Genomic DNA, 107,078 nt, shown 5'->3' with positions numbered 1-107,078 from the left:
TTCAGAGGCTTAGTCTGGTCACTTGGCTCACTGGTCACCTTGCGCCTGTGGCAGCATGTGGCTGAGGAGGGCTGCCTGTGGCTTATGTCCAGGAAGCAAAGTGACAGGAAGGGGCTGGGGTCCCAGTGCCCTAACTTCCCTCCAGAGTGAGATCATAACACTTGGTGTGAAGATAGTGTTAGAGACCACGGTGGGTTGTTGCTCCTGGATTTCTTTCCTGTCAAGACTTTGAATAGGGCGAGCAGGAAAGGTATATTTTTTTACAAAAAAAAAGAGTACAGACATTCCCAATTGAACTGTAAGATTGTAAGGTTTTGCTTCATTTTATAGCTATGCTGAAGAATCTTGATTCCTGGCAATACCAGCGTTGCTTATTATTGTCCTCTTTTTTTAACGTACATGCATTGATTTTAAAATATAAAACATGAATCATATAATGATAAATCACATTTAGAATATCAAAGTTTAATAAATGATCAGTTATATAAAGTAATGTGATTAAAAGTAAGAAGACTACTAAGGATTATGTAAGATTGCTTTGCTCTTTTGACTTCAAGTGAGTTCTGGCATAGATACACAGTTGTGTCTCCAGACTGCTTGAAGTAAAAGGAGCCCTCCTCAGGCTACCTGCTGATACACCTGGTCTCCTACAACTTTGGAACTGATGCTTCTCACCTGAAAGCAAGTTTTAAGTTTCCTACCTGATCATTGAGAACTGTCAGCCCTAATATTTGTGTGCCAAGAACTTCTCATTGTAGTCTCCCTGAGGGAAAGTACTGGTGGGGACATGTAGTCCAGAGAGGCCAAACGACCAAGCCACACAGCAGCAGTGGCAGTGGAGGACTGGTCCTGGTCTGATTTGTGCTTCTGTTTTGCATGACACCAACACATGTGCATTTGCCCTTGTTGGAGAAAGTTTTCCCAGTCCCTCCAAAACCTCTTTAAAAATTATTTGCAGGGGCTGGGGTCGTGGCTCAGTGGTAGAGCATTTGCCTCACATGTGTGAGGCACTGGGTTTGATCCTCAGCACCACATAAAAATAAAATATTGTGTCCATCTACAACAAAAAAACATTTAAAAAATTATTTGCATAAGTTCTATGTGCCATTAAACCAATTGGGTTAGTTTTCTACTTTGTCAACTAGACCAGTCTAACACTTTGATACTTCTAGCCTGGCTTTTCTGGGAGGCCAGAGACCCTCTGAGCATCTGAGGATGGCTGTGGAATCTTTCCATAGAAAACTATGCATGCCACAAACATGCAGGTCCAAGTCAGCAGCAGCAGCTCTCTGCAGCCTGTGCTCGAGCTTCCTGACAGGGCTAGCGACAAGGATTTGGAGCTCCAAGCCCAAGCTTGGATTAGAGTTTACAGCCCAAATCACCAAAGTGCAGCTGGTGGGGAGCCGCCCACTGCCTCTGGTTTTGCCTGATTTTCCCATCCTGGCCTTTTGTGAGAACTGGGGAGTCGGAGGACAGCCTTAAGGAGGGAAAGCAGCAGTTGAGGCTGAGGTGGGCATCTCCCACAGTTCCCCTGGCGCAGAGGGCTGCGGCTGATGGCAGCCCCAAGGAGGGGGCCCCAGGGGTCCTCACACACAGGCCAGGTCTTCTTGCCTGTTCTCCAAGGCAGGCTTGGCTCATGGACACGTCCGACTGACATAGCCAGGAAGCCTACTGTGAGTTTATTTTTGGATGGACAATGTTAGTCTCTTTGGGCGTTTCTGGAAAGGCTCATTCGTTCTTCACTGGATTTTGTGGATCACTACTCTGTGCAGGACCATGTGGGTCCTTGATGAATAAGTAAATGACCCCCCTTTTTGTTAAATATAGATCTCAATGTCCTGGAACAACTGGACATCCACATGCAGAAAAATGAATCTAGACACAGAAAAATTAGCTCACCATGGTCACAGACCTAAGAGTAAAACTGTAAAGCACCTCGAAGATAACGGGAAAGATTCCCATGACCCTGGGTTTGGCAATAACTTTTTCGATGGAACACCAAAGTCAGGATATGTGAAAGAAATAATTGATAATTAGAATTAAACATTTCTGCTCTTTGAAAGAAACACTGAATTTAAAAACAAGCCATAGATTGGGAAAAATATTTGCCAAAGACATACGTACATAAAGGAGTGCTTGACACTCAGCAGTGAGAAAACGACCCAGTTACCATATGGGACAGACCTCAGGAGACACCTCTCCAGAGAAGATTAACAGTCCCCTGAGGAGATGCTCCATGTTGTATGTCACCAAGAAGTGTCAACCAACCACGGTGACGTCACTGCACTCCTGTCAGAATGACCACGCTCGGTCACTGCTGCTGGGGGTGCATATGGTAGAGCCGCCTCCGGAGGTGGCGTGGTAGTTCTGTGAAAGCACAGCACCCACGTTAGGGTTTGCAGAGGCCGAAAGCTCGGGTTCACGCAGAAGCTCGCACATGAGCATTTGTAGCAGCTTTGTCACAACTTCCTAAACCTGAGGCAACCTTGATGTCCACAAGCAGGCAAGTGGGTGAACAGACGGTGGCACATCCAGACAATGAGTGCCATCCAGGGACACCAGGAAGAGAGGGCCACGCCCATGAAGGACGCAGAGGACCCAAGGGCAGGAAGCCAACCCAGCGAGCGAAGCTACTCTGAAAAGGCGGTGCCGCCCGATTCCAACTGCTTGGCATCCTGGAGAAGGCAAAACCAAGGCGGTTGCAGATCAGCATCACAAGGGGGCGAGTTGGGGGACCCCCAGGGGGCACGGAGGGGCCTTAGGGAGGGCTGCAGTTCTGGAAGATCCCGTGATGATGGAGACACGGCCTCACACGTTTGTCCTATCCCATGGAACGTCCAACGCCAAGAATGCCCTCCCGTACAACGTGGACCTGATGTGACGAAGTGTCCGTATGCCCCACTCCGGCAGCTGTGGATTGTGTGGAGGGCTATGGGTGTGTAGCGGGCAGGGGGATGTGAAAACTCTGTCCTTTTTGCTCAAATTTGCTAAAACTATAACTTCTCTAAAAAAGTAGGTATGAACCAGGTGAGAGGGTGCATGCTTGTAATCTCAGCTACGCTGGAGGCTGAGGCAGGAGGATCATAAGTTTGAGGCCAACCTGGGAAGTTAAGAAGACCCTGTTTCAAAATAAGGGGTTGGAGCTGGGGATGTAGTTCAGTGCAGAGCGCTAGGGCCAAGAACTAGCTGGGTTCCACCCCCAAGCCCACAAAATGAACAAACAAAAGACCCTTTCCCTCCTCCCTGCCTCTCCTCTGCAGTCCTCTTTCCACCTTATGAATGACACTGCAGAAATATCCTTGAGTGTAACTGCCCCCCGGGGGGTTACTTCCTTGAGCTTCTTCTGTTTCTCAGGATTCGAGTAGCAGGCAGATGACCTGGGTAACAAACTGTTTCCTGCTGGCTCCCTCCCAGGCCTCTTCCCCAAACCCCCACCCCTGCTTGCTGTCCTTCCCACCTCTGCCCACTGGCATCGCAAAGACCAGATGCACAGGCCTGGATTTGCAGATCCCTGCCAGGCCTGGCTTCTGGCCACGAAGAGGCAGTGGGGGCTGTGGTCAGAGTTGGAGGCACAGCTCCTGGGCGGGCTCTGGCTGCGTCTGGCCAGCCACGGTCCCCAACGCTGACTGAAGAGGGCTGTGCAGTACCCCAAGGTCTTCAGGGCGAGGTGACCTCAGGTGCAGGCACACTCCTCAAAAGCACCCTCTTGGGACTTGGCTCATGGCCATCTGTCACTTTGATAACCTTTTCTGGTTTCAGAGTGACATGTGTTCCCAGAAAAGCTAGCGGCTTCCTTGGTGATAAGTACCGCTGACCCTTCCTCTGTATTCAACTCCCCAACACCCCGCCTCTTCCCCTCCTGGCTCTGTCTCTCTCTGTTCGTGTGCCCAGGGTCCTGGCATGGACCTTTTCCATGCCAGTCCTTCCTCAGGGATGCCTCCAGGCTGGGCTGGAGTCCCTGTCCCTGCCTCCCATCCACCCAGAGCCCCTTCTCATGCCCCCAGTACTCCTTGTCTTGTACTGCTCTGGTCCCTGCACCTAGCCCAGGCTGTGTGCCCAGAGGCCTTCAGTAAAAGCTTTTTGAACCAACAAGGATCAGCCATCTGATGCCCAGCAGCACATAGCCACCTCTACCCAGAAGTCATAAGCTAGTCCCGGTCTACTTCTGCTGAGCTAGGGAGCAGGCCAGGCATGTCTCTGTAGGGGACACCACATTCTGGTAGGTGAACAGGAGTGCAGGGCAGCCAGCACCCCGCCTGGCCCTGGAAGCCCCCACTGTGTCACCTGCCTTTGCTCCCAGGAAGGCAGTAACCTACACAGGTGCACTATGGGCACCAGCCAGGCACGTGGGAGCTGCCTGCCCTGGGAGAGAGGGCCGCCTCCTGCACCCGTGTCTGTTGTGCGTGTGCACTGGCAAGTGTGTGCGCATGCACCGACCTTGGCTCCAGTTCCATAAATACCCAAGGCGTGGAGGGAGGGCCACTCAGAGGCAGACACTCACCATGGGGCGCCTGGAGCTGGTCATCTTGGGCCTCACCTGCTGCTTGGCAGTGGTGGGTGCAGCAAAGGTAAGCAAGAGCCCAGCAGAGGGGCCAGGGCATGCAGGGAGCCCTCTCCTCTGCTGACCCAGATCAGGAAACCGTGGGGACAGGGCCTATAGAATGGAGGACAGACAGAGTAGCCAGAACAAGAGACCCGGTGGTAACGCGCCAGCTCCCCTGGGGCTGCGCCTGCTCAGGCCCGCCCTGCTCAGCTTGTCACGTGAGCTGGAACACAGGACGCCCTGGGACACTGGGATTTCAGATCAACCACGAGCGACTGTCGGGGAGGTGCATCGGTGTGACAGGTCCACTCCGTCTGAGGTTCAGCTGCACCTGGGCCTCTGGAAGGTTACTAACCAAGTGGGGCGATCCTCCCTGCGGCCCCGCTGGCGTCAGCCTCTCCCCGTTTTATGGAAGGGAAGGCAGGGGCCCTGGGCAGAAGGCCACGTGCCGACATCAGACAGCGACCCCTTCTGTTCTCACACAGGACTGAATTCTGGGTTAGCTCAAGCCAGGGGTGGCTCCCAGGGCCACCTCCAGGTCCTCCTCCTCCTGAGGGGACTGAGCCCAGGTCACTGCGTGCAGGGCTCCCTTCCGAGGACAAGGTTGCACCAGCCTTCTGGAGCATCTGCAAAATCTGCCCTCATACTGCCCTTCCCGAGGCCTGGGGAACAAGCCAGGAACCCCAACAGGCACAAAAGGTCAGAGGGAGCCAGGCCTGTCCCTGTCCCCAGCACGACTCACATAGGGGCCCCAGGCCCTACCACACTGCCGTCCCCCTGTTCTCTCTCCACCCATCATCTCAGCCCTGGGACCCCTCTCCCAGGCTACCCCTTTCTCTACCCACTCCTGCCCCGGGGCCTGTCATGGAACCTGGCAGTTGGGGAGCTGGCGCTGGGTTCCTCCTGCCGTTCTTTTTCTTGGGAGGGTTTGTGGGGTTCCTGTCACTGCTCCAGCCCCCTGCTGACAGTCATTGCCTCCCACACTGCCACTTTTCCCAGGGTCCCTGCCCCTCAAAGCTCAGGCCCTGAAGCCCTCAGACCAGTCTCAGCCACACACAGACGCTTCTGAGAGGTGACTTCCCATCCCTGGAGTGCTGACTTGGCCCTCTGCCCGCTCCCAGTGGCCTGGGGGCTGGAATGAGGAAGCTCGGAGGCCTGTGCTGCTCTAGTGCCCAGCAGGTGTCAAGAGGCTCCTTCCGTCTCCAGTCCCTACCCACTGCACCCACCCACCCAGTGAGACAGGGGTCCAGCAGCCTAGACCTCAGCCTGGGCACAGGTCACCCTGCTCTTTGCCCCTAGAATCTGGCTCAGGAGAGCCAGAGAGCTGAGGCTACTGCCACTCCCCACACAGGGCAGCTGCTTCTGCCCAGGGGATGCTCCTGGATGGACAGGAGGCAGCAGGGAGAGGGCGCAGGCTGGGCAGCCACTTCCCAGAGGGGTAACTGCAAGCAGGAAGGCCCCTGAGCCTCAGCTCCTCAGGGACGGTGGGCAGCAGAGCACCTGCCTCCAGGACCCTCGAGGATAGACATGTCAGCCCCTGGGACAGCTCAGCACTGACACCCAACAGCAGTTCTGCTGGCTTGGGGGGATGCAGAGCTCCCTGGTGGGGTCTTTCCCCCATCTGATGGCCTGCTGGCCCTGAGGGAGGCTCTGTGGTGTCCCATCTTACAGATGGGGAAACTGAGGCTCCAGGTTCAGATAGGCAGCCATGGCCAGAACCCAGACTTCCATGCTGGTTGAGGAGCAACTCTAGATCTCTGGGGGTGGGATGAAGGAACAGGGAGCCAGGCCCTCCAGCACCCTGGGCTGGGACCTGCTTGATTGGCCACTCTGGATTCGGGCAGCCAGGCCTGAGTCCGCCTGCCCCTGCTGCATCTCGCCCCCAGCTGGGTGCCGTGTACACAGAGGGCGGCTTCGTGGAAGGCGTCAACAAGAAGCTCAGCCTCCTGGGTGGCGACTCCGTGGACATCTTCAAAGGCATCCCCTATGCCACTGCCAAGACCTTGGAGAACCCCCAGCGTCACCCTGGCTGGCAAGGTGGGCACCATGGGTGCTGGGTCAGCCTCGGTGGGTGGTGAGGGTGGCTGCCCTCCTCACACCAGCTCCTCCCACTGCCTGCAGGGACCCTGAAGGCCACGAACTTCAAGAAGCGATGCCTGCAGGCCACCATCACCCAGGACAATAGCTACGGCGATGAGGACTGCCTCTACCTCAACATTTGGGTCCCCCAGGGCAAGAAGCAAGGTCTGGCTCCCATGATCCCCGAAGGAAACCCCCAAATCAGAGTCCCAGCCCCACCCTGGGCTGTGTCTGGGGGCTGCAAGCTGAACTCCCTGGAAATCAACACAGAGGTGGGGAGGAGGCTCCCACCTCTGGTCCCCAGCCTGGGAACAGGTGCCTGCTGCACAAGGGCAGAGGGCTGGCTGAGGAGAGGGCAGGAGCAGCATCTGGTCACCTGGCCTGTTCCTGCATCCCAGTCTCCCAGAACCTGCCCGTGATGATCTGGATCTACGGAGGCGCATTCCTCATGGGTGCTGGCCATGGGGCCAACTTCCTCAGCAACTACCTGTATGACGGGCAGGAGATAGCCACGCGTGGGAACGTCATTGTGGTCACCTTCAACTACCGCGTCGGCCCCCTGGGCTTCCTCAGCACAGGGGACGCCAACCTCCCAGGTCTGTGGGAGGCTCTGGGGTGGGTCCCGTGAGCTCTGAGTCCAGGAGGAGGATGCTCCTCACACCCCTGGACCCAGATGGTGAGAACCACACAGGAAGGCCCGGAATCCCATGCACAGAGCCAGGAAGCAGGCTGAATCATGAGACCCAGGAGCCCCTCTGCATCTGTAGGGAAATAAGAGGATGCAGGGCGGACAGCGATGCCGAGAGGCCATGGGGAGTGGGGCAGGGAGTCGAGTGAGACGGAATGATACACTGGAGCAGAGTCAGGAATGGACAGGTCGCAGGACAGACGGACAATAGGAGGGACTGTGGTGGGGAGGGGGAGAGAGGAGCAGGCCTGGTGAGTCAGCTGCCCTTTCCTGTCCCAAGCTCCACACTCCTTCGCCCAGTCTCCCAGGGGCCCCGTTTGCCCCCAGGGTCTCCATGCCACTGAGGACAATTCCCCCCAACCCCTGCCACTGATTCTACCTGTTGTGGGCCAGCCCTGGGCACAGGCAGCACCTGCCAGCCCCAGCTCGGGTCTGGATGAAGACTCCTCCCCTCACCCTGTCCCAGGTAACTATGGCCTTCGGGATCAGCACATGGCCATTGCCTGGGTGAAGAGGAACATCGTGGCCTTTGGGGGAGACCCCGACAACATCACCATCTTTGGAGAATCAGCGGGAGGGGCCAGCGTCTCTCTGCAGGTGGGCAGGCCCCTAAAGGAGGCTTCCTGCGGGTGTGAAGGGTGGAAGGAGAGAGGTCTGCTGTGGTGCCCTCAGCCAGAGTGTGCCAGGTGACAGGGCTTCCGGTCTTGCAGACTCTCTCCCCCTACAACAAGGGCCTCATCCGGCGAGCCATTAGCCAAAGTGGAGTGGCCCTCAGCCCCTGGGTCATCCAGAACGATCCACTCTTCTGGGCCAAGAAGGTAAGCGGAGGAGGCCAGGGGATGTGCAGGGCTCAGGGTTCTGTTAGAGGCACCCTGGGGGCCTTCCTCATTTCCTCTGTCTGTCCTGGGTTCTATCCTTGTCCCCAAACTGCTCCCTGCCCGATCACCAGCCTCCCCCACCTGCCTGCCTTGTCTCTGCTCCCAGGTTGCCAAAAAAGTGGGCTGCCCCTTGGACGATACCACCAGGCTGGCCAGGTGTCTGAAGGTTACTGACCCCCGTGCCCTGACGATGGCCTTTAAGGTGCCCCTGGCAGACCTGGAGTGTGAGTGGGTGCTGCTGGGGAGAAATGGGGGGTCCAGGTGGCAGGAGGCCACTGCTGGGCAAGGCCAAGCTCCTGGAGAGGAGAGGAAGGTGCCGGGCCTGGGGCCAGGCCTGTCACTAACTGGCTGGTGTCCCTGGACAGCTCAGTGCCCTGAGGCGCCCCCTGCAGGCCTCAGGGGCTCCAGGAGGGGGTCCTCCTACTGTCTGTGGGTCACGGGTGCCCCCTTTGAGAAGCCGATGGTGTGGCCCACGCCCCCGGTCATGTGTGCGGCGAGACTCCGCACGTTTTAGGAGGTGCACAGGCCCACGTCTCTGCGCGCTCGCCCACTCGCTTCGTCCCCGCTCCTTCAGCAAACACTGGCTGAGCACCGAGGGCAGCGCTTGGCCCTTCAGAGGTTCCACCGGCAACTCCTACGCTTGCCAGCTCCACAGCTGGAATCCCTCGCTCTCTGTGAAGCCCTACATTTGATCTTTTACTACTGTGAAAGAATATCATAGGGCTCAGATGCAAACCAACTCATTTCTTTTTCGTTTTGGGTGCTGGGTTTCAAACCCAGGGCCTGTGCTTGCTAAGCATGTCTCTGCCACTGAGCTACACACTCAGTCCAATAAAACAACTATCTTACTTGGAGCTCAACCCAAGGAAAGAAATGAAAGCCAAGGCCTCCCCTGCCCTGAGCCAGGTCCTCAAGGCGTGGTCCGGGTTCTGGAAGGCTGCAGACCGCCAACAGGCTAGAACCCAGCCCTGTCGTGGGCACCTCCTTCTCCCGCACTCCTCTCAGCTACCTCCAGATCTTCCTTTCCTGATTAAGGTTGAGAGAGGAGAGGGAGGGGAGGGGACCTGCCACTGGAGCAGGAGGACAGATCTGGCCCCTAGAGCAGTGAGTTCTAAGGTGGGAACCTGTGGCAGTTTGCAGACATTTTGATTGACATGGCTGGAGAGGGGTGTCACTGGCATCGAGTGGTTGAGACCAGGCATGCTGCTCCACCTCCCACCCTGCACAGGACAGCGCTACCCATGCAGGCTTGTCCAGTTCCAAAGGTCCCTGGTCCTGGGGTTGAGAATCTCGGGTCTAGACCAGAGAAGGAAGGAGATGGACTCAAGCTGTACAAGGCCAAGGGGGGCAGGGGGACATTGTGAGGTCCAAGAGCCCCTTGTTTCTCCACCCAGACCCTGTGCTTCACTATCTGGCCTTTGTCCCGGTCATCGATGGAGACTTCATCCCCGATGACCCCGTCCACCTGTTTGCCAATGCCGCTGACATCGACTACTTAGCAGGCACCAACAACATGGATGGACACCTCTTTGCAGGTGTGGACTTGCCAGCTATCAACAAGGGCAACCAGGACATCACAGAGTGAGCAGGGGCACAGGTCCCGGGGGTCACGTGCTGGAGGACAGCTGGGACGGAATCTCCTCGGGAAGGCTGGCCAAGGCCTCAGCAGAGGTTGAGAGCAGGAAGTCGGCGCCAGGCTGGGGTGGTCCTGGGGAAAGGCGGTGCTAGACGGAGGGTCCAGTGCCTGTTCATTCCCTTCAGGGAAGACTTCTACAGGCTGGTCAGCGGGCTCACTGTCACCAAGGGGCTCAGGGGTGCCCAGGCCACCTTCGACGTCTACACGGAGCCCTGGGCCCAGGACTCCTCCCAGGAGACCAGGAAGAAGACTGTGGTGGACCTGGAGACTGACATTCTTTTCCTGATGCCCACAGAGATCGCCCTGGCACAGCACAGAGCCAATGCCAGGTGAGGGTCTGGGAAGTGGGTGGCTCCCTGCGGGGAGGGGACATCTAAGATGCCTTACCTTGCTGCTGAGGTCTCTTGGCCAACTAAACAAATTCAGCTGAGCTTCCTGCCAATCAAGGCAAAAAGGGAGACACATGTGGACACATGCCCTACCTAGTCAGTCAGGTGAGGAGTGCAAATTCCCATGCAGAGAAAGAAGTCCTTCATGGACAGAGTCACAGGAGGAAGGTGCCTCCAAACCTCTTACGGAGGCGAGGCATGAACACGATGGAACTGTAGACTCCATGAATTTGGGCTGCAGGTTTTCCTCCCCCAGGTGTGAACACCCCACTTTCTTCATGAGTTTGAGAGGAAATTCCCCAGATCCTTCTCTGCTCCCCAATGGCCTCCCCCCAGGGCCCACCCGCAGGGCCCCTTCCAACCCGGCTCTCTGTCCACCCCTCAGGAGCGCCCACACCTACTCCTACCTGTTCTCCCATCCCTCTCGGATGCCCGTCTACCCCAAATGGGTGGGGGCCGACCACGCTGATGACCTGCAGTATATCTTTGGAAAGCCCTTTGCCACCCCACTGGGCTACCGGCCCCAAGACAGGACTGTCTCCAAGGCCATGATCGCCTACTGGACCAACTTTGCCAGAAGTGGGTAAGGTGTGGGGTTGAGCCCTGCAGGCCTGGGCTCTGTTCCTCCCTTGCTGGCCAGCGGGGAGACCTGGGGCAAGCCATTTAACCCGAGCCTCCTGTCCCCTTCTGCACATGAGGTCAGTTCAGAGGGCAGAGGGCTGTGCAGGGTAGTGGACACGGACCTGCTGGAGTCCAGAGCTGCAGCTCCTAGGAGCCCTTGGCCCCTGCCCAGCCTCTTCTCACTCCGCAGGGACCCCAACATGGGCCACTCGGCTGTGCCCACACACTGGTACCCCTACACCCTGGAGGACGGCAACTACCTGGAGATCACCAAGAAGATGGACAGCAGTTCCATGAAGCAGCACCTGAGGACCCGCTACCTGAAGTACTGGACACAGACCTACCAGGCACTGCCCACTGTGGTGGGTGAGGGGACTGCTCCAGAGTCCCCTGTCAATGACTCCCTATTCCCACTAGCGCCCCCGGTCAACGGCTCCCTGCCACCGCTAGGGCCCCCGGTCAACGGCTCCCTGCCACCGCTAGGGCCCCCGGTCAACGGCTCCCTGCCACCGCTAGGGCCCCCGGTCAACGGCTCCCTGCCACCGCTAGGGCCCCCGGTCAACGGCTCCCTGCCACCGCTAGGGCCCCCGGTCAACGGCTCCCTGCCACCGCTAGGGCCCCCGGTCAACGGCTCCCTGCCACCGCTAGGGCCCCCGGTCAACGGCTCCCTGCCACCGCTAGGGCCCCCGGTCAACGGCTCCCTGCCCCCCCTTGCGCCCCCGGTCAACGGCTCCCTGCCACCGCTAGGGCCCCCGGTCAACGGCTCCCTGCCACCGCTAGGGCCCCCGGTCAACGGCTCCCTGCCACCGCTAGGGCCCCCGGTCAACGGCTCCCTGCCACCGCTAGGGCCCCCGGTCAACGGCTCCCTGCCACCGCTAGGGCCCCCGGTCAACGGCTCCCTGCCACCGCTAGGGCCCCCGGTCAACGGCTCCCTGCCACCGCTAGGGCCCCCGGTCAACGGCTCCCTGCCACCGCTAGGGCCCCCGGTCAACGGCTCCCTGCCACCGCTAGCGCCCCCGGTCAACGGCTCCCTGCCCCCCCTTGCGCCCCCGGTCAACGGCTCCCTGCCCCCCCTTGCGCCCCCGGTCAACGGCTCCCTGCCACCGCTAGGGCCCCCGGTCAATGGCTCCCTGCCACCGCTAGGGCCCCCGGTCAACGGCTCCCTGCCCCCCCTAGCGCCCCCGGTCAACGGCTCCCTGCCTCCCCTTGCACCCCCGGTCAACGGCTCCCTGCCACCGCTAGGGCCCCCGGTCAACGGCTCCCTGCCACCGCTAGGGCCCCCGGTCAACGGCTCCCTGCCACCCCTAGCGCCCCCGGTCAACGGCTCCCTGCCACCGCTAGCGCCCCCGGTCAACGGCTCCCTGCCCCCCCTTGCACCCCCGGTCAACGGCTCCCTGCCACCGCTAGGGCCCCCGGTCAATGGCTCCCTGCCACCCCTAGCGCCCCCGGTCAACGGCTCCCTGCCACCGCTAGGGCCCCCCAGGACCCCCCGCCAATGACTCTGCCCCCCCCAGCACTCCCTGCCAATGATTCCCTGGCCCCCCCAGTGACCCCTGCCAGTGACTCTTTGGTTCCCCCAGGGGCCCCTGCCAACAAGTCCCTAGACCCCCCACCCTGTGGACCAATCCCAGGGTCCCCCAGCCCTCCCTGTGGATGACTCCCAGACTGTGCCGGTGCCTCTCGAGGACAGTTCTGAGGTGCTCCTGTGCCTGTAGTCATGGACTTCTACTGTTTCAGGAGGGCACAAGGCGGGACCCCAGGGTCCACTTCCTCTCAAGCTCTTCTGAATAAAACCGCATCTCTCTTGGTCTGGAGTCTGTCTCCACTCCCAGGTCAGAGGAAGGAGGGCTGCCAGCCATCCTCAACAGCAGCAGGCCCTTGGCCCCATGCTGCCAGGTCGTCTCCGTCAGTCCCCAGGCTGCAGGTTATTTAAAGTCCAGTCTTCATTTTAGAAAAGGGACAGGGGCAGGGGGTGAGTGTGGGGTCTTTTGCCAGAGGGAATCAGCACCCAGACCTGGCAAACCAGCACGCAGCATCTCTGAGGCCCCAGCCAGCATAAGTGGCTGGAGGCACCCGGCAGAGGGCTCAGCTGTCTGGGGCCCTTTGGGTAGTCAGTGGTACATGGGGTGGCCAGGATGCGGGGCTGGCTCATGGGTGGCAGGGGTGCCTATGGAAGGGCACTATGGCCTTAGGCAGCACATCACAAGCCTCCCCAAACACAAAACCAGTAGGGATGGGAGACTGAGGGTCTGGAGCAAGGATTCCAGGAGGACTATGGTGAGGGAAAAGTGCCAGGGTCCTGAGGGCATCGAGGAGGCAAAGCGCCTCCACGGCTGACCCTCTTCCTCCGGGGCTTTCCTCGACACCTTGCACGCCCGATCGGTGCCGTCTCCCTACCTAGGGTTGAGTTCTGCAAGTTCCTAATTGGTGGTCAAAGAAACCCAGCAGGGTAAGTGTCAAATGTCCCGCTTCCTCCTGGCTGTAGAAAGGCAGCCAGCGTCCTGGGTCAGGAATGGTCCTTGCAAAGGTTGTTATTATTACTTTTTGAGCTGGGGTCTCACTACATTGCTCAGCCTGGTCTCAAAGTCCTGGGCTCCATAATCCTCCTACCTTAGCCTCCAGAGGGACTGAGGTGCATGCCATCACAACATGCCTCAAACTTTATATTTTAAAAATTGTGAACAAATACTTTTAAAATAACTGAAGGTTAATTTTACTACTTTTAGGAGAAAGGTTACATGGCATTAATTCTATTCTGTCAGCAACTGTTACCACTACTATTTTCAGAAATTATCATCCTCCCAATAGACACTCTGTGGCCACTGAACACAAGCTCCCTGCAGCCTGGTAACTCTACGGCTCTCTGTCCCTATGGACTTGCCTGTTTGAGACGTTTCTTGCAGGGAAGTCCTGATGGTCCCAGGTTTGTCCTCGCTGTAGCACGTGGCCTGTGGGGCACTCTGTTCCTGGGTGTGGCTGGGCCGGCATGCAAACATGCCCCAGCTCCCACGGGCCTTCCCATTTCTGCAAAGTTGGTAGTTACATTCCCACATGCCCGTTCAAGTTGAGTAATGTGAGCCCTGTTTTTCTTCTTCTTCTTTTTTACCTAGTTAAAGGTTTGTCAGTTGTATTGATCCTTTCAAAGAACCAACTTTTGGCTTTACTGATGTTCTCTATGGCTCTTTCTTTTCTGTCTCTGCATTAATTTTTATTATTTCCTTCCTTTTGCTAGCTTTGGATTTAGGGTTCTTTTTGTTCCAAAGCACACTGTTTTGCTGTTGGTTTGAGGTCACTGATCTTTTTTTCTTTTTTTTTTTTGTACCAAGGATTGAACCCAAGGGCGCCTAGGCACTGAGCCACATCCCTAGCACCACCCCACCTTTTTTTGAGACAGTGTCAATAAGTTGCTTAAAGCATTAGTAAGTTGCTTAGGGTGGCCTCAAATTTTTGGTCCTCCTGCCTCTGCCTCCTGAGCTGCTTGGATTATAGGTGTGCACCCCTGCACCCAGCTTTTTCTTTCTCTCTCTCTCTCTCTTTTTTTTTTGGTATCAGGGGTTGAACCCAAGGTCACTTAACCACTGAGCCATATCCATAGCCCCCCCCCCTTTTTTTTTCGTATTTTATTTAGAGACAGGGTCTCACTAAGCTGCTGAGGCTGGCCTTGAATTTGAATTTGTAGTCCTCCTGTCTCAGCCTCCCAGGTCACTGGGATTACAGGTGTGTGCCACTGCTCCCACTGCAGACGTTTTCCTTTTTTAATGTGGGTGTTTACCGCTCTCCATTTCCCTCTGAGCAATGCTTTTGTTTTCACTGTGTGTCCTAAGTCTTGGTATGCTGTGTTTTGTTTTCATTCTTACCGGACATCATCTAATTCCCTGTAGCCTCTTCTTTGACCCACTTGGCTTGTTTAGAAGTGCATTGTTTAATTTATATGTATTCATGAGCAGAACTGGCTTCCTTCTGCCCTTGACTTCCGGTTTCATTCCATTGTACTTGGAAAGATACTCTGGCATGCTTTCAGTCTCTAAACGTACTGATTATCTCTGGCCTAACACACCGCATCTGTGCATGTGTGCTGCAGCTGAGGCTTACCGTCTTGCTCCAGCCCTCTGTTTCCTCGTCCATCTTCTTGCTGATTGTTCTAGTCAATATTGGGTTCAAAGTCTCCCACTGTGTTTTCCCTTCAATTCTGTCAATTTTTGTCTCATACATTTTGGGGACATTATTAGATGTGCATCTTTCAACTTTATCTTCTTGTTGAAACTTCTTTCAATATATACAGAGCTTTCTGCCTACTGCTACCTTTTTGACATAAAATTTTGCCTGATATTATAGTTGTTATTACAGTAAACTATTTTCATGGAATATCTTTTCCTATCTTTCTGTATCTTTGTGTTTCAAGTGAGTTTCTGTGAATACAGCATATTTTCAGGTTTTTTTCTTAAAACCAATTCTGCCCATCTCTGCCTTTTAGAGAATTTAACCCATTTATATTTATAGCAATTATTGAGAGGGAAGGTATTACTTCTGCCATTTAGCTATTTTTTTCTGTATGTCTAATATGCTTTTTGCTCAAGTTCCTTAAGTATTGCTTTTTATGGGCCTAGTTTTTTTTTTTTTTTTTTTTTTTTTTTGTGGTGCTAGGAATTGAACCCAGGGTCTCCCATGTACCAGGCGAGTGCTCTACCACTGAACTACATCCCCAGTCCCTTTAGTTTTGTTTTTTGTAGTTAACATGCAAAGTCTTTTAATGCATATGTATTTTGAATAGTTGAGTTTTCGGTAGTGTACCATTTTGATTCTCCTTTCTTTTTGTCCTTTTATCATTTTCTTAGTGGTTATCTTCAATTAATTTCTAACCATCTCGTTGAATGCCAAATTAGTTTTGGTAGTATACAAATACTATTATCTATTTCCATTCCTCCCCTTATATTGTTATTGTCACAGACTATAGATTTATACTCAGTAGTATGGATTTATAATTAGTTTGATGACTCTTACTTTTAAATCACATATAAAAAACAAGAGTGAAGCCCAAGTACAACTCCACTCTCTTTTCCGATTACCTACTGGTTGCTTCTACCAGCTCTTTACGTCTTTATGTGGCTTTGAGTCTACATGGCTTTGAGTCACATTCTAAGCCTTTCATTTCTGCCTGAAGGACCAAAAGCACTTCTTGTAGGGCATGTCTTCTAACAACAATCTCCTTACCTTTTTTTTTTTTTATCTGGGAATGTCTTAATTTCTCTTTTACTCTTAAAGGAAGTTTTGCTTTTTCTTTCAGCACATCTTTGTTATGTTCTTCCACTGCCTCTAGACTCTATTTTTTAAAAAGAAAAATCAGTTGCTGACCTTACCGAGGATCCCTTGTATATAATAGATTGCTTTTTCCCCCGTTTTCAAGATTTTCTCTTTGTCTTTTGACAATCTGTCTGTAGTGTGTTTTGGTGTGGACTTCTTTGAAATTGAAGTTTGAAACTTATTGAACTTCTTAGGTATGCCTCTTTATATAATTCATCAAAATTGTGATGTTTTTGACCATTATTTCTTCAAATAACTTCTCTACCCTTTTTCTTTTGGAATTTTCATTGTATATATGTTGGTGCATTTGGTCATATCTGAACAGAACCTTGGACTTGTTTTTCTTCCTTTCTGCTCTTCATACAGAATAATTTCAATGGTCTCATCTTCAAGTACACTGATTATTTCTTCTACCTCCTCAGATCTGCTGTTGAACCCCTCCAGTCAATTTTTTTAGTTATTATTTAATGTTTGCAGTTCCAAACTGTTTTTTTTATCATTTCTAACTACTCATTGAATTGTCCATTGTTTATACATAATTTATATGATTTTCTGTATTTTTTGGTCCATGATTTCATTGAGTTCATTGAACGTATTTAAGTCCAATGATGAGCTATCTTTGGTTACTAATTCCAAGGTCTGGGCTTCCTCAGGAATAGTTTCTATCAAAGCCTTTTTTTCTTTCTGCAAGTGAATCATGTTTTCATTTTCTTTGTATGTTTTGATTCTGGGAAAACTGAACATTGAGTATTACCATGTGATCACTCTGAAAAGCAGATTTCCCCTCCCCAGGAATTGCTTTTGTTGCTTGTAGAAGGCTTGTCTTCTGTCTTTACTGTGACTTTTCTAAATTATGCTTGTGTAGACCGTATTCCTTGCTGTGTGTAGTCACTAGATTTCCTGTTCCCTTGTCTCGGGGATCACCTGTGATGGAGACTGAACTTCAGCAGCATCTGCCATGGTCAAGTGCTCCTCAGGTTACTGTGTATGATCGTGTTCCAAAGTGGGTGATTTCAATAGTTCCCTCCCATCCCCAACTTGATGGCTGCTTCCCTGGAGAGACTGAACCCTGGAGCTTCCTACTCTGTCATTTTATGTTGTAAATATTATTTGTAAAAACACCGAAATTTCAGGGGTTGATTCATGCTCTGTGAAAGCACCTCCAATCTCGAGTTCCAGGAGTTCTGAGGGGCCCTCAGCACATTTCCCAGCTCACTGATGCTGAGGTCGATGTGTGCTGCACGTGAGGTAGATGTTTCCTTCGGCATGGCCCTTCTTACGTCTACAGAAAATAAAGTGAGAGACCTGTGGGATGTCCTATTTCAACATGAAATGTGGAAGTCTGTCCCATTTATGCTACTACAGGCAACAAAAGAACAAAACCATAATGACCAGGCTATAGTAGAAACAGGATTTTAATATAATATTCAAGTCTAGCATTTTCTATTTACAACAAATAAATATTGCCCCAACCCAATCAGTAAACTTTTTTTTGTTTTGTTTTTTTATACAAATATTCAATCCCCTCCCCCCCCCAAGCCCTCCTTCCCTCAAGCCCCGTCTTGTGTGGTCTCGTAAAGCCCAGGATGCAGTGTGAATGGCCCTTCCAGTGGCACGAGATCCGACACCGATGGGAATGTCCTCGCTTGCCAGGTGAAGAGCGTGGTCCACGCGGAGGCTTCTCTCTCCGCTCCCGGGGCGGCTGGGTGCGAGGCAGGTGACACCCTTACTCTCAGCTGGCCCTAGAGATGGACTCTTTGGTGCAGCCTGAGAAAGGCCAGAGTGGTGGGAGCAGGGGCTGGGACCCCAGGAGGGTCACAGGCTAATGCCCGTGGGCACCAGGAGAGAACTGCAGTGGTCAGACCCGCTGGGCCAGGGGTGCCCTGGGGTCCCTGCGGGCACAGGTGGTGGTGACTTGCACCTGAGGTGTCAGGAGCTGTACAGAGGGCAGTGTCCAGGGGCAGGCAGAGAGCCATGCCCGCTGGCAGAGCCTCTTAGCTAAGGTCAGCTAGTCCTCTGGTTGCAGAGAGCAGAAGGCACCGAAGGCAGCGAGTGGTCCACAGAGGCCAGGTCAGCCTGTCCAACGACAGGTGTCAATCCCGGCAGCAGGAGAGGTGCAGGTGACTGGAGTCTGGGGGTGGCCTGGGCTGGCAGTGGTGGAAAGGGGCTGCTTGGCCTGGGCCACTCCAGTCTCTAAGTGCTCAGCCACTGGCCAGCCTGGCCCTAGGGAGGTGTCCTTAGAAGATGCCCTTGGCAATCCTGAGCCCTTTCTGCTTCATGCGAGGGAGGGTGGAGCTGGCTCCGTGCTTGACCTTTGCCCCCTTGGAGAAGGTCCGCTTCTTCAGGACAAAGTCATAGTTGGCAGTAGAGTTCATGGCGTAGAACACATTGGCGTTTTCAGGGATCTTTAGTTCTGGTAGGAGAGGGGCAGGGGGTGGCCATGTTGTTCACAGGTCCCCACAGGATCAATACCTGAGACTCCTCTAGGACAGGCCTAAGCCACAGGCCTGAGATCCCTCCAGTCCGGCTCCAGGACCACCAAGGACCCCCGTGATGCTTCCTGTCTGAAGACAGACAGACTGCAGAGGCCCTTATCAGATCTTGTTTAACAAGGGTCTTGATCTCCAGAGTGTCCCAGCTCAGCCTAGAGCTGGCCAGGGATCACCCCATGCTGCCCACATAGCTACACTTGCTGGTCCTGACTCTAACCGGAGCAGGCTTTGCAGAATCTGGACCACCTCCCCTGAATACTGCCCTACTAATGACAACGGCTCTGAGGACCCAAAATAGGCAGGCCTCACCCCAGGCCTCCTGTGCTGGGGTCAGGGATGCCTCCGCACCCCATGGGTCCCAGGTCACCAGCAAGTCCTTCCTCTGGGTCAGTCTCGCGTCTCCTCTGGCCTACAGCCTGCTGTCAACCCAAGCTGGGCTGGGCTCCTGGGACTCTGATTGCACTTCCTCTGCCTCCCTGGCCTCCGTCTTTTCTGTAAGACGGGGGCACCACCAATCCTGCCCACCAAACCAAAGTGGTGCCCGATGCTGGGGGAGGGTCTAGAATGTGAACTGTAGGGCTGACGGGCGCCCTGGTCAGCGGGGCTAAGCCTGGCGGGATGTGTCCAGGGCCACCTTGCGGCAGAGCTACTGATCCCTCCGCCCTCACCCTGGCCACCCGACTCCCACTCACTGCGATCCCCTGAGATGATCTGCAGCAGCTCGTAGTCCTCGGGCTCATCCTCATCCAGGTTGTGTTTGTCCAGGGCCTTGCGGATGACGGTGGGAGCCTTATCCTGGCTGGTTACCTGGATAAAGCAGGGGACAGTCCTTCAGGACCCAGAGTGGCTCCCCAGAGTGCAGTGGCCAGGGACCCTCCAGAGCCACCTGCGCTCTTGAGCACAGGAGTGCACGTGTTCAGTGGCCTTCACTCCTTCTCTTGTTCCTTGAGGGGGGCCTCCATGGAATGAAGGGTGGGCTTTCCCAACTGTTCCTAGTCCCCTTCTCCCACAACAGAGCCCACCTCCTCCCATGTCACCCTGGGGAGCAGTGTGTTCCTCAGGGACAACAGGACTGACGAGTCTAGGGAACAGATAGCCTCTAATCCAAGCCCGGAGAGCAGGCTCTGCTCTGGGCTGGAGGCTGGGGGTGGGGGGCACAGGCCAGAGGCCTTGACCCTGAGGGCCAGAGCACAGGCAGGGCCTAGACACAGGGTCATGCAGCTGAGTGCTTGGTGACAGCAGGAGGCTGGGTGCAGGCTGGTGTGCAATGGAGCACCTGACCCGGTGGGGAAGGGGTGGCAAATGGCTCCCTGCAGCCAGAGACCTGGAGGATCTCTCCAGTCCTGCCCTCCATGTCTGTACACATCCTGTGACCAGACCCCATTGGCTCTGTGTTCAAATGACATCCAGGCTTGCCCTGCTGGTTCCTCCATGGCTGCCATCATGGGGGAGAGTGGGTGAGAGTGGCCCCACTCTCTTGGCCTGGACCGCCACAGTGGCCTCCCTGCTCTCCAGCAGCCAATGCCCCGTGGAGGTACCGAAAGTCATTGCTGCTCCTCTGCTCCAACCTCCGGAGCTGCATCTCCTTCCTTAGGAAAGTCAAGGTCAGACCCTGCTCCTGTGCCTCGGCCTCCTTGCTGCCCCCACCTCCCTGAGGTGAAGCCCTTGGCACTGACCACTGTCTTCTCTGTTCCTGCCTGCCCTTCCTGACCCACTAGAAGGTCAACTCCAGGAGGGCTTGGGATGGACCTTGGTGCTCAACGCGTCTCTGCCACTTGGCTAAGCGAGGGCGCGAGGGGCTGCCCTGGCCGCCGGGCTCACCAGGATGCTCTTGTACATGTTGCCGTTGTCCACGTCCAGGCTGACGCGAACGATGCAGCAGTCGCCCACCTGCTGGTTGTAGAGCGGCAGGGAGGAGCTGTAGCTGCAGACGCCCGAGACGGAGCGCTTATGGGTGCGGGTGGTGGCCACAGGCGTGGTGCAGGCGGAGGACGAGGAGGTGCTGCTGGAGGCCGAGCTGATGCCGGAGGTCTCTGGGGAGGACTGGGAGGCCGACTCCCAGAACTGGGGGGGACGGTGACATCAGCAGAGGCCCAGACCCTCTGGGGCACCCCGCTGGCAGCCATCAGGGGGCTGCTAGAAGCGGAGTTTGTCAGATGGGGCTTCCCGGCCCGTGTGGAACGCTGGCACCAGGAGGGAGGGCTGGGGGGAGGGCAGGTGGTCACCTTCTTCTCCTGGCCATCAGGAGACTCTGGGACAAAGCTTATGTTGACCTCCTCCACGTCGGAGCTGGAGGAGCCGGCTGAGTGCACGCTGAGCGCGTCCGTGATGTCGCCGCTGCTGAGGTAGGAGCCACACCGGAGCTGGTCACAGGACTTGGAGTGGGAGCTGCTGCTGGTGCTGAGCTCTGTGCTGGGGGCCTGGCGGCTAGACGACAGGGCCAGCTTACCGGAGGCCCCTCTGGAAGGACACACCCCACCCTGTCCCCGACCCTGCTGTCCTCTGTACCGGGCACTGGGCTGGAGGCCTGGTCAATACCAGGACCTGCCCCTCCCACCCCACAGCCGTCTGAGCTCATTTAGTAGCACTGGTCTCACAGGGGAGGAAACCGAGGCCCCATTGCAGGGGCAGCTCGCAGGGGTGGCCACCCAGCACCAGCCTGAGTGGCTCCCCAGGCCCGCCCTGAGCCCTGCAGCTCCTCTGGGCCCTGCCCACTGGGGTCCCGGCACCTACTCGCTCCAGCGCTTCACAATGGCGGTGCTCTTCTTGGTCTTGAGGGTGTTGCTGGCAGACTCAGAGGGGGGCTCCAGCTCACAGGACAGGCTGTAGCTACGGGCAGGGGTGCCGTGAGGCTAGCAGGAGTGGCAGGCAGGACTGCAGGGCCTACCCCGCGGCTGCGCCCGGGTGCCCTGGCCCTCCTGGTCACCAGGCCACAGGTCTGACCCTGACCAGAGGCTCAGGTCCCAAGCTCTTTGGAGCCAGTCCAGGGACAGGCCACCCTCGAAGTCCCTAGCTCCTGCCCAGCCTCACCTCTCGGCCTCACTGAGCCGCTCCAGGGCCCGGAACCAGGACCCGAAGTGCTCGGCAGGAGCGATGCTGTAGTTGTTGCAGGCGGACTGCAGCAGCTTGATGTGCGCGATGACTTCGAACTCCTGGGCAGAGCGGGACAGGAGGGTGAGGCCTGGCCAGGCCAGGCCAGGGAGGGCTGCCTCTGGGGCTTTGCTGGGGTCCCCTGTCGCCTCCGGGCTCCTCCACGTCCCACAGCCAGTCCACAGCCAGCCTAGACCCCAACGCCTCCCAGCCCGCTCAGGCCACCAAGTGTGCAGCTGCTCACCTTCCTCCTCTTCTCGAAGTTGATCAGCCTCCCCTGCAAGACAGTAGCCAGGGTCCCTCACACAGTGCCCCTCCTCCCTCAAGCCCCCGCCTCCTCTGCACTACCACGAGAGCCGCCAGGGTCGGGGTGCCCCACAGGCCAGGCTCTGGGGTTTCTAGCTCAAGCCCCTCTGGGGACAAGGGAGAGACTGAGGCTTTGGTGAGGCGGCCCTGTGTGGCCACCACGTGCGGTCTGACCTGATTCAGGGCCTGCTTCACTCTCCTGCCCTGGCCACCACCTGAGGGCTCTCTGTCCCGCCTGCAAACTGGCCACCAGCTCTCACCAGCACCGAGGGCTCAGGGTCAGCAGCTCTCGAATCCAGCCCCCCAAGCCCAGTTCCCTGCCCCAGCCCCAGCCCCGGCCCTGGGCTCACTCACATACAGATAGTCCTTCATGGCAGTGTCCAGCATCACCAGGTCAGTGAGGAACGTGCCCAGGTAGGGGACAGTGCCCTGGATGACACCCTGTGGCAGGGGGTGGGGTGATAAGCAGGGCCCAGGCCCTGCCCTGAAGCCTTCCTAGACTGACCCTGACCGCACTTGGCCTCCCACTGGGAGCAGCCTGGGAACCTTCAGCCACCTCTGCCCAAGTTCCCCCTCCTGGACTCCCTGGACCCCAATCTGCCTCTGGTCACGTCCTCAGATCCCCAAGGTTCTGTGATCCCTGATCACCCCCACCCCTAAGGACTCTGCCAGACCCTGGGTCTGGGGGCTTTAGCTCATCCTCCCACGATGCCAGCTGGCCAGGGCTTGGCCCTGCCTGGGTCCAGAGGAGATCAGGTCTAAGGGGGCATTTCAGGCTCTGGGGCAACAGGAAGGGCTGTGGGAGCCCCTTCCTCCACAGCTCACCCTGCACCCGCATCCCTCCCTGGCCGTGGGCATGGCCACTCACCGACTCCTTCGGCCGCCTCTGGGTTCTCTTGGGATTCATCTCCAGGGTAGCAAACTTGGAGGTGCCCTCCTGCCAGGGTGGAGGACGGGGTCAGAAGCCTTTCCCTCGCCTCCTCCACGCGGCACCCCTGACCTGGGCCCACGGGCTGGTGCCAGGGCTCCTGCTGCCGCTGGCCTTGGGTTCTGCACCAGGCCCTGCTCCGGCAGCCACTGCTGGGGACCCTGGGCTGGCGGCCTGGCCTCCCTGTGCCAGTTTCCTCGTCTACAAAGTAGGGACAGGACTGCACTGTGGGGGCAGAGGGGGCTCGGGACAGATTCCTGGCACCGGTGCCGTCCTGACTCGCCCTCTGCCACAGCCTGCCCAAGCTCCGCGGGTTCCTTTCCCGCTTGAGCCTCATCACCTCGCAAATTGGCATTGGTATTCTTCCATTTGCCAGATGAGAAAACTGAGGCCCACAGAGGCCTCCAGCCTCTCCCGGCTTCTAGAACCCTGACGAGGCTCCCACATGCTATAGGCATGGATTTCTTACGTGGGATACTTCTGTTCTCGGCAAGGTGGGTTCTTTCTGAACCGAGCTAGAAAGCGTCCCTTCCAGTGGGCCCTGGGTCACCCTGTCCCACTGAACAAGCCTTTCTCTCCACTCCTCACTGACGTCAGCTCTGTAAGCCCAGGGTCCCCAGATGAGCTGAACCTCAGGGGGAGAGGGACAAGGTGCTTGGCTCCTGCCGGCCCCAGCCCTTGAGAAGGCTCCACCCGTGAGGTGGGTCCCAAGGTTGAGGCAAAGGCCCCCTTCTCCGTGGGGCCCTGGCAATACTCCCCTGCAGAGAACTCTGACTTCCTCCGCTCAGGTGTCCCTGGGGCCACCTCTAACCAGTCAGTGGGGGACTGAGGTGGAGACGCTGCTTGCTCCTTCACAGGAAGGCTTCTGAGGGGGGTCACCTAGCACCTGACACTGTTCCAAGGAGTGTGTGCTGACCCGCCAGCAGCCTCTGCTCTAGGGGCAGAGCCCACTGCCACAAAGGGCAGTCAGACCTGCCTCCCCAGCCTGGAGGTCTCGACCCAAGCCGGGTGGCTCCTTTGGTTGGCTGGCCCCTGGACACTCCATGCAGCTCCCAATTCTTGGCAGGCGTCCCCCCTGGGCCGTGCAGTTGCACAGAACTGGGGACAGGGGCCTGGGTTCAGGCACAGGCTGGGCGGCTTGGGGGAGGCAGTTACACCCTCGGACCACCCTACAGACTGCAGGTTACATCCCAGTAGAGAGCTGCAGGTCAGCTGACCCTGCCCACTCCTCTGTCCTCAGGAACAGTGGTGTCCTCCTGTCCCAAAACAGATCCCTCTTCCCTTCATCCAGAGGAGACAGGTCTGGAAGTTTTCAAGGAAACTTTCAACAAGGATCTGACACCCTGGCCTGTCTCCCTCTCCATCTACCCCAGGGCCCCTCTAACCTTGATGAGCAGCTCTCTGCTCAGGGAGTAGTTGTTCTCATCAGAGAAGATCTCAGATAGCTTCTGGAATATTCGGAAGCTGTCCCTGTAGGAAGAGGGAACAGAAGGTGACACTTGGGAAGGGATGTGAGGGCAAACCCGTTTTCTTTTAGAGCACAGCCTTCCCACTGCCTGGGAAATGGGCTGCAGACGGGTTCCAGAGCCTCGGGGCGTGGCCTGCGGAGGGGAGCTCTGTCTGGCGCAAGGGGGACCCCGTCCCTATTTCTTCTGAGAGCTGTGTTCACCAGTTCTGACTTTGGCGGGACACAATCCTGGTCACAGGGGGAAGCGTGAGTACTGCCCCGCTGGCTCCACCCGGGGTCTGGCAGGGAGGAAGCGGAGGCCCGACGCAGACCTGCTGAGCAGCCCACCGACACACCTCCAGGGGCTCAGGCCTCAGGGCAGAGGCTCTCGGGGGGCAACGTCTGCCCCGGCTCACCCACACTCCTGGAGGGAGCACCCACCTGGAGACCTCCTCCCAGGTCTTCTTCAGGCGGTGGATGGCGTTGCTCTGCAGGGCGGAGAGGATGGCATACAGAGAGGAGAAGTTCTTCAGGACTCGGCACTCCTGGGGACAAGCACTCTGTGAGCCACGGCTGGGGCTCCTGCCAGCTCCTGCCTGGACCCCTGGGCCGCCTCCTGAGATGGGGGCATGCCAGAGCCCTGGGGGAGTGAGTGCCTGGGTAGCCTCGAGGCCAGCACGGTCTTGGGGAGGAGCGGCCTGGGGTCCGTGCAGGGGCTCAGACCACACGCCACACACCACTGAGAGCAAGCGAAGGTGAGGGGGCTCCTTGGGCTCCCCCACAGCATACCCTGGCCACCTCAACCCAGTGCTCCACCACCCGGGCCCTGTCTGAGGCCTTCATGCTCCGGTCCCCGAGGCAGGTGGTGATGACGCAGTTGGCCACATTGTTGAACTGGGTGACGGTGGCACGGATGGTGGGCGCCAGGTGCTCCTTGCCCTTCTTGTCCCGCTGGGACCAGATGGAACCCAGGCAGTGGTAGGGCACCACCTTCTTGAACAGCTCCTGGGGAGGAGGGTCAGTGTCATCCAGCCCTGCTGTAGACCACTGTCCCCCAGGCCTACACTGGAGCCCCGAGGTCAGGGCTGGAGCTCAGGAAGCTGAGGATGTCGCTTGACCTTGTGGGAATCTCTGGGTTTTGTTCCCTGACCACCCAGGACACCCTGTACATGAGGGACCCAGGGTGAAATCACGGCAGGAAAGCAAGCGAGGCATTTTCTCTGCCAATCTTTGTCCAAGTACCAGGAAGCGGCTCCTGCCTGAGGCCCGGGGCACCTTCTGCCTTCTATGTGCACGTGCACACTCTCTACAACTCTGCCTGGAGTCTGCCAGGACAGTACACGGCGGGTGCCTAATAAGTGCTGAGGCTGGTGAGGCCTGCTGGGCAGATGCTGGGGGCCTGTAGGCCTGAGAGCATCTTGGTGAGCACCTGTCCTCCCTGGGTCAGGCCCGCCAAGCTGCGTCTGCACGGTCACTCTATGGTGAAGCAGGGGTATCCCACAGCCACGGGTTAAGGAATGTGCCCAGGGCAAGAGTGCTGCACAGGTGGAGCTCGGAGTTGGATGGCAACATGGCTCTGGAGCAGGGAATGGCAGGTCTGTGTGGCTGAGGACAGAGGGAGGCCACTCCCTCCTGCCCAAGCCCCACACAGCCACTCACCGCATCCATCAGCGTGAACTGCTCTGCCACCAGGTCGGGAGGGAATGCTAAGAGATGAGGCTTCTCCTCGCTCAGCCCGTTCTCCGTGGACACAGGGGAAGGCCAGCAAGGCTCTGCCGACAGCACTGGTGCTGAGGTGGGCTCTGATTCTAGAGTCTGTGACAGAGCTGGGTCGGGCTCCCGAGCAGGTGCTGCAATGGGCTCAAGCTCTGGAGCAGGTGCTGGCGCTGGCTCTTGGTCCAGAACGGGTGCTGGAGCCGGCTCCGGCTCTGAGGCTGGTGCTGCCACTGGAGCGGGTGCCAGGGCTGGTGCTGGAGCCGGCTCCGGCTCTGAGGCTGGTGCTGCGACTGGAGCGGGTGCCAGGGCTGGTGCTGGAGCCGGCTCCGGCTTTGAGGCTGGTGCAGCCACTGGACTGGGTGCCAGGGCTGGTGCTGGAGCCGGCTCTGGCTGCAGCTCTGTGGTTGGCTTCAGAGCTAGCACTGGAGCTGGTGCCAGAGCTGCAGGGGCACAGACCCAACGTGACTGCCCTGCCCTAAGCCCACCGGGATGCCTCCCAGACCGCACTGCACCCCGACCAGCAGGGCTCATCTCTGCTCCTGGCCAGCGCCAGTCCTGGCGCCTCTTCCCCACAGGCCCCAACTGACGCTCCCTCACGTGCCCCTAGACACTCACCCCAGGCCTCCTCGCCCTCGGGCTCAGCCTCGCTGGGCTCCAGGTCCTCCAGCTGGGCCAGAAGAAGGTGGGCACGGCGCTCCAGGTCCGAGCCAGGCATGTTGAGTTGCACATAAGCCACCAGCTGCTTGAGGCAGGGGAAGTCTGGAGGCTGGCAGAAATCCTCTGAGTACTGGTCCAGCCAGGTGCCCAGGATGGAGGAGATGGCACTGGGGACAGGAGCGTGGGCAGCAGTCAGAGGTCTGGCCTCTCCTACCCTACAGCCTCCCACAGCCCCCTGTGGGGATGGCTCTTGTGCCTCCCCTGTCCCTCTAGAGGCCAGTCCAACCCAGCCTAAGGCCCTCTGGCTGTTCAGGTCACCAGGCAGGGCTGCAAAGAACCTCCACTGGAGGGCGCCCTGGAGCAATGATGCGACCAGCACGTGCCTTCCGCAGGGAGGCCTCCGCTCCTGTCTGCCTCCTAGGCCCCCTCTCCCTGGAGTGCAAACTCCACCAAGGTTTGTCTTCCTGCCTAGCATTCACAGGGCCGAGTACACCTCAACCTGGCTCATGCTGCCATGTGACATCATTTTCTGTGAGCTGGGCATGGCCTGTCCCCTGCGTCACTGAGTTCCCCTGGGAACCAGCTGGGTACCCATGACCAAGGAGCTGAGCAGGAACTGCTGCTCCCCACCCCTCCAGTCCAGCCTGGACACAGGACAGGTTGGTGGGCCCAGAGGGTCACAGGCTGGCTCTGGGCCCTAGCCTCCCCTCTGGCCCCCAAAAGGCCTGGGGCCTCACACACAGCTCTGTCCTCCTCCTACAGGTGAAGCCCCAGACCTGCCAGAGAGAACTGAAGGCCAGTGTCTGCCCACCCCTCCCCAAGCACAGCCCGATGTCCTCCTTTGGGGACAGAAGCCCGCCCTCGGCCCAAGGCTCACTTACTTTTTAAGTTGCTCCTGAGGCCCGCCGTTCTCACTGGAGTAGGGCAGGACGCAGCCGTATCTAGGGGAGGCCGTGAGGGCGTCACATCTACCGTACCTGCTTATGACGTCTAGGGTTACTGGCTGACCCCCAGCAGGAATGGGGCCCAGGACCGCAGGGAGCTTCCTGCCTTTTTCATCAAATCATGCCAAGTGCCTGGAAAGTACCTGCACAAAGCAGGTGCTGCATACGTGCTCACTGAACGAATGAGCCCAATCGGCTGCTTCCCAGTACCTCAGCGGGCCTGGGGCGCTCGCTCACCTCAGGGGTCCCTGCTCTGGCTATGTCAGTCCCCCCACCAGATGGACTCTGCACCTTCCTTTACAGGTGGGGAAACTGCTTTGCCCCAGGCAGCCCTGGGCAGCTCCTCCACAGCCCCAGGCTAGGCAGGCACCTCAGGACCCATGCCACCTGGTCCTCGCTGCTCAGGAGGTTGGTGCTCTGAGCACCTGAATTTCCCGAGTGAACTGGGGTTCAGAGGGGTACCGCACTCCCTGACCCTGCCAGGAGGGGCGCGTCCCCGGCTTGGGGGCGGGGCTCACCTTTTGAAGAGCAGGTCGAGCACCTGCTGGGTAGTGGTGAAGGCTCTGTAGGTGCACAGGAAGACGGTGACGTAGGAAAGGTCGCTGCTCTGGAAGGCGGGCACCAGGTGCTCCACCAGCTTCTCCAGCGTGCCTGCCTTGACGGTGCGCACCTTGCAGGTCTCGTAGAGGTTTGGGGCCGACTCATTCTCACACTGGGGCAGACAAGGGAGGGACAGGCTGCAGCAGCACCACGAGCCTCCCGAGGGCGCAGAGGCTGGAGCTTAGGCCCAACTCCCAAGGTCTCAGTGGCCTGTGGCCAGAGTTGGGACAGGAGGGTCTCTAGTGGAAAAGGGTCTCAGCTTTAGGAGTAGAATTTGAAGCATGGGAGTGGTCACAACCACAGACTCCTCTGGCCAGTGCACGTGAAGCCATCGTGGCCTCGGACTACTGTGGACCTCTCCGAGGGAGTCCTAAGGAGCCCCATCCAGAGGTGAGCAGATGGGGCTTGTCCTGGGGGGGCGGGATCAGCAATCAGGACGCACAGGTGGGTGGTCCCTGGGTGGACATGACGCAGAGGGAGGTCACCTCCCAGCACAGCAGCAGGGGGCTGAACAGCTGCAGGTCCTCTGTGGATGGCGACTTGCGGAGAAGCGTACGTGATAGGGAGTTAAACCCAGGCAACCCAACGCGAAATGTGCAAATGCGGCCTGACGAGAAGCGAAGGCTTCCCCGACACTCAACCACGGGCAGCAGGGCCTCTGCACCTGACCTGGGGCTGCGGGACCCTGGGGAGGGGGCAGGAGCACAGGCCCAGTCTTCTCAGGTAGGGATGGGACCCCGGTGCAGGACAGCTCTGGGAAGGAGCCTGCCACAGTTGCCATTCGGTCTCTGTGTCCTGGGCTTGAATGGAGACCCCTGCCCACTCACCCCGAGCCAGCGCTGGCCCTTGCTGGCCCCGTGGTGCAGCTGCACCTTGCGCAGGGAGATGGAGTAGATGACCCCGTTGACCAGCTCCTCACCGATCTCCTGCGTAGAGCTCTGCAAGACAGTGCCCGGCAGTGGGCCCAGACGTCAGGGGCCTTCCTGGCTGCTGCCAGAGGGAGATGGTCTGTGCAGCCTTCTGTCCCCAAGAGGAGGTACAGATGGATGGCCATACAGACCTCAAGCCCCGGTAAAAAGAGAACATTAGGGCAGGGGCTGCCGCCCTGCATTCTCCTTCCCACTCAGTAACATCCTGGGGTGCAGATGCAATGGGCCCCTGGGCTCCCCAACTCCCAACCAGCTGCTCCTGCTCAGGACTGGCCCACCCCTCGTGCCATCCTCTCTCCAGGATGGGCACTGTGCTCGGCCTCTTCACAGATGGGCAGTGCCACTGAGAGGGGCAGCTGATCCATCACCAAGCTGCCTCAGGTAAATCACCATTTACCTAGGACCCCAAGGCCCTGCTTATCTGGCTCCCCACGAGGCACCTCCTCAGGACGCGAGTCCTGCAGCCATCCCGCTCCACCTCTCCTCTGCCCCCAGGGTCTCCAGCGGACCCAGCTGCAGGGAAGAGCTGCTCCTGGGTCAGCATCACGGGGCTGGGCAGGTGTGTGGCGCCTGAGCGCTATGTCAGGGCCACTTCCTTCCCTTTTGCTCATTCACGCCCTTGTGCCCGCTTGGGCAACAGAGCCGTCCTACCTGTTCCTCTGCATGGGAGAGTGGCGGCTATGAGTGGTGCCGCAGATACGAACCCCTTAAACACAGGGTCAGGACTGTGGCAGAAAGGGGGCCTCTGGCTGCTCCCAGACCCCGGGGTAAGAAGGAGACGGGCTCCACCCACCGGGCAAGCTAGCTTGGGGGCTGCATCCTGATTAGCCACGGTCACCCCGGCTGCACAGTGAGCTCCCACCTCACTGTCCAGGGAAGGGATGCACTGCGGTGGGAACAGGGACCAGAGGCTGACCTCTGAGAGTTTAGGGAGGAGCTGGGAAGGGCAAGACTGGCACGTGGTCAGTGCGACCAAAGCCACTGCTCGGGTGGGTGTGGATCCCAGAAGGCCCAGGTGAAAGAGCGAGTTTAGCCTGGGCCTCTGTCGCCCTTCTCTAAGGTCCAGACAGGACTAGGCCCAGTGCTGTGGGCTGTAACCCAGGCCTGTGCCTCCTGCCTGCCCTCAGGGCCTCTGGAAGCCCAGGAGCCCCCTTCCAGAAGCCTACTTCCTCTGCCCTTCCCCTCTGGGCTCTCTATCAATGGGACAGCTGTGGACATCACATGGGCTCCTGACCCTCTTCCCCCCTGGAGAGAGGGCCAGCCTCGCTTCTTGGAAGCCAGCTGGGAACCTGCGGGCACACCCACACAGCCCAGGTGGCCGTGCCTGGGAGCTCCGGCCTCCGTGCTGGAGGGCCTTCCTCTCAGTTTCAGGAAAATGGGACAGAAATTCTCCCTTCCCTGCACACAAACCGGCCTTGGAGGAGATGAGCTTCAGAGGCCAGGGAGACCTAGTCCCTGTCACCCTGTCTCCGCAGGGTTCCTAAGAGTCCAAGGTTTGGCTGGGGAGTCTTCCTGGGCCAGGGCTTTGAGCTACACTGGGCCCGTCACGAGCAGCAGCTCGGGGATCTCGTGCGGGACCCACGTGCCACGGCGCACTCAACTTGAACCCCTCGGGAGCCCACACAGTACCAGTCACAGGAGGGCTCCATCAGTGTCCAGTCAGGCCAGCCCAGAGGAGAGCCTGGGGCCAGGTGGCCTCGGCCATGCCAGAGCTAGTCTAAATAGCAGCTCCTCAGTGAGCCGCTGGCCTCGGCGGGCAGCCCAGCAGCTGGCCCTGGCCCTGTGCAGTGTCATGTGATCCTGAGCCCTTCCCCCACCCGAGGGGCCCCTTCTGTCTGCTGGGCGTGGGTTGGGGGTGCAAGCCGGCACCACGCATGCCTGCCATGGGGTGTCACCACCCGGGCCCACAGATGGGGAGCTGCTCCAGCTCCCTGGTTTCCTGGAGTAAGAACAGCAGGAATAAAGTCGATGCCCGAGCAGCGCTGGGCCCAGCACCCTCACCAGGGCAGAAGACAGCGGTGCGGGCCTACGTTCCTGTTCTGAGCCCCTTCCAGGGACAGACAGAAAGCAGTCGACAGCCCTGAGATCTGTCCCTAGGACACTCTGGACCACCAGGCTCCCACAGGCCAGGCTCTGCTAGCAGAGCAGACAGCCCATGTGGGCAGCCCAGGCCCCCGGGGAGCTGGGAGCGGGCGGAGAGGAGTGGCCCGTAAACAGCTGAGGCAGAGGAAATGTCTCCCCAAGGGCAGCGACAGGCAGGCGACCAGGCGGCCGTGCTGAGCTCCTAGGAGGAAAGAATGCCACACGGCTGGCTGTCGTGTCCTCAGGGGAGGATCCTCCTGTCCTCCTCCCAGCACGCGCCAGGTCCCCAGGGCCCCAGGGCCCGTCAGCAGCTGTGCCTCTGAATGGACTTGAGTCAGCAGACAGGGCAGCGGTGCCCTGGGGACCTAGAGACGGCCCCACACTTTCCTGTCTGCTGGGGCACAGACCAGGGCCCTCGGGACAGGGAGAAGTAAAAGGGCCTGGGTGTCAGTAAGTCACCTGACCAGCTGTCTCCTCCAGCTGGAGCCATCGCCACTGAGCCTAGGTTCCCTTGAGGTGGAATAATGGCCACCACGGGCTACCTCAGCTCTGCCCTCTGCCCCACCAGTGGCTCCCACCCGCACACACCGAGGGCTGAGGCTCAGGGAGGAGGGCAGAGCCTGAACCACTGTCTCCTCCCTTCACATGGAAAGGTCCGCTCCACTTGGGTGGGGTGGCACTAAGCCCTCAGGGACCCCACTGCACCTCCTGAGCTGCTGCCCGGGGCCAGCAAGTCACCAGGGGCCATCATGGAGCCTTGGCCAGCCTCTTGTCAGCATCCTGAAGCTCTGGGCACCCAGGTCCTGCCCCAGGGCCCACCAGACCTGTGAACCATCCCTCACAAAGGGCCCTGAGTCCAACTGGGCCTGGTGGGTGGAGAGGACAGCAGCTCTTCCACAGGTGTTGGTAGGGGGTGGAGTGTGCATGGCCAGGCAGCAGGGGGGCAGCACCTGACCGGCCAGAGCCCCAGGAGCTGGCAATGAACCCTGGGCAGGAAAACCTCGAGGGAGCCTGTGTGAGGCCCATCGGAGGCTCTGAAAATCTACAGGAGGGGACTTGCCCAAACTCTGTGGGGGGGCAGCTCCCTGACTCAGCCTTTGACTGGAACGCAGAACCCAGAACCAGAACAGGACAGGGGTGTCAGAACCCCAGGTTCTTCAGGTCCTCGGTGGCCAAGCACCCTCCCCATTTTATGGAGCTGGAGACTGAGGCCCAGGGGAGGGGACCAGTAGAGTATGTCCAGGGCCTGGTTCAGCTCTTAGGCCGTGAGCCCCAACAAGGGAGGGGGATGAAACACCAGCATCATGCCCCTCCGCCCTGGCCTGCCCCCAACTCTGAGACCCAGGACATGGACAGGACCCCACCAGGAATGTGGGGCCAGCCCTGGGTGGGGTCACCTACACTTCTGGTCCCCAGCACAGCAGCCTCCACTGGGCTTGATACAGGGTGCTTTGCTGTCATGGCAACGAGGCGAGCTGGGCCCATGACTGCAAAGGCACTGAGGAAGCTCCATGATCCCAGACAGTGAAGTGGGGTGACCAGCCTGCGCTGAATTCCTAAAGAGACTCACCCACAGTCCCAGGACCCTCTTTGCCAGCCTGGGCCCTGTGACTTGTCATGTTAGCATCAAAGGAGGCTAAAGAGTGGGGAAAAGGAGACCTGGCCCTACAACTGGGTGGGCCCACTGGCCTTGTCCACACTGTGCTTCTGTCTGCTCACAGACAGCTCCTGACTGCCAGGCAAGCAATCCACCAGAGCCAGAAGTGGGTAAGAAAGGGGACTGAAGGCCCAGAGCCACCACCAGCACCACAGGCCACAGCAGGCGTGGGCACGTCTGGTGCCAGGTCCTTCCCCCACTCATTGCATCTAATCCTCCCAGTTCCACCTGACGGATGAGGAAACAGCTGGGCAGCGGTGCACCCAGGTCAGGAGCCAGGAAATGGCAGCCAGGGCAGGGATTTGAACCCTGGCGTGTGTGGACACACCCAGGCCTGGCTGCTGTTCCTACCACGGTTACAACCTCAAAGCAGGGCCAGCCCCTGTCATGCACAGGTAGAGGAGGGCAGAAACAGGAAGGGTTCCCTCAGGTCACTGCAGGTGGGTGTGGTTGGCCAGGCTTGACACCTGCACCTGATGGAGGCTGTGGACATGGGAGAAGGGCTGATGGCACCACAGCCCCAGGCCGGCTCCAAAGCCAGGCCTGGGAGCCCCTGTGCTCACAGGCCAGAGGGTGTGCCCCAGAGTCCAGGGCACTTGCCTGGCACCTGCTCAGAAAACCTAATTGTGGCTGCTGCTGCCTGTTCAGCTCCAGTCCCGTGCCAGGCCCATGCAGACGCCTGCCAGCTCACTTGTCCAGACCAGGACCCTAACGGGACGGACCAGCATCACGTCTGCTGTACAAACGAGGAAATCCTCCACCCAGACTCTAGGATCTTTGCCTCTCAGTTCAGAAGGATGAACCTACGCCTCTAGGCCGACTGCACAGCAGGAGGCAAGACAGCAGAGGAGGGCCTCGCTGACAACCCCCCAGTGCAGGGGCCACCAGGCCGCCCCCAGCCCCGCTTCGTGCTCTCCCTCCTGGAGGAACTGGGTCGCTGGAGGCTCAGCTCCTCCCATGACAGCTGGCGGATTTCGACTTCCATCTCTTCAGAGTGGGGTTGGGGAGGGTCGCCACCCTGGAGGTGCGTCTACAGGAACACAGTGTTTCTGGGCCTATGAGGCTGGAGGCCCAGCCCTGGGACAAGGTGGCCATGGCACAGGGGTGCCACGCTGTGGGAGCTGTCTGGGAAGCTGGCCAGGAGCCTCTGGGAGCCAGTCCTCGACTTCCTGGGTGAGCCTCCTGGACCTCCCCAGGGGCTCCTTCAGAGCCTGTCTGCCTGTGCCCTTCATGGCCACACAGACAAGGCCTGTAAACTGCTCAACCTCCAGGTTGAGGACCAGGCTCCGGCCTGCCTGCTTGCAGCCTGACACCTCCTGAGCTTGCCAACCAGGCCGTCATCTCCAGGCTACCCTGAGCCTCCTGGGAAGAGCCCTGCATGCCTGAGGGTCCCCAACCTGGAGCGGGAAAGAGGACCCAGGCCAGCCAATCTGCTTCCCTCCTTCCTCTTTTCCTCAGTCCCCCAAGAAGCAAAGCAAAAGCCGCCAGGAGGGTCCTGGGGGCCTGAGGTCATGAACTTGCTGGGCGGCAAAGCTGGGCCTTTGGATCAGCTAGGAAGCCCTCCGGGAAGATCATGGTGCACGGGGCCCTTCAGGCTGTGCCCCTGGCTCTCCAGTGTCAAAGGTATTAAAGAGCCCTGGGGTTGAGCTGCAGAGCTGCCTGGTACCATCAGGAGCCCAGAGAGCAGGGGAAGGAGGCGGAGCACTGGGGGAGAGGCCCCTGGGACGGCAGAAGCCTGAGCCTCTCAGGAAGGCTCCTGGGCCCGCCTGCCTCCACAGCTTATTGCCTGCTGCAGTCTAATTAGTTGTTTCATCTGTCAAATGGGCTATTAATAGTCTTGACCCCACAGGACAAAATGCATGTAAATGACCTAGCACAGGGCCTCCCAGGAAGCACTATCTCCTGTCAGCTATTTTTTAAAAACTGGGTCTCCTGTGGCCTGCCTCCTCCTGGAAGCTGTCCCAGGGTCCTCTGGCCTGCAGCACCGCCACCTTCCTCTGGAATATGAACAACCCTCCCTGTCCCTCACTGCCTGCAGCCTTTGGGCTTGGTCCCCCAGGTTGTGGTCCTCCAGCCAGCTGCCCTACTGCGATCGGAGCCCCACCAGTGCCAGCACACAGCAGGCACCCACTGGAAGCACAGCCCACGTTCGCATCCTGGCCACACCCTTGGCCGTGTGTGTCCAGGTCCAGGGCTTCACCTGTCTGCCTCCAGGCTCCTAGAAGGTGGGGTCGGCACCTCCTGAAGGCTGGTCTAGGCCGGGAGGACGAAGACAATGACCTCCCTTCTTTGAAGCCTCCAAATCCCTACAGATTCAGGATGTCGGCACATTTTCTAACCAGGCAGATGAATACCGTCCCTGGTCTGAAGGCGCTGTCCTCTCACTGCCTGGACACCTGGCCCCACGTGCTGGAGACTGGCTACCCCACCTCCTCTGCTGCCCACAGAGAGCAGGCACTGCAGACCCTCAAGCTCTGGGCCAGGCAGAGCAACCACTGACCCAAGGCAGGGGCTGGACCTGGTGGCCTTGGGAAAGCATGGAACAGCACAGGTCAGGCTGGGCTGGGCCACTGTGGCTTGGCTAAAAATCGGGGTAACAGGTGGGTGACCAGATGTGCAAGGACGTCTGGCACCCCAGAGAGGGAAACCCCAGCAGAGGCTTGGTGGGAAGAAGGATGGAGGTGGGGAGGCAGACTGCCTGGTGGTTTCCAGAGAGGACAGTGACCTCAAGCAGGGCTACTTCAGCTCTGGCACACTGCAGCCACCAGGAAATCAGCCCCAGGATGGCGGCGGGGTGGAGGGTGGTGGTTGGCAGGAATGACAGGGACTTCCCCACCCCCTCCCCAGGCCCATGCTAAATGGTCATTGTGTTTGGTTTCCGGCAGTGGCCTCCTCTCCTGCCAGGACCCTGGCTTTCCTGCCCCAGCCAGAAGCTTCCCCTCTGACTTCTAAACAGCAGCTCTGAGCTGCACCTCGGTGCTGAGGCCCGGGGAGGGAGAGCGGAATGAGCCACGGACAGCCATGGCAGGGAGGGAGCTCAGCTCTGCCTCTCCCTGGGCTCCTCAGGGATGCAGATGGACAGAGTCAGAGAGAAGTGGCCCCACCCCAGCCAGGAACCTGCCCAGCCCCTGAGAGCACTCAGGCCAGACCCTCCCAGCACACAAAGCCCAAGGCGCTGCCAGACATAATGAAAGCCAGATGAGTGCTGGGCTGGTGTCAGGGCTCCCACCCCCATGCTCCCAGGGGTCCTGCTCCAGCCGCCATGAGGACTAAGCTGGGGGTGAGGGTCAGGCCTAGCCTGAACACTGGCCAAGCTTGGAGTGCTCCTGGGCCTGGGGTGCCCCCACAGAGCTCCCAAGCTGGGCAGAGAAACATGCTTTGTCCAGGCCTTATCTAGGCAGAGCGGGGTGAGGGGGCTGCTTCTGATTCCACTGCCTCTGCTGCGCATGAGGGGCAGTCAGCCTGGGGCAGAGGACATCACCCACCATCCCGCTGCCCCTGCCCCTGTTCAGGACACAAAAGAATCAAGAGTCCCAGCCTTCACCTGCTATTCCTGCCTCCATTCATGATGGGTGAGCAACCCCCCTTCTCTGAATCCTCCCAAATCCTTGTGAATTAAGGATGTGGGCATGTTATCTAATCAGGTGCAAATGAATCACACCCTGCCAAGTGTCCTGTCCTCTCACTGCCTAGACACCTGGTCTCACATGTTGGAGGCCAGCTAACCACGCCTTGTTCCCCTGCCTGCTGAGCAGCGTTGCTATATTCAGGGAGGCCAGACCCATATCTGTTCCAGAAGGCCCCTGCAGTCTCAGTCACCTGGGGAGTCCAGGATTCGGCCACCCCAATCCCCTTGTGGACACCTGCACCGTGAAGTCTCACGATGCGGTGCAGGCCAGGTCGCTGTGGTTGGCAAGTTCATAGGCCACAAAGAAGGTGACAGTGCTCAGGGAAAAGGTTTACCTGCCCTGCGGGAGCTGGGCTCACCACACCTGGGCTTGGGGAAAGCAGGCACTAGCACGAACTGAAGGGGCGCGCAAACTCAGCTCTAGACCCTAAACAGTTGGACAGGCGTGCTGGCAGCCGCCATGCCCACCTTGTTGCCTTGGGGCTGGAGACAGGAGGGGGATTACTGCAGAAGGAACCCCCAACCCATGCATCTGCTGGAGGGAGGTGGCCAGCTAAGGAGCTGGGCCGCCGTCCGGTCCTCCCTGGGGAAGTACAGCTCACTCACCTCGAGACGCGGCAGATCGGGGTCGAGCTGCGTGAAGCTGTGCAGCACTACCGGGCAGCTGTCGGGGACGCCCACCTCCAGGCGCACCGCGTCCCACACGCTGCGGCTCCGCCGGGAGCCCGGGAACAGCGGCTCGGCCGCCTCGGCCCACATGCGCTGCACCATGGACTGCTCGCCGCGGCGCGAGCGGCCGGCGGGCCGCGGGACACCGGGCGGCGCGGGCGCGGGGCCGGCCCGGCGCGGCTCCGCGCTGCCTGCGCTCTGCGCCCGCGGCCCGGCCCCGCTGACGTCAGGCGGGGGGCGGAACCAGGAGGGAGGCGGGACCGGAACGGGCGAGGGGCGGGACCGGCCAGACCAAGCGCAAGTGCCGTAGGACGGCGGGTCCCGCGAGTGGAGCCGCCGGCGTTGCGTGCCGTAGGCGTGAGGAGCGCCTTGCCGTGTGTGCTGAAGTCAGACCGCTTCCCCCTCCCTGCTGCGGCCTTCCCTGAGTTGCCTAACCTCGCGGAGCGTGGCGCCTCAGTTTCTTCATCTGGAAAATCTGGGTAATGAGAACGACTTCCTCAAAGAGTGGCTGGGAGGGTGACATCGGGCACTGATGTGCCGCACTGATGCCTGCGCGTGGCTGTGGGCTCACAGCAGAGCACTGAAAACGTGCTGGTGGCCTCGGTGCACAGCAGGGTTGGGGTGCGGTGTGGAGCTGAGGGAGGGCGGTGCCTTACCCTTTCCAGGAAAAGACCTAGCCCCTTTGGGTATTATGGCCCCCACAGAAGGGGTCCAGGTGGAAGGGCAGCCAGGGAGCTGGGGGAGAACCACAGAGTGGGCTGAGGCCTGGGAATGCCAAGGAGGGAGGGATCAAGAGCCACAGATGCCTGGCAGAGCCCCTGGCCCCAAGCCAGGTCAGCTGGAGCTGCTGGTGGCTTGAGAATTCATGGAACTGGGGCAGCAGTCAGGGTGGAAAGGAGGCTGCTGAGGCCAGGGAGCCTCAGCTACTCCTTCTGGCAGGCAGGGAGGAGGGAAGCAGGAGCCTGGAGGTTAGCAGCAGGGTCAGGACGGGGGTTTGGAGGGCATGTGTAGAATGGTGAATGAAAGGGACCCTTTCTCACATCTAACCTCTGGCTCGCACCTGAGTCTTCACAGAGGCTGGGGATCACTGTCAGCAGCCCTTGCAATGCCACCAACCTCTCCATGACTGTCCCAAAACACTGGGCCTCTGTTTCCCCATGTGTAAAAGTAGAGAACAGGCCCAGAGCACACCCTCCCACAAGCACACCTTGCACAATTACTGTGTGCCAAGCCCCACACTTCTGTTGGAGCTGTGAGGTAAGGAAGTCTCCACACACTGGTTATTTCCAGGTGGCGCTGTGTTTTTACATTTTCTCTGAATTTTCTAATTTTTCTGAAGTACCTTTGTAACTACACATGTGTAATAAATGGTGTTTTGTTTTAAAAAGATGGGGCTAAGATCCCCAGAGGTTTGCTAAGGAGGCATCCCGGTCCTGCCTCCAGGGAGGGTGTTGTGGGTGGGTGCATCAGAGGAGGGACTGGGGCACACGGCCCTGAGCACTGGGCATGCCACCTGCTCCTGCAGCCAGGTTCTCAGAGCCCTGCAGGAGTTCAGACTCCAGCACCTACAGCTGGCTTGATGGCCTGCCCCTGCTCTTACCTCCTTCTCCCGGGCTGAGGCCCTGCCCACTCCAGCGAGTTCTGACACACATGGCCTTGCCACCCCTCCAACCTTGAAGGTCCAGGTGGGGGCCTTCAACATCCCCCAACACAGCTGGCCTGACTGCCTCCTGTTCCACCCACCTGCAGGTCATGGACGTGGGGGTCCCCTTCACCTCCCTACCAGCCCCTCTGGTTGCCTGTTTTTATGAAGTTCCCCTCCTGGCGAGCCTGTTTGGTTCTCAGTGCACACATGGACACACCCTAAGATCCAGGGAAGCCCAGTCCCTCCCTACTCTGTGACTCCCCTCTTCCTTGGAAAGTCACCTCACCTCCCAAGCAGAGTTTTCTTCTTCATTAAGGGGGAAAAGCTGACAAGGCAGCATGTGGAAACCCCCGCGCAGTGTGGGTGCTCAGTGCCTCACCCTGCAGCCTAGATGTGGCCCACACCATGAGGGGCTGACTCCCTGGGTGCCTCTCCCGAGGCTCACGTGAACGTGGCTTCCCTCAGAATTCTCCCCACAGGTAGATCCCTGACCAAGGGTGGGACCATCCAAAAGAGGAGACAAGGGCAGCACATGCCACAATGGGAGAACAGCACCGTGGCACATGTGCTTGCCGGAACCCAAAGCTGCATCCAGAAAGGCCTCTGCATGGAGCCAACATCTGAGGGACTCATGGGGGACAAAGGGCCATGTTAGATGCACACCAGAATGCAACCTACAGAGGCCAGGCTCCACGAACCTCTACAGGACAATCAGTTTCTTCCACAAATACCCCTCAGGGAAAATAAAGGGGAAACTATACATTAACAGAAGGGAAGAGATACCAACCAAATGCAATGCCTGGATTCTGGATCATGATTTGAACAAGGCAACAATTAACAAAAAAAAAAAAAAAAAAAAAAAAAAAAAGAGAGAGAGAGAACTGTGATTACAATGGATCCTCCTTATCCAAGGGGATATCTTCCAAGACTCCCAGTGGATAACTGAAATTGAGGACAATACTGAACCCAAGCACTACAATACCACACAGCAATCTGATAATCCAGGGGCTCAGTGACTAACAGGCAGGTAGTGTATACAGTGTGGACACACTGGACGAAGGGATGATTTCACGTTCCAGTGGGCAGAAGGGACAGTGTGAGATTTCATCATGCTGATTAGAGCAGCATGAAATATAAAACTCTTCAATTTGTATTTCTAAAGTTTTCCATTTAATATTTTTGGATCATGGTTGGGTTGACCTTGGGACACTGAAACCATGGAAAACAAAAATTGCTGATAAGGAGGGACTACTGTACTTGAACTCTACTGGACATCTGAAGTCATTAGACATAATCTTTTTTAGATGTGATGATGACACTGAGGTTACGTTTGGAGTTACATACTACAGTATCTGTGGATGAATGGTGTGCCTGGGATTTGTGTAAATGTTGTCCCCTGGGGGATGGTGGGAAACGGGGACCGCAGGCTGTTAAAGCTGAGTGACTGTTAAAGCAAAGTGTCTTTACACCATTTTTCTACTTTTATGTCAATTTGGAATTATCCACAATAAAAATCAACAAGGGCTCAATCTGAGACTTTCCCTCATATGCCCCTGACACTCCCAGCAGTCTTAGGGCCACAAACTTCAGACCCCAGCCAAGGTAGTGACACCTCACTCCATGCCCAGGACAAAGGGGCTGGGGGCCCCACTTTGGGGTGCAGGCAATGGGCATCTGGGAGAATGAGTCCCACTGTCCGGATACGGCTGCCAAAGGGAGGTGGGGGCCATGGGCAGCCTGTGGCCTTGGAGGAACCTGGTGCACAGGCTAATGCTGCCCCTTGTACTTGGGTACCTGCTAGAAGGTCCAGGGAGAGCAAGAGTCCCCCTCAGGAAGTGGGGGTTCTGGAGCCGTGTCTCTCCTTTCCTCCCTCATCCTGCTCCCAGCCCCCCACCCCTAGGAGTGTATCTGCCCTTCCTGGGGGGTGGAGCACAACAGCCCCCGAGAACAAAGCTGTATAGATCTCATGCAGCTGAGATGTTCCTCGAAGGGAAATTCTCAAGGCTGTGAACTGACAGCTGGAGACGAGAGGCAGGCCAAGTCTAGCCACACGTGTGTTTTGTTTGGCTTGCAAAGTGTTTTTAAATTTCTCAGCCAACAGTAAAAGGTCAGGTGATTTCATATAAAAATCCACATTTCCGGCTCCTCCTGTGACTTCAGATGACCTGACCACACCAGGTCTGTGTTCCCACATGCCACAAGAGGCTGGGTGGAAGCTGACTGACCCTGCTGCTTTTAGCTGGGACATGGGCTTGGAGTTTGTTACAGACCCCTGGGCACTGTCCATCACTCCCTGGCCCCAGAAGGTCCACCTCCGACTCACAGGAAAGGTGGACTGAAGCCCAGTGGCTGTGTCTGCCCCTATACCATCAATGGATTCCCAGACACACAGCAGCCAGAGAGGTCCTGATCTTTCAAAGTCCCCACCCAGCAAGGCTCATACAACTGCTGCAGGTCCCCAGAGGGTTCTCTGGCCGCTGCTGGAAGCCTGCCACCCCCCGTGGTGAGCACCTGACAACTGGTGCCCACACCTGATGCCCGGTGGATGTTCCAGCCAGGACCCAGGCCTGCCTTTGCACTGGGTCCCAGGGAAGGGCGTTCCAGTCCCAGGGTGCAGGCAGCAGCTGGAAGTGAGAACTGGGCACAGGCAATGTGGGGCGACCACAGCCTTGGCATCAGCCCTTCCAGCCTGTACTGGGCCAAAGCCAGTAAGGGCAGCAGCCAGGTTCCCAGGCAGCCTGGGTGCGGTGGAAAACATTTCTCCTTTTGCCGGGCAGGTGGAGGTCACCCTCATGTGCCTCTCCGGAATTCTACATTTAGAGCCCAGGGAGGACACAGAGAGGGTGTGGCCAGGCCAAGCCCCTGTGTCACTTCCAGGCAGGGACATCACCATTCCTGGCCTGCCTGGGTCCTGGGATGGCCCTGTGTGGGTGGGTGAGCACACACCTTGGCAGGAGGTGATGCACTGGGTGGGCCTTGCTGGGCCCCGCCTCCTCTACCTGAGCTCCTGGGCCCTCTGGTGGCCTCCTCCTACCCCCACGATTGGCAGGCGTGTCTACAGGGGCTGCAGGCTGAACTCAGAGCTGGTCAGGAGGTAGGAACTGAGGCATCAAGACCCCCAGGAGGCCACACAGGGCGGAAGGATGTGACATCATTATCACCCAGTCTCGAGCTCACAGGGTTACTGTCAAGGGCGACCACAACAAGTTCCACCAAAGCCTGGACTTGCTGGACTGGACACAGAAGAAGGGGGAAGAGAGGCAGAGGGGACAGACAGAAAAGGAGACGGACTTGAAATTGGGACCAAAATAGAGGGAGAAAGAGGAAGGCCACGGAGAGATTGAGACAGTACTCAGCCCTCCCAGAGCCCGCCACGCTGGGGCGTGGAGCAGCGGTGGGAGCACTGGGCACACGTGGCTGAGGAAGACACCACCGGTGGGCCCCACAGTCTCAGCCCCGAACCTATGCCCCAGCCTGGGACCGGGCAGTCATGACGTTGGTCCCAAGTTGTGCGGGGCAGCAGACGACACTGCCTGAAAAGCACCCATCACACCCAGCAGGGACCCCAACACTCTGCATCCTGTCATCTGCCCTTCCCTGGAGAGTGGGCAGCCATCTGCCAGTCCCCAGGTCGCCTGTGCTGGCTGGACTCTGTCACAGCACAACAGGACCTAGAGGACCAGCCCCCAGGGGCCAGGCTCTGACTTGGGAGTCCAGATTCAAGTTCAAGCTCCTGCTCTTTCTTCCTCCAATCCTCTGCCTCACCTCCCTAAACCCCAGTTCTCGTTAGGAAAATGGGAAGGATAATGATGATAGTCACCTGGCCACCACACTCTTAGGAGAGCCCACCACGACACGAGGCGGAGCCTGGGAAACAAAGCGCTGCAGGAGAAGACCCCGAAGCTGGGGCAGCCACACCACCCTGCACTGACCCACCGGGGCTGGGAAAGGCGGCACATGGGACCAGGGGCGATGTCCCCAGCCTCCTCACTGCACTAAGGGTGACTTGGAGACTCCCAGCAGCCTCCAGTCAAACTCCTTCGACCTGTTCTGACAGGAAAGGACGGGGAGCCCAGGAAGCCGACTCCTGAGCCGGGCCCTGTGACCCACCCGGCCTCCCCTCAGACTCACCTCAGTGGCGGGTGCCAGCAGGAGTGTTGGCGAAGGCATGGGGGTTTGGACAATGGCATGGCGGGCAGCAGCCCACCGCCTGGCAGTCACCACTGAGATGCAGGCAAAGAACACGGAGCCTTTCCTCCCCCTGGGCAGGGCAGACCTGGCACGGGCCTGGCCTGCTTCCCGGGCCATGGCAGGGCAGGAGCCCAGCGGGGGAGTGGGCTCTCAGGAGGCCCGCGGCCAGTGTGCCTGTTGCCTGCCTGCCTAGTGGAGTCAAGGACTCAAGTGCCCAGGCCTGGTGTCACCACATGGCTGTCATACCTGCTCCTGTGACAGGCAGGGCTAGGAATTCCCGCTCCTACCAGGCCACGGGGCAGCCACCCATGAGTGGCTCTGGCCTAGCTCTTCCCCTGGGCTCTCTCCCCTCTGCTGTGCCCACTGCTCTGCCCTGGGAGCCTATGAAGGGACACACAGAGCACAGGGTGTGTGTGTCCAAGGCTCTGGGATCAGGACAGGGCTTGGCAGGGCAGGGCCACCTGAGTCCCGTGGCAGGGGGCTGTGGGAGGAGGCAGGAGAGCTCCCCCTTACTTTTCCTGGAAGTTGGCCCTGCCCACCAGATCTCGGGGTTCTGCTGTCCCTGGCATCCAAGGTGGGATTTGATTTTAAACTGGGGGGGCCAAGCTAGGGTTGCCAGCTGCTCATATCACTGAGTACTGTACTAAAAATGCGATCTCACCACCATCACCAGCACTTCAGAAAAGACACCAGCAAACACCTGGGAGGCTGGACCACAGGGAGAAAGGGTGGCTGTGACAGGGACGGCTTCCTCAGGCCATCCTGCCCTTCTCTTGCTTTCTCATCTGGCTGCAAACCGGGCATCGCAAGGTCTCCAAGGAGTTCAGTGCACCTGCCTGACAGAAAACTGAGGCCCAGAGAGCCGGGGCTTGCCCACCACCTCCAGGGAGAACCCTTTGCAGGCGCAAGAACCAGACTGCTTCCATCAGCGTTCCGAGACCCGGTCCCAAGCCCAGAGGTCCCAGGTGAAGGCAGGCTGAGAAGCCAGGCTACTTCCTCACAGCCCCCCGCTCCCCCTGCTGCCAAGACCCTGGCTAGGAGGTTCACAGACGCCAGGAGTAAGTGGAGGGCCCTGGGCTGGGTGTGCAGAGCCATGGAGGCAGGGACTCCGGAGCCTTCCAGAAGGCACCTTGGGGCCCAGGACTTGGAGGGATGGCTGGGACCTGGCATCACCTCCAGATGCAGCTGCCAGCACCCTCACCCTGTTCCTCTTGTTTCACATCCTCTTTAGGTGGCTTTGTGGGGTGCCAGGGCCTGGCTGAGCAGGCAGCTCGAGCCTGGGAGCAAGACCCAGTTCCTGTCCCTGTGCGGGGCTGCCTCCTCTGCTCCCTGGGCCTCGGTTTCCTGATATGTGGGGGTGGGCTGGATGTGCAGGGGTTGAGCCTCCTCCCTTCCCCTTTCCCAGCTGGTGTTACCGGAGCTCTCTTCCTTGAACTCTCACCCTAGAGGGCTCCTGCAGAACTTCCTCCACAGAAGAGAGGACTTCAGGGATACCCCTGGGGTGGGGTATGGACGGGCAGGGGTAGGGAGCTGGGCAGGGCTGGGCGATATCAGAGACATGGAGCCTAGGGTCTCAGGTGGGCCCCTGAAACAGCCTTGCAGCCAGAGCAACCCCAGGCCCCACAACCCTTCCACTGGTTCCTGCCCCACCTAGAAGCTCCGCATCCTCACCTGCCCCAGGCAGCCACTTATGCCAGCTCTGATCTTGGCCTCTATGCAGGCCCTGCTTGGAACCAGGCTGTTCCCTGTATTCTCAGCATTTGTTGTTCAGAGCAGCTTTCTTGGACCCCTGTGACACATGACACCAGCCCTGGCTGTCCCTGCCAGTATGCCCCCTTCCCCCTGTTCACTGACAAGTGTCCTGTTCCTTGCCAGGCCTGAGGCCCTGTCTCCTGTTTTCTCATCTGTAAAATGGGCACAAGAGCACTGCGTGCACTGACTATGCCCCGCAGTCACTGGAGTCCTGCCCTGGTGTCCCGCACAGGACAGGCAGACTGTGGCGGGGCTGCAGCCTGGGATCTCCCCTATGCTCAGAGTGGCATCCAGCCCTGTGGGGAACTCAGAGGTGTCTGATGATACAAAAGCAAACACAAGGGGTGCTTCCATCCTGGGACAGGGGAGAGGCTGAGGGTGGGCAGGCCAGGCAGGCATGGCCCACTCCCCATGGGCTGAGCTCCCAGCAGGCCTCACAGATCTGCACCTCACACCTCCCCCAGCACCTGGACTGTCCCTGCTCTCAGCCTCTGGCCGGCCCCTGCATTACCCACTGTCTGGCACGTGACAGTAGGCGTGGCTTGGTGTAGTGGGGCTGCAGCGGCAGGTTTATCTATCAGGGGGCTTCTGGATGAAATGCAGGGGGCCGGGAGGGGAGGGCCTTCCCTCCGCCTCAGTTTCTTTGTCTATGAAGTGTGACTTTGGGGCCCAGTGCGTGGAAGGGGTGAGGGGATGGGAAAGGGGTTCCTGCTGGGGCAACGTGTTTGGGCTTAAGAGAGGCCTGCGGAGGAAGCAGCCAGCTGCATGAGCAGAGGAGGGGCAGGGGCCCAGGAGGGCCCAGGCTGCTTTCGGGTGCTGTGTGTTGGTGCGTCTGCCGGACGGCCTTACTGAGCACATCCGGGTGCCTGGCCCAGCGCAGGCACCATCTCTCCAACACCCGCTGCCTGTCCTTCTCTAACACCCACCTGACCAGCTTCCCAAGTCCATGACCCTCGGGTTCTCCCGGTCTCAACCGGCTCGCAGCCTGGCCTGGGGCCCCGTGTCAGGGCGACTCCTTCCCAAACAAGGCAGGGTGCCTTGGGGCGGCGGACACTGAGCTTCGGGAAGGGCTGGGAGGACCGAAGGGCCTGAGTCACAGCAAAGTCGCAGAGGCAGCACCAGCTGCTGCTCAGAAATGCGGGAGCCAGGGAGGTGGGGAGGTGGCGCCGGCTCGAGGGGAGGAGCCGCGGGGCGCCTCCCCCGCTCGGCCCCCCGCCAGGGGGAGAGCAGGCCCTTTGTTTCCTGCCGGCCTGGTGCCACATGATGCGCCACATCACTGTCACTGCCTGGAACGAGGGGGCTGGGGCCGGGGCCAGCCAGGGGGGCTGCGCCTGCACTCCCACCACTCAGGTGGCCTGAGAGGCGGAGACACCCAGCTCGACAGCACCCCACTCGCCGAGTGCTCTGCACCCAGCCGGGGGCGGGACCGCCCTGGCCACGCCCACAGAGGCCGGCACCAGGGACTCGCGCCCGCAGGTGTGTGCCAGGCGCAAGCCTTTCCCGCCGGCGGGCGGCGCCTGGGCGCGCTCCTCACCCTCTGCGGGTGGGCAGGCCTGGCCGGGGAGAGCCTTTGTTTGTAAACACGCTGTGGCTGTCGCTAGGAGCAGTGACTCAGAGCGGAATGGTGACTCCGCTCAGCGCTGTTTACTCAGCACCACGTCCTGTCCGGGAAGCAGACAGGGGTGGCTGGGGCTTTCTGCTCCTCTTTCCTGCTGGCTGCTGACCTGACTTGGGTCTTGCAGGGAGACAAGTCCAGCTCCCCTTTCCTGGTCTCTGGGAACTGGGTCCACCACGAAGTCACTCACACACACTCATGGCCAGGCTGGCTCTGCTATGGAGGGATGTGCTGCCTGTGCAGGAGACACACCTAGCACCCAAGACTCCTGGGACCAGGCCTCTGCCCAAAGGCAAATGCTTGCCCCCAGTAAGAAGTTTTGGAGGCATAGTAGCTCCTGCCTTTGTTGTGCAGAGCCCTGCCTTTGGCACCCCTCAGTGAGGACAAAGCACTTCTCTCCACAGTCATCTGCCACATAGATGAAATCACAGTTACTGAGGCCCAGAGAGGGCAAACAACTTGTCTGAGGTCACACAGCATATCTGCCAAGTTTGGATGTATGCCCAGACCTCTCTGGCCCCAGGTTGCTCATTTTCCTTTATTCTTTTCTCCACTGTGCACTGAGTTAAAGACCACAAACAGATTTGTAAGCTGGATAAGGTGGCGCTTGCCTGCAATCTCAGTCACTTGGGAGGCTGAGGCAGGAGGATGGCAAGTTCAAGGCCAGCTTGGCAAACAGTGAGACCTTGTCTAAAAACCAAGTAAAAAGGGCTGGAAATGCAGTTCAGTGCTTACCTAGTGTGTGTGAAGTCCTGGGTTCAAGTCCCAGAACCACAAAAACAAAACAACAAACCAAAAACCGCAGACTTGTGCCCCACAGCATAGGCAGATGCGGGGCTGCTGGATGCTGACCTGGGGAAGTGGTCTGTCTCTCCGCAGGCCCAGGCTCGGCACTCTGACTTCCACATCCCCAATCACTGCCGCCTCCACTGGTGCCTCACTGAATCACAGCCACCCAGCATTCCTACTAGTCACTGCTGGAGGGAATGACATACATCATCACGAGGTGGGTTTGGCAGATGGGCCTGAGGGCAGAAGCTCAGAGATGGAACAAAACTTACCCAGAGTCACACAGCAGAGCAGTGCTCCTGGTCTTGCCTGGCCTTGCGACGGGCATTCCCATTGGCCCTGCCTATGGTTTGACACGCCTGGTGCCTTCTCTGGGGAGGGGGAGGGTCTCAGGGTTCTGGTTTACAGGAGGGCCAATGGGTGGGGCACAGAGCCTCGGAGTGAGCTGTGGAAGGCCCTTTCCCTTGCTCCAGGCCAGGAGGACAGGGGACCCCTGGGGATGTTGAGACTGCAGGGCACACCTGCTGAGCCTGCGAGAGGCAGTGCCCGGGAGCTGGGAAAGGCCATGTGGGGCTGGCTTACTTTGGCAGCTGAGGGTTGGCCCTGCCTGGGGCAGAACAGCAATCCCCAGGCTGACTCACCCACGGCAGGGCTCTCCTGGCCCGCTGCCTGCCAGCCCTCCACCAGCCACTATCACATGGCTTGCCAAGAAGCCACGGAGCTCAGGATCCAGCAGCACCAAGGACGTGGCAGCTCCTCTACCCAACCCTGGGCCTGCCCCTCAGGAAGCCCCTGAGGGTCCCAACAACCAGCGGGAAGGGTCCCAGCAGCAGCAGCAGCTGTGAGCTAGGGGTTCAAGACTGAATCCCAGCTGCTCACCTACTGGTTGGGTGAGGCTGGGAGAGGCTGCACAGGTTCCTGTCCCTGGCCCACAAAAAGGACTAAAATGCGCCTCAAAAAAGATTACACAGTGAAATGAATGCTGGATGGGAAGCACCTAGGACAGGGCCTGTGGGAAGGGCCAGGGATACTCACTTTTTTTTTGGCACTGGGGATTGGACCCAGGGATCTTACTGAGCCACACACCCAGCCCTTTTTTATTTTGAAACAGGGTCTCAATAAGTTGCCCAGGCTGGCTTCAAATTTGGCATCCTCCTGCCTCAGTCCACTGTCTCTGGGATTAGAGGTGCGCCACCCGCAGGGCTGGGTTCTCACTTTTAATTCGGAGCCAGACGAGGCTTCTGCACACTGCGGCTGAAGTACTTCGGCAATGTCAGGTGCCACATTAGTCTCTAAACACTGTCAGCTCATTTGTGTAGACAGGCCTGGCAAGAGAATTTGCTGCTTGTACCACCTAAAGACAACGGAGTGCCCCGGGGCACCATGACCATTCACAGGGCTGTGGCACGAATTTACAGAGCACCCACCAGGTGTCAGGCACTGTTCCAAGGCTGGAGCTATCCCAGGGGACACAACCGATGAACACCACTGCTGACCCTGGGGTGTAAATGTCAAACACAGGCTTGAGGTGAGACTGCGGTGGAACAGGGCAGGGGCGCTGGCACAGCGGAGGGGGACTGCTCAACTTCAAACAGGCCAAGTGAGCCGAGGGAACAGCCGGGCGGGGCTCCCAGGAGGGCACAGAACCCAAACTCGTCTTCTGTGGGGTCATTTCCTGCCTCGGTGCTAGGCTCCCTGGGCAGCCACACGAGTGCTGTTCACCTGTCTATGCCCAAGTGCCCAGATGATGCCCGGCCTAGAGAGGGCTTGGCAACCACGAGCAGGCCAACGGATGAGTCTGCACACGCCCGCACACCAGAGGAAGCAGCACTGGTCCAGCCCCGGTGTCCCTTCCCTCTTCAAAATGCACAGGGTGGGGACTTGGAACAGAAGCTCCTGGAGAGCAGGGGCCTCTATTCTCCTGCATACAGCTGCCTGGCATGGCTCCTGCACGCAGTGGTCTCTGACCCAATGCCCACATCGGCAAGTGGACTCGATGGCCCAGAAGGCTCCTGCAGTTTCAAAATGCCTAGACTCTAGAATACCCAGAATTCCTCAGGGAGATGGCCAGGGAAGCTTGGAGGCTGGGAGGGGCGCTGGCGTGAAGGCAGAAGGGCCCGGCCGTGCCTCCCTGCCCAGCCCGCCACAGGGCCTTCTAGAGCCAGGCTGAGCACTGAGGCAGGAGAGGCCGGCAGGGGAAGTGGGAGGAGGTGCAGCCAGGCCCGCTGGGAAGCAGGAGCCCTTTTCTCAGAAGCCGGGCCTCCAGGTTCCCAGAAGCAGGCCTACCCTGGATGTCAGCGGGGGAGGAGGGTGGTCAGGTCAGCCCTGGCTCAGTGCAGGGGATGCCCCCTTCTTAGGCTCCTGGCCAGCAGCCACTTTTGGGGAGTGTGTCTCTGTCATGGGCTTGGCCTGGAGAGGCGGGGGTGTGGGGCTGAGCCCACAATCAGGCACCAGTGCCCAGCAGGCCTGGTCGCCCTGCTGTGGGGCCAGGGAAGTCAGGACAAACGGGCCCTTGTGGTGCAGGAGCTGCCTGTGGCGCCAGGGACAGTGTGCCCAGGGCTGCCACCAGCCTGCTGCTCGGGCCTGGGAAGGAGGGCTACCCTTTCAGAAGGGGACCTCCTGAGTGGCCCTGGCTGCTGGAGAGGGCTCAGGCTGGCTGCTGGGAGGTGGTGGGCTGGTGCCCAATGCCCTCTTTCCCACAGTCCTTTTCCAGCAGGACGTCCCCAGGCCAGGAAGGGGCCACGCCTGGGGTCCTGGAGCTGCCACGGCTGGCCCTGGGACTCTGCTCTTTGCTTGGCTTCTTCCTGGGAGGCAAGCTCTCCCTTCTGTGCCCACAGCTGGAATGCCTGCCAGGGGTTCGGGTGCACCAGGTGCCCCTGCCTGCCCGGCACCCTGCAGGAGCTGCTCCGTCTCTGTGCCACTGGCTGGCAATAGGGTGACCGCATGTCCCAGGCACTGTGCCGAGCATTTTCTTTCCACCACAACCCAAGAGCAGGGCACAGGTACTGACCCATTAGCAGATGGTGAAACTGACCTCAGGGGCTAAGGGGCAGCGCTGGATGTCAGGACTCCCCACGCCAAGCTTGGTGCTTTGCAGAAGCACAGTACACGCAGGCACACGCAACGCTGGGGAGCACGTGTGCTCCTCCCCCGGCCCCAGCCAGGTGTCCCCTCACAGGTGTGTTCTCAGCCACCTGCAGCCTGCGGAGCCCAGGCACATGCCCACCACCAGCACACAGCTCTCGAACGTGCGCATGGCCACCCAGAGGCAGGGGGATGCTCCCAGGACACACGCCGGCACCCCCGGTGCACGCCCTTCACAGGCCCAGAGGCCCCATGTGCAACCCTGCCCTGCACACCTGCTGGACGGGGGTGAGTGTGGCCCAGAACACACGCCCCAGGGCCTGCAGTCGGCTTCTGTGCCACGGCCGGGCCCTGGCAGGCTGTGGAGGGGCAGGAGGCACACCCTCCAGGCAGGGCTCTCCCGGGCCAGCTGCTGGGGAGGAACTCCTCGTGGAATCCCCAAGGTCTCGGAGGAGCAGGGCTGGTGCTGCCAGTTCCGCCCTCCCTCCTGGGAGCCAGCCTGCCCCTGCCCCCAGCCTCGGCGCTCACCTCTGCCCTCACAGGGCCTCAGGCCAGGTGGGCTGCCTCACCCCTGAACTCCAATCCTGAGCAACTAGAGGGTCGGGGGCTTGGACTTGGCCTCAGAGAAGCAGGGACCTAGGTGGGGCTCCCCGAGGGCCCGAGCCATTCACTCAGCATCTGTCTGTCTGAAAACACTTGTGGATTATGCTCAGGGTTGGCAAGTGCCCCGGTTTCTTGCCTGTACCCAGGTCCCCAAGAGGGGGCAGCGCTGGAAGGCTACATGGTCACCTGCCTTGGGTGGGGGGACAGACATCCCCCGTACCTGTGGAGGGCCTGCAGGTGCCTTAGGAACACCTTACACGCTTCCACATCTGAGTCTACGGGTGAGGCGCTGGGGCTCCTACCAGCCACTTCCCCCTTGACCTCTGGGAGGCCCAGACCTCCTGGGGCTGCCGCTCCTTCCAGACAGGTGACAGATGATTGAGATAGTCAGGGCTGGGCCACAGTTCCACACGGGTGGGGTGGGAGCAAGAATCCCTTGGGATGGACTCAGCTCAGGAGGTGGCAGCCCCAGGGCTGACGCCCCGCCCACTGCATTCTCGCCCTTCCAGTTTGAGCTTGACCTTTACAGGAAAAGGGTATGACCCACCACCCATCCCCGAGTCTCCTGGACTAGGAGGCCGGGGTCAGGGTGGAGTCCTAAGTGGGAGGGGTGGAGGGGGAGCTTCTGGACTCAGGCCACACTGACCACGGGTCCTCTGAACTGGACAGACCCTCCCCTTCCCATGGTGTGTGGTACACAGAGGTCAGAGGGACACCTGGGACCTCAGGTGAAGCCTGGAGGGGCCTGTCACCTAGGGCAAGCAAAGGACAAAAGCTGTCAAAGGGGCCTTGAAGCCGTGTCTTTGGTCACTCGAAGTGTTTCCAGGTTTTAAAACACGGTTTATGTTCCAACACTTTTCACGAACGTGGAGGGGAGAGTGTGAGAAAACGGACTGCCCTGGGTTTTCCTGCTCCCTCCTGTGCTGAAGCTCAGACGCACCCTGGCTGGGCCGGGCACAGCACGCGTCCCGTGGGCAGTGCCAGTGTTCACGGTCGCTCTACTGCGGGCCGAGTTCACTTCCAACTGCATGACAGCGACTGAGGAAGCCGGGGGAGAGAAGAGGCCTGTGCCTCCCCAGGGGAGCTGACTCCAGTCCCAACCCAAGGAGGGGAAGGAGGGCGGAGGAAGCGACACCAGGCAGGCCCGGGAGCAGCGTGACGGTGGCCCAGGAGGCTGAGCGCCCCACGTTCAGCCTCCACCCGGGACTCCAGTGGTCACACCTCACCCTGCACTGGTACGAGCAGAAGAGAAGGGGACACCAGAGTCTCCAAACTCGAGCTGTACAGGCCCCTCCTGTCAGGTGAGGCTCAGAGGTGAGGTTACAGGCCAAGGTCACACAGACCCGTTAGGTCAGGCTAGAATCCTGGCTCTCCAGGGCACCGGGAAACCCCACCTGGCGCAACGGTCACCAACAGTCCCGCCCCTCACTGCCATCCCCAGCGAGAGGGTCTGAGGGCAACGGGGCGGGCTTGCGTTTCCCTCTCTGGGGCAGGGGCTGCGAGCCTTGCTCCCTCCCAGGTGACACCCACCCGCGTCCTCAGGCAGCTCTCCAGCACAGGGCGGGAGCCCGCAGGGCCAGGCCTCCTGACCCCTCAGGCAGGCAGGAGTGGCGTGTTCCTCATGGGGAGGGAGGGAAGCGCAGGCGCTGGGATGGGGCACACCAGGCGCAGAGCACTCGAGGCCATCCAGGAAGAAGCCCAAGCTGGCATTCACACCCAGGGGTCCTGCTCCACAGCCAGCATGGGTAACTGGTACAGGCCCTGGCTCCCCTCGCACCCCAAGGCCCCAGCAGAGGGGTAGATGGGACATAGATGGGGAAACTGAGGCCAGGGAGATGGAAACGCTAAGGTCAGTCTCGAAGCTGGGCCAGAACCACAGCCCCTATTCCGGGGCTGCACCTGAGCCAAGCCTGCCATGCCATCCTGTGCCATGTCCCAGGAGCCCCGGGCTGGGCGGGGTGGTGGTAAAGCATCATGCCTGTCCCCACTCTGGCCGCATGGGCCCCCATCATTGTGTCTGCTGACACCAACTCTCTCAACTGTCACTCAGGTATCCAGGAAGTGGCCTCCATTGCTAGGGGACTGGCCCAATGCCAGGAGGCTGGCAGGAGGGGCGATGGGGAGCAGAGAGAGCAGGGGTTTCCCTCAGGAAGGACCCAGGGTGGAGGTGGATCAGCTGTGAGCAACACCAAGCAAACTCAGAATTGCGGGCCTCACAGACCACTGGAAAGCCCTAGGCCTGAGCCTTAGTGAAGGCACATATTTTGAGGGCCTGAAGTTGTCTAGCAACTGTACCAGGTTGCCAAGGGAACTCTTCTGGGGCTTGTCATTTTTAGGGGGTGCCACGATGCTTCCCACACCTTTCCTCTCTACCTCCTCAGCCCAGCTTAGCTGTCCGGGGAAGAGAGACACAGAGAGTCCAGAGTTGACCCCTACTCCTTGGAGGGCCCCTCCCAGCCCTGGCCCTAGAAGACTCTGAAGCTCAAAACCCAAGAACCCTGAGAAAATGCAGAGAGCAGAGCCCAAGGCCTTCATTAGGCCAGGAAGGGATGAAAGGCTCCCAGGACTGTCTGTCTCCATCCACTGCTAACCACCACCGTGGGGGCCTCCCGGGCCCTCCACCCTGCCCGCCTGCCCAGCCTGCCCATGGGAAGCCCACTGTAATTGGAAGGAATGTGGTCCCAGCCCTGGCGCCTGGCCCGGGTGCGGCTGTCTATAAACAGACTCCCACCTTGCTGCGGGAGTCCCTTCCCCTTCTGGTGCCTGTGCCCCCACCAAAGCAAGGATTCCAGCTTATTTCTCAGAGTGCCAGGCAGATACAAGTGATCCCTGCAGCACGGGCCCAGGTGCAGGGACAGGGTGAGGGCTGTCATGACAGGCACCTCCAGAGCCCAGGTCGGAGGCACGGGTGGGGCCTGGGAAGGACTCTGCAGAACACAGCTCCTTGCTGGTGTGCGACCCCGACCGCCACACTGCTGATGGCAGAGCTGCCGGAGGACGGTGCTGAGGTTCCCAGTCCACGCCCAACTCCTGCATTCCTCTAGGCCCCTGCAGCCACTGGCCAGGTGCTCTGCACAGAAGGCGCACAGAAGCCCACCTGAGGCTGCTGGGGAACCAATCAAGGACCAGCACCCCGGGGCTGAGATGGTGCAAGGAGCAAGGGGGACGGTGACAAGAAATGGCCTCCACTTCCGGGGGGCACTCTGCCCCAGCTCACTGATGTCCATGGGAACCCTGGCCATGGTGGGGTGACCAGGTTGCTCCTTAGCCCATGCTGGCCTATCCCTCTTGCATTTCTAGGAGGACCATGCTGAGCCCCACCAGGCCCTGCAGGGACAGCTGCTGACAGCAGCAGGCCCATGGTTGCCTTCCATGGGCCCCCAGACCTGGGACCTGTGGCTGCTCTGCTGAAACAGAAGAGCTGTTTGGACACTGTCCGTGTAATGTAGCTGCGGCGCCCCTGGAAAGGCCGAGAAGGGCCGTCTCAGCTTGCAGGTGCAGAGGAACGGGAACGCAAACTCTCAGCCCTGGGTCTGGCCCCTCCCTGCTTCCCTTCTGTTCCTTCCTCCAATCCTGGCTCAGCAATAAGTGGTCCTCTGTGCCACAGAGCCACCTCCTCAACAATCACCCTTGCCCACCCCAGGCTCCCTCCCGTGGCCTCCCAGCCACCACCCCATGGCCCCTCCTGGCTTGATGTCCTTCAGCATGTGTCACCGTGCGTCACTGAGAAATGACTGTGCTCCTGGCCTGTTCACAGCTAGGTGCTGCCTCCTGGATGCTACCAGCCGGACCTTTGTCTGCAGCAGCCCAGTGCCGGGCTGGGGAGTCCACATAGGTCACAGCGCCACCTGCTGGTGCTGCTGCTGGAACGGCCCAAGCAGGCGCCAGTCACGCCCCCACACACGCTAGACGGGGCAGATTCTGCCACTCCTCAGACCCTCACTGCTTCCCCATCTCATGGACGCCCAGCTTTCAGGAGGTAAATCATTCCTAATACCTGTTACACGTTGAACTGTTTCCCCTGCAAAGACCCTTGGTACCCGTGAGAGACCTCTTTTAGAAACAGGGTCCTTGCAGATAGCACAAACGTGAATTCATATTGCATTAGGGTGGGCCACTAAATGGTGTCCTTATAATAACAGGAAACTCGAACAGAGGCAGCCACACAGAGCCACACCTGGATTGATGCATTTATAGGACAAGGATCTAGAGCTAGGGACTGAGGTTGGAAGAGGTAGGCAGGAAGGAGCCTCTCTGGGAGCCCTCAGAGAGAGCACGGCCCTGCCCAGACTGGCCTCCAGGACTGAGAGAGGCCTTCCTGCTGTGTGAAGTCAGCTACTTCATCACAGTAGCTCCAGGACACTAACAGACACCAGGCCCCACCATCCAGGAGTCAACCCTGACCACAGGACGCCTCCTTCTAGAAACTCTCTCTGTGCCCACCCAGACGCACACCACCTGTCCCTGCCCTGCGTCTTTCAGGATGATCCTCATTGCCTCCTCTGGTGTAGCCTGGACCAGGAAACCTGTACCATCTGAATAAATGAATGAATCCCTTTGTGACTTTGTCATTTTGAGATGTCCATAAAAATCAAGGAACTGAGGCTGGGGATTTAGCTCAGTTTGTAGAGTGCTTGCCTTGTGAGCACGAGGCTCTGGGTTCGATCCCCAGCACTGCAAAAAAAAATCAAGGGACGGTGGTGATGGGGACGGCATGAAGGGAAACAGGACAGTGACAGCAGGTGAGGAGGGGCTGCCCAAGGCAGTGCTTCTGGACCCCACAGCCACCTGGTACACTGGCACATCCAGGCAGCACTGGGTCTCCACATTCCCAGCCCCCAGGAGGCAGTCATTCAGGTTACTTGTCCTCCCTGTGGCCAGTTCTGTGACCTTGGTCATTGTGCCTCTCAGGGCCTGCTCAGTCCCCGCCCCACACACAGTGGGAGTCACTGTAACATATGCTTCCCTGGGGAATGGCGGTGTGTGTGAGATGACACTTGTAAACCTTGTAGATTGTTGTCCCCTGTGGCAAAGCACAAAGTCAGAGGTGGAGTCACAAGAAGGGCAGGACCCAGCACAGAATGCAACTCACCACAGGGACGGCTGTGGACTGTGTCCAGGGAAAGTCATTTCCTGGTCTGCACCACAAAGGGGTGAGAAGTAAGCAAAACCCAGGTGCAGCTGAGCCTCCCAGGGGCCCCAGTGTGTTCAGACCCAAGTCTCCATGTTAGACCCCACCATGGCTCCAAGTGACAGCAGCCTCCTGGTACACAAGTCCTGAGTAATCTGCTCTCCTGAGGTGGACTGGATTTAGTGTCAGGCTTCCTGAACACCATTCAGTAAGTGACATGAGGCTGCTACTAAGATGGATAAAAAACTGACTGTCTTGTTTCCCTCATTCTGGGAAAGCAAGTAGGGACATCATGCCCACTACAGAGGTTGTAACCCCCACAGAGGGTCCCAACCAATGGACACAGGGGATCCAGCCCAAACTGGATCCTGCCAACATGGGATGAGCTCAGAGGTGGATCTTCCAGGCCAGCCTTGGTGGAGGCTGCAGTTCAGCCTCCTGAGAGGCCTGGAGGAGATACACTGGGCTGAGACATCACCTAATCACACACACCTGGTACATGGTTAGAGGTGAGTTAGGGGGATGCTGCCGCATAGCCAGGCAAAACTAGGGCTTTTTTGCTTCTTCATCCACATTCTGGCAGGTCCTGGAGGGCAGGGCCCACGGTGGTCACTTAAAGAGTCACATCCAGGACCAACGTGGCCCCTGCCTGGAGGGAGTGCTCAGACACGGAGCTCAGTGAAAAGATGGCAGGAGGTCTGAGCCCCTCCCCACCACTGAGCGGCTCACACTGTGGCAGGGATGCTACTGATGGAGGTCCCCTTGGTGGCAGGCGGGGCACACAGGCCATGATCCTGAGGACTCTCTCCTGGCTCCACTGGCTTCATTGGCACTGCTTCCCCCTGGTGGCCAGCACCAGCACTGCAGCCCCAGGCAAGAAACCCAGAAAACAAAACACACACCTTTGTTTAGATGTTGTCAAGGTAGCAGCTCTACCAGGCCCCAGGGGGCAAAGGAGCAGGACCTGCAGGCTCCAAGAGTAACAGGAAGGACCTCAGAAGCCTCACCTGCTCCCCGTGTCCCTCTGCTGGGCCAGGTGTCACTCTCACTCAGGAGGCCTCATCACCCAGCCAGGGCAATGACCCTGGTCCACTTCCAAAGGAGGACCCGGGACTTCAACAGGGACAGTCTCTCCCCTGGACCTGAGATGCTGGTCCAGTGTCAGGTCACACGCTGCATGACCCCACCGTCAGTCCCCCAGGTCCAGAGGCTCAGAAGGACCTCCAGGGAGGACAAAGCATGTTCCAAGGGGCTGGGTGGATAGTGGTCACTGGTGGGGAAGTAAGGCCACCAGAAACTTCAGGAGTCTGTGGGACCCCTGGAGTCACAAAGGCCAACACTCCAATTTTTTCAAGAGGAAACTAAGACCTCTTCTGTGGCTACCTCCACACCAGGGAAGGACAGCTTAGTCTAATTCTAGGTGTCCAGAGGGGAACACTGGAACCCGGCCCTGTCCTCCTCAGGCTGTCTAGAGAATGTCCTTTGCCAGGCATACTGGGGAATCTTGAGTACCCAGCTCAGCCGGGTTTGACCCCACCTCCCAAGCAATGGGCCCATGGCATGTTGCTAGGAGACTGGACGCCCCTGCCCCTAGCAGTAGTCTCCAATATCTTCCTTCTTTTCCCGCGTCACCTCCCCAGTGTCCCGCGCTTCTGATACTTAGGAAGTCTGGGTGGATGGGCGTGCGCGCGTGCGATGGGGCATTCGCGTGGATGTCCAGAGTGAAGGGCCCGCACGGAGGGGGTGGGCAGGGGATTCCTGGGACCCCAGGATTTCAGGGGCTCTCATTCCCAAAGCAAACCCCAAGGGAGGGCTCAGCCGTGGCCCAGGAAGCAGGAACCCTCCCTTCGCGGCTGGACTCTGCCACCTACTGTGCCCCGGCCGATCCCTCCAGCCTCTGCCTCTTTCCTGGCTCAGTTTCCCAATTGTACCAGGAGCGGGTGGACGCGGAACTGCGTAAGCGCGCGCTCTGCGTGGACGCGGCGCCGGCTCCCTCCCCCGGGCGAGTGGGCGGGGGCTGCGGGCCGCCTCCACCCGCGGGCGGCCGGGCCGGGCCTGGCGCGGACTCACCTGGCAATCTACCATCATCCTCAGCCTCGGCAGCTCATCGCCGGCCCCAGGGCGGGGCCCGGGGCTCGCAGAGGCCGCTCGCCTCGGCCCGCGCGCGGCGCAGGGGGGCGTCCGGCTGCGGGGCTCATGGCGCGGCCTCGCGTCCCCGCCGGGTCCGGGGCTCCGCGGCCGTCTCCGCCGCCGCCAGCGCCGCTCCCATTGTCTGCGCCTGCCGCGCCGCCGGCCGCTCGGGCCCCGCGCTCGGTTCCGCCCGGGCTCCTGGGGCGCGGGCCGGGTGGGCGGGGACAGCGGGGACAGCGCGGCCCCGCCCCGGCCCCGCCCCGGCCGCCGCAGGTGCGAGGCGCGGGTCCGCCTCGCGAGCTCGGGGGCGCGCGCGGCCTCCCTGTCTCAGGCGCCGGCGGCAGGACCCCGCGCGGCGCGGCCGGCTTCACGTCCACCGCCCGGCGCGCACACGGGGCCTGCGCGGGACCGCGGGCAGCGCGCGCACGTGACCCCGCCTCGCGGCGCGCACGCGTCACGCACCGAGTGCTCTGCTTGGCGGGTCTCTCGTGTCCTTCCGCCTCGGCCGCCTGCCCTGTGTTCCCCAACCCTCTTCGACTTGACCACTGTCACCATTGCCAGGTGGGGATGCTGGGCTGGGTGCACCTGGAGAGCCTGGAGTCACCGATTATACACCCTCACCTGTCAGACAGGTACCCAGTACCACCTGCAGGATTCGGCTGGGTAGATGACTGGAGTCAGGTAGCCCCTCTCCTCCGCCTGTCCCCCATCCTTTCCCTTCCGCGACAGAGTGGGTCCTGCCTGAGCTCGTAGGAGTAAGAGGGACGAGAGGGAACCTGAGAGGAGGGGGTCCTACAGCTGGTGCTGGGCTGGCATAGGGCTCACTGTTACTAGGAAGCCCTGGGGACACGTAGGGATGGAGCCTCATTTTATACATGGGCAGTGCACCAGCACTCAAGGCCACTCAGCTCTAAGTGACCACACCAGCGGGGCCTCGGAAACATTGCTGTTCTTCATCACTCAACCTGTGGACAGAGGCCTGGTCTGGTCAGGGGACCTCCTGGGTCCAGCCTCTTGGACACCTTTATCTTCCTGCTTTACTCCCGACACACCCTCATGGGGAGCAGTCACTGACTCATTTTGATCAAAGGAACTGAAAGCTCTGAGGGTCACTCAGAAGCCTGCCTGTCACGGGGCTGTGCAGGCCCAGTGTGGGTTTGAACCCAGGGCAACAGACCTCAAGCTGAGCTTTGCATAGGAGCTGAGAAGGTGGCCTGTGCCCAGTGTGAGTCCATTGTTGATGAGGACCTGAGGGGCAAGGGCCTGGGGAGCCCCCCTGTGCCCCCAGTGAGGAAAGCTCCAGGAAGGATGGAGTTGGGGCGCGTGTGCCACTGGGAACAACGCCTGGACCAGATGCACAGGGCTGTGATGTTAGACGGGGCTCACTGCAGCTTAGGGGGCAGGGGACCCCATCCAGGCATCCTGGGGACTGTGGCACATCACCCACCCACACATGGACTCAGAGCACCTGCCTCAGTATCCTCCTGCTAACCAGGGTGACCCAGAGCTGGCAACACATCAAGGCAGCTGCCCAAGAAGGGTGGGTGCTCAGAGGTGTCCCAGCCGTCATCTTATTTAATCCTCCCTCTGGGCTCAGAGAGGTGGAGTGACCTGCCCAACATCCCACAGGCACTAGGCCAGCATCCTAGTGTGCGGCTGCCTCCCCTTCATGCATTCAGCAGATGGTCATGGAGCGCTTCCTGGGTGTTGGGTTCCCGGGGAAACCCAGCTGGCCGTGGCTAATCAGCGCCCTCTCAAGAGTTTACTGCCTGGGAAACAGGGTGATGAGGGGGGGTGCATAACATCACTGAAAATAATGACACAGAAAGAGGAGAGTGTATAGAACCGAAAGGTGCCCACTCTGCAGGGGAGCACCAAGCCAGGCAGGCTTCCCTGAGGAGGTGCTGTCAGGAGTGAGTCCCAGGGGATTGGTCCAGCGGTGGGATGTGCAGGCCTGACCTGTGGGCAGTGTGACCACAGTGTGTGGGACAGGCTCTGCGGGGCAAATGTCATGTTGGACTTCAAGGTGGGATGCAGGGGGCTGCTGGCCCTGATGGGGCAGGAAGCTGAAGCTGTGGAGCCTGTGGCAGAGGTCCTCAGAGACTTGCAGTGTCTACCCAAAGTGCTTCCTCTGTGATTTAAAAAGCTTCAGAGCCCACGGAACTCTGTGCTGTCCTGCAAACCTGGCACCTGTAGTTAAACGAAGCTTAGATCTGATCCTGCAAGGCAGGGCTGAGGACTCCTGACTGGGACACTGTCCCTGGCCTTCCTATGCTGGACCAGGCTCCTGCCCCTTTCTGGAAAGCAACCAGGTCTGCAGCTTGGTTCCAGGAGTTAGGTTCTGTCACTTACTCAGGTCGTGTCTGAGGGCCATGCTCAGGACTAGGGTTAGCCACTGTGTCCAGGGGCTTAGGCCCTGGTTGAGAAGGTCCATAGCTAGGTCTAGATGGGCACCACCCTGGCTTGGCATGGACCCAGAGCAAGGTTGGATGAGCTGGGAGTGGCCTCTCCCCTGCGAGGCTGAGGTTGCCCGGCCCCAGGGTCCCCTCCTCTTGAGGTCCTCCCTGGTCTTCACATCCAGGAGCCACGGCCTCCTCCTTTGACCCAGCCCCTGTCACAGAGCTCTCCCGCCCCAGGCAGCCCTCGGCAGAGCTCCCTATAGGGATGGAGAGGCCACGGTCCATTCTTGACCGACTCTGGTCCTCTCCAGCCCGTGCTGTGTTCTCACACTGGTGGCTCCGCGTGTCCACACTTTTGCATCTGTCCCCGCTGCTGGCTAAACTGCAGGTCATATGTGGAAGAGTGGGCTACGGGGCTAGGTTGCAGAGCATTGGACTGTTCTGGCGGGACCACAGTGTACCCCAAACCTACTCCATGTCTCCTCCCTCCACAGAGAAGATGCTGCTGCTCCCAGGGAGGTGGGCATCACCAAGCCCTTAACCCACCCCCAGCCCATCTCTGCCTGGCAAGGCACACAGATTACTGTGGGCCTCAGGCCCCTCTGGGTCCATGCTGGAACAGTCCCGACAGGTCCTCTGATCCTGGCCTGCACCACTGCCCACCGGTGGTCTCCTGGGGCTGAGGGGACCCTGGATACAGGACATGCCCCCTTTTGTATCCAGGGACAGAGCCCATGGGGTTCTGCTGATGGACTCTGAGCCCCACGCACAGGGGGCAGCAAACCTCTGCAGGCTCCCACTTCTGCCTGGCTCCCTAGGGAAGAATGAACCCTCTGTGGCAGCAGCCAGCTTTAGTCCCGGTTTCGTGGAGTAACTGTGCCCGGTGGTGGTATTTGAGATCCAGTCTGCGGTGTCCCCAGGGTCTGGCAGAACAGTGTGCAGGTAAAGAATCTAGCAATATGCCACCTTTATTGAAAACTATTACAAAGGAGGCGGCTAGTCCAGGAGAGTGTGGCTCACCAATGTCTGCGGGAACCCAGACCAGGTCCATTTCTGAGGCTGACTTTGGGTCCAGAATGAGGAGCTGGCTGCATATGGCTGAGGGGACATCAGAGTACCCAGGACCCAGGCAGCCAGAGAAATGGGTCCAGGGTGCTTTTCACACAAAGGTGTTAAATACAACTTCGAAGGCAGTATGCAACACAGGGGACATGGCAGGACTTCAGGCACCTTGAGGGAGCAGAGACCCCAGGGCCTGCCTGCCTGAGGCGCATCCCTTGGGTGAGGCAAGGCCTGCCAGGCCCCACCTTTCTAACCTCTTGTCTTTCTGTCCAAAAAGTTCTGTGCCAGATCATCGCAAGACCATGGGTGCACTGCCCTGGGATGTGGATAGCACTTCTCCTCACCCACTTCCCCCCTGGATTCTCCTGGTAGCCTGGGAGGTAGGCCGGACAGGCCTGCTTCCCACCTAAGGCGTGGGTGGGGTCAGGTGGCTGCAGGGCTTTCGGTTCCCATTCATGGTAGCCCCAGCTCTGCCTTTAGCTCCTCAACCAGCTGGTGTCCTTGTTCACTGTAGAAAATCGAATCAGCTTCAGGCTGGGAGGCTGGGGCTTCCTGTCATCCCAGATGTACTCTGGAGACAGCACCTTAGACGGCTTGTGTGAGATAAAGCGGCGGTTCAGGTGGCTCTCCTCTTGCCAGGTTGCCATGATGCCATTGGCTTTGTCTGCCAGGATGGCCATGTGGCAGCCCCTGGTAAACTCATATACACTGGCCACTCGCCCCCCAAAGACTGCCCCACCATAATAGAAGTCCCCCTCGCTATCGGCTACAAAGGCAGTGGAAACTCTCCTACGCTCATAGGGGAACTGCTGGCGGGATGCAGTGAAGTAGCCTGGGTGAATGGCAGCCACGAGGTCCCCCAGGGTTTCGGGGCCCCACGGGTTCCGGAACACCATGTCCACATCGAGGCAGAAGAGGTAGTCCACCTCCTGGTGCGCCCTCTTGGCTATGTGCCGGCTGATGGTCTCCATCCGGCGCATGGAAATCTCCTCCCAGTGCGAGTGAGCTTGGATGGGGATGATGCTGAGGAGCCGGCCGTGGCCCAGTGGGACCCTGGGAATGGCCGCAGGGTCGTGGGTGAAGATGTAGTAGTGCACGCGGAGGCCACGCATGAAGAACTCCTCAGCCGAGCGCAGGAAGTGCTGGACAAAGCGCGTGTACCTGGTGGGGACAGCCCCGCCATCCACTGCTGCCCCGCAGCGCCACCGCCTGGTCCCCACCACGTGCCAGCGTCACGCGGGTCACAGGGCGTGGGCTGCCAGGCTGGGGTTCACTCCCTACGCTCTACCTGCTCTATCTGGAGCAGCTGCTCAGGCCTGGCCCTGGGTTCTTGTCCGACAACTTCCCACTGAGCCGCATCCCCAGCCCTTTTTATTTTTATTTTGAAACAGGGTCTCATTAGGTTGCTTAGGACCTTGCTCAGTTGCTGAGGCTGGCTTTGAACTCCTGATCCTCCTGCCTCAGCCTCCTGAGTCACTGGGATCACAGGCATGTGCCACTGTGTCCGGCTAAACACACTAACTTTTACTGAGCTCTGACTGTCAAGAAATGTTTTCTCTTGATGTTCTTTTAGATGCCTACAAAAATGCCCATTTTATAGGTGGAAACACTGAGGAGCAACTGGAAGAAAGTAGCTGAGAAGCAAGTGGGTGGCAGAAGGAGGGATGTGGGCAATGGATGCTGGGTGCAAGGAGCAGAAGTGGACGGCCTGACCCATGTGGCCATTCACTGGCCAGAGCCTTAGGCCTTGAGGCCCCATAGTGGTCCCAGGTGGTAGCTCCTGAAGGAAAGGCCAGGTAGGGTCAAGAAGGCAGGGCCAGGAGCTGGGGGCACAGGCACAGCGAGGGCCAGGGCCTCCTGCCCAGGGGTCCTGCTGCTCCTCACCTGGGCTGCTTCCACCTCGCCTTCCATGCCAGGACCCCACCTTGCCCAGCAAGCCCACCCGGCACGCTCTGCACTGCCCCTCCCATGGCCTGGCACCTGTGGGGGCCTCTGCAGAGCTGGCTTCCACTGACTGTGAGCTTCCCTGGCTTGCGGGACCCCTGCCGCCCCGCTCACCCCACTCACTTCCCCACGGCAAATACTGTGACTCCGATGGTCAGGTTCAGCGGCTGGTAGATGTGCTGCAGCAGCTCCGGGTCGAAGGTCCCCTCGGAGACGACGGGCGCCAGCCAGGGTGTGAGTGTCAGCAGCCCCGTGGGCCTGGCAGTGGGAAGGCCAGTGCTGACCTCCCTGTGGAAGCCTGGGTCACGCCCTGACCCACCACTTGCACCATGAGACCCGGGCAACCTGGTGCCTGTCGCTGGGCCTCAGGTTCCCCATGTGGGAAGTGGGGAGGACAACAGCTGCCTCGCAGCAGGGCGGGAGGGCCAGGAGCTGGCACCAGCTTGCCGTCCGGGGAGCCAGTATTACGCTGTGGGCCGGGTGCACAGCAGGGCTGTACCTGTACCGTTGGCAGTGACAGGCACCTTCTGCGGGCAAGCCCGGGGCGCGTGCACAGTACACTTCCTCTGCACCTCCAGCCTCCTGCGGGCGGGTGCTGCAGTGATCCCCGCACAGGCAAAGCTCTGGGCGGTGGGCTGACCTGCCCAAGGTCATGCAGCTAGTGACAGGACTGGGGCCCAGGTCCCCCAGACATTGGTCACCCACTGCCACCCACCCACAGTGATGCCAGGTCTCTCTGTGCCTCCTACCTCTGCTCCAGCAGCTTGGGCTGAGGGTACAGGGGTCTGCAACCAAGAAAGGCCAGCGTGAGGGGAGGCAGCCCCACCCCTGGGGCCAGGAAGGGGGAAATGGCAATCTTACTGTGCAGCAGGCTGGCGTGGCTCCTCCCCCTTGTACGGCAGCTTCAGGTTGCTATGCAGAGGCCAGAGAGCTGTTAGTGGCGGGAAGGGGAGGACACACGCCTGGGCTGGGGTCCCATAGCATGGCCTGTCCAGGGCCGGGGGAGCAAGCACCGGGTGGATGGATCCTGGTGTCACTTGCCCAACACTGACCGAGTGGCTCCCTACAGTCCCAGCACGGGGCAGGATTGACCCGAGGGAACTGAAACCTGTTGGGATTGGGTCTGGCCTCAGGTCGCTTGGCAGAGTGCCCCCTGCATGTGCCCAGGGGTCTGGCCCTGCAACCCTGCCACCCCCCGTTCACTTCTCCACTCTGTGACTCTGTTGAGGCTAGTGGACACTGTTCATGTGGGCTGCTGCCGGGCAGCAGCCAGGACTGGGCAGGGCTGAGAAGCCACAAAGGCCCAGGGACAGGGGAGCTTGGTGAGCTGCACAATCCCAGTCACGGTGTAGCTTGGTAGGCCGCGATGCCCCGTTTCTCAGATGTGTCACACTGAAGGCATTTTGTAGGTGTGGCCAGCATCGGGGTTGCTCGGCAGTTTTTAAGACTAGGGATTAAGCCCAGGGGTGCTCTGCCCCTGAGCTACCCTCAGCCCTTTTTATTTTGAGACAGCGTCTCACTATGTTGCCTAGTGTGGCCTCCAGCTTGCTATCCTTCTGCCCCAGCCTCCCCAGTAGTTGGATTTCGGATGTGTACACTGCACCCAGCTTGGTTGGTTGTATATGAAGGAATTTATCCTGGGCAACCTGGTGGACCTGATCCCGGCAGGCGAAAGACCTTAAGGACAGAACCAAGGAAAAAGGCATGTCGTCTGTAGACCCAGTGTTGGCTCCTGCTGGCGAGTCCCAGCCTGCCCTGTGGGTTGCCGACCTGTGTGGCAGCCCGCCATCACAGGTGCCAGCACTGCGTCTCCACGGCTGGCTGCCTACCCGTCTCTGACTGGCCTACTGGAACTCTGAGACTCACACCTCTCCACATCCTGAAACAGGCCGCCATCCTTGACCCACAAGACTGTGAGCGTCAAACAAGAGGAAGGGCACGTGCCCAGCCCTTGGCCAGTGCTCAGAGAGGCCAGGGTCCTGGCCACTTCTTGGCAGCAGCCCAGGCGGTCAGTGTCCACTAGCTTCAACAAAGGTCACACTGAGTGGAGAAGTAAAAGGAGGTGGCAGGGCTGCAGGGCCAGACCCCTGAGGCCATGGACTTCCAGTCCATCATCTGCCTACCACAGGGGGTAGGAGTGAGGCTCAGAGAGGGTAGAGGCCTGCCCAAGGCTGCCCAGCAAGCAGCATGGTGGCAGAGCCAGCTCTGGAGAGGCCTGAGGCGGACGGTCAGAAGGCAGTCCTAAGGGCGGGCGCCTGAGACACGTCCTGTAAGCAGATGGCTGCAGCTCCGTGAGCTCTCCCACCTCTGGTCTGTGGCCGCCGTTTGTGCGGCAAAACGTGCGAAGGTGTGATTCACCCCTCTAGCCGTGTCTAAGCATACACACAGTTTGTGGCATTAAGTACACTTGCGTCGCTGTGTGACCCAAAGGCTCGTGTGTCGAGGGCTTGGTCCCCAGAGGTGGGGCTCTCGGGAGGGGGTGCATTCTGTGGGCTCTGACCTCATCCATGGATGGGTCTGTTGGTGGGTTCACAGCTCATGGCATTATGGGCAGGTGGTGGAAACTGTGGGAGGTGGGCCCGGTGGAGAAAGCAGTCACTGGGGGTCTCTGGAAGGCATTTCTTGTCCCCCACCATCCCTGCTCTCTCTCTGCTTACTGGCCCCCACCAGCCAGTAAGCACCTTTGCTCTGCATGCCCTTCTGCCATGATGTTCTGCTGCACTACAAGCCCAGAGAGAGTGGAGCCATGTGACATGGACTGGAACCTCTGAAACTGTGAGCCAAAATAAAGTCTTTCCTCCTTTAAGTTGATTTTCTCAGGTATTTTGTTTCAGCAATGAAAAGCTGACTGATACAACCACCATCTGTGTCTAGAATGTTTTCATCACCCAGAACAGAAATGTGGTACTTGTTGAACAGTAGCTCCCTATGGCCCTGTCCCCTGAGAAGGACCACCATTCCACAGGTGACCATTGCTCTAATTCTGCTTCATGAATCTGACTACTGCAGGGACTTCTTATAAGTGGAACCACAGTCTGCCCTTTTTGGTGATTAGTCTCTACTTTTTTTCTTTTTTTTTTTGTAGTGAGGATTGAGCCCAGGAGCACTCTACCATTGAGCTACAACCCCAGCCCATTTTAAATTTTATTTTGAGATAGGGTCTCACTAAGGTGCCCAGGTTGGCCTCACACTTGGGATCCTCCTGCCTCCGTTTCCTGAGTAGCTGGTGTTATAGGCATGTGCCACTATACCCAGCTGAATCTCTACTCTTGAACTGATGAATTTTCAAACTCAGTTCATCAATTTGGACCTCTGCTTAGTTCCTTACAAATAAGCACATTTCCGGTCTCTTCTTTCCACAAGTACATACAGGCGCCAGCCACATTGTGGCCTCAGACACAGGGGCACAAAGCTGGGGCTGGGGTGCAGCTCAGTGGCAGGGCACTTGCCTGGCATGAGTGAGGCCCTGGATTCCACCATCCCCACACCGACAAAGAAAAAACAAAATAAAACAAAACATATTTCTAAACCTCTGAAGGTAATAAATGAAAAGTAAAAGGAGAAATCCAAATGGAAAAAGAACTAAAACAGACACATTTTCTACTTCAATCTATTACAAAAACAATTCAACAGAACCAAAAGCCACATGTGAAGAAAAAAGGTGTAGCCGCCCCGCCTGGCTAAGGGTGAGGTCGGAGCCCACCAATGGACCAGAGAAGTCGGCGAGCGCACGTTTCACAGAAGAGGAAATTCAAGTAAGGGGAAGACGTTGGGGGTGGGGGATAAAATGATGGTGAGGGTATCAAGTGCAGAAACAACCACCGCTGCGTTCAATAGCAGGCCTTTGCCTTCAGAGCCAGGTGTGGCCTAGAACCTGCTCAGACAGACTGCGAGCAGCGTGGAGAGGCAGGGCGTGCTGGGCAGGACCCCGGAGGCCGGCCTTTCCTCTCTTTTTTCTGTTTCCCAGCTTCCTAGCTGCTAGGGTTGGATGCTGTTTGAGTGTTGAAGTGTGATCCCTATTGTGAGGCAGGAAGAGCCTGGACGCTGAGTCCACTGTGGCATTCAGCGGTGGGCCTTAGGGAGGCCAGTGGCGGGGGTAGGCTCATCAGGTGGGGCCCTGGGAGTGCATCCTGGTGGCCTTACAAGGGTGCACACTAGGAGGTACACACACAGGCACTCCCTGTCTCCTGCCACCAGTCACCCCTGCTGTCTGGGAACTGTCAGTGGGAAGGCCATCACCAGACACAGCCCCTTGCCCTTGGACTAGAACCGTGAGCCAAAATAAACCTCTTCTTTATAACTTGCCAGTCTGTGGAGCTGCGGTATTAGCAACAGAAGTGGACCGAGGTCTGTGTTTCTAACAGTGAAACGGGCCTTGCTGCTAACTAGTCAGTAATCCAGCTATGAGACTTGCCTCTTTGACATTGTCCCAACCCCTTTGTTCGCTCTTAGCTGTCAAACAGCCAGATTCACCAAATGGGGAAGGTGTTAGAGTTAATTTATTCCTTAAATCTACATGGAGCACACGATTGAGTCCTACGAGCAGTGTCTATGGCCACCTACTCTGCGTAGGGCAATACCAGGCTATGTCCTCACACTCCATGTTCCCGGTGGCCCAGGAGGGGCACCTCGCCCATCCCATTTTATAGATGCCACCAGTAAGACTCCGAGTTCTGCAGCCTGCCAAGGCCAAACCACGCAGGGGCACAAAGACACGCCAACTCAAGTAGTAATTTCATGCCACATCTATTGCAGCTGGTACAATATCTGAACACCACAGTGGCTCAGCAGAACCCAGGAACCCACAGGCAACGTGCCCCTAAAAACCCTTGAGTTTCTCCAAATGTGAGCAGCCCACAGGGGCCCAGTTCTCCCAGCCCCATACTTACAAGATCTCTGGGCAGGGAAGATAATAGGGGACATAGGAGACTGGCAGCCAGGTCTTGACATACACCCTGGGAAGGAAAAACACCTGTTGACTCTGCTCTGCCTCTCAGGCTGACACCCATACGGTACACACTATTGGAAGTGAAGAACTCCAATGGTGCATTTGGCGGGGGGGGGGGGGGGTCCCCTGTCATTCTAGAGTCTCAGGACAAAGCCTCCCAGAGTTCCCTGTGGCTATCAAAGGCCCGTAGCCATTCGTTCCTGGGTGTGCATGGGCTTGACCAGTGGCCCACACAAGCAGCAGGGTGAGGCACAGCCCCAGGAGCTTCTCAGAAGGGTACTGGGGATGAACTTGGGAGCATGAACAGGAGTTCCTCACCAACACAAGTAGAAGGGTGGTCTAGGCAGAGCAGACTTCAGGTCAAAGCCCAGGAGGCCAGTACAAGGCACAACTCAGAAACTAAATTTAATTAGGTCTGGCTGGGGCTGGGCCTGGGGGAGAGGTGGGCCAGAGAGGTTGGTGGAACCTGGAAGACCTCAAGTTTTGGGGGGTTGGCATGCAGAGGCAGGGAGAGTGGGTTCCATGGGGCAACTTACCACAGGGCCCAGAGGCTTGAGCCGGTCAGCAGGCAGAGCCCCAGGGCCAGGGCCAGTCTCTGGCGGGGCATGACGGGCTGCTGCACCTGAGCCTGGGCGCCTGCAGAGACCCTTGGCTCCTTGACCAAACAGGCCCTTTCCTTCCAGGGCTGTCAGACGCTGAGGTCCCAGAAACACCTGCAAAGGAATTCTGTTTATTCCAACGGGAGGCCCACTTCTGCACCTCTCTCTTCTCATCCCAGCGAGGTGGGTTCTAGATACTCCTGCTTCAGCGAACCCTCAGCCTAGCTTCGGAGGTGCAGGTGGTTGGGTGGCAGGGGCTCAGTGCTCAGCTGGAGCTGTCGTTGGGGCAGCTCAGGAGTCTGGCTCCCTCCCTCCATCCTAGGACAGAGGCTGGCCCTCCCGGGGGCTGGGACGCTGAGGCGGGGCTTAGAGGATTCCCCTGGGTAATCCCGAGCCAGGGCAACTGGCACCAAGCCCAGCGCCCCATAGCAGGGGCACACCTAGTCTCCCAGGGTGCGCAGACAGCAGCGGCCGGGATTCCCCTAGGGAATGAGGTGGCAACAGGGTATCCTCCGGGAGGGGCGGGGGGACTTGGTTTTCCTGGGAACGACTGGAAGGCGCTTCCGCTCTCACTCGTTGGGGGACCTTGGAAAGCCTCAGGGTTCTCCTCGGCAAAAGGGGTTCGGGAAACAGCACGCTCCACCCGAGGGTATGACCCGCAGGGATGGCTGTAAAGCGCTCCGCAGCTCTGCCGCCACAGGCCGCGGTCACAGATCCCGGGGTCGGGGTTCTGGGATTTAGGCCTCTGTTCACTCAAGGCCTCTGGTAACCTCGCTCCTCCTCTTTCGCTCTGGGGCCTCCGTTTCCCTACCTAGACTTCGGTGCCCACATCCTCCAAGCCCTGGCCTCCACTGCCCGGCCCAGGTCTCAGGGCTGCTCCACTCGCCCCGGCCTGGAGTGCAGACCCAGGAGCTGGGCCGAGGTGCGTCCTCCGAAGGGCTTCCCGGTGTGTCCTCCGAAGGGCTCTCCTCCGCCGCGCGCGGCGCTGGGCTGGGTCAGGATAGGGTAGGGCGGGAGGGAGCGCGACCGTCCCCGCGGGACGCGGACTCCTCCTTGAGGCCGGACCAGTTTTACGATGACGCAAGGACGTACCTCCGTCCAGAAACCAAGGATTCGGCTCCGGGCCCCTAGCCGCGCGCAAGCTGGGTACGCCGCAGTTTCCGGGCTGGGGCTGTAAGTCCGCAGGGGCTGGAAGCGCGCGCCCCGCCCTCCGGCCGCAGCCCTGACTCCACCCCGCGCACCGCCCACCGGCTGCACTCGGCTCGGCACCCAGTGCCCAGCTGCGGGGCTCTGAGCCCCCTGGACCTGGGCTGTGGCATCATCTCGGAGTACGGGACTCCTCCTGGGACGAGGGGTGCAGGCCGCAAGCTCACAGGTGAGAGGCCGGGACGGACAGGGCATGAGGTAGAAAGGAAGAAATAAGCGCGGGTAAAAAGAAGGCCATCGGGGAAGGGAGAGAGAAAGGGAGCTTTAAGGGAGCTCCTGGAGCACCCTCACCCCTACTCCCGAGCCTGGTGTCCTCCGGACGTAAGTTCGAAGCCCACGGCTCCTGGTGTTGAGCGTCCAGATGATGATTGCATACACGCTGCTGACGTGCACAGCATGTTTTCTTCAGGGTAAATAAACCCGCGGCGGGAAAGTACTTATGGGCATATTCCGAAAGTTATCTATTAGCTAGATATCAGCTTACAGATTCCCAGAAGACGCCGATCACGTGACGCGCCCGGTGCTCCAGGATTAAGAGAATTGAGCTCACTGGCAGCTGTAAACCCGCGCTTCTCGGGCTCACTGTTTATGGAGTTTCCTGTAAAAGAACGGTGGGCAGCGTTGGTGCGAGCCTGCAGCCCCTGCTACTCCGGAGTGCGAGGCAGCAATGCAAGCTTGAGGCCAGCTCAGCAACCTAGTGAAACCCTGTCTCAAAAAGGGGCGGGGCAGCGATGTGGCTCAGTGGTAAAGTGCCCCTGGGTTCAACCCCAGAACCCCCTCAAATGCTCCTGACCCAAGCAGGGCATCTTGCTCTGGAGCACCCCACTTTCTCTCTTTGAGCACCTCTCCTGCTCTGTTGCTTGCTTTCCTGAATAAATCTCTTTGCTCTCCTAAATAAATCTGTGTGCCTCTTTTGAAGCATCCTGAATTTCTTTTCTGTGGTGTACGTCAAGAACCAACAGAACTGAATTGAATTTCCCTTCTCCCTTCTGGGGGACCTTCTTGGACCCCTATCCAGTGGCAGGCAGGGTGTGGACAGAGCAATGAGACACGCTTTTTGTGGAAAACTTTCACTGTTTAGCAGAGTCTCCAGGTAGTCATGGAAAGGGGGAGTTCACTGTGTGGTGTGGGATTGACCTTCCTTTGATCAGGGCCTCCGAGCCTGGCTTCTTTCCTGGTTGGAGAACCACCAGTAGCTCCCAGCATCTCCTGGAGCCTCTTCCTCCTCTGCTGAAGGGGATGGCCATGCTTCTCTCCTGTGGCCTGGCCAGTACCAAGGGCCCTCCTGGGAAGGACTGTTGCAGGCCACCCAGGCGCTCTGAGAAGGGCCCTCTGACATCATGCCCGGGCACAACAAGCAGGGACTGTGGGCTTGGGAGGTAGCCTGAAGTATCCAAGAGAACTGGTAGGACCAAGAAGAAGGAGACCAACCCAGCACTGAGTCCAGGAGCCGCTGGAGATGGCCCAGTATGTCCGCCAGTTCTGGCTCTCTCTCTCTCTACCTTTATAAAAACTCTTATTGAATATTACTTAAGTGGCTTTGGAGGAGGAGGTGGGCACTGAAGCCGGGGTCCAGATCAAGACCCCCACCGTGGCTGTGGTGCCATGTTGTCCCACCTGGTGGGCGGTGAGCTCCAGGGCAGGGGAAGCATGAGGGGCTCACCATTGCAGCCCAGGCCCTACACACAGGTGCCTAATGTGTGCATGCGTGCCTGAATGAGTGACCCAAGACCTCTTCCTGTCTCAGGCTTCTCATCTGTAAGACAACAGCACCCTCCTCACAGGGCTCTTGGGAGGGTACACGATGCCTTCGCCTATCTATGCAGCAGATGTGGGGGCCCCTGTGTGCAGGCGCTGCTCTGCAGCCTGGGAATGCAGCCCAGAGCAGGCACAGCCCCTGTCCCTCTGGACTGACTGCAGGGAATGCAGGTGAGAGGCGGGTCCTGAGCTCCGCTGGGAGCAGCTGCTTGGATGGGCAGGTCATGCACAAGGCCAAGTCCAGCAGCTCAGAGCCAGCCCAGGCGGGGCCTGTGGAGGAGGGCACACGGGATCCATGATCTTTATGAGTGTCCTCAAAGGTCCATGTGTTAAAGGCTTGTCCCCCAGTGTAGAGCAAGTGGGGTGGACACTTTAAGAGGTGGGACCTGGGGGGAGGTCTTCTGGTTGTTTGGTGTATGCCCTTGAAGGGGACTGTGGGACCCCACCCCTTCTTCTCTCCTTGGTCTCTCTTTTGAATCCAGTCATGAGGTGAATGAACTTCCTCCACCATGAAGTTCTTTCTTGCCACATGCCTGAAAGAAACAGGGCCACTCAACCATGTACAAAAATCTTCAAAAGTGTGACTGTGAGCCAGAAGAAAACTTTCCTCTTTATAAGTTGATTATTTCAGGTATTTGTTATAGTAACAGAAAGCTGACTCACACACTTGGTGTGACCAGTCATGGCCCCCAATAACCCTATGTGGCTATTCCTCTCCCTGGTCCTCAGATTTTCACTTGATAATGGACATTGAATGGAATCCATCCTTCAGTTCCATAATGAAGTTGGTCTTGATCCTGAGATTGAGTGGTCTGTTTTCTCAGTAGCAATCTCAGAGGGCTGAGTTATGGGTTTAGAGAGAGAAGTGGGCAACAACATTTCAGGGGACTGGTTAAGGTCTGCCTTCTGGTTAGTGGCAGAGCAAGACTTGGAGCCCTTGACTCCAAGGCCAGTTCTTGGCCTCCCTACCACACACACAATTAGTCCCCAACTGTGACCCATCTCTGGGATGCCAGAGCACTTCCTAGAAGCAAGGGACTCCATGACTGAGTCTGGACACCCTAGGGTGAGCTTGGCAGCAGGATTCCCAGGCCTTTACCTCCAGGGGAGTTGGGAGAGCATGCAGAACTTCCCCAGCCATGGAACTTGGCAGAGGAGGCTTGGCAGGAGTTCACCAAATGGGCCTCACCACCCTCTCCTTGAGGAGCTACTTCTGTTTGGAGCAAGAGCCAGAGTCTTCCTGGGTGTCAAGCAGGTGTCTCTGCAAATCTCAACTGAGACTTAGACATTGATTTTTGCCCCACGGGTGGGAAGCAACAACAGACCTCAGGTCTCTACCCATGTGCCCAGGGTTCTGCCTCTAATTTGATGAGTGACCTTGGGAAAACCTCAGCTTCCCTGCTATGGAAGGAGGTGATAGGGGACTTCAGTGCTGGCCGAGCACTTACTCCTGGAGCCCTGGTTGTGGGCATGGAGTTCCCACAGGTTCACAGCCCACATGCCCGTCACACAGAACCCAGCAGCATCCAGGGATCACTTAGTCTGAGACCATCATCCTTCAATAGCCAAGGTCTGGCTGGGCACAAGCAGAACCCACTGTGTCCCTGAACCAGCAAATCTGGGGTCCCTGCATCAGACTGGTCTGTCAGATCCAGCAGAGGTGGGAGCCCCTCTGCTGGGGCCTGATCCCCCAACACCAGGGAGAGGAACTCAGCACTAGTCTGTGATCCAGGTCTGCCTGGAGAGGTGGGTTCCCCAGGCTCACAGAGGCTGGAGGGGCCACATCCTGAAATGGCTGAAAGATGAGAATCCAGATTCCCTCCTCCTCAGGACAAGGAAATAGAGGCGATTCAGATGTCATCTCTCACCTCCAAACTGCAGCAACTTTCTGCCCCCCTGAAATCAGAGTTCCTTGGGCTGGCTGAGGGGGATGGACACTCCCCAGCAGCAGAAGCAGCAGCAGGTCTGGACTGTCTGCCTGGGTGGTGACTCAGTAATAGGACCCTGTGTCCTTTGATTCAGTTTGTCTGCCTCTAGAAACCAGAGGAAAGGACTGGAGATGTGAACAAAGCTCAGGGGTCTGAGCTCACCTGCCTGAGAGCCCTGCGTGGGACGCCTCCAGTGTCCAGCAGGGGGACCTCTCGTCCCTGGTAGAGCCAGCATGCTGAAGCCATTTAAAACAATGGTGTCAGATGAAGCTCCCAGGTTGTCATCAATGCCCCTTAGAGGGTCACTAACCGTGTTAGTGGGGTAGGCTGGGATTTTAAGTAAAATAAATCTTAGAGGCTTTCCAGGCAGGGCCAGCGTCGGGTGAACTGGTGTGTGTGTGTTTGAGGACACTGTGTCGCATGTGAATGATGTCCCAGAGGGGCAAGAGAAGGGGCTGAAAGAAAGGCCAGGGACAGGCCAGGTGACAGGTGACACTGGCCAGGTGTTTCTGGTATGGCCGGCATCAGAGACAGATGCTGAGACAGCCAACACCTGTACAGTTGCCTCTTGACCTCTGACACTCCTGCTTAGCACTCCACGTTCCTGGGGAGGGGAGTTTAGGAGAGGGAGCCTTACACCTCAGGGCCAGAAGGACCTGGCCTAAACCCCAGGGCTTGTTACTACTTGCTGTCCAGGAGCCATCTTTGTGCCCCCACTTCCCACTCAGAGCCTGGGGGAGCTGTAGAGCACCTCAGAGTCCCTGTGCAGATGACTCACCCCCAGTGCACACTGGTGACATCTGGTGGACGGCTGCACCCTGTCCCCAGGCTGGCTGTGCCAGGCAATGACCTCACCCGGTCAGCTGCTCTGTGCTTGGCCAGGCTCTAGGGTTGCCTCTCAGGCCTAGCGTCCTCCTGGCAGGGTAGGCAGCTCCTGACTGAGCTCCTGGAAAGTTCCCCAGGCCCTGTTCTCCACAGAGGTGGAGGCAGAGGTGGAGGTGGAGGCAGAGCCGGGCGGGAAGTCAGCTGCACCACTCTGGCTGAGCGACTCTGGGATGTCTCTCCCTTCCCTTTGGGTTCCTCATTCACATAGGGGGCCCAGTCGTGGCCACCTCCTCCCAGGCAGGATGGGGTCTCCTGCATGGAGAGCAGGCTGTAAGCTGAAGGGGCTGCGCACATGGGAGCTGTTGCTTTCAGAAGACAGGGTGGCAAGCAAAGTCCAGCAAAGGGGCCTGACCTCCATCAGGGGCGCCTGGGCGACCATGCTGCTGATGACGGGCACATGTCTCCTTGGCCCACCCGAGCCCACTGGAAGCTGGGGGAGCCTGTTGCCTTCCTCTCTCCCTGAGCTCTCCTGACCCCTGGGAGCTGCTTCTCCTGCAGGCCAGCCTCAGCCACCAGTGTGAGGGTGTTAAAACCCTGGGACCACTCTCTGCCTGTGGGGGCAGAGCTCATCCAGCTGGTGAAGTCCCCAGAGAGGCTGAGGCTGGGGGTCCTCCCAGGACTTGCTCACCTGGGCCCCTCATCATGGTTCCCCCTCCTGCCTCCCCTTCCCACAGCCTGACTCAGGCTTCCTGGGATCATCAGCCACACATGACTTGTCACCGAGTTCTCTGCTGGCTGGATGACTGGAGCAGGTTTTCTGGATTTTCTGGGCTTGGGTGTCCGCACATGCAAAATGGGGCCATGGGCCGATCGGATGCAGTCCTTAAGAAGTCCTTTGCATCTGACCACACAAGGTCATGCAAGGTCAAAGTGCAGATTGTTCTCAGGCGAGAGGTAAACCGTGGGAGGAAACAGGAGAGGGTGAAGCTGAGGAAGGGTGGAGAGCTGCCTGTCTGAATGACAAGCAGAGCCACCGACAGCGGAGACCCAGCAATCAAAGAGAGACAAGGGACAAAGACGGAGGGTAGAGGCTCCCTGGGAGAATGATTTAGCATCAAAGGGTTCCAGAGCCCTCGGGAACGTTAATGAGGCCCAAGAGGAATTTTGCTGAAAAGCTATCAATTTGATCATAAAAATTGTGTCACAAATACCCAGCTCTAGCTGGATTTATTCTTTGCTGTTTCTTGGAATTTGTGTATGCCTGGGATTATACCCACATCTTGGTGTGGGTTCTCTGCAGGCTGGGGACTGAGATGCTCCAGGCTCAGAGGAGTCCTGGTCAAGGTGACCCCTTCCACCACCAGCAGGCAGAGCCAGGCAGGCTGGGGCAGGGGCCCTGGAGGGCGACACACTCCTGGGAGGGCCTCTGACCTGAGGCCATGCACAGGCCACCCAGAGGGGCTGAGAAAGTCACCTGAAGGACCAGGTGGAGTTTCATTATTAGGGAGATGAGATAGGAGGACAGGGCGGGGGTGGGGTGGACAGAGCTCAGGAGAGTCACAGGGCACAGAGTGACCCTGCACCAACTAAGCGTGGCTGCTCTGATGGCCACGATCACTGCTGTGGGTGACCAGCCCACGGTGCTGGTCCCTGCCTCCTTCCCCTGAGGGTGCCCACTTCTGCAAGGACTGACTTACCCAAGTTCTCCAGAGACCACAGGTCAGCCGACCCTGGGCCCCAGGCACCCAAGGGACAGTCCTTGAACCCTTGGCCCCCAGCGGGTCCTTTTCTTCCTGAGTTTCTTTCAGATACAAGCCTATTCTAAGAAAGCGGTTGGTTCCTGGTGCCCATCGTCCCCACGAACCGGAGGGCCAGCCCTCTTGTGCCACACATGGGTGCGAGCTCCATGTGGCAGCTCAGGGTGAGGCAGGCTGGCCGAGGAAGCCACAGTGCTGGGCACACAGTGGGGGCCAGAGAGCGTTGTGACCAGGTGACCAGCTAGGGGAGCCACTGGCAGCGGGAGCCACACCACAGGAGCTGCTCTCGGGGCAGCAGGTGTCTGGGTGCAGGTCCTGCAGGGGCGCACGAGCATCACCTGTGCTTCCTGCGCTGACCCCTTCACCTGCCTCGTGCTGTTGTCCTGGACCTCCCTCGCTCCTCCTCAGGTTATGCCAAGCACCCGGGACCAAGCAGCAGCAGGGGCCACCTGAGGAGGGACCTGCTGGCAGGTGGCTGCATGTGGGTACCATACAGGGCAAGGGTCCCACAGGTCATCCCACAGGTCATTCACTCAACAGCCTGTTGGGCTGACCCACCTATTTCTCACTTAACAGATGGGAAAACTGACCTGGGGTCCTTCTGAATGCCACCCCTTACAGAGGCATCCCTGGATCCCAGGAGTCCTGGGGGCCAAGACTTCCCAGGCTGGAAACCTTTACTGAACTTTGTGTGGAAGGCAGAGCCACCCCCAGTGCCTAGGCCCTGGGCCCCCAGTCCTCCCAGGACGGGAAATAGCCTACCTGCTGGCCGGCCCAAAAGCCTCTCTCTTGGCATCATGGAAGTACAGAGCCACAGAGTCCCTCCTGTGGCCGTGGGGTGCAGCCTCCTGGCTATGTAGGCCCCACGGTGTCTCACGGACTGTGGGTTCGAATCCTGCCTCTGCACATTCTCAAAACCTCAGTTCCCCCATCAGTGCAATGGGATGTCCATTCCTCCTCCCTCATGGGATGGGCAGAGCACTCAGTGTGATGACCCACATGGTGGACAAAGACCCCTGGCAGAGAAAGTGACCCTCAGCTTTCCCGGTGACCTCACCCTTCTTGCTGCCCACTATTGTCCTTGGCTCTGGCCTCTGCCTGCTCTGTCCCTTCTACTGGTCAGGCCTGGCTTGCTCTGACCCCATATTCCTCTGGGGCATTCTTGGCTGGTTCTGCAGCATGGGGACTCCTGCCGTCAGACCCCTTGTCCTTGTGCCTGTGACATCAGGTCCTGAGTATGGACACCTGCCTATCAGTTGTTCTGACCAGGGTCTTCTCTTCCAGCTAAGCGTCAGGGTGATGAGTGGCAGGGATTCCCTCCCTCCCCAGGCGGCCACTCTGAGCCACACTGTGACCCACCCCACTCTCCCTCACCAGGAAGATGGCAACTGAGGCTCTGGGCTGAGAGGGCCCAGGGTCCATTTGGTGTGGGGGGGTCAATGGCACTGTCCTGGGAGCGTCCCGTGTGCATGTCTTCAGTGGACTGTGTCCGGGACGCTCACAGGTATAAGGGTCTCGCTTCATGGCTCCTGGCCCACCCGACCTTGCACGAAGGCCGGCAGTCCTTTAAGAGAACCGTCACCGTCTCAACGACCTTGAAGAAACAAATCCCTCTGCGCACCTGCTCTCTGCCCTGGAACTCTGGCCTGTGTGTCTGCATGAGGCCTCGCAGGGGCTCTCGGGGCCCTGGCTCATGGCAGAGGGACCCCCACCTCTGCAGCAGCCAGAGCTGGGCCCCAGCCACGACCTCTCTTCCCAGGGCTGTTTGCTGCTCTGTGAGATGGGAGGGCCGGCAGGTTCCTCCCAGAGAAGTCGCGCAGGGGCCGGGGCAGCAGGCTGGCACGCAGTAGCTCAGTGAGGGGACTCGGCCCCACCTGGGTCATCTGCAGGTCTCCGTTTCCAGCTAAACCAGCCCCTCCCAGCTGGTGTTCAGGGCAGCCCCCGGCCAGGGCTGGGCCAGGGACCAGCCAGCCATCCTGCACTGTGGGCACCATTGTCTGCTTCTTCTGCCATAGTCCCGTTCTTGGGGCCCAAGGAGAGGCCCTTCAAGGTTCTTGCACGCTGAGGGCAGCTCCAGTACTTCACCTGTCACCAGGACCTGAGCATGCCTCCTGCTGGGAAGAAGCCGCCTCTGTGCTGGCCCCTCCGTGGGCCTCCAGGAGCAGCTGGGCTCTCACGCGGCGGGGAGCCCGGCGCCCTCTGGTGTCATCTGTCCTCCTTTGGGAGGGGCTGCTGGTCGCACAGGCAAGGGGCCGTGCTCAAACAGCAGCCCCTCTCCGAGGTCGCGCGTCTGTCTGAACACAGAGCCCGTGCCCCTCACCTTCAGGGCGTTTCCCCAGCCCACAGCAGTGTCCCTGTCCTCTGGACCCTCCCATCTCTTCACTGTCTCCCCCGGACCCCAAGCAGGCCTCCTCTCTCACTGCCTCCAGGACGGCCTGCAAGTGTCCGCCCCCAGGTCCCCTGTGCTCTGCTTGGGGCTCCAGCCTGTAGCTGGACAGTGCTGGTGGCTGCCCAGCAGGAAGAGTGGACTCTGAGCTCCTGAGTTGAGCAACTGAGACAAGTAAAAAGTTACATTGTAACTTAACTTTTAAGCACTACAGTGCTTAAAATGATGTACTGAACATTAGGAAAATTTTTAAAAAGAGAAAAGAAGAAATAAAAAGAACGCTTTCCCAGGAGGTGGGTGGGACAGCGCTGAGGCTGGTGCTGGGCGGAGTCAGGAACTGAGAGGTGCCGGGCGGGCTGCGGCGGGGGCTAACGGGAAGCCTGCTGTGGAGGCGCAGGGGGGTCTGGCTGGGCTGGGGCTGGCAGGGGACAGAAGCCCCCGGGGCTCTGCTGCTCCCTCTGGAGGGTGCAGGAGCTGGCCTCTGCCCCGGTTTTATCATGAGGGCTCCTTTGCCTTTTTTCAGATGTATGAGGCTTGAGCCTTCAGAGTCGGGAGACAGCTGCTCTCTCTGGGGTCCAGGGACATGTGGACCAGCTGGGCTGGCTCTGAGGTGCAGGTGCCTGGCTGCCAGAGTCCAGGTTCTCTCTGGTATTGTGTACACAACTGGGTAGAGTAACACCAACAACACCCACCTCACCATCCCCAGGTGGGTTCATCCTTGTCCCTCCCCCTCGTCAGGTGTGTCACCCTGGACAAGTCTACCTCTCTGGGCCTCCCCACTCTCCTCACCTGCTCCTTGGGGATCACAGGCATCAGGGTATCATCAGATGGACGTGTCCATATATACCTTTTTTTACTGTGAAACCCGAGAGCTGTTGCTAAGGCACAAACTTAGGGATAGGACAATCACAAGAAGAGAAGGATAAAAAAAAAAAGGAAAGAACAGGACACGAGAAAACCCACACCAGGGTCCCAAAGGATAATCTAGGAAAAGACAGAAGTGCCCACATGGACATACAGACAGACACACAGTACCTATGTGACATCACACACAGATGCACATACATGCACATGCATGCAGAGGCACAGACAGGTGCACTCAGACGTGCATGTGCACACCCACGCATACACTTACACGCAGACACACAAGCACGCCCATACGCAGGCACGGGAGCAAGACCTTGCGGGAGCTCTTTGGTGCTGGGCAAATGAGAACAGGGCAAAGGAGAGGTGCGGAGCAGAGAGCAGGCAGGACGTGGCAGTGGCCTGTCCCCTGAGCCTGGCGCAGGGAACCTCCGTCTGGGAGGAGGTGGGCTTGGGGGCTTCCAGAGGCCGAGCTGGCAGCTGATGGGGCAGGAGCAGGGGGAGAGAGCCAGCAAGGTCTCCAGGGCGCTGGGGTGCAGGTGGAAGACAGGGCGTTGTGGGGAAAGAGCAGCTCGGCTCCCAGGGGTCGAGGCTGCGGGGTGTCATCGCCCAGCCAGGGGAGGCGTGTGGGGAGGGGCTGGATGCCGAGCTGGAGCTCAGGGTTGGGGACAGATGGGGAGGTACAGAACCTGCTGTTGGTGGGAACTGGGCCTGGCCTGGGCCAGAGACCCCGCAGAGTGCATGGGGACCGGGGTGGGCAGGCGCCCAGGGAGGGAGGCACAGGGGCCTTGCTGCTGTCCTCCGGGCTCCAATTCCCAGCGGTCACTTCCCCTCTGACAACAGTCTCCCTCTGGATGGCTTCCTCAGAATGGCTCAAGTGACGTCAGTCACGCTGGCTAATTACACAAATTAGCTCCGTACTGTCCTTTCACCTCCGTCCAAACAAAACAGCGCCATCGGCCCTGTGGCTCTGGAGCCTCAGAGCAGGTGAGGCGGGCGGGTCCTGCCTCCTGGGCAGCCCAGCCCGGGATAAACGGTGGCTGGCAGCAGGAGCGCAGAGGAGACCTGGAGACCATGCGGCTGCTCCTGCTGACCGTGGGGCTGAGCCTGCTCTCTGCGGTGCGAGCCCAGAAGTTTCTGCTGACTCCTGCCAGCCCACGGGAGGTGATAGCTCTGGGGAGGGCTGGGGTGGGATCTGGGTGTCCCAGGTGCACCTCTGCAAGGTGCCCTGACCTGTGTCCTTGGTGACCTCTGCTGGCACAGGAGGGGTGCTGAGGATAGCAGCGTGCCTTCCTGCCTTCTGTGAGGTCCCCCAGAGGCTGAGGGGCCGCGTGGTGAGGCCTCTCCAGACTGTCCCTGGGCTGGTTCTTGCCAGCACCACTGCCCGGAGCCCTACTTCTTCCCTCTCTCAGTTTCTGGGCTTCTAAGAAGCTCCTGGTTCTGCAGCTAGGATTCCATTCAGGGTTTTTGTTTCCAGAGAAAGGCTCAGGTGACCCTCTGTATCACCATGACTGTCTAGGAACTTCTGACTTTAAAAAATTCTGGTTTGTCTTATGATAAGATTTAAAGCCCTGGAGATGCTGGACACCATCCCAGGCCCATGGACAAAGGTGCTGAGTGACAACCTCCCTTATCCAAGTGTCCTTGACCTGGGAACTAAACTGACTGGGTCCCAAATAGGTCCTGGGGGTCAAGGCTGGTGTCCAGGAATCTCTGTTCACTCTAGAGAGGAGTCAGATTCCTGAGCCCACCCAGTTGGTCCCCAGGGCCTCCTCATGGTTCCCTCAAGTCCTCCTGTCCCCTCTTAGGGACTGAACAGCTGCTGGTCATGCTGTCCACACCCAGCTCCCTTTCACAGCCTTTCCACACCCAACCCCTGGTCTGGATTCTCTCTGCCCGCCCCCACCCCCGCCCCCAGCAAAGGGGCCTGACTCAGCAGCCCCAGGCCTCCCCTGTGGCCCCGAGGCCTTGGGTGCAGGGGACTGATGAGGTCAAGGGCGTGTGGGACCCAGAGCCTGAAGGAGGCAGGAGGCAGGAGCCAGTGCAGAGGCTGCTGGGGCTGAAGGCTCAAGGACTGTCCCTTGGGTGCCTGGGGCCCAGGGTAGGCTGACCTGTGGTCTCTGGAGAACTTGGGTAAGTCAGTCCTTGCAGAAGTGGGCACCCTCAAGGAAGGAGGCAGGGACCAGCACCGTGGGCTGGTCACCCACAGCAGTGATCGTGGCCATCAGAGCAGCCACGCTTAGTTAGTGCAGGGTCACTCTGTGCCCTGTGGCTCTCCTGAGCTCCATCCACTCCACCCCTGCCCTGTCCTCCTATCTCATCTCCCTAATAATGAAACTCCACCTGGTCCTTCAGGTGACTTTCTCAGCCCCTCTGGGTGGCCTGTGCATGGCCCCAGGTCAGAGGCCCTCCCAGGAGTGTGTCGCCCTCCAGGGCCCCTGCCCCAGCCTGCCTGGCTCTGCCTGCTGGTGGTGGAAGGGGTCACCTTGACCAGGACTCCTCTGGGCCTGGAGCATCTTAGTCCCCAGCCTGCAGAGAACCCACACCACCCCTCCTGCCCTGCCCCACGTCAGCTCCACCTGGCCCCCTCTCCCTGGCTCCCTTGCCCCACACCTGCTCAGGGCTGTGCCCCCCGCCCCCAGCTTCTAGGTGACTGGCACATAGTGCGCTGGGCAGGAGACATGCCTATTCCTGAAGAGAAGAAGACCCACCCGCTGCCTCCCTTCAAGTTTGTGAGAAACCAGCTAAGAAAGCTGGAGTTCAGGATGAACCTCAGGTGATTGCCTACGGGGCCCCATCACCCCGCCCCCGCCCCCGGGCCCTGATCTCAGCTGGCCCCAAGCTGGCAAAATGGCATCCTCTTGGCTTGTCTCGGGAACCTGCCAGGCGCCCTCCGTAACCAGGGCAACGAAGCTCCTGGGGACCCTGAGCGAGCACAGGACTCCACCCTCCTACCTGTGTGTCTCTGAGGTGCTCCTGTGACTCCAGCTCTCCAGCACAGTGGGCCTCCGCCTGCCGAAACCAGGTGTGGGCACTGAGCTCTCGTCTGCCCGGAGAGGGCCTCTGCCTCCTTCAGGATCTGCTCTGGGTTGCACGGTCCCCACGGAGCCAAGGCTGGTGTCCAGGCCGGGACCCTGTCACCTGGGAGATGCATTTGGAGGAGCATTTGGGGACCTGGGGCAGGACCTGGCCTCCTTGGCGGGCAGATGCCTGGGTGGGCGGCTCCCAGGCTGCCCTGACTGCAGCGTGGGTTGCTTACCACTCTGCAGCTTCCAGGTTTCTCCCTGCTGGTGCCACCTGGTGCACACAGGGAGGGGATGCGGGTCCATGGTGAGCCACGTTCTGGGGACTGTGACCTGCTGTGGTAAAAATGACTGGCTGGGACCTCCTGACTTTGTCCCCTGGACTAGGATAGTAGCTTCCCATGGCTTCAGAGAACCCAGCCTGGACTGGGTGGGGTCTTGCTGGGGTCCCTGTTCCTTCTGGGTGCCTGACCCTGAGCAGCACATCCAAGCCACCCACGGAGACCTGCTTGCCTATAGAAGGCACACTCAAGGCACCCTTGGCAGTCCAGGCTCCAGGGTCCTGGGGACCTAATGATGGGGCCTCTGGGAACTCTGGCCACAGAGTTGAAGAGCCCGGTCTGGCTGTGGAGTGTCACGCATGAGGAGGAGATGGGGGCTGGCCTCACTGCTGGGACCCGATGGGTGGCAGCAGGGAAGGAGGGGGCAGGTGTCCAGGGGGAGAACTGTGCTTGGACCCTGTGTTCCAGTAAACCCATTGGATGCATTCCGTTCCTGTTGCCCCTGGATGTCACTTCCCCGGGCACCTTCCAAACCTGTAAGTGACCAAATATGCATTCTTTATTTCAGTAGTGTCTACAGAAAGAGACTTGGTGGCCAAGTGGCTTGTGTTGCCCACAGGGTGGAAGCACACCATCTCAGTCCACTTCTTGCCAGGGAAGGATCACGCCATCGCCTACTTCAAGAGCAAGACACAACAAGCCTACCAGATGATGATGCTCATGGGTGCGCTCCAGCCTCCGCACTGTGCGGAGCTGGGTTGGGCCTCCAGGGTGCTGGCATCGGGGTGCGCTGCCTTCCTGCCTGGCTCCCTGCAGTCCCACCTGGGCAGCCATTCCTGCAACTCCTGCACTCTTGGTGGGCGAGGGTTTGTAGGATCTTGGCCTCTCATCCTCAGCTCTCATGCCACAAATCCTGTGCCCATGTCTGCTCTCGGGCCACTTGGCCCTGATCTCTTCCTTCCCTGCTCAGTCAGGCATTGGTGTGGTTGTGCTCTGACCAGGGGACCTGGTTGGGACCTGCTGGCCCCCAGGGACATTGGGCAACTTCTGGAGGTGCGTTACAGTCATGATGGCAGAGATGGGGTCCTGGCATCCTGGGGTGGAGGCTGGAGCCCTGCTCCACACCCTGCTGTGCAAGGATGCCCCACAGCGAGACCCCTCCCTGCAGGTCAGTTGTGCCCTTGTAGAGACCCTGTCCCTGGCCACTGACCTATTGGAGTCATCTCTACCCTGAGACTCACCGCTCTCACAACCTTTCTAATCTCCACTAGAGTCCTCCAGATCTTCGCCCCCAGGATTGGTCCCCGCACAGAGCTTCAGTGGGTCCCTCCCCCACCCTTGTCCATCATTCCCTGCCTGTCCTCCTCTGTCTTGTGCATGCTGCACCCACTGCCTGTCCTACCCTGCCTGCAGCCCCCTGGGAGGCTCTGGACCTGCAGGTCCCAGTGATGACTGTGTGGGAGCTCTGGCAGCAGCAGGGAGACATGGACAGGCAGACCTGCCAACTGGTCCAACCCTCTGATCATAAGCATGGACCTCAGGGCCCTTGGTGCTGCCCAGAGCCTCCAGGTGCCCCCAGGTCACTCCCCACCTCTCTCTCCTAGATTGAATTTAACATGTCCCTCCTCTCCCGGGTCCAGTGCAGGACAAACCTCCACACCCAACTGGTTGCATGTGGGGTGTGGTCTTGGGCAGGATCTGAGCTGAGAACTGGAGAGGCTAGGAGCTCACAAATGCCTCTCTGTGGAGAGTCCTGGAGTCCCAGGAATGGCTCCCTGGGTGGAAGCTGGAGGGAGCTGGGCAGGAAGGCAGTGTGCCCTGTCCATGCCCAGTGCCCTTGTGAGAGCAGGGTGCCTGGACAGGACTGGGGGTGGTATGCACATTGCTAGTCTAGAGGGTCCAGGGTGCAGCCTCTGAGGGCAGGTCTGCAAGGAGAGGCTTGGGGGGGACTGGGTCTGGAGGAGCTGAGGCCACACAGGGGGACAATTCTCAAGGACGAGCATCTTTGTGGGGCAGGAATGGGCTTTTATGGGTCAGACTCAAAGATGGGGTCTTGCTCAGGAGGGCTGTCGTGCTAATTCATGGGGATGTGTCACTGACAGGTAGGCCCCTCCCCTTCCCTCCTCCTGCTCCCCCTTTGGTCAAACTCAGGGCTATTTCTCTTGGAGGGGCCGGGCTTTGGAGGGACAGGTGTCCCTGATCCTGGGATGTGCCTGTGCCGGGAATTCTGCATTGGTCCTGTGCTTGCCAGTGTCGGGGCAGTGGGACCTCTTTCTTGTGGAGCCTTCGGAGACAGGAATCCCCCATGGGACTCTGAGCTTTGCCAGAGCTCAGATGCACAAGTGTCTAGTCCCAGAGAAGATGCAGAAGTGGTTCTTGCCTGGAGACTTCCACTGGCTCTTTCTCAGGAGGTTTGGGCTGGGAGATTCCATCCCAGTCCCTGGAGCCCCTGGCACAGCAGATTTGAGTCCTCACAGTGACTGGAAGCCCCTGGGGGGATGTCAGTGTCTAGACTGGATCTCAAGCCCCCTCTGCTCCTGCCCCAGTGGACGGGGGTCCACCTTCCATACACACCCTCACTCCATCTGCCCTGCAGGTCGCACCCTGGAGGAAGATCCAGAGGCCCTGAGGATCTTTGAGAAGTTTGTGAAAGACAAAGGGCTGAACAAGATCATTGCCCCTTCCCACCTTGGTAACCAGGGCTCTCCTCTCTCCTCCCTTCACAGCGATTTCCGCTCACCTGGGGATGGGCCTTTGGGTCTCCTTCCTCCTGTGAGGTGGTGACCACCTGTTCCCACCCCTTGTCTCTTTCTGGGTCTGCAGAAGCCTGTGAGTTGCCCAGAGAGTCCTAGACAGGGAGGGGATGCAGGCCACCTGGGACGGGGAGCTGGGGACCCTGGCCACCCTCCTCCTGCAAGCAACTCCCGTTGGCAAGAGATAGCAGGGCATGGCCCATGTCTCCTCACACCTCTGCCTTAATAAAGCTGGACAATGGCCCCTGGCCACACGAGAAACCACCAGAGCTTGGTCAGCATGAATGAAATTAGACTGCACTTGCCTGTGGTGATTTTCCACCTCAGGACCTCAGGTTCTCCCACAGAGACTGGGAGGCAGTCTCCGGCCTCCTGATGGCCACAGTTCAAAGGAAAGGCTGTCAGGCCCTTCTGAGTTGGAGACTAGTCACAGTCTAAGCCCTTTGCAGTAAATGCTCTGAGAAAGGAGGCTGGGGGTTGGCCAGAGAAAAGAGCAGACTCTCCTGGCAGCAGGAGCCTCTCGGGCGGGCATGTGAAGAGGGCTGTCCCCAGTGTGTGGCCTCATGCCTCTGGGAACCCTGCTGCAGCCAGGTCGTACAGCGCCGTGTTTGCGGAGGGTTGTCAGGTGTCGAGGATTCTGGGGTTCTCACTGCACACGTGTTGATAAACAGCCTGATTTGACACCGAGAGGAAGTTCTGTGGGTGCAATACCCTAGGACCTATTCCTACTCACCTGCCTCAGCAGCAGGTGTCCACAGATGGGCAGTCTGGTCTCAGGCAAGGCAGGCGATTTCAGGGGCATTGGTGGGGTGGGGTGGGGTCAAGATTCTCTGTGTTAGTCAGCTTTTGTTTTTGTTTTCTGTGACCAAAATGCCTGACAAGAACAGTTTAGAGGAGGAAGCGTTTATTTGGGGCTTATGGTTTCAGAGGTCTCAGTCCATAGATGACTGACTCCATGGCTCCAGGTCCAAGATAAGGCAGCGTATCATGGGGAAAGGGCCCAGCGAAGGAAAGCTGCTCAGCTCATAACAGCCAGGAAGCAAGAGAGAGCAAGCCAGGAATCAGAGGCAAGATGTGACTTCTGAGGTCATGTCCCCAGCGACCTACCTCCTCCAATCGTGCCCCAACTTCCTAGTTAATGCCCTGTTATTCCATTCAAACTAGGATGGACTGATTCGGTTATAATTCTTACAATCCAATCATTTCATCTCTGAACACTCCTGCATAAACACAGGAACTTTCCGGGGACACTTCATATCCAAACCATAACACCCTCACTATCACCTGACCTTGAATAAATGTCCCACATCCATGTGTCAGCTCTTCCTCTTCATTGACCCAGTTTACACTCAAAAGTCTTGGTCAGTTTTGAATGCAACTCACCAAGTAATTCTGTAACCCCCACTATTAAATGTGGGGTCTGATCTTCAGCCATAGCTGTCCTGTGGCTACAAGAGTCACAAACAACTTTAAGGACATGGTATAGTCTTTCTGCCTGCCTCCCATATTTTTTAAATTAATGCTTTACAGGTTTTTTTTTCTCTCTCTCCTCTTTCTAAATTTTACCTGAGCTCAAACTTGACATTTCCTTTCTGAAACCCCAGTACAGTCATGTTTTAGCCAGCCTTTCACTGCTATGACTAAAAGATGTGGCAAGAACAATTTTAGAGGAAGAAGAGTTTATTTGGGTCTCATGGTTTCGGAAGTCTCAGTTCATAGATGGCCGACTCCACTCCCCAGGGTCTGCGGTGAGGCAGGACATCACACCAGGAAGCAGAGAGACTTCTCCTCTTACCAAGGACAAATACAAACTTCAAAGGCATACCCCAGGAACCCACCTCTTCCAGTCAAACTCCACCTGCCTACAGACACCACTTAGTCAGTCCCTATCAGGGGATTGACACACTGATTAAGGTTCTCACAACCCAGCCATTTCACCTCTAAACACTCTTGCAGTCTCACACAGGAGCTTTTGGGGGACGCCTCATATCTAAGCCAAAGTCAGAGGCAGTGTCTCCACCCTGGTCCTCAAGATCATCCTCTCTGCAACCATGTGTTGGTTGCTGTCCCAAAGCCTGGCTTCCCACAGGGCTCTGTCCCCGTGAGCAAGCTCAGCTAACCCCTGGAGGCCCTGTGGGGCCACTTGGTGCCCTGTGCCTCACACCTCCCGTTTTCCTTTGGCGAGATGCCCCTGCCCTCTGCAAGTTCAGGCAACGTCACCCGGGCACTGTGGCTGGCAAGAGAGGGGACAGCCTTTCCTCTCTCACGTACTGAGGAGCTAGAAGACAAAGGTCCCGACTGCTCTGTGGCCTGAGTGGGTGGACAGGGCTGTGGGGAAAGGCGACCTCTGGTGGGCGTGGGGCGGGGGAGAGGCTCACCCTGCCCTGCCTCCTGTGCGCTGGGAGGCTTGGAGGGCTCCTGCCTGACCAATAAAGGTGCAAACCAAGCTGAACGTTCAGCTTGTTTTTTTCTTTTTTTTACTGTTTATTTATTTATTTATTTATGTGGTGCTGAGGATGGAACCCAGTGCCTCACACATGCTAGGCAAGTGCGCTACCCCTGAGCTACACCCCAGCCCCCAACGTTTAGCTTTTGATGAGACAGTTTCATGCATGTAATTCCCATCCTTCTTTTCACTGGTTCGTGAGCTGAAGTCAAGGGCTCGGTGGAGTTGGCAGGGGAGAATGTTTCCTGCTGTTTCTAGCTTCTACTGGGCTCATGGCTCCTCCTCTACCTCCCAAGCCAGCAGTGCAGCATCTGCTCTCCTTCTGCCCTGTCCTTCTGTCCTTACATAATCCCTCCCTCCCTCCCTCTCCCTCCCTTTCCTGCCCCCCTCACAAGGATCCCCGTGGCTCCATGGGACACACCCAGATAATCCAGGATAATGGCTCATCTCAAGACACTTAACTGAATCACGACTGAAGTCTCTTTTGGTCTTGCACTCAAGGTGCTGGAATGAGGAAGGACAGCTTTGGGGCCATCATGCACCCTACTTACCACACAGGGGAGATTGACAAGCAGTGGGGTAAATGAGCAGGAGAGCCCCGGGAGAGACAGGTCCTACAGAGTCCAGCAGGGGGTCCTGGGAGGGGCGGCGTCTTTCCGCAGAGGTCTGGAGGCCTCTCTGAGGAGGCCATGGAAACACAGAGGTCATTGGCATGCCATAAGGGTGGCCCTTCAAAGTGTATGGTCCTCTGCTTTCCAGTGTGTTCCCTAGGCTGGGAAACTGCAGCACTGTGTGGGTCTGGGCAACTCACACGCTCACCACCCTTCCACCCCCCGCCCTGGCCGCCCCTCAGCTGCCTTCTGTCTCCAGGGATCTGTGGGTTCAGGACGTTCCACGCACCTGCAATCACACAGATGTGATCCTTGAGACTGGCTCCTCTCCCTTGGCCATGTTGGAAGTTCACCTGTGTTGTCGCAGGAACCGCAACTCTGTTCCTTTCCACGACTGAATACTGTTCCACTGTGCGGATAAGGTCGCACACTTTGTCCACCAAGTCAACCATTGCGGACATCAAGGCCCCTTGTACCTTTGGGGTATCACCATGGACGTTCATGTGTGAGTGTTTGTGTGAACATACCTTCCATTTCCCTTGGGTGTGGACCCAGGCTGGAACTGCTGGTCACGTGGTAATTCTGTTCCCTGTTGGGTGAATGCCAACTGTTCTCTTTTCCTGAGCGACTGCACCACTTTCTATTCCCAGAGTAAGCGAGGCTGTCACTTCTCCACGCGCCCCTGTGGCCAGCCCTTGTTATCCTCTGACTTGATTCTAGCCATCTGAGTAGGTAGGAATGGGTATTTCAAGTGGCTTTGATTTGTATTTCCCTAATGACTGAAGATGTTTAGCATCTTTTCATGACCTGTTTGGTCATTTGAAATCTTTTCTGGAGAAACAACTATTCAAAGCAGCTGTGCATTTTTCACTGGGCTCTTGTTGTAAGAACCTGAGGTATAAGAGCATTGCCTATGTGATTGTCACAGACGCTGCTCGGATATGGGATCCGTGAACACATTCGCACATTCTGTGTCTTGCCATTTCCTTTCCTGTGGAGATCCTTCGATGGACCAAAGTCCAAAGTTTGGACGAAGTCCATGTTGTGTTTTCCTTGGGTAGTAATCTAAGGACGGCAGGAATGAGACGGGGGGAGACGAGAGTGGGATGCTGGAAAAGGGCCTGACGAGCCGCTGACCCAGAGGACTTGATACCCATCGTGCAGTGCTGTGAGGACATCATCCACTCCCCTTGCGGGTGGGCTGTGGAAGAACCAGACTCAGGTCCACCAAGGGGCACCGCTGCTTGCCCCCACCTTCCACATGGGGGCCTGCACACTCCTCTCTAGATGAAGGGCACACATGGTGGCCCAAGGCTGTGCATGTGTCCACAGCTACTCTGAGGGTCAGTTGACCATTACATGACCTACTGCCTGTAGTGTTTGGACAGGAAGGGCAAAGTGACCCTGCACCAGGCATGTGCCCTCAATTCCCACACAGTGCAGGCTTAGGGCTTGCCCCCAACGGCCAGTAGCTGTGTGAGTGCCCGGCCCAGGAGCAAGACGACTCCACTCCCACCCACCCCAACGAGAGCCCACTGCTGAATCACCTGGGGCAGGTTGGTCCCTGCTGATCTGCCTGCGAGCTCTGGGGGTGTGCCTCGCTTTTTCTGGCTTTTCCTGGGTCTTGCAATGAACCTGCTCTCATGACCTTATCCTCCTCGCTGGGCTTCTGCTCCTGTGTGGGATGATTGCCCTAAACTCACGCATCACACCCAAGGCCGAGGCTCACTCCACAGTCAGCTCTCACCACCGGGCAGTGCTCCCCTGCTCTGCGGGTGTCGTATGTAAGCTCGCCTGGTCAAAGCCAAGGTCACTAGGTTTCCACGTCCCCTAACAGCTTTAGGTGTTAACTCCCACATTTGGGTCTTGGATCCATTTTGAGTAAATTTTTGCTCATGACCAACTTCACTCTTTTAAAGGTGGATGCATAGAAAAACTGCCTGTTTATATTCTGACTGGCCCAAAATGATTACTGTTACATCTCCCAGGTCCGATCAGAGCCCTGGGTTAAAAGTTGGAATCCCTTTGTATATTTATAGGGGTCATCAGAAAACTTTCCCAAACCGTATTTGGTTCATTTTAGATATTGCATAGATCTAAATTATACCCCGACTGGCCCAAATTCTCCTCTGTCTCTTGTGATGGGTGTAACCTGGACATGGGCTCAGTGGGGAGAGGCTTGTGAAGAGGTAGGCAGGAAGCAGGGAGCGGAGCCATAAGGAACGGGGTGCGGAGGAGCAGCAGGGATTTAGATTGACAGAGCAGACCGGGAAGCACACTGTGGAGGGGAGGAAGGGGTGGCGCGGGTCCCCTGGGCCAGTGATGTCTTGACTCACCATTGCTAGAAGGGCGTCAAAGAGGCCTCACGTAGCTCTCAAGGCTTTTTGGTCCCTTGGGAGAAAGCAAACCTGTACATAGGGACCTCTGACCATTCGCCTTACTTTCTGCAGAAGGAATCTAACTGGGAGGCAGGATTATACTTAAGGTTCCCATTGATGAGCCATTTTCTTTGTCCCCATGGGAAATGTCAAAAGAAAATTCATGTCTCCTTACTCAGGATCTGTGGGTCAAAAAGGTCCCAGGTCCTCAGGATGCTCCCCAGCGGGGTGGGAGCCAACATAGATGGTGGATTTCCCATCTGTAAAACAATGAAGCCAGAGTCTGTCCACAACCCAGCAGCACTGAGGTCCCAGAGAGATGGACGTCTGAGGGGGTCCCTCCCATGTATTCCATTCTAAACCCAGAGCCAGGAGGCGTCCCTGCTGGCTCCTGAGAACGAGACCTGGCCTGCCTGTCCAAGTTCCCTAAGTAATACCTTCTCTGCTGAACCCTCAGTCACTCAAGTCGGTAACCTAACTTAAGAAACATCTGGAATAACTTTATGCCAGCCAACTGATAGAACGTGGGACGTGACCCTTGAGCCTTTAGTGTGGAATTTCAAGGGCAGCACAGGCCTGATGCTGAAGAGTGGAGGGGAGCAGAGGTTTAGGTGTCACCGCGTTGGAAACACAGCAAGTCTGAAAATGAAAACGGCATGAACGGGGTAAGAAAAGAACAAGGCCATGGAAGAGCACCATGGCGACTTGTGCGCCCTGCAGACCCTGGGTACAGCTCTGAAAGGCGGTGTCTGGCGCCCCCTGCTGAAGAGAGTCGGGAGCACACCACAGGGCCACAGCACAGCCCAGGAGATGCTCTGGCTGCCTCTGCAGGGGCCCTGCTCACAGAGATGCCACCAAGCAGGAGAGGCAAGCCTGCCTGCCAGCCAGGAAAGAGAGGTGTCACTGTGGGGATGGACGCCGGGGGAAGCTGAACAGAGGTGACAAGAGGGCATCAGGCAGAGCACGGGCGAGGCCCACAAGGAGTTTTGGTAGAGGGAAGCATACACGGAGGAGCCCAAGGCCAAAGGCAGGGTGTCCCAGGCCAAGCAGACAACATACAACCAAAGCTGGGAGGTGGACGGGGGCAGGTAGAGGCCCGCTGGTAGGAGGCTGTAGAGGCCCGGCACCAGGTTGGAGGACAGGACACGGCGCTGAAACGGCGACCTTGGTTCTGGTGTTCTGAGGAAAGAAAAGTGAGCCGCACGGGAAAGAGGCCAGTGGCTGGGTTACTCGTGAAAGTGAAGCAAGGCGCCCGCGAAGACCGCTCTCAGGAGAGACTGTGGCCTCCCAGCAGAGTTGGCGGCATCTGGGGAGCCCCGTCCTCGCGGTGGCCGGCACTTCCCTGCCTCGCTGCTCACAGGACCCTCTGCAGAAGGCAGGGGCTCGTCCTCCTCCTGGGCCCTCCACCTGGACAGGTTCTGGTCATGGTGCTGCCCACGTCCCACCTTCCACTCCTACCTCAGGGAGGCCGCCTTGCCCCGAGTCCTCTCTGCGAGGAGTTGGAATTCCCTCCAGGCTCAGAGCGGCCTTGACCATGGCTGACGTCATTCCTTCTTGGCCTCATGGGTCAGGGCCAGCATTACTGGGGCCCAACCTCCAAAATCAATCGTTTCAAAGGTTTTGACTAATTTTCCAATTACTCATGGTGGACCCAGATGTCCACGGCCTGTCACTTGCTGCTTTACAGACAGCTGCCAGGACCTGTCAATCTGGCCTGGCTGTGGCAGTGTCTCTCCAAGTGGTCCTTCCAAGTGCCCACCTGAAGTGGCCCTTTAAAATTACAAGTCATGCCCGACTCTGCCAAGGCCCCCCCAGGGTCTCCCGTGTCCCTCAGTGAGAGCTAAGTCCTTGTGAGGGTCCACGCTCAGCCCGTCAGTCCTGCCTCTCCCTCACCTGCTCTCTGGCCAGTCTACCCCGAGTCCTCGGCTCCAGCTGCTCTGCCCTCCAGGCTGCTCCTGGCACATGCCCGGCACCCCCTCCCCTGGCCTGCACTGGACACTGTCCCTTCCTGGAGTCACCTGACTCCTTCCTGGCTCATTCCTGCACTGGCCTCAGTTCTGTGTGCAAATGTCACCTAGTGAGGCCAGCACGTACCCTTCCATTTAGAACACAGACGCCCCTTGTCCCCATCACCTGTCCGGCTCGTCCATGTGCTTCTTCCCATAGCACTCCCCTCCGATAAAGTGACATATAATTACAGGAGCCACGATCAACCAGGAGCCAGGCCTGGCAGTAGGCAGAACAGGGTGGTTTTCACAATGGACAATTAACGAGGAGGAGTCCAGTGAAGTGTGAAGGACAGCGCTGGCTGCAGGACGGTGGAGGAAGAAATCAGCAGGTGGGGTCCCTCCACGAGGCTGCTGGGACCTGTGGAGACGGGGCGTCTGCAGCCCAGGGGTGGGGGACCTCTGCCGGGTGGCCTGGGGTCAGCGTGGTCATGGTCAGTGCAGAGGTGAGCAGGTAGGCTGAGGCAGGATGGCCAGGCAGGCAGGAAGCCGCCCCCCTCCCAGGGGCAGGCGCTCTGGCTGCGAGGCCTCCAGCATGGGCTGCACTCCACTAGGGGGTCCCACCGAACCTCAGTAGGAACCTCAGTAGGAAGCCGTCCACGGGGCCCACTGAGGCCAGTGGGAGGGAGGGCCCTGCGTGGCCCCTGCTTGGGCCACTGCCGGTCGCACAGCAGGAGGGAGAAATGAGAGAAATGGAAGCGTCTGGAAGCAGAAGGAGGCCCATCCTCCCAGCCTGCAGTCAGAGGACCCAGCGTGGTGCCGGGTGCACAAGAGAAGGCCAGCTGGGTCCAGCTCCACCATGCCCTGCAGGCGATGCAGGGTGTGCCTGCAGCGGGAGGCGAGGCATTGGAGGCTGGCACCTCCTTCCCTCCTCTGCTCTGTGTTTCTGTCCCAGGACCTGGACTTGGGCTGCAGAGCTGCCTTGGCTCCTTTTCTTCAGGAATCACGCCCTGGCCCTGCAGAGAGCGTTCAAAGGCGCGATCGTGGAGAGGCGGGTCCCATCCTTCCTGCCCCGTTTAGTGCATCGCTCGCGGAGATGCGAGTGTTTGTGGAGCCATTGTTACTGGGATGCACTCGGAGGTGTGTCCACGACGTGGAATTGAAACAGAGTCCTCACGGGTCACATCTGCTCTGTTCCCGGCACTGTCCCTGCTGGAAGGGCTCACCGGAGCGCGGCTCCTGAGTCCTGGGCCACAGGAGGCGTCAGAGCACGTTCACGCTCATGTGGGGTTAAAGGACGCCTGGGGCCTTAGGAAAATCGAAGATTCCCACGCAGCTGTCAGACAGGACACAGAGAAGACCCTCGTGTCCTGAGGTCCCAGTCCCTGGTCTCCTGACCCCGTGGTCAGCAGGCTGGCCCTGCTGTGCATCACGGTGGAGCGACTGGCAGAAGAGGCCAAAGGCCAGGAAGCAGAGAGGGAGCAAAAGGGGCTGGGGTCCCAGGTTCCCCTTCACGGGCACCAGTGACTTGCCTGCCTTCCCCGCCCACCTCCCACATGCGGCTCAGGCCAACCTCCAACTCAAAGTCCTCCTGCCTCAGCCTCCCAGAGGCTGGGAGGATGGCACGTGCCTCTGCACCTGGCTTCTGAGAAAGCTGTTCCTGACTGGGGGAAATCGCACCTTGTTGTGTGACGCCTCTAGTCCACGACTACGCTTGTCTGCATTGGTGAGGTCGTTGGCTCATTTTGTGGTCACTGTGTAGTTAGTAGGACACGATTCTGTGTTGGTTTGCTACACTGATACCAGGTGCTTGGTCTTTCTAAGTGATTGTCGATGCCAGTGTGTGTTGTACTGTTTTCAGGGAGCACTGGGGACTGAGCCCAGGGCTGCTCTCCCACTGAGCCACACCCCAGCCCTTCTTATTTTGAGTCAGGGCCTCCCTGAGGCTGGCCTGGAGCTTGCGATCATCCTCCGTCAGCCTCTGGGGCGCTGGGGTCACACCTGGCTACTGTTGTGTTTTAATTTTACACGTGGATGCTGGAACATAGACACAGCACTGCGGTTTGTGTAGTTCAACCTGCTTAGCTGACCTTCAGTTCTAGGAGTGTGGGGTTTTATATTCCATGACTTTACAGAAACAAACATGGAACCTGAACACAGAGTTTTCTTTCTTCGCTTACCATCGGATGTATTTTCTTCTCCACCCTATTGCACTGGCTAAAAACTTCTGCACCCTGTTGGATACACGTGGTGACGGTGACCACCCTTGTGTCATGCTGCATGTTAGAGAGAAAACGTTCAGGCTTCCACCTTTGGGAATTATGCCGACTCTAGGGGTTTAAGAGGCACTTTAGAGGTTGAGGAATTTCACCTCTATGACTGTCCCTCTTACAGTCGTTGGGCTAAATAGGTGTTGGATAGTCTGTAGCTATTTCTGCATTTGTTTCAGTCGGCTTTTCCGTGGTGGCCGGGACCACGAGACGTGACAAGAACAGGGTTAGGCGGGGAGAAGTTTATTTGGGGTCAGAGGTCTGGGTCCATGGCGGGCCGGCTCCACGCTCTGCGCCTGCGAGGAGGCTGACATGGCAGAAGGCGTGGCAGAGGAAGGCAGCTCAGGACATGGAACCAGGGAGCAGAGACTGAGCTCTCCTCACCACTGACAGAAGATGTAGCCCGCAGGAACGCCCCCAGGCCCACCTCCTGCCACACCCCACCTGACCGCAGGGGCCAGCCAGGCTCCCCACAGGGCTTAGTGCCGGGTTAGTGCAAGGCTCACCACCCACCTGGAAGCTTTCCTGCACTGGCTCCCACAGGAGCTTGTGGGGACCTCCCAGCGGAGCCCGAATAGCAGTGACTGACAGGAACACGTGGCTCCTCTGCCTCGCCTGGTAAAGTGGTTTGTGAAGTTGAACGGGTTCCATCCTCAAGTGCACTCCCTTCCTCATGGTCCATGACTATGGTCACGCAGGTGTCTCCAGCCGCACGTGCTGACCCTGGCTGAGGCTCTCTGTGCGGGGCTATTGCTCGGCAGCTTTCTCCTTCACCTTGTCTGCTGGTTGGGCTGGAGGAGTCCAGTCCCCTTGTTTTCTGAACGAGGTCGTACACAGCAGTATGTCTCCCTTAAGTGCCTGGTAGACCTCCCAGCCGGCCGTGTGCACGTGGAGAATTCTGTCTGGATCTTCTCTATGTGGAGGCTGGCTCCCCCCATGCTCACGGGGCCTTTACAGGGCCCTGTTGGGTGGTGGGCCTGGGTCTTGGCACCGGTGCCTGTCACCCTGCTGCCAGGGGTTGACAGCTCTGCCGTATGCTCACTCGTCATCCACTTCTGAGCCTGCAGGGGTGGGAGGTCACCGCTTTGCTCCAAGGCTGCGATCTGCTCTTCCTTCTTCAGGTTCTTGTCAGCCTTTAGAAGTCTCCCTGCTTGGTTGGTGTTTCCAGGCTCTCAGCCTAGGCTGCTTCTTTCTCTCTACTGTCTGTTCTCTCTGCAGTTTAACTCTTTCTCCACCTCAGCTTTCTTCCTTTTCTCCTCGCTCTGGTTTGTTTTCGCTCGGCTTATTCCTGTCCTTGCAGCGTGAAGATGAGAGACTTCCGCTCTTCTCTCCAACTTGCATTTGGAGCTATAAACGTGCTGCTCACACTGGTGCAGCCTGTCCACCGGTTCTGACGTGCTGGATTTCACTTCCATTCCACGGAGCATACTTTAAAATCTTACCTCAAGACTTCCTCTTGCCCCCAGGATCGTCTAGAATTGTGTAGTTCAGTTTCCAGTGCTCTGGAGAACGACTTCCCGTTTCCTTTCTGGTGTTGACTTGTGCTTTGTGACCATGTGCAGGGACACGTCCCAGGTGATTTCCATTCTTTAAAGTGTGGAGGTCACTGTGTGCTCTGGCATGTGGGCTCCCTTGGCACAGGTCCCAGGCTGTCTGGAAGCGGTGTGTGGGGGGGGCTGGTTGTGAGTGTTGCGCACGTGCCCAGGAGCTGATGCTGCTTGGTGCTGGGGCTGAGTTCCCCGGTGTCCTGCTGGGTTCTGTCCGGCTGATCTCTCAGTTGCTGAGAGGTGGTGTTCACGTCTCCAACCAGCACACATTCAGGGCTTTATGCCTTCTCTGTGCAACGGCCCAGGAACCTTATATCGTCCTCTCCATCTGATAATTTTTCATGACTCTGAAGTCTGTTTTATCTGATCTTGAGTATCTGCTTTAATTCGTTAATGTTTACATATTATACCTTTGCCCATGATTTTACTCTCACCTGCCTCTGGGGTAACTTTTGAAGTTAGCTTTTGTAGACAGCATAGTTTATCAGTTTTCAATCCTGTCTACCTGTCAGTCTTTTAATGGGAATATTTTGTCCATTTACATTTAATATAATTATTACCTCGTCAGGGATTGCATTACTTCTCTAGGGCTTCTGCAACGAAGCACACAAACTGGGTTTCTTAATGCACAGAAACTTCTTCTCTCACTGCTGTGGAGGCCAGGAGCCTACGATCAAGTGAGATGTGGAAATGAGAAACAGAGAACAAAGAAGTGAAGAAGTTCACTAGAGGTTGCTGTGGTGGGAAGCTTTGGCTCAGACCTCCTGAGGGCCCTCCAAGAAATAAAGTGGAATCATGTCTAGTCTTCCCACAGGAAAGGAGGCGCACAAGGCATCTATGAAATTAGCTAACTGAGCACGGCAACTGCTCTGCACATCTGCTTCAACAGCGTGTGTCAGGGGCGTCTCAGAAGAAGGGAAGCCGCAGGGCCTGGAGCTGGGAGGCCGAGTCTCTCAGTGCCCAGGGACTGTGTGCGTCCGCTGCAGGTATGCTGAGAGGGTTGGCCATCAACACTTTCACCCCCAGCCCACCCTGGCACTGCACTGAGCCGTTCATGCTTTAACCCAAAGCCATTCAGCAGCGGAGGCTTCAGGGTCCTGGGGCCACAGCTCTAAAGTAGGCGGTTAGTGAGACAAGCCCCAGTCCCCACCGTCCATTGGTCTTTCAGCCGTACTGATGTTTTCCTGAGTCCTCCTCCGTCCCCTGTCATGCTCTTCAGTTCCAGCAGCTCGCCCTCTGGCCTGGTGCTTTTCATGGTGTCAGCAAAATCTTCTTATGACAAAATGTTTGGTGATGTCCAGACGCTGGCCACTTCAGTGAGGCACCTAGGAATCGGCAGCCCTGGGAAGCTGTGACCACCCTGGACATCAAAGGCCAGGCTAGTGAGGGATGTCACAGACGTGGTGGGAGCTGGGAGTGGCAGGGCGACAGCATGTGACAGCCGAGGGCAGGCAGGCAGCAGAGAAATGCCTCAGCCACGGAGCACGGGGCACAGCCCTCCCCCTGCCCTGCTGACTCCTGTGGTGACTCCGTGGGTGACCCCACCCCCTGCCCTACTCTCCTGGCAGCACCTACCCTGAGCTGACCTCCACCTCCTGCCCCACCTGCTGTCCATGACCGTTGAACTCAGCCAGCAGCTCAGAAGAGTGGGTTTGGAGAACTCGGTAGAGTTCAGCTTGCTGGGACATGGGGCACGGTGGGTGACTGGCGGGAGGCCCATGGAGGGATCAAATGGCATGAAGCTCAGGATGGGAGGTGATGACCCTGTGCTGCCAGTCATCTGTGCATGGTGATGACCCTGTGCTGTCAATCATCTGTGCATGGTGATGAACCTGTGCTGTCAATCATCTGTGCATGGTGATGACCCTGTGCTGTCAATCATCTGTGCATGGTGATGAACCTGTGCTGTCAATCATCTGTGCATGGTGATGACCCTGTGCTGTCAGTCATCTGTGCCTGGTGATGACCCTGTGCTGTCAATCATCTGTGCATGGCGATGACCCTGTGCTGTCAATCATCTGCACATTTTGTCCTCTGGATGGTGTCCACCATGAGTTGACCCTAACCTCCTGCCATCCCATCTCATGACAGTATTTATCATCAATAAACCTTGACCTCCTGCCTTTTTTCGTGTCTCGCATGGGTTGACCCCAACCCTCTGTCCTACCTTCTGTCCACCATAGGATGACCCCAACTTCCTGCCCACCACTGTCCACAACCAGTTGAATGTAACCCTGTGTAAGAAGAACCCTCTGGGAGGAGGAGCGCACCAGGGAGCCTGGGACTCGGAGGTGGAGTTTCCCTGCACCCGGAGTGGAGGCCACGTGCACCGATCGATCGCCTACTTCAGAGAGCCGTTAAGGAGTGAGTGGGCAGGAGCACCCCCTCGAGACGATGCCAGCACATTCTTACCTTCAGGTTTGATTACACGTGGCTGCGGCCATTTTGAGACAACAGCCAGGCCCAGTAGGAACCCTGGCCGGAAAGACTGAGCCCCGTCTCCAGGAGCCCTCAGCCCGACCAATCACTCCCTGCCTCTGGGGCCCTCACATCGACTGACTGCTCCCTGCCGCCAGGACCCCCAGACCAACTGACTGCGCCCTATCACTGGGACCCCAGACCAACAGCATCCAGCCTCCAGGATCCTACAACCACACCAAACACACTGGACCTCCAGAACCCCTGCCAGGCCAACTGCATCCCATCTCCAGGACCTCCAGCTGACCACATCCAACCCTGAGCTGCAGCTCCCCATTTGCCAACACATTTCGAAGCCAGAGCGGCCATCTTGGATAATCCTGGAAGCCATAGCTCTGATCTATGGGTGGGGCAAATCCCATCCTGCGACGCCTGCTGGAGGTTTGAAGCTCATTGTCAGGTACCTCTCATGCATCAGGCTACTGAACACTGGGAGGTTTCGTTAATATATGACTGTTATACAGTAGATTTTCTTTTCTCTCCTTTTTTAAAAAAAATTTAAGTTTTTATTTCTTTACTTTTCTTGCTTTCTTTTTCTTTTGTTTACCTGTTCACTCAGAGTATCTTTCTCCCTTTTTTGCATGCTTACATCCAATTTCTTTTGATTACACTCTCACCCTTTCTATTTTCTAGAACTTCTGTATATTATTTTCTTATCCCATTAACAGCCACATTCTACATTCCTCTGCATCCTCTTTGTCCTCCATTAGAAACTGCAGACGTTATTGCAAACCTGTTTGTTTTACCGAAGATAATATTTGAACTCATTTTGTTTATTATGACAATTTTGTTTTTGTCCCCATAGGGGCTATTTGGTCTAGGATTGCATAGTGTCTGATTTGGGCACTGCTAATATTGATCTCCCCTTAAAGAAAGGGTTTTGGAAACCTATAGGGCCACTATAAGCCTATAGGGGGAAATCTGCAATACCCCAGATCTGCACTACTAGAGGGGAAGATACATGAACAATATGAAAAAACAAGGGAAGAAAATGATCCAAACAAATCTAGATTCTATATTAATAGAATCCAATGACAGTATGTTAGAAGAAATGTCAGAAAAGGACTTCAGATTATACATGATTAAAATGATTCGTGAAGCAAAGGATGAGATAAGAGAGCAAATGCAGGCAATGAATGATAATACCAATAAGCTGAAAGAGCAAGTGCAGGAAGCAAAAGATCATTTCAACAAAGAGATAGATATTCTCAAAAAAAACCAAACAGATATCATTGAAATGAAGGAGACAATAAACCAAATAAAAAACTCAATGGAAAGCATCACCAACAGACTAGACCACTTGGAAGACAGAACCTCAGACAATGAAGACAAAATATTTAATCTTGAAAATAAGTCGCCCAAACAGAGAAGATGGTAAGAAATCATGAACAGAATCTTCAAGAACTATGGGACATCATGAAAAGACCAAATTTATGAATTATTGGGATTGAGGAAGGCACAGAGATACAAACCAAAGGAATGAGCAACCTATTCAATGAAATAATATCAGAAAATTTCCCAAACCTGAAGAATGAAATGGAAAATGAAATACAAGAGGCTTACAGAACACCAAATGCACAGAATCACAACAGATCCACACCAAGGCACATTATAATGAAAATGCCTAACATTCAAAATAAAGATAGGATTTTGAAGGCCACAAGAGAAAAGCATCAGATTACATACAGGGGGAGACCAATACAGAGAGCAGCTGCTTCTCAACCCAGACTCTAAAAGCTAGAAGGGCCTGGAACAACCTATTTCAAGCTCTGAAAGAACATGGTTGCCAACCAAGAATCCTATACCCAGCAAAACTAACCTTCAGATTTGAAGATGAAATAAAATCCTTCCATGATAAACAAAAGTTAAAAGAATTTACAAATAGAAAGCCTGCACTACAGAATGTTCTCAACAAAATATTCCATGAGGAGGAAATGAAAAACAACAATGGAGGTCAGCAAAGGGAGGAACTACCTTAGAGAAAAACCACTCAAAGGAGAAACCAAGCCAACTTAAAAACCAAAAATAAGCCAAATGACTGGGAATACAAATCATATCTCAATAATAACCCTGAATGTTAATGGCCTAAACTCATCAATCAAAAGACATAGACTGGCAGAATGGATTAAAAAGAAAGACCCAACCATATGCTGCCTGCAAGACATCCTGCAAGAAAAAGACATCCACAGACTAAAGGTGAAAGGATGGGAAAAAACCTACCACGCACATGGACTCAGTAAAAAAAGCATGGGTTTCCATCTTTATATCAGATAAAGTGGACTTCAAGTCAAAGTTAGTCAGAAGGGATAAAGAAGGACATTTCATACTGCTTAAGGGAACCATAAATCAGGAAGACATAACGATAGTAAATATTTATGCCCCAAACAATGGTGCATCCCTGTACATCAAACAAATCCTTCTCAATTTCAAGAATCACATAGACCACAACACAATAATTCTGGGTGACTTTAACACACTGCTGTCACCACTGGATAGATCTTCCAAACAAAAACCATCAAAGAAACCATAGAACTCAATAACACAATCAATAACCTAGACTTAATCGACATATATAGAATATTCCATCCATCAACGAGCGGATTCACTTTCTTCTCAGCAGCACATGGAACCTTCTCGAAAATAGACCATATGTTATGCCACAAAGCAGCCCTTAGGAAATGCAAAAAAATAGAAATACTGCCTTGTGTTCTATCAGATCATAATGGACTGAGAGTAGAAATCAATGACAAAATAAAAAACAGAAATTACTCCAACACTTGGAAACTAAATAATATGCTATTGAATGAAACATGGATAACAAAAAACATCAGGGAGGAGATTAAAACATTCTTAGAGGTCAATGAGAACAATGATACAACATATCAAAATCTCTGGGACACTATGAAAGTGGTACTAAGAGGAAAATTCATTGCATGGAGTGCATTCCAGAAAAGAATGAAAAGTCAACAACTAAATGACCTAACATTACAGCTCAAAGCCCTAGAAAAAGAAGAACAGAATAACAGCAGAAGTACCAGAAGACAGGAAATAATTAAAATCAGAGCTGAAATCAATGAAAATGAAACAAAAGAAACTATTCAAAAAATTGACAAAACAAAAATTTGGTTCTATGAGAAAGTAAACAAAATAGACAAACCCTTAGCCACACTAACAAAGAGAAGGAGAGAGAAGACTCAAATTACTAAAATACATGATGCAAAAGGAAATATCCCGACAGACACCACTGAGATACAGACCATAATGAGAAGCTACTTTGCTGAAGACATTGACAAATTTCTAGAGACATATGCTCCTCCCAAACTGAACCAAATTGTCATACACAATTTAAACAGATCAATATCAAGCAATGAAATAGAAGAAGCCATTAAAAATCTACCATCCAAGAAAAGCCCAGGACCAGACGGATTCTCAGCCGAGTTCTACAAGACCTTCAAAGAAGAACTCATTCCAATACTTCTCAAAGTATTCCAGGAAACAGAAAAGGAGGGTACCCTACTGAACTCAGAATGAAGCTAATATGACCCTTATACCCAAACCAGGAAAAGACACATCAAGGAAAGAAAATTTTAGACCAATATCCTTGATGAATATAGATGCAAAGATCCTTAACAAAATATTGGCAAACCGTATCCAAAAACATATTAAGAAAATTGTGCACCACGATCAAGTGGGGTTCATTCCTGGAATGCAAGGATGGTTCAACATTCGTAAATCAATAAACGTAATCCATCATGTCAATAGACCTAAGGATAAGAATCATATGGTTATTTCAATTGAGGAGAAAAAGCATTCGACAAAATACAACACCCCTTCATGTTCAAAACACTAGAAAAAATAGGGATAGTAGGAACATACCTGAATATTGTAAAGGCTATTTATGCTAAACCCATGGCCAACATCATTCTTAATGGAGAAAAATTGAAACCATTCCCTTTAAAAACGGGAAACAAGAAAGGGATGTCCTCTTTCACCACTTCTATTCAACATTATCCTCGAAACTCTAGCCAGAGCAATTAGGCAGACTAAAGAAATTAAAGGGATACGATTAAAAAAAGAGGAACTTAAGCTGTCACTATTTGCGGATGACATGATTCTATATTTAGAGGATCCAAAACCTCCTCCAGAAAACTTCTAGACCTCATCAATGAATTCAGCAAAATAGCAGGCTATAAAATCAACATGCATAAATCTAAAGCACTTTTATATGCAAGTGATGAAATAGCTGAAAGGGAAATGAGGAAAATAACTCCATTTGCAATAGCCTCAAAAAAAAAAATACTTGGGAATCAATCTAACCAAAGAGGTAAAAGACCTCTACAATGAAAACTACAAAACATTGAAGAAAGAAATTAGGGAAGACCTTAGAAGATGGAAAGATCTCCCATGTCCTTGAATAGGAAGAATTAATATTGTTAAAATGGCCATACTACCAAAAGTGCTATACAGATTCAATGCAATTCCAATTAAAATCCCAATGACATACCTTACAGAAATAGAGCAAGCAATCATGAAATTCATCTGGAAGAATAAGAAACCCAGAATAGCTAAAGCAACCCTTAGCAGGAAGAATGAAACAGGGGGTATCGCAATACCAGAACTTCAACTATACTACAAAGCAATAGTAACAAAAACAGCATGGTATTGGCACCAAAATAGACAGGTAGATCAATGGTACAGAATAGAGGATGCGGACACAAACCCAAATGAATACAATTTTCTAATACTAGACAAAAGTGCCAAAAATATGCAATGGAGGAAAGATAGCCTCTTCAACAAATGGTGCTGGGAAAACTGGAAATCCATATGCAACAGAATGAAACTAAACCCCTACCTCTCACCCTGCACAAAAATCAACTCACAATGGATCAAGGACCTTGAAATCAGACCAGAGACCCTGCATCTTATAGAAGAAAAAGTAGGACCAAATAAATCTTCACCTTGTTGGCTTAGGATGAGACTTCCTTAACAGGACTCCCATAGCACAAGAAATAAAAGCAAGAATCAATAACTGGGATAGATTCAAACTAAATAGCTTTCTCTCAGCAAAGGAAACTATCAGCAATGCGAAGAGAGAGCCTACAGAGTGGAAGAATATCTTTGCCACTCATACTTCAGATAGAGCACTAATTTCCAGAATATATAAAGAACTCAAAAAACTCTACACCAAGAATACAAATAACCCAATCAACAAATGGGCTAAGGATATGAACAGACCCTTCACAGAAGAAGATCTACAAGCAATCAACAACCACATGAAAAAATGTTCACCATCTTTAGTAATAAGAGAAATGCAAATCAAAACTACACTAAGATTCCATCTCACCCCAATGAGAATGGCGATTATCAAGAATACAAGCAACAATAGGTGTTGGAGAGGATGTGGGGAAAAAGGTACACTCATACATTGCTGGTGGGGCTGCAAATTAGTGCAGCCACTCTGGAAAGCAGTGTGGAGATTCCTTAGAAATCTTGGAATGGACCTACCATTTGACCCAGCTATCCCACTCCTTGGCCTATACCCAAAGGACTTAAAATCAGCATACTACAGAGATACAGCCACATCAATGTTCATAGCTGCTCAATTCACAATAGCCAGACTATGGAACCAACCTAGATGTCCTTCAATTGATGAATGGATAAAGAAACTGTGGTATATATATACAATGGAATATTACTCAGCTATAAAGAATAATAAAATTATGACATTTGCAGGCAAATGGATGAAATTGGAGAATAATGATAAGTGAGATAAGCCAATCTCAAAAATCCAAAAGGCTAATGATCTCACTGATAAGCGGATGATGACATGTAATGGCGAGTGGGAGGGGGGCAAGAATGGAGGAAGGAGGGACTGTATAGAGGGAAAAGAGAGGTGGGAGGGGTGGGGGGGAGGAAAAAATAATAGAATGAATCAAACATCATTACTCTTTGTGAATGTATGAATATGCAAATGGTATGCTGTTACTCCACGTACAAACAGAAACAACATGTATCCCATTTGTTTACAATAAAAATAAATTAAAAAAAAAAAAAAGAAGAAGAACCCTCTGGAAGAGAACGCAGTGGAATCCAACCCCCGGGACACGGTAGGCGACTGCAGGAGGCCCCTGGGAGCTCCAGTGGCACTAGCACAGGATTTGTAGTGGCAGCCCTGTGCTGTCAATCATCCGAGCACGTCCTCCCCTGACTTTTCAAAGACTGAAAATACATGCCCATGTCACACGTAGATCCAAGGGTCACACACAAGGTGTCGAGGGTGTGGTCGAAAGAACAAGGGACAGAGAACCTTCCCCACTCCCCGTCTGGGGTGGCCAGCTGCTCACTGGTCTCTGGTCCTAAAGGGCGCGGGCCCCGCCCTCCCCAGCCCTGGGAGGACAGGCTTCCTGCTCAGCATCACCTTCTGAGCTGGGGTCAATCCTGGCTCATGCCAGCACTCAGGACACCCCAGGGGTTATTAGAGAGTGCTTATTAGTATTGTTTAGCCAGCACCCGGGCCAGAGGGGCACAAAGATGCCATTGTGGGTCCAGCACCTGATTCCAGGCTGAGGCCAGCAGGGACCTGGACAGGTACCCAGGCCTAGGAACGGTGGGGTCTGGAGGGGAGGGTGAAGCTCTAGCTCCAGGGTGGGGGACAGCTGGGCGGAGGCAGCAGAGCAGCATCCAGGGGGGCTCAGGACAAACTCTGAGCAAGGTGGGCACCTGGCCTCCTTGTGCCTCTCCCACGATTAATCCAGAGGGAACCAGGCTGTCCTGGGGGCCTGGGAGTGGTCGAAGGTGACAGGGAGGGGAGAGCCTTCAGGAGCTGGGGGCTCTGAGGACTGAGGTGGAGGGGACACTGCAGGGTGGGCTCCCCCAGGCCGTGAGGGCAGCTGGTCCTGAAGCCCACTCCAGGGGAGGCAGCGAGGATCCAACCTCCAGGGAGCCTCACTGTGCCAGGGAGCAGGGTGCCCATGTCCTCTCAGGGGTCCTCAGATGACCAGAGCAATAGTGGCGAACGTCCCCTTGTTGGAGAAGAGCCCATGAGCCTCGCAGAGGGCGAACCACCCGGGAGACACGTCTTCATGACCCTGACAAGGGCCAGAGCTCCTCGTGTGCCCTGAGAAAGCAGTGACCCACGGAGCCAAGCCCCTGTCCTGGGGACTCTGGCTGCCACACAGGAGGTGGGCGAGGGACAGAGAGGGGGGACGAACCAGAGGGTAAGAAGTGCCTGGAGACAGCAGAGCTGGCCTCCTGGCAGAGAATGAGTGGGGTCAGGAGGCCAGGTCACTCCCGAGGGTGGCCTTGGTCCCCTCCAAGGAGGTGAAGACTAAGCTGACCCTGGTCATGTAATGGTGTCCACGCTCCGGGGCAGCTGCAGGGTGGGGCATCTCTGCAGGAAGGGCAAGGAGTGGGGCTCCCGGGTGGGGAGAGCTGGGGCTCTGGGGGTGG

At 57.4% G+C, this 107,078-nt stretch overlaps 3 protein-coding genes across 13 annotated transcripts; 1 reads left to right on the top strand and 2 right to left on the bottom strand.

The window, feature by feature from the left end:
• The first annotated feature begins 4,488 nt into the window (after nt 1-4,488).
• Cel (carboxyl ester lipase) lies at nt 4,489-12,333 on the top strand. The gene is made up of 11 exons (XM_047525443.1): nt 4,489-4,568; nt 6,430-6,580; nt 6,665-6,787; nt 7,021-7,218; nt 7,777-7,907; nt 8,021-8,128; nt 8,295-8,412; nt 9,583-9,769; nt 9,950-10,153; nt 10,599-10,796; nt 11,025-12,333. The coding sequence occupies exons 1-11, from the start codon at nt 4,503-4,505 to the stop codon at nt 12,331-12,333; spliced, it is 2,793 nt and encodes a 930-aa protein (XP_047381399.1). The 5' UTR covers nt 4,489-4,502.
• Nucleotides 12,334-17,649: 5,316 nt separating this feature from the next.
• On the bottom strand, nt 17,650-58,544 carry Ralgds (ral guanine nucleotide dissociation stimulator). Of its 6 annotated transcripts, none has more exons than XM_047524863.1 (18): nt 43,057-43,297; nt 29,143-29,253; nt 28,234-28,427; nt 27,653-27,748; nt 26,730-26,938; nt 26,058-26,554; nt 25,188-25,403; nt 24,840-24,943; nt 24,337-24,421; nt 22,892-22,960; nt 22,378-22,464; nt 21,962-21,994; nt 21,658-21,779; nt 21,361-21,450; nt 20,853-21,054; nt 20,449-20,691; nt 19,320-19,434; nt 17,650-18,548 (listed from the first exon to the last, which is right to left on the bottom strand). In XM_047524863.1, the coding sequence occupies exons 1-18, from the start codon at nt 43,231-43,233 to the stop codon at nt 18,373-18,375; spliced, it is 2,826 nt and encodes a 941-aa protein (XP_047380819.1). In that variant the 5' UTR covers nt 43,234-43,297; the 3' UTR covers nt 17,650-18,372. The 6 variants fall into 6 exon arrangements, with proteins under 6 accessions (XP_047380819.1, XP_047380823.1, XP_047380818.1 ...); XM_047524867.1 differs by lacking the exon at nt 43,057-43,297 and adding an exon at nt 58,161-58,544 and having other exon boundaries at nt 17,651-18,548; nt 21,361-21,456; XM_047524862.1 differs by having other exon boundaries at nt 17,651-18,548; nt 21,361-21,456; nt 43,057-43,295.
• Nucleotides 58,545-61,569: 3,025 nt separating this feature from the next.
• Nucleotides 61,570-70,696, bottom strand: Gbgt1 (globoside alpha-1,3-N-acetylgalactosaminyltransferase 1 (FORS blood group)). Of its 6 annotated transcripts, none has more exons than XM_047525558.1 (7): nt 70,265-70,694; nt 69,110-69,286; nt 68,515-68,580; nt 64,487-64,537; nt 64,375-64,410; nt 63,749-63,913; nt 61,570-62,842 (listed from the first exon to the last, which is right to left on the bottom strand). In XM_047525558.1, the coding sequence occupies exons 2-7, from the start codon at nt 69,178-69,180 to the stop codon at nt 62,158-62,160; spliced, it is 1,074 nt and encodes a 357-aa protein (XP_047381514.1). In that variant the 5' UTR covers nt 69,181-69,286; nt 70,265-70,694; the 3' UTR covers nt 61,570-62,157. The 6 variants fall into 6 exon arrangements, with proteins under 6 accessions (XP_047381514.1, XP_047381516.1, XP_047381515.1 ...); XM_047525560.1 differs by having other exon boundaries at nt 63,749-63,883; nt 70,265-70,684; XM_047525559.1 differs by lacking the exon at nt 70,265-70,694 and adding an exon at nt 69,984-70,099.
• Nucleotides 70,697-107,078: the final 36,382 nt, after the last annotated feature.

The sequence above is a fragment of the Sciurus carolinensis genome, chromosome 14, assembly GCF_902686445.1.
Source record: "Sciurus carolinensis chromosome 14, mSciCar1.2, whole genome shotgun sequence".
In the NCBI taxonomy this organism is placed as follows: domain Eukaryota; kingdom Metazoa; phylum Chordata; class Mammalia; order Rodentia; family Sciuridae; genus Sciurus; species Sciurus carolinensis.
The sequence above is the reverse complement of the archived record's forward strand: the minus strand, read 5'-3'. Positions and strand labels throughout refer to the sequence as shown.

Excerpts from the sequence above, each read along its gene's own strand:
- Cel (XM_047525443.1), top strand. The coding sequence starts at position 4,503 with ATGGGGCGCCTGGAGCTGGTCATCTTGGGCCTCACCTGCTGCTTGGCA. Across the intron at positions 8,413-9,582 it reads GCCCCTGGCAGACCTGGAGT|ACCCTGTGCTTCACTATCTG; the intron begins GTGAGTGGGTGC and ends TTCTCCACCCAG. Across the intron at positions 10,154-10,598 it reads CAGCACAGAGCCAATGCCAG|GAGCGCCCACACCTACTCCT; the intron begins GTGAGGGTCTGG and ends TCCACCCCTCAG.
- Ralgds (XM_047524862.1), bottom strand. The coding sequence starts at position 43,233 with ATGGCCCGGGAAGCAGGCCAGGCCCGTGCCAGGTCTGCCCTGCCCAGG. Across the intron at positions 25,404-26,057 it reads AGTTCACGCTGATGGATGCG|GAGCTGTTCAAGAAGGTGGT; the intron begins GTGAGTGGCTGT and ends CCTCCTCCCCAG. Across the intron at positions 20,692-20,852 it reads CTGATGGCCAGGAGAAGAAG|TTCTGGGAGTCGGCCTCCCA; the intron begins GTGACCACCTGC and ends CGTCCCCCCCAG.
- Gbgt1 (XM_047525558.1), bottom strand. The coding sequence starts at position 69,180 with ATGCCCCGCCAGAGACTGGCCCTGGCCCTGGGGCTCTGCCTGCTGACC. Across the intron at positions 64,538-68,514 it reads CTTCCCTGCCCAGAGATCTT|CAACCTGAAGCTGCCGTACA; the intron begins GTAAGTATGGGG and ends GCCTCTGCATAG. Across the intron at positions 62,843-63,748 it reads ACAGTATTTGCCGTGGGGAA|GTACACGCGCTTTGTCCAGC; the intron begins GTGAGTGGGGTG and ends TGTCCCCACCAG.